The following is a 144179-nucleotide window of genomic DNA, read 5'->3' as shown; positions in this document are numbered from 1 at the left end:
TATAATTGCGAGAATTTTTCAAAAAATTATTCACCCTAAGTAGGTGCAGCAAGTGCTGTATCGCTGTAGAAAGTCTTTCACCTAAGGGAGGTGCAGCGAGTGCCGTATCTCTGGACACGTGTTTCTGGCTTTCGGCCGTCATCAGCAGAGAGCATATGTAACTGAAGGGGTCACTTGAAATGCCGCCAAACGTCTTCACAGGTTTTTGTACCACTCAGTAGGCGCACAGGTGCATCGCCAGTGCTCGTCAGCAAGAGGCTCACTGGAGCCGTCATTTAGACATCCAAAAAGAAAAAGGGAGCACACTGCCTTGCATTCAAGTGGAAAATAGCCCCAAGGCATTATGGTAAATGCAGTCATTTAAATATAATTGCGAGAATTTTATAAAAAATTATTCACTCTAAGTAGGTGCAGCAAGTGCTGTATCGCTGTAGAAAGTCTTTCACCTAATGTAGGTGCAGCGAGTGCCGTATCTCTGGACACGTGTTTCTGGCTTTTGGCCGTCATCAGCAGAAAGCATACGTAACTGAAGGGGTCGTTTGAAATGCCGCCAAACGTCTGCACAGGTTTTTGAACCACTCAGTAGGCGCACAGGTGCATCGCCAGTGCTCGTCAGCAAGCGGCTCACGGGAGCCGTCATTTAGACATCCAAAAAGAAAAAGGGAGCACACTGTCTTGCATTCAAGTGGAAAATAGCCCCAAGGCATCATGGTAAATGCAGTCATTTAAATATAATTGAGAGAATTTTTCAAAAAATTATTCACCCTAAGTAGGTGCAACAAGTGCCGTATCGCTGTAGAAAGTCTTTCACCTACGGTAGGTGCAGCGAGTGCCGTATCTCTGGACACGTGTTTCTGGCTTTCGGCCGTCATCAGCAGAGAGCATATGTAACTGAAGGGGTCGCTTGAAATGCCGCCAAACGTATTCACAGGTTTTTGTACCACTCAGTAGGCGCACAGGTGCATCGCCAGTGCTCGTCAGCAAGAGGCTCACGGGAGCCGTCATTTAGACATCCAAAAAGAAAAAGGGAGCACTCTGCCTTGCATTCAAGTGGAAAATAGCCCCAAGGCATCATGGTAAATGCAGTCATTTAAATATAATTGAGAGAATTTTTCAAAAAATTATTCACCCTAAGTATGTGCAACAAGTGCCGTATCGCTGTAGAAAGTCTTTCACCTAAGGTAGGTGCAGCGAGTGCCGTATCTCTGGACACGTGTTTCTGGCTTTCGGCAGTCATCAGCAGAGAGCATATGTAACTGAAGGGGTTGCTTGAAACGCCACCAAACGTCTTCACAGGTTTTTGTACCACTCAGTAGGCGCACAGGTGCATCGCCAGTGCTCGTCAGCAAGAGGCTCACGGGAGCCGTCATTTAGACATCCAAAAGGAAAAAGGGAGCACTCTGCCTTGCATTCAAGTGGAAAATAGCCCCAAGGCATCATGGTAAATGCAGTCATTTAAATATAATTCCGAGAATTTTAAAAACAATTATTCACCCTCAGTAGGTGCAGCAAGTGCCGTATCGCTGTAGAAAGTCTTTCACCTAAGGTAGGTGCAGCGAGTGCCGTATCTCTGGACACGTGTTTCTGGCTTTCGGCGTCATCAGCAGAGAGCATATCTAACTGAAGGGGTCGCTTGAAATGCCACCAAACGTCTTCACAGGTTTTTGTACCAATCAGTAGGCGCACAGGTGCATCGCCAATGCTCGTCAGCAAGAGGCTCACGGAAGCCGTCATTTAGACATCCAAAAAGAAAAAGGGAGCACACTGCCTTGCATTCAAGTGGAAAATAGCTCCAAGGCATCATGGTAAATGCAGTCATTTAAATATAACTGCAAGAATTTTTCAAAAAATTATTCACCCTAAGTAGGTGCAGCAAGTGCCATATCGCTGTAGAAAGTCTTTCACCTAAGGTAGGTGCAGCGAGTGCTGTATCTCTGGACACGTGTTTCTGGCTTTCGGCCGTCATCAGCAGAGAGCATATGTAACTGAAGGGGTCGCTTGAAATGCCGCCAAACGTCTTCACAGGTTTTTGTACCACTCAGTAGGCGCACAGGTGCATCGCCAGTGCTCATCAGCAAGAGGCTCACGGGAGCCGTCATTTAGACATCCAAAAAGAAAAAGGGAGCACACTGCCTTGCATTCAAGTGGAAAATAGCCCGAAGGCATCATGGTAAATGCAGTCATTTAAATATAATTGCGAGAATTTTTCAAAAACTTATTCACCCTAAGTAGGTGCAGCAAGTGCTGTATCCCTGTAGAAAGTCTTTCACCTAAGGTAGGTGCAGCGAGTGCCGTATCTCTGGACACGTGTTTCTGGCTTTCGGCCGTCATCAGCAGAGAGCATATGTAACTGAAGGGGTCGCTTGAAATGCTGCCAAACGTCTTCACAGGTTATTGTACCACTCAGTAGGCGCACAGATGCATCGCCAGTGCTCGTCAGCAAGAGGCTCACGGGAGCCGTCCTTTAGACATCCAAAAAGAAAAAGGGAGCACTCTGCCTTGCATTCAAGTGGAAAATAGCCCCAAGGCATCATGGTAAATGCAGTCATTTAAATATAATTGCGAGAATTTTTCAAAAAATTATTCACCCTCAGTAGGTGCAGCAAGTGCCGTATCGCTGTAGAAAGTCTTTCACCTAAGGTAGGTGCAGCGAGTGCCGTATCTCTGGACACGTGTTTCTGGTTTACGGCCGTCATCAGCAGAGAGCATATGTAACTGAAGGGGTCGCTTGAAATGCCGCCAAACGTCTTCACAGGTTTTTGTACCACTCAGTAGGCGCACAGGTGCATCGCCAGTGCTCGTCAGCAAGAGGCTCACGGGACCCGTCATTTAGACATCCAAAAAGAAAAAGGGAGCACTCTGCCTTGCATTCAAGTGGAAAATAGCCCCAAGGCATCATGGTAAATGCAGTCATGTAAATATAATTGCGAGAATTTTTCAAAAAATTATTCACCCTCAGTAGGTGCAGCAAGTGCCGTATCGCTGTAGAAAGTCTTTCACCTAAGGTAGGTGCAGCGAGTGCCGTATCTCGGGACACGTGTTTCTGGCTTTCGTCCGTCATCAGCAGAGAGCATATGTAACTGAAGGGGTCGCTTGAAATGCCGCCAAACGTCTTCACAGGTTTTTGTACCACTCAGTAGGCGCACAGGTGCATCGCCAGTGCTCGTCAGCAAGAGGCTCACGGGAGCCGTCATTTAGACATCCAAAAAGAAAAAGGGAGCACACAGCCTTGCATTCAAGTGGAAAATAGCCCCAAGGCATCATGGTAAATGCAGTCATTTAAATATAATTGCGAGAATTTTTCAAAAAATGATTCACCCTAAGTAGGTGCAGCAAGTGCTGTATCGCTGTAGAAAGTCTTTCACCTAAGGTAGGTGCAGCGAGAGCCGTATCTCGGGACACGTGTTTCTGGCTTTCGGCCGTCATCAGCAGAGAGCATATGTAACTGAAGGGGTCACTTGAAATGCCGCCAAACGTCTTCACAGGTTTTTGTACCACTCAGTAGGCGCACAGGTGCATCACCAGTGCTCGTCAGCAAGAGGCTCACTGGAGCCGTCATTTAGAAATCCAAAAAGAAAAAGGGAGCACACTGCCTTGCATTCAAGTGGAAAATAGCCCCAAGGCATCATGGTAAATGCAGTCATTTAAATATAATTGTGAGAATTTTTCAAAAAATGATTCACTCTAAGTAGGTGCAGCAAGTGCCGTATCGCTGTAGAAAGTCTTTCACCTAATGTAGGTGCAGCGAGTGCCGTATCTCTGGACACGTGTTTCTGGCTTTCGGCCGTCATCAGCAGAAAGCATATGTAACTGAAGGGGTCGCTTGAAATGCCGCCAAACGTCTTCAGAGGTTTTTGTACCACTCAGTATGCGCACAGGTGCATCGCCAGTGCTCGTCAGCAAGAGGCTCACGGGACCCGTCACTTAGACATCCAAAAAGAAAAAGGGAGCACTCTGCCTTGCATTCAAGTGGAAAATAGCCCCAAGGCATCATGGTAAATGCAGTCATTTAAATATAATTGCGAGAATTTTTCAAAAAATTATTCACCCTCAGTAGGTGCAGCAAGTGCCGTATCGCTGTAGAAAGTCTTTCACCTAAGGTAGGTGCAGCGAGTGCCGTATCTCTGGACACGTGTTTCTGGCTTTCGTCCGTCATCAGCAGAGAGCATATGTAACTGAAGGGGTCGCTTGAAATGCCGCCAAACGTCTTCACAGGTTTTTGTACCACTCAGTAGGCGCACAGGTGCATCGCCGGTGCTCGTCAGCAAGAGGCTCACGGGAGCCGTCATTTAGACATCCAAAAAGAAAAAGGGAGCACACTGCCTTGCATTCAAGTGGAAAATAGCCCCAAGGCATCATGGTAAATGCAGTCATTTAAATATAATTGCGAGAATTTTTCAAAAAATTATTCACCCTAAGTAGGTGCAGCAAGTGCTGTATCGCTGTAGAAAGTCTTTCACCTAAGGGAGGTGCAGCGAGTGCCGTATCTCTGGACACGTGTTTCTGGCTTTCGGCCGTCATCAACAGAGAGCATATGTAACTGAAGGGGTCACTTGAAATGCCGCCAAACGTCTTCAAAGGTTTTTCTACCACTCAGTAGGCGCACAGGTGCATCGCCAGTGCTCGTCAGCAAGAGGCTCACTGGAGCCGTCATTTAGACATCCAAAAAGAAAAAGGGAGCACACTGCCTTGCATTCAAGTGGAAAATAGCCCCAAGGCATTATGGTAAATGCAGTCATTTAAATATAATTGCGAGAATTTTTCAAAAAATTATTCACCCTAAGTAGGTGCAGCAAGTGCCGTATCGCTGTAGAAAGTCTTTCACCTAATGTAGGTGCAGCGAGTGCCGTATCTCTGGACACGTGTTTCTGGCTTTTGGCCGTCATCAGCAGAAAGCATACGTAACTGAGGGGTCGTTTGAAATGCCGCCAAACGTCTGCACAGGTTTTTGAACCACTCAGTAGGCGCACAGGTGCATCGCCAGTGCTCGTCAGCAAGAGGCTCACGGGAGCCGTCATTTAGACATCCAAAAAGAAAAAGGGAGCACACTGTCTTGCATTCAAGTGGAAAATAGCCCCAAGGCATCATGGTAAATGCAGTCATTTAAATATAATTGAGAGAATTTTTCAAAAAATTATTCACCCTAAGTAGGTGCAACAAGTGCCGTATCGCTGTAGAAAGTCTTTCACCTACGGTAGGTGCAGAGAGTGCCGTATCTCTGGACACGTGTTTATGGCTTTCGGCCGTCATCAGCAGAGAGCATATGTAACTGAAGGGGTCGCTTGAAATGCCACCAAACGTATTCACAGGTTTTTGTACCACTCAGTAGGCGCACAGGTGCATCGCCAGTGCTCGTCAGCAAGAGGCTCACGGGAGCCGTCATTTAGACATCCAAAAGGAAAAAGGGAGCACTGTGCCTTGCATTCAAGTGGAAAATAGCCCCAAGGCATCATGGTAAATGCAGTCATTTAAATATAATTCCGAGAATTTTAAAAACAATTATTCACCCTCAGTAGGTGCAGCAAGTGCCGTATAGCTGTAGAAAGTCTTTCACCTAAGGTAGGTGCAGCGAGTGCCGTATCTCTGGACACGTGTTTCTGGCTTTCGGCCGTCATCAGCAGAGAGCATATGTAACTGAAGGGGTCGTTTGAAATGCAGCCAAACGACTTCACAGGTTTTTGTACCACTCAGTAGGCGCACAGGTGCATCGCCAGTGCTCGTCAGGAAAAAGCTCACGGGAGCCGTCATTTAGACATCCAAAAAGAAAAAGGGAGCACACTGCCTTGCATTCAAGTGGAAAATAGCCCCAAGGCATCATGGTAAATGCAGTCATTTAAATATAATTGCGATAATTTTTCAAAAAATTATTCACCCTCAGTAGGTGCAGCAAGTGCCGTATCGCTGTAGAAAGTCTTTCACCTAAGGTAGGTGCAGCGAGTGCCGTATCTCTGGACACGTGTTTCTGGCTTTCGGCCGTCATCAGCAGAGAGCACATGTAACTGAAGGGGTCACTTGAAATGCCGCCAAACGTCTTCACAGGTTTTTGTACCACTCAGTGGGCGCACAGGGGTATCGCCAGTGCTTGTCAGCAAGAGGCTCACTGGAGCCGTCATTTAGACATCCAAAAAGAAAAAGGGAGCACACTGCCTTGCATTCAAGTGGAAAATAGCCCCAAGGCATTATGGTAAATGCAATCATTTAAATAAAATTGCGAGAATTTTTCAAAAAATTATTCACCCTAAGTAGGTGCAGCAAGTGCCGTATCGCTGTAGAAAGTCTTTCACCTAATGTAGGTGCAGCGAGTGCCGTATCTCTGGACACGTGTTTCTGGCTTTCGGCCGTCATCAGCAGAAAGCATACGTAACTGAAGGGGTCATTTGAAATGCCGCCAAACGTCTGCACAGGTTTTTGAACCACTCAGTAGACGCACAGGTGCATCGCCAGTGCTCGTCAGCAAGAGGCTCACGGGAGCCGTCATTTACACATCCAAAAAGAAAAAGGGAGCACACTGCCTTGCATTCAAGTGGAAAATAGCCCCAAGGCATCATGGTAAATGCAGTCATTTAAATATAATTGAGAGAATTTTTCAAAAAATTATTCACTCTAAGTAGGTGCAACAAGTGCCTTATCTCTGTAGAAAGTCTTTCACCTACGGTAGGTGCAGCGAGTGCCGTATCTCTGGACACGTGTTTCTGGCTTTCGGCAGTCATCAGCAGAGAGCATATGTAACTGAAGGGGTCGCATGAAATGCCGCCAAACGTATTCACAGGTTTTTGTACCACTCAGTAGGCGCACAGGTGCATCGCCAGTGCTCGTCAGCAAGAGGCTCACGGGAGCCGTCATTTAGACATCCAAAAAGAAAAAGGGAGCACTCTGCCTTGCATTCAAGTGGAAAATAGTCCCAAGGCATCATGGTAAATGCAGTCATTTAAATATAATTGCAAGAATTTTTCAAAAAATTATTCACCCTAAGTAGGTGCAGCAAGTGCCATATCGCTGTAGAAAGTTTTTCACTTAAGGTAGGTGCAGCGAGTGCCGTATCTCTGGACACATGTTTCTGGCTTTCGGCCGTCATCAGCAGAGAGCATATGTAACTGAAGTGGTCGCTTGAAATGCCGCCAAACGTCTTCACAGGTTTTTGTACCACTCAGTAGGCGCACAGGTGCATCACCAGTGCTCGTCAGCAAGAGGCTCACGGGAGCCATCATTTAGACATCCAAAAAGAAAAAGGGAGCACACTGCCTTGCATTCAAGTGGAAAATAGCCCCAAGGCATCATGGTAAATGCAGTCATTTAAATATAATTGCGAGAATTTTTCAAAAACTTATTCACCCTAAGTAGGTGCAGCAAGTGCTGTATCGCTGTAGCAAGTCTTTCACCTAAGGTAGGTGCAGCGAGTGCCGAATCTCTGGACACGTGTTTCTGTCTTTCAGCCGTCATCAGCAGAGAGCATATGTAACTGAAGGGGTCGCTTGAAATGCCGCCAAACGTCTTCACAGGTTTTTGTACAACTCAGTAGGCGCACAGGTGCATCGCCAGTGCTCGTCAGCAAGAGGCTCACTGGAGCCGTCATTTAGAAATCCAAAAAGAAAAAGGGAGCACACTGCCTTGCATTCAAGTGGAAAATAGCCCCAAGGCATCATGGTAAATGCAGTCATTTAAATATAATTGTGAGAATTTTTCAAAAAATGATTCACCCTAAGTAGGTGCAGCAAGTGCCGTATCGCTGTAGAAAGTCTTTCACCTAATGTAGGTGCAGCGAGTGCCGTATCTCTGGACACGTGTTTCTGGCTTTCGGCCGTCATCAGCAGAAAGCATATGTAACTGAAGGGGTCGCTTGAAATGCCGCCAAACGTCTTCAGAGGTTTTTGTACCACTCAGTAGGCGCACAGGTGCATCGCCAGTGCTCGTCAGCAAGAGGCTCACGGGACCCGTCACTTAGACATCCAAAAAGAAAAAGGGAGCACTCTGCCTTGCATTCAAGTGGAAAATAGCCCCAAGGCATCATGGTAAATGCAGTCATTTAAATATAATTGCGAGAATTTTTCAAAAAATTATTCACCCTCAGTAGGTGCAGCAAGTGCCGTATCGCTGTAGAAAGTCTTTCACCTAAGGTAGGTGCAGCGAGTGCCGTATCTCTGGACACGTGTTTCTGGCTTTCGTCCGTCATCAGCAGAGAGCATATGTAACTGAAGGGGTCGCTTGAAATGCCGCCAAACGTCTTCACAGGTTTTTGTACCACTCAGTAGGCGCACAGGTGCATCGCCGGTGCTCGTCAGCAAGAGGCTCACGGGAGCCGTCATTTAGACATCCAAAAAGAAAAAGGGAGCACACTGCCTTGCATTCAAGTGGAAAATAGCCCCAAGGCATCATGGTAAATGCAGTCATTTAAATATAATTGCGAGAATTTTTCAAAAAATTATTCACCCTAAGTAGGTGCAGCAAGTGCTGTATCGCTGTAGAAAGTCTTTCACCTAAGGGAGGTGCAGCGAGTGCTGTATCTCTGGACACGTGTTTCTGGCTTTCGGCCGTCATCAGCAGAGAGCATATGTAACTGAAGGGGTCACTTGAAATGCCGCCAAACGTCTTCACAGGTTTTTCTACCACTCAGTAGGCGCACAGGTGCATCGCCAGTGCTCGTCAGCAAGAGGCTCACGGGAGCCGTCATTTAGACATCCAAAAAGAAAAAGGGAGCACACTGCCTTGCATTCAAGTGGAAAATAGCCCCAAGGCATTATGGTAAATGCAGTCATTTAAATATAATTGCGAGAATTTTTCAAAAAATTATTCACCCTAAGTAGGTGCAGCAAGTGCCGTATCGCTGTAGAAAGTCTTTCACCTAATGTAGGTGCAGCGAGTGCCGTATCTCTGGACACGTGTTTCTGGCTTTTGGCCGTCATCAGCAGAAAGCATACGTAACTGAGGGGTCGTTTGAAATGCCGCCAAACGTCTGCACAGGTTTTTGAACCACTCAGTAGGCGCACAGGTGCATCGCCAGTGCTCGTCAGCAAGAGGCTCACGGGAGCCGTCATTTAGACATCCAAAAAGAAAAAGGGAGCACACTGTCTTGCATTCAAGTGGAAAATAGCCCCAAGGCATCATGGTAAATGCAGTCATTTAAATATAATTGAGAGAATTTTTCAAAAAATTATTCACCCTAAGTAGGTGCAACAAGTGCCGTATCGCTGTAGAAAGTCTTTCACCTACGGTAGGTGCAGAGAGTGCCGTATCTCTGGACACGTGTTTCTGGCTTTCGGCCGTCATCAGCAGAGAGCATATGTAACTGAAGGGGTCGCTTGAAATGCCACCAAACGTCTTCACAGGTTTTTGTACCACTCAGTAGGCGCACAGGTGCATCGCCAGTGCTCGTCAGCAAGAGGCTCACGGGAGCCGTCATTTAGACATCCAAAAGGAAAAAGGGAGGACTCTGCCTTGCATTCAAGTGGAAAATAGCCCCAAGGCATCATGGTAAATGCAGTCATTTAAATATAATTCAGAGAATTTTAAAAACAATTATTCACCCTCAGTAGGTGCAGCAAGTGCCGTATAGCTGTAGAAAGTCTTTCACCTAAGGTAGGTGCAGCGAGTGCCGTATCTCTGGACACGTGTTTCTCGCTTTCGGCCGTCATCAGCAGAGAGCATATGTAACTGAAGGGGTCGTTTGAAATGCAGCCAAACGACTTCACAGGTTTTTGTACCACTCAGTAGGCGCACAGGTGCATCGCCAGTGCTCGTCAGGAAAAAGCTCACGGGAGCCGTCATTTAGACATCCAAAAAGAAAAAGGGAGCACACTGCCTTGCATTCAAGTGGAAAATAGCCCCAAGGCATCATGGTAAATGCAGTCATTTAAATATAATTGCGATAATTTTTCAAAAAATTATTCACCCTCAGTAGGTGCAGCAAGTGCCGTATCGCTGTAGAAAGTCTTTCACCTAAGGTAGGTGCAGCGAGTGCCGTATCTCTGGACACGTGTTTCTGGCTTTCGGCCGTCATCAGCAGAGAGCACATGTAACTGAAGGGGTCACTTGAAATGCCGCCAAACGTCTTCACAGGTTTTTGTACCACTCAGTGGGCGCACAGGGGTATCGCCAGTGCTCGTCAGCAAGAGGCTCACTGGAGCCGTCATTTAGACATCCAAAAAGAAAAAGGGAGCACACTGCCTTGCATTCAAATGGAAAATAGCCCCAAGGCATTATGGTAAATGCAGTCATTTAAATAAAATTGCGAGAATTTTTCAAAAAATTATTCACCCTAAGTAGGTGCAGCAAGTGCCGTATCGCTGTAGAAAGTCTTTCACCTAATGTAGGTGCAGCGAGTGCCGTATCTCTGGACACGTGTTTCTGGCTTTCGGCCGTCATCAGCAGAAAGCATACGTAACTGAAGGGGTCATTTGAAATGCCGCCAAACGTCTGCACAGGTTTTTGAACCACTCAGTAGACGCACAGGTGCATCGCCAGTGCTCGTCAGCAAGAGGCTCACGGGAGCCGTCATTTACACATCCAAAAAGAAAAAGGGAGCACACTGCCTTGCATTCAAGTGGAAAATAGCCCCAAGGCATCATGGTAAATGCAGTCATTTAAATATAATTGAGAGAATTTTTCAAAAAATTATTCACTCTAAGTAGGTGCAACAAGTGCCGTATCTCTGTAGAAAGTCTTTCACCTACGGTAGGTGCAGCGAGTGCCGTATCTCTGGACACGTGTTTCTGGCTTTCGGCAGTCATCAGCAGAGAGCATATGTAACTGAAGGGGTCGCATGAAATGCCGCCAAACGTATTCACAGGTTTTTGTACCACTCAGTAGGCGCACAGGTGCATCGCCAGTGCTCGTCAGCAAGAGGCTCACGGGAGCCGTCATTTAGACATCCAAAAAGAAAAAGGGAGCACTCTGCCTTGCATTCAAGTGGAAAATAGTCCCAAGGCATCATGGTAAATGCAGTCATTTAAATATAATTGCAAGAATCTTTCAAAAAATTATTCACCCTAAGTAGGTGCAGCAAGTGCCATATCGCTGTAGAAAGTTTTTCACTTAAGGTAGGTGCAGCGAGTGCCGTATCTCTGGACACATGTTTCTGGCTTTCGGCCGTCATCAGCAGAGAGCATATGTAACTGAAGTGGTCGCTTGAAATGCCGCCAAACGTCTTCACAGGTTTTTGTACCACTCAATAGGCGCACAGGTGCATCACCAGTGCTCGTCAGCAAGAGGCTCACGGGAGCCATCATTTAGACATCCAAAAAGAAAAAGGGAGCACACTGCCTTGCATTCAAGTGGAAAATAGCCCCAAGGCATCATGGTAAATGCAGTCATTTAAATATAATTGCGAGAATTTTTCAAAAACTTATTCACCCTAAGTAGGTGCAGCAAGTGCTGTATCGCTGTAGCAAGTCTTTCACCTAAGGTAGGTGCAGCGAGTGCCGAATCTCTGGACACGTGTTTCTGTCTTTCAGCCGTCATCAGCAGAGAGCATATGTAACTGAAGGGGTCGCTTGAAATGCCGCCAAACGTCTTCACAGGTTTTTGTACAACTCAGTAGGCGCACAGGTGCATCGCCAGTGCTCGTCAGCAAGAGGCTCACTGGAGCCGTCATTTAGAAATCCAAAAAGAAAAAGGGAGCACACTGCCTTGCATTCAAGTGGAAAATAGCCCCAAGGCATCATGGTAAATGCAGTCATTTAAATATAATTGTGAGAATTTTTCAAAAAATGATTCACCCTAAGTAGGTGCAGCAAGTGCCGTATCGCTGTAGAAAGTCTTTCACCTAATGTAGGTGCAGCGAGTGCCGTATCTCTGGACACGTGTTTCTGGCTTTCGGCCGTCATCAGCAGAAAGCATATGTAACTGAAGGGGTCGCTTGAAATGCCGCCAAACGTCTTCAGAGGTTTTTGTACCACTCAGTAGGCGCACAGGTGCATCGCCAGTGCTCGTCAGCAAGAGGCTCACGGGACCCGTCACTTAGACATCCAAAAAGAAAAAGGGAGCACTCTGCCTTGCATTCAAGTGGAAAATAGCCCCAAGGCATCATGGTAAATGCAGTCATTTAAATATAATTGCGAGAATTTTTCAAAAAATTATTCACCCTCAGTAGGTGCAGCAAGTGCCGTATCGCTGTAGAAAGTCTTTCACCTAAGGTAGGTGCAGCGAGTGCCGTATCTCTGGACACGTGTTTCTGGCTTTCGTCCGTCATCAGCAGAGAGCATATGTAACTGAAGGGGTCGCTTGAAATGCCGCCAAACGTCTTCACAGGTTTTTGTACCACTCAGTAGGCGCACAGGTGCATCGCCGGTGCTCGTCAGCAAGAGGCTCACGGGAGCCGTCATTTAGACATCCAAAAAGAAAAAGGGAGCACACTGCCTTGCATTCAAGTGGAAAATAGCCCCAAGGCATCATGGTAAATGCAGTCATTTAAATATAATTGCGAGAATTTTTCAAAAAATTATTCACCCTAAGTAGGTGCAGCAAGTGCTGTATCGCTGTAGAAAGTCTTTCACCTAAGGGAGGTGCAGCGAGTGCCGTATCTCTGGACACGTGTTTCTGGCTTTCGGCCGTCATCAACAGAGAGCATATGTAACTGAAGGGGTCACTTGAAATGCCGCCAAACGTCTTCACAGGTTTTTCTACCACTCAGTAGGCGCACAGGTGCATCACCAGTGCTCGTCAGCAAGAGGCTCACTGGAGCCGTCATTTAGACATCCAAAAAGAAAAAGGGAGCACACTGCCTTGCATTCAAGTGGAAAATAGCCCCAAGGCATTATGGTAAATGCAGTCATTTAAATATAATTGCGAGAATTTTTCAAAAAATTATTCACCCTAAGTAGGTGCAGCAAGTGCCGTATCGCTGTAGAAAGTCTTTCACCTAATGTAGGTGCAGCGAGTGCCGTATCTCTGGACACGTGTTTCTGGCTTTTGGCCGTCATCAGCAGAAAGCATACGTAACTGAGGGGTCGTTTGAAATGCCGCCAAACGTCTGCACAGGTTTTTGAACCACTCAGTAGGCGCACAGGTGCATCGCCAGTGCTCGTCAGCAAGAGGCTCACGGGAGCCGTCATTTAGACATCCAAAAAGAAAAAGGGAGCACACTGTCTTGCATTCAAGTGGAAAATAGCCCCAAGGCATCATGGTAAATGCAGTCATTTAAATATAATTGAGAGAATTTTTCAAAAAATTATTCACCCTAAGTAGGTGCAACAAGTGCCGTATCGCTGTAGAAAGTCTTTCACCTACGGTAGGTGCAGAGAGTGCCGTATCTCTGGACACGTGTTTCTGGCTTTCGGCCGTCATCAGCAGAGAGCATATGTAACTGAAGGGGTCGCTTGAAATGCCACCAAACGTATTCACAGGTTTTTGTACCACTCAGTAGGTGCACAGGTGCATCGCCAGTGCTCGTCAGCAAGAGGCTCACGGGAGCCGTCATTTAGACATCCAAAAGGAAAAAGGGAGCACTCTGCCTTGCATTCAAGTGGAAAATAGCCCCAAGGCATCATGGTAAATGCAGTCATTTAAATATAATTCCGAGAATTTTAAAAACAATTATTCACCCTCAGTAGGTGCAGCAAGTGCCGTATAGCTGTAGAAAGTCTTTCACCTAAGGTAGGTGCAGCGAGTGCCGTATCTCTGGACACGTGTTTCTGGCTTTCGCCTGTCATCAGCAGAGAGCATATGTAACTGAAGGGGTCGTTTGAAATGCAGCCAAACGACTTCACAGGTTTTTGTACCACTCAGTAGGCGCACAGGTGCATCGCCAGTGCTCGTCAGGAAAAAGCTCACGGGAGCCGTCATTTAGACATCCAAAAAGAAAAAGGGAGCACACTGCCTTGCATTCAAGTGGAAAAAAGCCCCAAGGCATCATGGTAAATGCAGTCATTTAAATATAATTGCGATAATTTTTCAAAAAATTATTCACCCTCAGTAGGTGCAGCAAGTGCCGTATCGCTGTAGAAAGTCTTTCACCTAAGGTAGGTGCAGCGAGTGCCGTATCTCTGGACACGTGTTTCTGGCTTTCGGCCGTCATCAGCAGAGAGCACATGTAACTGAAGGGGTCACTTGAAATGCCGCCAAACTTCTTCACAGGTTTTTGTACCACTCAGTGGGCGCACAGGGGTATCGCCAGTGCTCGTCAGCAAGAGGCTCACTGGAGCCGTCATTTAGACATCCAAAAAGAAAAAGGGAGCACACTGCCTTGCATTCAAGTGGAAAATAGCCCCAAGGCATTATGGTAAATGCAGTCATTTAAATAAAATTGCGAGAATTTTTCAAAAAATTATTCACCCTAAGTAGGTGCAGCAAGTGCCGTATCGCTGTAGAAAGTCTTTCACCTAATGTAGGTGCAGCGAGTGCCGTATCTCTGGACACGTGTTTCTGGCTTTCGGCCGTCATCAGCAGAAAGCATACGTAACTGAAGGGGTCATTTGAAATGCCGCCAAACGTCTGCACAGGTTTTTGAACCACTCAGTAGACGCACAGGTGCATCGCCAGTGCTCGTCAGCAAGAGGCTCACGGGAGCCGTCATTTACACATCCAAAAAGAAAAAGGGAGCACACTGCCTTGCATTCAAGTGGAAAATAGCCCCAAGGCATCATGGTAAATGCAGTCATTTAAATATAATTGAGAGAATTTTTCAAAAAATTATTCACTCTAAGTAGGTGCAACAAGTGCCGTATCTCTGTAGAAAGTCTTTCACCTACGGTAGGTGCAGCGAGTGCCGTATCTCTGGACACGTGTTTCTGGCTTTCGGCAGTCATCAGCAGAGAGCATATGTAACTGAAGGGGTCGCATGAAATGCCGCCAAACGTATTCACAGGTTTTTGTACCACTCAGTAGGCGCACAGGTGCATCGCCAGTGCTCGTCAGCAAGAGGCTCACGGGAGCCGTCATTTAGACATCCAAAAAGAAAAAGGGAGCACTCTGCCTTGCATTCAAGTGGAAAATAGTCCCAAGGCATCATGGTAAATGCAGTCATTTAAATATAATTGCAAGAATTTTTCAAAAAATTATTCACCCTAAGTAGGTGCAGCAAGTGCCATATCGCTGTAGAAAGTTTTTCACTTAAGGTAGGTGCAGCGAGTGCCGTATCTCTGGACACATGTTTCTGGCTTTCGGCCGTCATCAGCAGAGAGCATATGTAACTGAAGTGGTCGCTTGAAATGCCGCCAAACGTCTTCACAGGTTTTTGTACCACTCAGTAGGCGCACAGGTGCATCACCAGTGCTCGTCAGCAAGAGGCTCACGGGAGCCATCATTTAGACATCCAAAAAGAAAAAGGGAGCACACTGCCTTGCATTCAAGTGGAAAATAGCCCCAAGGCATCATGGTAAATGCAGTCATTTAAATATAATTGCGAGAATTTTTCAAAAACTTATTCACCCTAAGTAGGTGCAGCAAGTGCTGTATCGCTGTAGCAAGTCTTTCACCTAAGGTAGGTGCAGCGAGTGCCGAATCTCTGGACACGTGTTTCTGTCTTTCAGCCGTCATCAGCAGAGAGCATATGTAACTGAAGGGGTCGCTTGAAATGCCGCCAAACGTCTTCACAGGTTTTTGTACAACTCAGTAGGCGCACAGGTGCATCGCCAGTGCTCGTCAGCAAGAGGCTCACTGGAGCCGTCATTTAGAAATCCAAAAAGAAAAAGGGAGCACACTGCCTTGCATTCAAGTGGAAAATAGCCCCAAGGCATCATGGTAAATGCAGTCATTTAAATATAATTGTGAGAATTTTTCAAAAAATGATTCACCCTAAGTAGGTGCAGCAAGTGCCGTATCGCTGTAGAAAGTCTTTCACCTAATGTAGGTGCAGCGAGTGCCGTATCTCTGGACACGTGTTTCTGGCTTTCGGCCGTCATCAGCAGAAAGCATATGTAACTGAAGGGGTCGCTTGAAATGCCGCCAAACGTCTTCAGAGGTTTTTGTACCACTCAGTAGGCGCACAGGTGCATCGCCAGTGCTCGTCAGCAAGAGGCTCACGGGACCCGTCACTTAGACATCCAAAAAGAAAAAGGGAGCACTCTGCCTTGCATTCAAGTGGAAAATAGCCCCAAGGCATCATGGTAAATGCAGTCATTTAAATATAATTGCGAGAATTTTTCAAAAAATTATTCACCCTCAGTAGGTGCAGCAAGTGCCGTATCGCTGTAGAAAGTCTTTCACCTAAGGTAGGTGCAGCGAGTGCCGTATCTCTGGACACGTGTTTCTGGCTTTCGTCCGTCATCAGCAGAGAGCATATGTAACTGAAGGGGTCGCTTGAAATGCCGCCAAACGTCTTCACAGGTTTTTGTACCACTCAGTAGGCGCACAGGTGCATCGCCGGTGCTCGTCAGCAAGAGGCTCACAGGAGCCGTCATTTAGACATCCAAAAAGAAAAAGGGAGCACACTGCCTTGCATTCAAGTGGAAAATAGCCCCAAGGCATCATGGTAAATGCAGTCATTTAAATATAATTGCGAGAATTTTTCAAAAAATTATTCACCCTAAGTAGGTGCAGCAAGTGCTGTATCGCTGTAGAAAGTCTTTCACCTAAGGGAGGTGCAGCGAGTGCTGTATCTCTGGACACGTGTTTCTGGCTTTCGGCCGTCATCAGCAGAGAGCATATGTAACTGAAGGGGTCACTTGAAATGCCGCCAAACGTCTTCACAGGTTTTTCTACCACTCAGTAGGCGCACAGGTGCATCGCCAGTGCTCGTCAGCAAGAGGCTCACTGGAGCCGTCATTTAGACATCCAAAAAGAAAAAGGGAGCACACTGCCTTGCATTCAAGTGGAAAATAGCCCCAAGGCATTATGGTAAATGCAGTCATTTAAATATAATTGCGAGAATTTTTCAAAAAATTATTCACCCTAAGTAGGTGCAGCAAGTGCCGTATCGCTGTAGAAAGTCTTTCACCTAATGTAGGTGCAGCGAGTGCCGTATCTCTGGACACGTGTTTCTGGCTTTTGGCCGTCATCAGCAGAAAGCATACGTAACTGAGGGGTCGTTTGAAATGCCGCCAAACGTCTGCACAGGTTTTTGAACCACTCAGTAGGCGCACAGGTGCATCGCCAGTGCTCGTCAGCAAGAGGCTCACGGGAGCCGTCATTTAGACATCCAAAAAGAAAAAGGGAGCACACTGTCTTGCATTCAAGTGGAAAATAGCCCCAAGGCATCATGGTAAATGCAGTCATTTAAATATAATTGAGAGAATTTTTCAAAAAATTATTCACCCTAAGTAGGTGCAACAAGTGCCGTATCGCTGTAGAAAGTCTTTCACCTACGGTAGGTGCAGAGAGTGCCGTATCTCTGGACACGTGTTTCTGGCTTTCGGCCGTCATCAGCAGAGAGCATATGTAACTGAAGGGGTCGCTTGAAATGCCACCAAACGTCTTCACAGGTTTTTGTACCACTCAGTAGGCGCACAGGTGCATCGCCAGTGCTCGTCAGCAAGAGGCTCACGGGAGTCGTCATTTAGACATCCAAAAGGAAAAAGGGAGGACTCTGCCTTGCATTCAAGTGGAAAATAGCCCCAAGGCATCATGGTAAATGCAGTCATTTAAATATAATTCCGAGAATTTTAAAAACAATTATTCACCCTCAGTAGGTGCAGCAAGTGCCGTATAGCTGTAGAAAGTCTTTCACCTAAGGTAGGTGCAGCGAGTGCCGTATCTCTGGACACGTGTTTCTGGCTTTCGGCCGTCATCAGCAGAGAGCATATGTAACTGAAGGGGTCGTTTGAAATGCAGCCAAACGACTTCACAGGTTTTTGTACCACTCAGTAGGCGCACAGGTGCATCGCCAGTGCTCGTCAGGAAAAAGCTCACGGGAGCCGTCATTTAGACATCCAAAAAGAAAAAGGGAACACACTGCCTTGCATTCAAGTGGAAAATAGCCCCAAGGCATCATGGTAAATGCAGTCATTTAAATATAATTGCGATAATTTTTCAAAAAATTATTCACCCTCAGTAGGTGCAGCAAGTGCCGTATCGCTGTAGAAAGTCTTTCACCTAAGGTAGGTGCAGCGAGTGCCGTATCTCTGGACACGTGTTTCTGGCTTTCGGCCGTCATCAGCAGAGAGCACATGTAACTGAAGGGGTCACTTGAAATGCCGCCAAACGTCTTCACAGGTTTTTGTACCACTCAGTAGGCGCACAGGGGTATCGCCAGTGCTCGTCAGCAAGAGGCTCACTGGAGCCGTCATTTAGACATCCAAAAAGAAAAAGGGAGCACACTGCCTTGCATTCAAGTGGAAAATAGCCCCAAGGCATTATGGTAAATGCAGTCATTTAAATAAAATTGCGAGAATTTTTCAAAAAATTATTCACCCTAAGTAGGTGCAGCAAGTGCCGTATCGCTGTAGAAAGTCTTTCACCTAATGTAGGTGCAGCGAGTGCCGTATCTCTGGACACGTGTTTCTGGCTTTCGGCCGTCATCAGCAGAAAGCATACGTAACTGAAGGGGTCATTTGAAATGCCGCCAAACGTCTGCACAGGTTTTTGAACCACTCAGTAGACGCACAGGTGCATCGCCAGTGCTCGTCAGCAAGAGGCTCACGGGAGCCGTCATTTACACATCCAAAAAGAAAAAGGGAGCACACTGCCTTGCATTCAAGTGGAAAATAGCCCCAAGGCATCATGGTAAATGCAGTCATTTAAATATAATTGAGAGAATTTTTCAAAAAATTATTCACTCTAAGTAGGTGCAACAAGTGCCGTATCTCTGTAGAAAGTCTTTCACCTACAGTAGGTGCAGCGAGTGCCGTATCTCTGGACACGTGTTTCTGGCTTTCGGCAGTCATCAGCAGAGAGCATATGTAACTGAAGGGGTCGCATGAAATGCCGCCAAACGTATTCACAGGTTTTTGCACCACTCAGTAGGCGCACAGGTGCATCGCCAGTGCTCGTAAGCAAGAGTCTCACGGGAGCCGTCATTTAGACATCCAAAAAGAAAAAGGGAGCACTCTGCCTTGCATTCAAGTGGAAAATAGTCCCAAGGCATCATGGTAAATGCAGTCATTTAAATATAATTGCAAGAATTTTTCAAAAAATTATTCACCCTAAGTAGGTGCAGCAAGTGCCATATCGCTGTAGAAAGTTTTTCACTTAAGGTAGGTGCAGCGAGTGCCGTATCTCTGGACACATGTTTCTGGCTTTCGGCCGTCATCAGCAGAGAGCATATGTAACTGAAGTGGTCGCTTGAAATGCCGCCAAACGTCTTCACAGGTTTTTGTACCACTCAGTAGGCGCACAGGTGCATCACCAGTGCTCGTCAGCAAGAGGCTCACGGGAGCCATCATTTAGACATCCAAAAAGAAAAAGGGAGCACACTGCCTTGCATTCAAGTGGAAAATAGCCCCAAGGCATCATGGTAAATGCAGTCATTTAAATATAATTGCGAGAATTTTTCAAAAACGTATTCACCCTAAGTAGGTGCAGCAAGTGCTGTATCGCTGTAGCAAGTCTTTCACCTAAGGTAGGTGCAGCGAGTGCCGAATCTCTGGACACGTGTTTCTGTCTTTCAGCCGTCATCAGCAGAGAGCATATGTAACTGAAGGGGTCGCTTGAAATGCCGCCAAACGTCTTCACAGGTTTTTTTACAACTCAGTAGGCGCACAGGTGCATCGCCAGTGCTCGTCAGCAAGAGGCTCTCGGGAGCCGTCATTTAGACATCCAAAAAGAAAAAGGGAGCACACTGCCTTGCATTCAAGTGTAAAATAGCCCCAAGGCATCATGGTAAATGCAGTCATTTAAATATAATTGCGAGAATTTTTCAAAAACTTATTCACCCTAAGTAGGTGCAGCAAGTGCTGTATCGCTGTAGAAAGTCTTTCACCTAAGGTAGGTGCAGCGAGTGCCGTATCTCTGGACACGTGTTTCTGTCTTTCAGCCGTCATCAGCAGAGAGCATATGTAACTGAAGGGGACGCTTGAAATGCCACCAAACGTCTTCACAGGTTTTTGTACCATTCAGTAGGCGCACAGGTGCATCGCCAGTGCTCGTCAGCAAGAGGCTCACGGGAGCAGTCATTTAGACATCCAAAAAGAAAAAGGGAGCACACTGCCTTGCATTCAAGTGGAAAATAGCCCCAATGCATTATGGTAAATGCAGTCATTTAAATATAATTGCTAGAATTTTTCAAAAAATTATTCACCCTAAGTAGGTGCAGCAAGTGCTGTATCGCTGTAGAAAGTCTTTCACCTAATGTAGGTGCAGAGAGTGCCGTATCTCTGGACACGTGTTTCTGGCTTTCATCCATCATCAGCAGAGAGCATATGTAACTGAATGGGTCGCTTGAAATGCCGCCAAACGTCTGCACAGGTTTTTGTACCACTCAGTAGGCGCACAGGTGCATCGCCAGTGCTCGTCAGCAAGAGGCTCACGGGAGCCGTCATTTAGACATCCAAAAAGAAAAAGGGAGCACACTGCCTTGCATTCAAGTGGAAAATAGTCCCAAAGCATCATGGTAATTGCAGTCATTTAAATATAATTGAGAGAATTAAAAAAAAAATTATTCACCCTAAGTAGGTGCAACAAGTGCCGTATCGCTGTAGAAAGTCTTTCACCTAAGGTAGGTGCAGCGAGTGCCGTATCTCTGGACACGTGTTTCTGGCTTTCGGCCGTCATCAGCAGAGAGCATATGTAACTGAAGGGGTCGCTTGAAATGCCGCCAAACGTCTTCACAGGTTTTTGTACCATTCAGTAGGCGCACAGGTGCATCGCCAGTGCTCGTCAGCAAGAGGCTCACGGAAGCCGTCATTTAGACATCCAAAAAGAAAAAGGGAGCACACTGCCTTGTATTCAAGTGGAAAATAGCTCCAAGGCATCATGGTAAATGCAGTCATTTAAATATAATTGCGAGAATTTTTCAAAAAAGTATTCACCCTAAGTAGGTGCAGCAAGTGCCATATCACTGTAGAAAGTCTTTCACCTAAGGTAGGTGCAGCGAGTGCCGTATCTCTGGACACGTGTTTCTGGCTTTCGGCCGTCATCAGCAGAGAGCATATGTAACTGAAGGGGTCGCTTGAAATGCCGCCAAACGTCTTCACAGGTTTTTGTACCACTCCGTAGGCGCACAGGTGCATCGCCAGTGCTCGTCAGCAAGAGGCTCACGGGACCCGTCATTTAGACATCCAAAAAGAAAAAGGGAGCACTCTGCCTTGCATTCAAGTGGAAAATATCCCCAGGCATCATGGTAAATGCAGTCATTTAAATATAATTGCGAGAATTTTTCAAAAAATTATTCACCCTCAGTAGGTGCAGCAAGTGCTGTATCGCTGTAGAAAGTCTTTCACCTAAGGTAGGTGCAGCGAGTGCCGTATCTCTGGACACGTGTTTCTGGCTTTCGGCCGTCATCAGCAGAGAGCATATGTAACTGAAGGGGTCGCTTGAAATGCCGCCAAACGTCTTCACAGGTTTTTGTACCACTCAGTAGGCGCACAGGTGCATCGCCAGTGCTCGTCAGCAAGAGGCTCACGGGAGCCGTCATTTAGACATCCAAAAATAAAAATGGAGCACACTGCCTTGCATTCAAGTGGAAAATAGCCCCAAGGCATCATGGTAAATGCAGTCATTTAAATATATTTGCAAGAATTTTTAAAAAAATTATTCACCCTCAGTAGGTGCAGCAAGTGCAGTATCGCTGTAGAAAGTCTTTCACCTAACGTAGGTGCAGCGAGTGCCGTATCTCTGGACACGTGTTTCTGGCTTTCGGCCGTCATCAGCAGAGAGCATATGTAACTGAAGGGATCGCTTGAAATGCCGCCAAACGTCTTCACAGGTTTTTGTACCACTCAGTAGGCGCACAGGTGCATCGCCAGTGCTCGTCAGCAAGAGGCTCACGGGAGCCGTCATTTAGACATCCAAAAAGAAAAAGGGAGCACACTGCCTTGCATTCAAGTGTAAAATAGCCCCAAGGCATCATGGTAAATGCAGTCATTTAAATATAATTGCGAGAATTTTTCAAAAAATTATTCACCCTAAGTAGGTGCAGTAAGTGCTGTATTGCTGTAGAAAGTCTTTCACCTAAGGTAGGTGCAGCGAGTGCCGTATCTCTGGACACGTGCTACTGGCTTTCGGCCGTCATCAGCAGAGAGCATATGTAACTGAAGGGGTCGTTTGAAATGCCGCCAAACGTCTTCACAGGTTTTTGAACCACTCAGTAGGCCCACAGGTGCATAGCCAGTGCTCATCAGCAAGAGGCTCACGGGAGCCGTCATTTAGACATCCAAAAAGAAAAAGGGAGCACACCGCCTTGCATTCAAGTGGAAAATAGCCCCAAGGCATCATGGTAAATGCAGTCATTTAAATATAATTGAGAGAATTTTTCAAAAAAAATTTCACCCTAAGTAGGTGCAACAAGTGCCGTATCGCTGTAGAAAGTCTTTCACCTAAGGTAGGTGCAGCGAGTGCCGTATCTGGACACGTGTTTCTGGCTTTCGGCCATCATCAGCAGAGAGCATATGTAACTGAAGGGGTCGCTTGAAATGCCGCCAAACGTCTTCACAGGTTTTTGTACCACTCAGTAGGCGCACAGGTGCATCGCCAGTGCTCGTCAGCAAGAGGCTCACGGGAGCAGTCATTTAGACATCCAAAAATTAAAAGGGAGCACACTTCCTTGCATTCAAGTGGAAAATAGCCCCAAGGCATCATGGTAAATGCAGTCATTTAAATATAATTGCGAGAATTTTTCAAAAAATTATTCACCCTCAGTAGGTGCAGCAAGTGCCGTATCGCTGTAGAAAGTCTTTCACCTAAGGTAGGTGCAGCGAGTGCCGTATCTCTGGACACGTGTTTCTGGCTTTCGTCCGTCATCAGCAGAGAGCATATGTAACTGAAGGGGTCGCTTGAAATGCCGCCAAACGTCTTCACAGGTTTTTGTACCACTCAGTAGGCGCACAGGTGCATCGCCAGTGCTCGTCAACAAGAGGCTCACAGAAGCCGTCATTTAGACATCCAAAAAGAAAAAGGGAGCACACTGCCTTGCATTCAAGTGGAAAATAGCTCCAAGGCATCAATGTAAATGCAGTCATTTAAATATAATTGCGAGAATTTTTCAAAAAATTATTCACCCTCAGTAGGTGCAGCAAGTGCTGTATCGCTGTAGAAAGTCTTTCACCTAAGGTAGGTGCAGCGAGTGCCGTATCTCTGGACACGTGTTTCTGGCTTTCGGCCGTCATCAGCAGAGAGCATATGTAACCGAAGGGGTCACTTGAAATGCCGCCAAACGTCTTCACAGGTTTTTGTACTACTCAGTAGGCGCACAGGTGCATCGCCAGTGCTCGTCAGCAAGAGGCTCACTGGAGCCGTCATTTAGACATCCAAAAAGAAAAAGGGAGCACACTGCCTTGCATTAAAGTGGAAAATAGCCCCAAGGCCTCATGGTAAATGCAGTCATTTAAAAATAATTGAGAGAATTTTTCAAAAAATTATTCACCCTAACTAGGTGCAACAAGTGCCGTATCGCTGTAGAAAGTCTTTCACCTAAGGTAGGTGCAGCGAGTGCCGTATCTCTGGACACGTGTTTCTGGCTTTCGGCCTTCATCAGCAGAGAGCATATGTAACTGAAGGGGTCACTTGAAATGCCGCCAAACGTCTTCACAGGTTTTTGTACCACTCAGTAGGCGCACAGGTGCATCGCCAGTGCTCGTCAGCAAGAGGCTCACTGGAGCCGTCATTTAGACATCCAAAAAGAAAAAGGGAGCACACTGCCTTGCATTCAAGTGGAAAATAGCCCCAAGGCATCATGGTAAATGCAGTCATTTAAATATAATTGCGAGAATTTTTCAAAAAATTATTCACCCTCAGTAGGTGCAGCAAGTGCCGTATCGCTGTAGAAAGTCTTTCACCTAAGGTAGGTGCAGCGAGTGCCGTATCTCTGGACACGTGTTTCTGGCTTTCGTCCGTCATCAGCAGAGAGCATATGTAACTGAAGGGGTCGCTTGAAATGCCGCCAAACGTCTTCACAGGTTTTTGTACCACTCAGTAGGCGCACAGGTGCATCGCCGGTGCTCGTCAGCAAGAGGCTCACGGGAGCCGTCATTTAGACATCCAAAAAGAAAAAGGGAGCACACTGCCTTGCATTCAAGTGGAAAATAGCCCCAAGGCATCATGGTAAATGCAGTCATTTAAATATAATTGCGAGAATTTTTCAAAAAATTATTCACCCTAAGTAGGTGCAGCAAGTGCTGTATCGCTGTAGAAAGTCTTTCACCTAAGGGAGGTGCAGCGAGTGCTGTATCTCTGGACACGTGTTTCTGGCTTTCGGCCGTCATCAGCAGAGAGCATATGTAACTGAAGGGGTCACTTGAAATGCCGCCAAACGTCTTCACAGGTTTTTCTACCACTCAGTAGGCGCACAGGTGCATCGCCAGTGCTCGTCAGCAAGAGGCTCACTGGAGCCGTCATTTAGACATCCAAAAAGAAAAAGGGAGCACACTGCCTTGCATTCAAGTGGAAAATAGCCCCAAGGCATTATGGTAAATGCAGTCATTTAAATATAATTGCGAGAATTTTTCAAAAAATTATTCACCCTAAGTAGGTGCAGCAAGTGCTGTATCGCTGTAGAAAGTCTTTCACCTAATGTAGGTGCAGCGAGTGCCGTATCTCTGGACACGTGTTTCTGGCTTTTGGTCGTCATCAGCAGAAAGCATACGTAACTGAGGGGTCGTTTGAAATGCCGCCAAACGTCTGCACAGGTTTTTGAACCACTCAGTAGGCGCACAGGTGCATCGCCAGTGCTCGTCAGCAAGAGGCTCACGGGAGCCGTCATTTAGACATCCAAAAAGAAAAAGGGAGCACACTGTCTTGCATTCAAGTGGAAAATAGCCCCAAGGCATCATGGTAAATGCAGTCATTTAAATATAATTGAGAGAATTTTTCAAAAAATTATTCACCCTAAGTAGGTGCAACAAGTGCCGTATCGCTGTAGAAAGTCTTTCACCTACGGTAGGTGCAGAGAGTGCCGTATCTCTGGACACGTGTTTCTGGCTTTCGGCCGTCATCAGCAGAGAGCATATGTAACTGAAGGGGTCGCTTGAAATGCCACCAAACGTCTTCACAGGTTTTTGTACCACTCAGTAGGCGCACAGGTGCATCGCCAGTGCTCATCAGCAAGAGGCTCACGGGAGCCGTCATTTAGACATCCAAAAGGAAAAAGGGAGGACTCTGCCTTGCATTCAAGTGGAAAATAGCCCCAAGGCATCATGGTAAATGCAGTCATTTAAATATAATTCCGAGAATTTTAAAAACAATTATTCACCCTCAGTAGGTGCAGCAAGTGCCGTATAGCTGTAGAAAGTCTTTCACCTAAGGTAGGTGCAGCGAGTGCCGTATCTCTGGACACGTGTTTCTGGCTTTCGGCCGTCATCAGCAGAGAGCATATGTAACTGAAGGGGTCGTTTGAAATGCAGCCAAACGACTTCACAGGTTTTTGTACCACTCAGTAGGCTCACAGGTGCATCGCCAGTGCTCGTCAGGAAAAAGCTCACGGGAGCCGTCATTTAGACATCCAAAAAGAAAAAGGGAGCACACTGCCTTGCATTCAAGTGGAAAATAGCCCCAAGGCATCATGGTAAATGCAGTCATTTAAATATAATTGCGATAATTTTTCAAAAAATTATTCACCCTCAGTAGGTGCAGCAAGTGCCGTATCGCTGTAGAAAGTCTTTCACCTAAGGTAGGTGCAGCGAGTGCCGTATCTCTGGACACGTGTTTCTGGCTTTCGGCCGTCATCAGCAGAGAGCACATGTAACTGAAGGGGTCACTTGAAATGCCGCCAAACGTCTTCACAGGTTTTTGTACCACTCAGTAGGCGCACAGGGGTATCGCCAGTGCTCGTCAGCAAGAGGCTCACTGGAGCCGTCATTTAGACATCCAAAAAGAAAAAGGGAGCACACTGCCTTGCATTCAAGTGGAAAATAGCCCCAAGGCATTATGGTAAATGCAGTCATTTAAATAAAATTGCGAGAATTTTTCAAAAAATTATTCACCCTAAGTAGGTGCAGCAAGTGCCGTATCGCTGTAGAAAGTCTTTCACCTAATGTAGGTGCAGCGAGTGCCGTATCTCTGGACACGTGTTTCTGGCTTTCGGCCGTCATCAGCAGAAAGCATACGTAACTGAAGGGGTCATTTGAAATGCCGCCAAACGTCTGCACAGGTTTTTGAACCACTCAGTAGACGCACAGGTGCATCGCCAGTGCTCGTCAGCAAGAGGCTCACGGGAGCCGTCATTTACACATCCAAAAAGAAAAAGGGAGCACACTGCCTTGCATTCAAGTGGAAAATAGCCCCAAGGCATCATGGTAAATGCAGTCATTTAAATATAATTGAGAGAATTTTTCAAAAAATTATTCACTCTAAGTAGGTGCAACAAGTGCCGTATCTCTGTAGAAAGTCTTTCACCTACGGTAGGTGCAGCGAGTGCCGTATCTCTGGACACGTGTTTCTGGCTTTCGGCAGTCATCAGCAGAGAGCATATGTAACTGAAGGGGTCGCATGAAATGCCGCCAAACGTATTCACAGGTTTTTGTACCACTCAGTAGGCGCACAGGTACATCGCCAGTGCTCGTAAGCAAGAGGCTCACGGGAGCCGTCATTTAGACATCCAAAAAGAAAAAGGGAGCACTCTGCCTTGCATTCAAGTGGAAAATAGTCCCAAGGCATCATGGTAAATGCAGTCATTTAAATATAATTGCAAGAATTTTTCAAAAAATTATTCACCCTAAGTAGGTGCAGCAAGTGCCATATCGCTGTAGAAAGTTTTTCACTTAAGGTAGGTGCAGCGAGTGCCGTATCTCTGGACACATGTTTCTGGCTTTCGGCCGTCATCAGCAGAGAGCATATGTAACTGAAGTGGTCGCTTGAAATGCCGCCAAACGTCTTCACAGGTTTTTGTACCACTCAGTAGGCGCACAGGTGCATCACCAGTGCTCGTCAGCAAGAGGCTCACGGGAGCCATCATTTAGACATCCAAAAAGAAAAAGGGAGCACACTGCCTTGCATTCAAGTGGAAAATAGCCCCAAGGCATCATGGTAAATGCAGTCATTTAAATATAATTGCGAGAATTTTTCAAAAACTTATTCACCCTAAGTAGGTGCAGCAAGTGCTGTATCGCTGTAGCAAGTCTTTCACCTAAGGTAGGTGCAGCGAGTGCCGAATCTCTGGACACGTGTTTCTGTCTTTCAGCCGTCATCAGCAGAGAGCATATGTAACTGAAGGGGTCGCTTGAAATGCCGCCAAACGTCTTCACAGGTTTTTTTACAACTCAGTAGGCGCACAGGTGCATCGCCAGTGCTCGTCAGCAAGAGGCTCTCGGGAGCCGTCATTTAGACATCCAAAAAGAAAAAGGGAGCACACTGCCTTGCATTCAAGTGTAAAATAGCCCCAAGGCATCATGGTAAATGCAGTCATTTAAATATAATTGCGAGAATTTTTCAAAAACTTATTCACCCTAAGTAGGTGCAGCAAGTGCTGTATCGCTGTAGAAAGTCTTTCACCTAAGGTAGGTGCAGCGAGTGCCGTATCTCTGGACACGTGTTTCTGTCTTTCAGCCGTCATCAGCAGAGAGCATATGTAACTGAAGGGGACGCTTGAAATGCCACCAAACGTCTTCACAGGTTTTTGTACCATTCAGTAGGCGCACAGGTGCATCGCCAGTGCTCGTCAGCAAGAGGCTCACGGGAGCAGTCATTTAGACATCCAAAAAGAAAAAGGGAGCACACTGCCTTGCATTCAAGTGGAAAATAGCCCCAATGCATTATGGTAAATGCAGTCATTTAAATATAATTGCTAGAATTTTTCAAAAAATTATTCACCCTAAGTAGGTGCAGCAAGTGCTGTATTGCTGTAGAAAGTCTTTCACCTAATGTAGGTGCAGAGAGTGCCGTATCTCTGGACACGTGTTTCTGGCTTTCATCCATCATCAGCAGAGAGCATATGTAACTGAATGGGTCGCTTGAAATGCCGCCAAACGTCTGCACAGGTTTTTGTACCACTCAGTAGGCGCACAGGTGCATCGCCAGTGCTCGTCAGCAAGAGGCTCACGGGAGCCGTCATTTAGACATCCAAAAAGAAAAAGGGAGCACACTGCCTTGCATTCAAGTGGAAAATAGTCCCAAAGCATCATGGTAAATGCAGTCATTTAAATATAATTGAGAGAATTAAAAAAAAAATTATTCACCCTAAGTAGGTGCAACAAGTGCCGTATCGCTGTAGAAAGTCTTTCACCTAAGGTAGGTGCAGCGAGTGCCGTATCTCTGGACACGTGTTTCTGGCTTTCGGCCGTCATCAGCAGAGAGCATATGTAACTGAAGGGGTCGCTTGAAATGCCGCCAAACGTCTTCACAGGTTTTTGTACCATTCAGTAGGCGCACAGGTGCATCGCCAGTGCTCGTCAGCAAGAGGCTCACGGAAGCCGTCATTTAGACATCCAAAAAGAAAAAGGGAGCACACTGCCTTGTATTCAAGTGGAAAATAGCTCCAAGGCATCATGGTAAATGCAGTCATTTAAATATAATTGCGAGAATTTTTCAAAAAATTATTCACCCTAAGTAGGTGCAGCAAGTGCCATATCACTGTAGAAAGTCTTTCACCTAAGGTAGGCGCAGCGAGTGCCGTATCTCTGGACACGTGTTTCTGGCTTTCGGCCGTCATCAGCAGAGAGCATATGTAACTGAAGGGGTCGCTTGAAATGCCGCCAAACGTCTTCACAGGTTTTTGTACCACTCCGTAGGCGCACAGGTGCATCGCCAGTGCTCGTCAGCAAGAGGCTCACGGGACCCGTCATTTAGACATCCAAAAAGAAAAAGGGAGCACTCTGCCTTGCATTCAAGTGGAAAATATCCCCAGGCATCATGGTAAATGCAGTCATTTAAATATAATTGCGAGAATTTTTCAAAAAATTATTCACCCTCAGTAGGTGCAGCAAGTGCTGTATCGCTGTAGAAAGTCTTTCACCTAAGGTAGGTGCAGCGAGTGCCGTATCTCTGGACACGTGTTTCTGGCTTTCGGCCGTCATCAGCAGAGAGCATATGTAACTGAAGGGGTCGCTTGAAATGCCACCAAACGTCTTCACAGGTTTTTGTACCACTCAGTAGGCGCACAGGTGCATCGCCAGTGCTCGTCAGCAAGAGGCTCACGGGAGCCGTCATTTAGACATCCAAAAATAAAAATGGAGCACACTGCCTTGCATTCAAGTGGAAAATAGCCCCAAGGCATCATGGTAAATGCAGTCATTTAAATATATTTGCAAGAATTTTAAAAAAAATTATTCACCCTCAGTGGGTGCAGCAAGTGCAGTATCGCTGTAGAAAGTCTTTCACCTAACGTAGGTGCAGCGAGTGCCGTATCTCTGGACACGTGTTTCTGGCTTTCGGCCGTCATCAGCAGAGAGCATATGTAACTGAAGGGATCGCTTGAAATGCCGCCAAACGTCTTCACAGGTTTTTGTACCACTCAGTAGGCGCACAGGTGCATCGCCAGTGCTCGTCAGCAAGAGGCTCACGGGAGCCGTCATTTAGACATCCAAAAAGAAAAAGGGAGCACACTGCCTTGCATTCAAGTGGAAAATAGCCCCAAGGCATCATGGTAAATGCAGTCATTTAAATATAATTGCGAGAATTTTTCAAAAAATTATTCACCCTAAGTAGGTGCAGTAAGTGCTGTATTGCTGTAGAAAGTCTTTCACCTAAGGTAGGTGCAGCGAGTGCCGTATCTCTGGACACGTGCTACTGGCTTTCGGCCGTCATCAGCAGAGAGCATATGTAACTGAAGGGGTCGTTTGAAATGCCGCCAAACGTCTTCACAGGTTTTTGTACCACTCAGTAGGCGCACAGGTGCATAGCCAGTGCTCATCAGCAAGAGGCTCACGGGAGCCGTCATTTAGACATCCAAAAAGAAAAAGGGAGCACACCGCCTTGCATTCAAGTGGAAAATAGCCCCAAGGCATCATGGTAAATGCAGTCATTTAAATATAATTGAGAGAATTTTTCCAAAAAAATTTCACCCTAAGTAGGTGCAACAAGTGCTGTATCGCTGTAGAAAGTCTTTCACCTAAGGTAGGTGCAGCGAGTGCCGTATCTGGACACGTGTTTCTGGCTTTCGGCCGTCATCAGCAGAGAGCATATGTAACTGAAGGGGTCGCTTGAAATGCCGCCAAACGTCTTCACAGGTTTTTGTACCACTCAGTAGGCGCACAGGTGCATCGCCAGTGCTCGTCAGCAAGAGGCTCACGGGAGCCGTCATTTAGACATCCAAAAATTAAAAGGGAGCACACTTCCTTGCATTCAAGTGGAAAATAGCCCCAAGGCATCATGGTAAATGCAGTCATTTAAATATAATTGCGAGAATTTTTCAAAAAATTATTCACCCTCAGTAGGTGCAGCAAGTGCCGTATCGCTGTAGAAAGTCTTTCACCTAAGGTAGGTGCAGCGAGTGCCGTATCTCTGGACACGTGTTTCTGGCTTTCGTCCGTCATCAGCAGAGAGCATATGTAACTGAAGGGGTCGCTTGAAATGCCGCCAAACGTCTTCACAGGTTTTTGTACCACTCAGTAGGCGCACAGGTGCATCGCCAGTGCTCGTCAACAAGAGGCTCACAGAAGCCGTCATTTAGACATCCAAAAAGAAAAAGGGAGCACACTGCCTTGCATTCAAGTGGAAAATAGCTCCAAGGCATCAATGTAAATGCAGTCATTTAAATATAATTGCGAGAATTTTTCAAAAAATTATTCACCCTCAGTAGGTGCAGCAAGTGCTGTATCGCTGTAGAAAGTCTTTCACCTAAGGTAGGTGCAGCGAGTGCCGTATCTCTGGACACGTGTTTCTGGCTTTCGGCCGTCATCAGCAGAGAGCATATGTAACCGAAGGGGTCACTTGAAATGCCGCCAAACGTCTTCACAGGTTTTTGTACTACTCAGTAGGCGCACAGGTGCATCGCCAGTGCTCGTCAGCAAGAGGCTCACTGGAGCCGTCATTTAGACATCCAAAAAGAAAAAGGGAGCACACTGCCTTGCATTAAAGTGGAAAATAGCCCCAAGGCCTCATGGTAAATGCAGTCATTTAAAAATAATTGAGAGAATTTTTCAAAAAATTATTCACCCTAACTAGGTGCAACAAGTGCCGTATCGCTGTAGAAAGTCTTTCACCTAAGGTAGGTGCAGCGAGTGCCGTATCTCTGGACACGTGTTTCTGGCTTTCGGCCTTCATCAGCAGAGAGCATATGTAACTGAAGGGGTCACTTGAAATGCCGCCAAACGTCTTCACAGGTTTTTGTACCACTCAGTAGGCGCACAGGTGCATCGCCAGTGCTCGTCAGCAAGAGGCTCACTGGAGCCGTCATTTAGACATCCAAAAAGAAAAAGGGAGCACACTGCCTTGCATTCAAGTGGAAAATAGCCCCAAGGCATCATGGTAAATGCAGTCATTTAAATATAATTGAGAGAATTTTTCAAAAAATTATTCACCCTAAGTAGGTGCAACAAGTGCGGTATCGCTGTAGAAAGTCTTTCACCTAAGGTAGGTGCAGCGAGTGCCGTATCTCTGGACACGTGTTTCTGGCTTTCGGCCGTCATCAGCAGAGAGCATATGTAACTGAAGGGGTCGCTTGAAATGCCGCCAAACGTCTTCACAGGTTTTTGTACCACTCAGTAGGCACACAGGTGCATCGCCAGTGCTCGTCAGCAAGAGGTTCACGGGAGCCGTCATTTAGACATCCAAAAAGAAAAAGGGAGCACTTTGCCTTGCATTCAAGTGGAAAATAGCCCAAGGCATCATGGTAAATGCAGTCATTTAAATATAATTGCGAGAATTTTTCAAAAAATTATTCACCCTAAGTAGGTGCAGCAAGTGCCATATCGCTGTAGAAAGTCTTTCACCTAAGGTAGGTGCAGCGAGTGGCGTATCTCTGGACACGTGTTTCTGGCTTTCGGCCGTCATCAGCAGAGAGCATATGTAACTGAAGGGGTCGCTTGAAATGCCGCCAAACGTCTTCACAGGTTTTTGTACATCTCAGTAGGCGTACAGGTGCATCGCCAGTGCTCGTCAGCAAGAGGCTCACGGGAGCAGTCATTTAGACATCCAAAAAGAAAAAGGGAGCTCACTGCCTTGCATTCAAGTGGAAAATAGCCCCAATGCATTATGGTAAATGCAGTCATTTAAATATAATTGCGAGAATTTTTCAAAAAATTATTCACCCTAAGTAGGTGCAGCAAGTGCTGCATCGCTGTAGAAAGTCTTTCACCTAATGTAGGTGCAGAGAGTGCCGTATCTCTGGACACGTGTTTCTGGCTTTCGGCCATCATCAGCAGAGAGCATATGTAGCTGAATGGGTCGCTTGAAATGCCGCCAAACATCTGCACAGGTTTTTGTACCACTCAGTAGGCGCACAGGTGCATCGCCAGTGCTCATCAGCAAGAGGCTCACGGGAGCCGTCATTTAGACATCCAAAAAGAAAAAGGGAGCACACTGCCTTGCATTCAAGTGGAAAATAGTCCCAAAGCATCATGGTAAATGCAGTCATTTAAATATAATTGAGAGAATTTTAAAAAAAATTATTCACCCTAAGTAGGTGCAACAAGTGCCGTATCGCTGTAGAAAGTCTTTCACCTAAGGTAGGTGCAGCGAGTGCCGTATCTCTGGACACGTGTTTCTGGCTTTCGGCCGTCATCAGCAGAGAGCATATGTAACTGAAGGGGTCGCTTGAAATGCCGCCAAACGTCTTCACAGGTTTTTGTACCACTCAGTAGGTGCACAGGTGCATCGCCAGTGCTCGTCAGCAAGAGGCTCACGGAAGCCGTCATTTAGACATCCAAAAAGAAAAAGGGAGCACACTGCCTTGCATTCAAGTGGAAAATAGCTCCAAGGCATCATGGTAAATGCAGTCATTTAAATATAATTGCGAGAATTTTTCAAAAAATTATTCACCCTAAGTAGGTGCAGCAAGTGCCATATCGCTGTAGAAAGTCTTTCACCTAAGGTAGGTACAGCGAGTGCCGTATCTCTGGACACGTGTTTCTGGCTTTCGGCCGTCATCAGCAGAGAGCATATGTAACTGAAGGGGTCGCTTAAAATGCCGCCAAACGTCTTCACAGGTTTTTGTACCACTCCGTAGGTGCACACATGCATCGCCAGTGCTCGTCAGCAAGAGGCTCACGGGACCCATCATTTAGACATCCAAAAAGAAAAAGGGAGCACTCTGCCTTGCATTCAAGTGGAAAATATCCCCAGGCATCATGGTAAATGCAGTCATTTAAATATAATTGCGAGAATTTTTCAAAAAATTATTCACCCTCAGTAGGTGCAACAAGTGCCGTATCTCTGTAGAAAGTCTTTCACCTAAGGTAGGTGCAGCGAGTGCCGTATCTCTGGACACGTGTTTCTGGCTTTCGGCCGTCATCAGCAGAGAGCATATGTAACTGAAGGGGTCGCTTGAAATGCCGCCAAACGTCTTCACAGGTTTTTATACCACTCAGTAGCCGCACAGGTGCATCGCCAGTGCTTGTCAGCAAGAGGCTCACGGGAGCCGTCATTTAGACATCCAAAAAGAAAAAGGGAGCGCACTGCCTTGCATTCAAGTGGAAAATAGCCCCAAGGCATCATGGTAAATGCTGTCATTTAAATATAATTGCGAGAATTTTTCAAAAAATTATTCACCCTAAGTAGGTGCAGCAAGTGCTGTATCGCTGTAGAAAGTCTTTCACCTAAGGTAGGTGCAGCGAGTGCCGTATCTCTGGACACGTGTTTCTGGCTTTCGGCCGTCATCAGCAGAGAGCATATGTAACTGAAGGGGTCGCTTGAAATGCCGCCAAACGTCTTCACAGGTTTTTGTACCACTCAGTAGGTGCACAGGTGCATCGCCAGTGCTCGTCAGCAAGAGGCTCACGGTAGCCGTCATTTAGACATCCAAAAAGAAAAAGGGAGCACTCTGCCTTGCATTCAAGTGGAAAAGAGCCCCAATGCATCATGGTAAATGCAGTCATTTAAATATAATTGCGAGAATTTTTCAAAAAATTATTCACCCTAAGTAGGTGCAGCTAGTGCCATATCGCTGTAGAAAGTCTTTCACCTCAGGTAGGTGCAGCGAGTGCCGTATCTCTGGACACGTGTTTCTGGCTTTCGGCCGTCATCGGCAGAGAGCATATGTAACTGAAGGGGTCGCTTGAAATGCCGCCAAACGTCTTCACAGGTTTTTGTACCACTCAGTAGGTGCACAGGTGCATCGCCAGTGCTCGTCAGCAAGAGGCTCACGGGAGCCGTCATTTAGACATCCAAAAAGAAAAAGGGAGCACACTGCCTAGCATTCAAGTGGAAAATAGCCCCAAGGCATTATGGTAAATGCAGTCATTTAAATATAATTGCGAGAATTTTTCAAAAAATTATTCACCCTAAGTAGGTGCAACAAGTGCCGTATCGCTGTAGAAAGTCTTTAACCTAATGTAGGTGCAGCAAGTGCCGTATCTCTGGACACGTGTTTCTGACTTTCGGCCGTCATCAGCAGAAAGCATACTTAACTGAAGGGGTCGCTTGAAATGCCGCCAAACGTCTGCACAGGTTTTTGTACCACTCAGTAGGCGCACAGGTGCATCGCCAGTGCTCGTCAGCAAGAGGCTCACGGGAGCCGTCACTTAGACATCCAAAAAGAAAAAGGGAGCACATTGCGTTACATTCAAGTGGAAAATAGCTCCAAGGCATCATGGTAAATGCAGTCATTTAAATATAATTGCAAGAATTTTTCCAAAAATTATTCACCCTAAGTAGGTGCAACAAGTGCCGTATCGCTGTAGAAAGTCTTTTACCTAATGTAGATGCAGCGAGTGCCGTATCTCTGGACACGTGTTTCTGGCTTTCGACCGTCATCAGCAGAGAGCATATGTAACTGAAGGGGTCGCTTGAAATGCCGTCAAACGTCTTCACAGGTTTTTGTACCACTCAGTAAGCGCACAGGTGCATCGCCAGTGCTCGTCAGCAAGAGGCTCACGGAAGCCTTCATTTAGACATCCAAAAAGAAAAAGGGAGCACTCTGCCTTGCATTCAAGTGGAAAATAGCCCCAAGGCATCATGGTAAATGCAGTCATTTAAATATAATTGCGAGAATTTTTCAAAAAATTATTCACCCTCAGTAGGTGCAGCAAGTGCCGTATCGCTGTAGAAAGTCTTTCACCTAAGGTAGGTGCAGCGAGTGCCGTATCTCTGGACACGTGTTTCTGGCTTTCGGCCGTCATCAACAGAGAGCATATGTAACTGAAGGGGTCGCTTGAAATGCCGCCAAACGTCTTCACAGGTTTTTGTACCACTCAGTAGGCGCACAGGTGCATCGCCAGTGCTCGTCAGCAAGAGGCTCACGGGAGCCGTCATTTAGACATCCAAAAAGAAAAATGGAGCACACTGCCTTGAATTCAAGTGGAAAAGAGCCCCAAGGCATCATGGTAAATGCAGTCATTTAAATATAATTGCGAGAATTTGTAAAAAAATTATTCACCCTCAGTAGGTGCAGCAAGTGCCGTATCGCTGTAGAAAGTCTTTCACCTAACGTAGGTGCAGCGAGTGCCGTATCTCTGGACACGTGTTTCTGGCATTCGGCCGTCATCAGCAGAGAGCATATGTAACTGAAGGGATCGCTTGAAATACGCCAAACGTCTTCACAGGTTTTTGTACCACTCAGTAGGCGCACAGGTGCATCGCCAGTGCTCGTCAGCAAGAGGCTCACGGGAGCCGTCATTTAGACATCCAAAAAGAAAAAGGGAGCACACTGCCTTGCATTCAAGTGGAAAATAGCCCCAAGGCATCATGGTAAATGCAGTCATTTAAATATAATTGCGAGAATTTTTCAAAAAATTATTCACCCTAGTTAGGTGCAGTAAGTGCTGTATTGCTGTAGAAAGTCTTTCACCTAAGGTAGGTGCAGCGAGTGCCGTATCTCTGGACACGTGCTACTGGCTTTCGGCCGTCATCAGCAGAGAGCATATGTAACTAAAGGGGTCGTTTGAAATGCTGCCAAACGTCTTCACAGGTTTTTGTACCACTCAGTAGGCGCACAGGTGCATAGCCAGTGCTCGTCAGCAAGAGGCTCACGGGCGCCGTCATTTAGACATCCAAAAAGAAAAAGGGAGCACACCGCCTTGCATTCAAGTGGAAAATAGCCCCAAGGCATCATGGTAAATGCAGTCATTTAAAAATAATTGAGAGAATTTTTCAAAAAAAATTTCACCCTAAGTAGGTGCAACAAGTGCCGTATCGCTGTAGAAAGTCTTTCACCTAAGGTAGGTGCAGCGAGTGCCGTATCTGGACACGTGTTTCTGGCTTTCGGCCGTCATCAGCAGAGAGCATATGTAACTGAAGGGGTCGCTTGAAATGCCGCCAAACGTCTTCACAGGTTTTTGTACCACTCAGTAGGCGCACAGGTGCATCGCCAGTGCTTGTCAGCAAGAGGCTCACGGAAGCCGTCATTTAGACATCCAAAAAGAAAAAGGCAGCACACTGCCTTGCATTCAAGTGGAAAATAGCTCCAAGGCATCATGGTAAATGCAGTCATTTAAATATAATTGCAAGAAATTTTCAAAAAATTATTCACCCTAAGTAGGTGCAGCAAGTGCCATATCGCTGTAGAAAGTCTTTCACCTAAGGTAGGTGCAGCGAGTGCTGTATCTCTGGACACGTGTTTCTGGCTTTTGGCCGTCATCAGCAGAGAGCATATGTAACTGAAGGGGTCGCTTGAAATGCCGCCAAACGTCTTCACAGGTTTTTGTACCACTCAGTAGGCGCACAGGTGCATCGCCAGTGCTCGTCAGCAGAGGCTCACGGGAGCCGTCATTTAGACATCCAAAAAGAAAAAGGGAGCACTCTGCCTTGCATTCAAGTGGAAAATAGCCCCAAGGCATCATTGTAAATGCAGTCATTTAAATATAATTGCGAGAATTTTTCAAAAAATGATTCACCCTCAGTAGATGCAGCAAGTGCCGTATCGCTGTAGAAAGTCTTTCACCTAAGGTAGGTGCAGCGAGTGCCGTATCTCTGGACACGTGTTTCTGGCTTACGTCCGTCATCAGCAGAGAGCATTTGTAACTGAAGGGGTCGCTTGAAATGCCGCCAAACGTCTTCACAGGTTTTTTGGTCCACTCAGTAGGCGCACAGGTGCATCGCCAGTGGTCGTCAGCAAGAGGCTCACGGGAGCCGTCATTTAGACATCCAAAAAGAAAAAGGGAGCACACTGCCTTGCATTCAAGTGGAAAACAGCCCCAAGACATCATGGTAAATGCAGTCATTTAAATATAATTGCGAGAATTTTTCAAAAAATTATTCACCCTCAGTAGGTGCAGCAAGTGCCGTATCGCTGTAGAAAGTCTTTCACCTAAGGTAGGTGCAGTGAGTGCCGTATCCCTGGACACGTGTTTCTGGCTTTCGTCCGTCATCAGCAGAGAGCATATGTAACTGAAGGGGTCGCTTGAAATGCCGCCAAACGTCTTCACAGGTTTTTGTACCACTCAGTAGGCGCACAGCTGCATCGCCAGTGCTCGTCAGCAAGAGGCTCACCGGAGCCGTCATTTAGACATCCATAAAGAAAAAGGGAGCACACCGCCTTGCATTCAAGTGGAAAATAGCCCCAAGGCATCATGGTAAATGCAGTCATTTAAATATAATTGAGAGAATTTTTCAAAAAAAATTTCACCCTCAGTAGGTGCAACAAGTGCCGTATCGCTGTAGAAAGTCTTTCACCTAAGGTAGGTGCAGCGAGTGCCGTATCTGGACACGTGTTTCTGGCTTTCGGCCGTCATCAGCAGAGAGCATATGTAACTGAAGGGGTCGCTTGAAATGCCGCCAAACGTCTTCACAGGTTTTTGTACCACTCAGTAGGCGCACAGATGCATCGCCAGTGCTTGTCAGCAAGAGGCTCACGGAAGCCGTCATTTAGACATCCAAAAAGAAAAAGGGAGCACACTGCCTTGCATTCAAGTGGAAAATAGATCCAAGGCATCATGGTAAATGCAGTCATTTAAATATAATTGCAAGAAATTTTCAAAAAATTATTCACCCTAAGTAGGTGCAGCAAGTGCCATATCGCTGTAGAAAGTCTTTTACCTAAGGTAGGTGCAGCGAGTGCCGTATCTCTGGACACGTGTTTCTGGCTTTCGGCCGTCATCAGCAGAGAGCATATGTAACTGAAGGGGTCGCTTGAAATGCCGCCAAACGTCTTCACAGGTTTTTGTACCACTCAGTAGGCGCACAGGTGCATCGCCAGTGCTCGTCAGCAAGAGGCTCACGGGAGCCGTCATTTAGACATCCAAAAAGAAAAAGGGAGCACTCTGCCTTGCATTCAAGTGGAAAATAGCCCCAAGGCATCATGGTAAATGCAGTCATTTAAATATAATTGCGAGAATTTTTAAAAAAATGATTCACCCTCAGTAGGTGCAGCAAGTGCCGTATCGCTGTAGAAAGTCTTTCACCTAAGGTAGGTGCAGCGAGTGCCGTATCTCTGGACACGTGTTTCTGGCTTACGTCCGTCATCAGCAGAGAGCATATGTAACTGAAGGGGTCGCTTGAAATGCCGCCAAACGTCTTCACAGGTTTTTGTACCACTCAGTAGGCGCACAGGTGCATCGCCAGTGCTCGTCAGCAAGAGGCTCACGGAAGCAGTCATTTAGACATCCAAAAATAAAAATGGAGCACACTGCCTTGCATTCAAGTGGAAAATAGCCCCAAGGCATCATGGTAAATGCAGTCATTTAAATATAATTGCGAGAATTTTTCAAAAAATGATTCACCCTCAGTAGGTGCAGCAAGTGCCGTATCGCTGTAGAAAGTCTTTCACCTAAGGTAGGTGCAGCGAGTGCCGTATCTCTGGACACGTGTTTCTGGCTTACGTCCGTCATCAGCAGAGAGCATATGTAACTGAAGGGGTCGCTTGAAATGCCGCCAAACGTCTTCACAGGTTTTTGTACCACTCAGTAGGCGCACAGGTGCATCGCCAGTGCTCGTCAGCAAGAGGCTCATGGGAGCCGTCATTTAGACATCCAAAAAGAAAAAGGGAGCACACTGCCTTGCATTCAAGTGGAAAACAGCCCCAAGACATCATGGTAAATGCAGTCATTTAAATATAATTGCGAGAATTTTTCAAAAAATTATTCACCCTCAGTAGGTGCAACAAGTGCCGTATCGCTGTAGAAAGTCTTTCACCTAAGGTAGGTGCAGCGAGTGCCGTATCTGGACACGTGTTTCTGGCTTTCGGCCGTCATCAGCAGAGAGCATATGTAACTGAAGGGGTCGCTTGAAATGCCGCCAAACGTCTTCACAGGTTTTTGTACCACTCAGTAGGCGCACAGGTGCATCGCCAGTGCTTGTCAGCAAGAGGCTCACGGAAGCCGTCATTTAGGCATCCAAAAAGAAAAAGGGAGCACACTGCCTTGCATTCAAGTGGAAAATAGATCCAAGGCATCATGGTAAATGCAGTCATTTAAATATAATTGCAAGAAATTTTCAAAAAATTATTCACCCTAAGTAGGTGCAGCAAGTGCCATATCGCTGTAGAAAGTCTTTTACCTAAGGTAGGTGCAGCGAGTGCCGTATCTCTGGACACGTGTTTCTGGCTTTCGGCCGTCATCAGCAGAGAGCATATGTAACTGAAGGGGTCGCTTGAAATGCCGCCAAACGTCTTCACAGGTTTTTGTACCACTCAGTAGGCGCACAGGTGCATCGCCAGTGCTCGTCAGCAAGAGGCTCACGAGAGCCGTCATTTAGACATCCAAAAAGAAAAAGGGAGCACTCTGCCTTGCATTCAAGTGGAAAATAGCCCCAAGGCATCATGGTAAATGCAGTCATTTAAATATAATTGCGAGAATTTTTCAAAAAATGATTCACCCTCAGTAGGTGCAGCAAGTGCCGTATCGCTGTAGAAAGTCTTTCACCTAAGGTAGGTGCAGCGAGTGCCGTATCTCTGGACACGTGTTTCTGGCTTACGTCCGTCATCAGCAGAGAGCATATGTAACTGAAGGGGTCGCTTGAAATGCCGCCAAACGTCTTCACAGGTTTTTGTACCACTCAGTAGGCGCACAGGTGCATCGCCAGTGCTCGTCAGCAAGAGGCTCACGGGAGCCGTCATTTAGACATCCAAAAAGAAAAAGGGAGCACACTGCCTTGCATTCAAGTGGAAAACAGCCCCAAGATATCATGGTAAATGCAGTCATTTAAATATAATTGCGAGAATTTTTCAAAAAATTATTCACCCTCAGTAGGTGCAACAAGTGCCGTATCGCTGTAGAAAGTCTTTCACCTAAGGTAGGTGCAGCGAGTGCCGTATCTGGACACGTGTTTCTGGCTTTCGGCCGTCATCAGCAGAGAGCATATGTAACTGAAGGGGTCGCTTGAAATGCCGCCAAACGTCTTCACAGGTTTTTGTACCACTCAGTAGGCGCACAGGTGCATCGCCAGTGCTTGTCAGCAAGAGGCTCACGGAAGCCGTCATTTAGACATCCAAAAAGAAAAAGGGAGCACACTGCCTTGCATTCAAGTGGAAAATAGATCCAAGGCATCATGGTAAATGCAGTCATTTAAATATAATTGCAAGAAATTTTCAAAAAATTATTCACCCTAAGTAGGTGCAGCAAGTGCCATATCGCTGTAGAAAGTCTTTTACCTAAGGTAGGTGCAGCGAGTGCCGTATCTCTGGACACGTGTTTCTGGCTTTCGGCCGTCATCAGCAGAGAGCATATGTAACTGAAGGGGTCGCTTGAAATGCCGCCAAACGTCTTCACAGGTTTTTGTACCACTCAGTAGGCGCACAGGTGCATCGCCAGTGCTCGTCAGCAAGAGGCTCACGGGAGCCGTCATTTAGACATCCAAAAAGAAAAAGGGAGCACTCTGCCTTGCATTCAAGTGGAAAATAGCCCCAAGGCATCATGGTAAATGCAGTCATTTAAATATAATTGCGAGAATTTTTCAAAAAATTATTCACCCTCAGTAGGTGCAGCAAGTGCCGTATCGCTGTAGAAAGTCTTTCACCTAAGGTAGGTGCAGCGAGTGCCGTATCTCTGGACACGTGTTTCTGGCTTACGTCCGTCATCAGCAGAGAGCATGTGTAACTGAAGGGGTCGCTTGAAATGCCGCCAAACGTCTTCACAGGTTTTTGTACCACTCAGTAGGCGCACAGGTGCATCGCCAGTGCTCGTCAGCAAGAGGCTCACGGGAGCCGTCATTTAGACATCCAAAAAGAAAAAGGGAGCACACTGCCTTGCATTCAAGTGGAAAACAGCCCCAAGACATCATGGTAAATGCAGTCATTTAAATATAATTGCGAGAATTTTTCAAAAAATTATTCACCCTCAGTAGGTGCAGCAAGTGCCGTATCGCTGTAGAAAGTCTTTCACCTAAGGTAGGTGCAGCGAGTGCCGTATCTCTGGACACATGTTTCTGGCTTTTGTCCGTCATCAGCAGAGAGCATATGTAACTGAAGGGGTCGCTTGAAATGCCGCCAAACGTCTTCACAGGTTTTTGTACCACTCAGTAGGCGCACAGCTGCATCGCCAGTGCTCGTCAGCAAGAGGCTCACCGGAGCCGTCATTTAGACATCCAAAAAGAAAAAGGGAGCACACTGCCTTGCATTCAAGTGGAAAATAGCCCCAAGGCATCATGGTAAATGCAGTCATTTAAATATAATTGCGAGAATTTTTCAAAACATTATTATTCACCCTCAGTAGGTGCAGCAAGTGCCGTATCGCTGTAGAAAGTCTTTCACCTAACGTAGGTGCAGCAAGTGCCGTATCTCTGGACACGTGTTTCAGGCTTTCGGCCGTCATCAGCAGAGAGCATATGTAACTGAAGGGATCGCTTGAAATGCCGCCAAACGTCTTCACAGGTTTTTGTACCACTCAGTAGGCGCACAGGTGCATCGCCAGTGCTCGTCAGCAAGAGGCTCACGGAAGCCGTCATTTAGACATCCAAAAAGAAAAAGGGAGCACACTGCCTTGCATTCAAGTGGAAAATAGCTCTAAGGCATCATGGTAAATGCAGTCATTTAAATATAATTGCGAGAATTTTTCAAAAAATTATTCACCCTCAGTAGGTGCAGCAAGTGCTGTATCGCTGTAGAAAGTCTTTCACCTATGGTAGGTGCAGCGAGTGCCGTATCTCTGGACACGTGTTTCTGGCTTTCGGACGTCATCAGCAGAGAGCATATGTAACTGAAGGGGTCGCTTGAAATGCCACCAAACGTCTTCACAGGTTTTTGTACCACTCAGTAGGCGCACAGGTGCATCGCCAGTGCTCGTCAGCAAGAAGCTCAATGGAGCCGTCATTTAGACATCCAAAAAGAAAAAGGGAGCACACTGCCTTACATTCAAGTGGAAAATTGCCCCAAGGCATCATGGTAAATGCAGTCATTTAAATATAATTGCGAGAATTTTTAAAAAAATTATTCACCCTCAGTAGGTGCAGCAAGTGCCGTATCGCTGTAGAAAGTCTTTCAACTAAGGTAGGTGCAGCGAGTGCCGTATCTCTGGACACGTGTTTCTGGCTTTCGTCCGTCATCAGCAGAGAGCATATGTAACTGAAGGGGTCGCTTGAAATGCCGCCAAACGTCTTCACAGGTTTTTGTACCACTCAGTAGGCGCACAGGTGCATCGCCAGTGCTCGTCAGCAAGAGGGTCACGGAAGCCGTCATTTAGACATCCAAAAATAAAAATGGAGCACACTGCCTTGCATTCAAGTGGAAAATAGCCCCAAGGCATCATGGTAAATGCAGTCATTTAAATATATTTGCGAGAATTTTTCAAAAAATTATTCACACTCAGTAGGTGCAACAAGTGCCGTATCGCTGTAGAAAGTCTTTCACCTAAGGTAGGTGCAGCGAGTGCCGTATCTCTGGACACATGTTTCTGGCTTTCTGCCGTCATCAGCAGAGAGCATATGTAACTGAAGGGGTCTCTTGAAATGCCGCCAAACGTCTTCACAGGTTTTTGTACCACTCAGTAGGCACACAGGTGCATCGCCAGTGCTCGTCAGAAAGAGGTTCACGGGAGCCGTCATTTAGACATCCAAAAAGAAAAAGGGAGCACACTGCATTGCATTCAAGTGGAAAATAGCCCCAAGGCATCATGGTAAATGCAGTCATTTAAATATAATTGCGGGATTTTTTCAAAAAATTATTCACCCTAAGTAGGTGCAGCAAGTGCCATATCGCTGTAGAAAGTCTTTCACCTAAGGTAGGTGCAGCGAGTGCCGTATCTCTGGACGCGTCTTTCTGGCATTCGGCCGTCATCAGCAGAGAGCATATGTAACTGAAGGGGTCGCTTGAAATGCCGCCAAACGTCTTCACAGGTTTTTGTACCACTCAGTAGGTGCACAGGTGCATCGCCAGTGCTCGTCAGCAAGAGGCTCACGGGAGCCGTCATTTAGACATCCAAAAAGAAAAAGGGAGCACTCTGCCTTGCATTCAAGTGGAAAATAGCCCCAAGGCATCATGGTAAATGCAGTCATTTAAATATAATTGCGAGAATTTTTCCAAAAATTATTCACCCTAAGTAGGTGCAACAAGTGCCGTATCGCTGTAGAAAGTCTTTCACCTAATGTAGGTGCAGCGAGTGCCGTATCTCTGGACACGTGTTTCTGGCTTTCAGCCGTCAACAGCAGAGAGCATATGTAACTGAAGGGGTCGCTTGAAATGGCGCCAAACGTCTTCACAGGTTTTTGTACCACTCAGTAGGCGCACAGGTGCATCGCCAGTGCTCGTCAGCAAGAGGCTCACGGAAGCCGTCATTTAGACATCCAAAAATAAAAATGGAGCACACTGCCTTGCATTCAAGTGGAAAATAGCCCCAAGGCATCATGGTAAATGCAGTCATTTAAATATATTTGCGACAATTTTTCAAAAAATTATTCACCCTCAGTAGGTGCATTAAGTGCCGTATCGCTGTAGAAAGTCTTTCACCTAACGTAGGTGCAGCAAGTGCCCTATCTCTGGACACGTGTTTCTGGCTTTCGGCCGTCATCAGCAGAGAGCATATGTAACTGAAGGGATCGCTTGAAATGCCGCCAAACGTCTTCACAGGTTTCTGTACCACTCAGTAGGCGCACAGGTGCATCGCCAGTGCTCGTCAGCAAGAGGCTCACGGGAGTCGTCATTAAGACATACAAAAAGAAAAAGGGAGCACACTGCCTTGCATTCAAGTGGAAAATAGCCCCAAGGCATCAGGGTAAATGCAGTCATTTAAATATAATTGAGAGAATTTTTCAAAAAATTATTCACCCTAAGTAGGTGCAACAAGTGCCGTATCGCTGTAGAAAGTCTTTCACCTAAGGTAGGTGCAGCGAGTGCCGTATCTCTGGACACGTGTTTCTGGCTTTCGGCCGTCATCAGCAGAGAGCATATGTAACTGAAGGGGTCGCTTGAAATGCCGCCAAACGTCTTCACAGGTTTTTGTACCACTCAGTAGGCGCACAGGTGCATCGCCAGTGCTCGTCAGCAAGAGGCTCACGGAAGCCGTCATTTAGACATCCAAAAAGAAAAAGGGAGCACACTGCCTTGCATTCAAGTGGAAAATAGCTCTAAGGCATCATGGTAAATGCAGTCATTTAAATATAATTGCGAGAATTTTTCAAAAAATTATTCACCCTCAATAGGTGTAGCAAGTGCCGCATCGCTGTAGAAAGTCTTTCACCTAAGGTAGGTGCAGCGAGTGCCGTATCTCTGGACACGTGTTTCTGGCTTTCGGACATCATCAGCAGAGAGCATATGTAACTGAAGGGGTCGCTTGAAATGCCGCCAAACGTCTTCACAGGTTTTTGTACCACTCAGTAGGCGCACAGGTGCATCGCCAGTGCTCGTCAGCAAGAGGCTCACGGGAGCCGTCATTTAGACATCCAAAAAGAAAAAGGGAGCGCACTGCCTTGCATTCAAGTGGAAAATAGCCCCAAGGCATCATGGTAAATGCAGTCATTTAAATAGAATTGCGAGAATTTTTCAAAAAATTATCCACCCTCAGTAGGTGCAGCAAGTGCCGTATCGCTGTAGAAAGTCTTTCAACTAAGGTAGGTGCAGCGAGTGCCGTATCTCTGGACACGTGTTTCTGGCTTTCGTCCGTCATCAGCAGAGAGCATATGTAACTGAAGGGGTCGCTTGAAATGCCGCCAAACGTCTTCACAGGTTTTTGTACCACTCAGTAGGCGCACAGGTGCATCGCCAGTGCTCGTCAGCAAGAGGCTCACGGGAGCCGTCATTTAGACATCCCAAAAAAAAAAGGGACCACACTGCATTGCATTCAAGTGGAAAATAGCCCCAAGGCTTCATGGTAAATGCAGTCATTTAAATATAATTGCGAGAATTTTTTAAAAAATGATTCACCCTAAGTAGGTGCAGCAAGTGCTGTATCGCTGTAGAAAGTCTTTCACCTAAGGTAGGTGCAGCGAGTGCCGTATCTCTGGACGCGTGTTTCTGGCTTTCGGCCGTCATCAGCAGAGAGCATATGTAACTGAAGGGGTCACTTGAAATGCCGCCAAACGTCTTCTCAGGTTTTTGTACCACTCAGTAGGCGCACAGGTGCATCGCCAGTGCTCGTCAGCAAAAGGCTCACTGGAGCCGTCATTTAGACATCCAAAAAGAAAAAGGGAGCACACTGCCTTGCATTCAAGTGGAAAATAGCCCCAAGGCATTATGGTAAATGCAGTCATTTAAATATAATTGCGAGAACTTTTCAAAAAATTATTCACCCTAAATAGGTGCAGCAAGTGCCGTATCGCTGTAGAAAGTCTTTCACCTAATGTAGGTGCAGCGAGTGCCGTATCTCTGGACACGTGTTTCTGGCTTTCGGCCGTCATCAGCAGAAAGCATACATAACTGAAGGGGTCGTTTGGAATGCCGCCAAACGTCTGCATAGGTTTTTGAACCACTCAGTAGGCGCACAGGTGCATCGCCAGTGCTCGTCAGCAAGAGGCTCACGGGAGCCGTCATTTAGACATCCAAAAAGAAAAAGGGAGCACACTGCCTTGCATTCAAGTGGAAAATAACCCCAAGGCATCATGGTAAATGCAGTCTGTGAGAAAACAGGGCTGATTGCAGAGGCCCCATAACTTTTTGCCCCATTATCCACTTTATGCTGGTGTTTTCCTGACTCTGATGGTGCCCTGGGTACTGCTAACCAGTCCCAGGGCCTGTGCTCTGTGTAAAATCAATATGCAAATTAGGCTAATTATAATTGGCTAAGTGAACCTACCTATAAGTCCCTAGTATATGGTAGGGCATGTAGGTTTAGGGACCACAGCATAGGTGGTGCACACCTAGGTGCACTGCTGAGGTGCCCAGTGTCATTTTAAAAGCAGGCCTGCCTTGCTGGCTGCTTTTAAATTAAAGTTATGTGCAAATTCGACTTTGGAATTAAAGGTACTTCCAAAGTCTTAAACTACCTTATTTTCACATATAAGTCACCCCTAAGGTGTGCCCTATGTGCCCCTAGGGCTGGGTGCCATGTAACTATAAGCAGGGATTTTATAAAAATAGATTTATAAGCCCTGGTGAGGTAAAAACAGCCAAATTTGTTTTTCCCTCATTGAAGTAAATGGCCTTCATAGGCTAGAATGGGCAGACTTTATTTTAAATTTTAAAGTCTCCTTAAATGTTACATACCAAGAATTTGGTATCAAATTGATTGTTGTAATAAATCCCACAACTTCCAGTTGTTGGATTTAATATAACTTGTCCAGGTAAAAAGTTTAGACTTTACCTAAAAAGTTGCCAATTTCAGCTCTGCATTGTTTTTGCTGCTGTGCTCTGATTGGCCAGCCTGCAGCAGCTTCTGCCAGGCTGCCTTGATTAGGTGTGAAGTGGCCTGGCTTCACACAAAGGAATGTGCTTGGGGGAGAGAATCTCCCCTCAGCAGATGGTGAGGCAGGAAGGGGGAGGGCTGCCAAACTGGTCTTCAAAGGCAGAGAAGGACATCTGGAGCACCCAGCAACACCCCCACATCCTGCAACCCCAGACAACTAGGTGCCCCCTTGATTAGATTAGGAGAGGGCAGGAGAGGGGTGTGTTTATGATTTTTAGCCACACCAGTGGGTGGGCTCAGCCAGATGTAACCTCCAAAAATCAGATTCATCCATGTTGGATTTTTAGAGACTGTTGCCTTCTGGGATGGATTTTTGCCACACTTCCCAGGAAGTGGTCATCACAGGGGGACGACCCTGTCCCTGATTGGAGAACCAGGGCCCCCCTGCTTTTCACCCAGGAGCAAGGATAAAACTGGCAGACCTGCACCCACGCCTCAGATCCACTCCAGAATTCAACAAGAAAGGAACTAAAGAAGAAGAAGGACTGCCCTGCTGGACCCCTGGCCTGCACCTGGAACCTGCACTCAGAAGGACTGCACCAGCTGCACACTTGGGCTTCACCACAAGAAGGACTTTGCCTGGCTTCAACTGGTTCAAGGAGGGACTCCCTGTTTGCTACAGGTGAAAAATTGCTAACCAGAGTCCCCTGCACCAACTCCTGAAGAAAGCGACCAGCTGACCACTGTCCAGTGGCCAAAAAGGAGTTTGCGCCAGGTGCATTCTGGGAGTTGAAGTCCGCACCCCCCAAGGGCATCACAGAACTTCTGGACCCTTGGGGTGAGCTGTGGACCCCAAAAGAACCTTAAAAGAACATCTGGGTGAAGCCCCAGAAGTTTGGAAAAGATTTGAGAATTTTGGGAAAAAAGCTCCAGAGAGGGACCGACCAGCCGCGGAAATTCTAGCCGGCTTGCCTCAACCGCGACCCGGCCTGACTTCGTGGTTCGTCCCGGTAAAGAAAAACATCCAAAAAAGAGACTAAGTCCGAACGTAAAAAGTTGACCGGGACCTCCCAGCCATCGTATCCGAGAAGGGCTCCTTGGACGTCGGATCAAGATCCAGGTTTACCCCGGTCGAAGGATTTTCATCTCGAAAAAATGACTAAGTCCGAAGGTAAAAGTCTCCACCGAGGAAACCCACATCGTGTATCCGGACAAGGCCTCCAGGAGGTCGGATTCAACTGGCAGGTTCGTCCCGGTGAAGTCAGAAGGTAACTTTTTAACCGAGGCCTCCCGCGACCTGTAGCCGAGCAGGGCTCCATCGCGGTCGGCCTGAAAGTTTGACTTTGCCCCGGTCGAGGTGCAACCAGATGACCCGATTGGCGCTTTTTGTTTCTAAGCGCTAGAAAAGTAATAATTCTTTAAAAATTCATATCTCCGGTTCCCCTGAACCGATTTTAATCGTTTTTGTGTCATTTTAAAGATAAAAATATAAACTATTTTTATAAATTGGTTTTGGATTTTTAAACTGTTTCCTGTGTTTTATTTAATTACTGTTTTGTGACATTTGAATGCTTTACACTTTGTCTCCTAAGTTAAGCCTTGACGCTCGTTGCCAAGCTACCAAGGGTTGAGCTGGGATTAATTTACTGAGACCTAACTGTACCTATGTGGAGGTTAGTGGCTTGTTGCTAGGTGTAGGTACCTACCTGCCCTACCAATAACCCATTTTCCAACATAATTGGAAGCAGCGACGGGATCCTGTACTTGTGTTCAATATCACGTTACAGTTTTAGGTAAAACAAATTAAAAATCCTTTAAATTGTCCTAGTGCAAAAATTGTTTTTAATTTTTAATTTGGAATAATTTCAATTATTGAATTTTTGTAATTTTTCTAAATTCTTGTTTCCAATTTTTGCAAAAGGTTTTTGTTGACACAAAACTAGGGAACCATGGAGCTTGATCTGGCTAGTCTACCCACACTGACAGTAGTCCAGCTTAGGGGGTTGTGTATTGAAAGAGGGTTGCCTGCAACCACTGATCTCAGGAAGCAAATCCTGATCACATCCCTGACAGCATGGGCTGAGGCCCAAGAGGTAGAGTCAGAAGAAGCTCCAGAGGAGGGAGAAAGAAGGGAGGATGCTAGCTCTAACCACTCAGGGGAGGGAAGGCATCTGAGCCTAAGTGAGGATGAGGAAGAACGGTCCTAAGTAAATACAGTCACTAGGGGCAGATCCAAAGCTAGTGGTGGGAAGGGGGTCCTTTCAGGAGGAGAGAACCCATCCATCAGAGAAAGAGAGCTGGAAGCCCAGCTAGCATACATAGCTTTGGAAGCAGAGAAGCCGGCCCTAGAAAAGAAAAAGTGGGCATACAAAGAGAAAAGAGATGGAAGCAGCGATAAAGAAGCTGAGGTGTCCATGGGTGGGGGAGTTTGCCCCAGATTACCCAAGGGGGTGGTTCCTGCTTATGTAGAGGGGGATGACATAGATAAGTGGCTGGGGGCCTTTGAGAGGGCACTCCAAATGAGAAGGGTTAGGCCTCAATACTGGGGTTCCCTTTTGTGGGAGTTGGTCCCCAGCTCAGGGAGGGATAGGCTTCTGACCTTAAGGGGGGAGGAGGCAGATTCATACCCTAGTATGAAGAGGTGCTTAGCCAAGAAGTTTGGTCTGACCCCAGAGCAATATAGAATGAAGTTCAGGGACACCCAGAAGGTCAGTACCCAGTCTTGGGTTGACTTTGTGGACATTTCACTAAAGGCACTAGAGGGCTGGATTATTGGTAACAAAGTAGATACTTATGAGGGGTTATACAATCTGATCATGAGAGAGCACATCTTGACTAATTGTATCCAAGAAAGGTTACGCCAGCATCTAGTGGACTCTAAGCAGACCAACCCTAGAGAGCTAGGGGAGGCAGCTGATGAGTGGTTGAGAACCAGGGTGGTTGTCAAGTCCCAGGGGGGAGACTCCAAGAAGGGGGGGACAGGTCCCCCAAAACCTAAGGAGGGAGGTGGTAAGCCCACCACAGAGACTCCCTCTGTACCCCAGAACCCTAAGAAGGAGGAGAGTAAATCCCACTCCCACTCTGACAAGCAGAGACAGGGAGACCCAGGGTTAAAAAAGCTCTTGGACAGTAGGGCTTGCTTTGACTGTCAGCAGACAGGTCACTTCAGAGGAGATGCAGCCTGTCCAAAGAAGGTGGTTAGCATTGGGCTGTCCAGTGTAGCCATGGAGGAGGATTCCTCAGATGATGAAGTCCTCTTAGCATTGAGCTGGGAGACAGGACCAGATGGTAAGCTGGTGATCCCTGAGGGTGGAAGTAGGCACTTCCACCCCATTCAGGTGAATGGGATCCCTACCACTGGCCTGAGAGACACCTGTGCCAGTCACACTATAGTGAGTGACCGGTTAGTGACCCCAGACATGTATGTCCCAGGAAAGACAAAGAAAGTCAGGATAGCCACAGGGGAGGTCACCTCCAAACCTGTAGCCATAGTGCCCCTAGAGAGGGAGGGTATCCTTGACTGGATTAGGGTGGTAGTCAGTGCTGACCTCCCCCTAGATTGTATCCTGGGCAATGACCTCCCAGAGGTGAGTCTGGTCACAGATGGGGTGGTCGCCCAGGGCGCCCCCCCAACCCAAAGTCCTGGGGCGTCAGTCCCTACAGTTAGGAGACAGGGGTCCCCAAGAAAAGGAAAGAAGAAAAGGAAGGGTAGGCCACTCTTAAAGAGAGTTCCAGGGAGCCAAGGGCCTTCTGCCCCAGTAAGGGGGGGAGCCCAGAGTTGGCACTGGTGAGGCCTCACCTGACCCCAAGGAAGTCCTGAGTAGTCAGGCAGCTGTCCAGATGCAAGGTGTTGCCCCTGCACTGACAGAAGGGAGAGTGGAAGGAGGGTGTCTGCCACAGGAGGTGGTAGCCCCCCACTCTAGACAGCAAGAGGGGTGCCAGGACCCCAAAGATGCCCCTAAAGCAGCTCAGCCACCTGTCAGTGGAGAGCTTAGGGTGTGGTTCTGGGTACTGACAGCTGTCAGTAGCCTCTGCTGGGTGCTAGCCTTCCTGGCAGCACTGTACTTGGCCTGGGAGGCAGACCCCAGGGCCAATAGCAAAGTAGGCCCCCTGACCCTATTGGTCATGGTGGGGTTGCTCAAGTGTTGGGTGACCTCTTTGGGTAAGCTAGGTGTTGCCCTAGCAAAGTTTGGAGTAGGGGAGGTGGGCACCTCACTACCCAAGTTGGCAGAGAGAAAGGAGGAAGACCCCCCTAGAGGAAAGTTTCAGTTTGTGTTGGGTCCTTTTACTGTTGGGATGGCTTCACTACCCATAGGGAGTGACCCTGACAGGAGGATATAAGGCAGAGTAGGCCCTGCAAAGGGACAGACAGTTTTCTTCACTGTCTTCCTCGCCTAACAAGCCAGGAAGACTCTCCCAGGGTTGGGCTGAGTCTCCTGGGCGTGTGGGCTGGGGGGGGGGGTTGTGTGAGAAAACAGGGCTGATTGCAGAGGCCCCATAACATTTTGCCCCCATTATCCACTTTATGCTGGTGTTTTCCTGACTCTGATGGTGCCCTGGGTACTGCTAACCAGTCCCATGGCCAGTGCTCTGTGTAAAATCAATATGCAAATTAGGCTAATTATAATTGGCTAAGTGAACCTACGTATAAGTCCCTAGTATATGGTAGGGCATGTAGGTTTAGGGACCACAGCATAGGTGGTGCACACCTAGGTGCACTGCTGAGGTGCCCAGTGTCATTTTAAAAGCAGGCCTGCCTTGCTGGCTGCTTTTAAATTAAAGTTATGTGCAAATTCGACTTTGGAATTAAAGGTACTTCCAAAGTCTTAAACTACCTTATTTTTACATATAAGTCACCCCTAAGGTGTGCCCTATGTGTCCCTAGGGCTGGGTGCCATGTAACTATAAGCAGGGATTTTATAAAAATAGATTTATAAGCCCTGGTGAGGTAAAAACAGCCAAATTAGTTTTTCCCTCATTGAAGTAAATGGCCTTCATAGGCTAGAATGGGCAGACTTTATTTTAAATTTTAAAGTCTCCTTAAATGTTACATACCAAGAATTTGGTATCAAATTGATTGTTGTAATAAATCCCACAACTTCCAGTTGTTGGATTTAATATAACTTGTCCAGGTAAAAAGTTTAGACTTTACCTAAAAAGTTGCCAATTTCAGCTCTGCATTGTTTTTGCTGCTGTGCTCTGATTGGCCAGCCTGCAGCAGCTTCTGCCAGGCTGCCTTGATTAGGTGTGAAGTGGCCTGGCTTCACACAAAGGAATGTGCTTGGGGGAGAGAATCTCCCCTCAGCAAATGGTGAGGCAGGAAGGGGGAGGGCTGCCAAACTGGTCTTCAAAGGCAGAGAAGGACATCTGGAGCACCCAGCAACACCCCCACATCCTGCAACCCCAGACAACTAGGTGCCCCCTTGATTAGATTAGGAGAGGGCAGGAGAGGGGTGTGTTTATGATTTTTAGCCACACCAGTGGGTGGGCTCAGCCAGATGTAACCTCCAAAAATCAGATTCATCCATGTTGGATTTTTAGAGACTGTTGCCTTCTGGGATGGATTTTTGCCACACTTCCCAGGAAGTGGTCATCACAGGGGGACGACCCTGTCCCTGATTGGAGAACCAGGGCCCCCCTGCTTTTCACCCAGGAGCAAGGATAAAACTGGCAGACCTGCACCCACGCCTCAGATCCCCTCCAGAATTCAACAAGAAATGAACTAAAGAAGAAGAAGGACTGCCCTGCTGGACCCCTGGCCTGCACCTGGAACCTGCACTCAGAAGGACTGCACCAGCTGCACACTTGGGCTTCACCACAAGAAGGACTTTGCCTGGCTTCAACTGGTTCAAGGAGGGACTCCCTGTTTGCTACAGGTGAAAAATTGCTAACCAGAGTCCCCTGCACCAAATCCTGAAGAAAGCGACCAGCTGACCACTGTCCAGTGCCAAAAAGGAGTTTGCGCCAGGTGCATTCTGGGAGTTGAAGTCCGCACCCCCCAAGGACCATCACAGAACTTCTGGACCCTTGGGGTGAGCTGTGGACCCCAAAAGAACCTTAAAAGAACATCTGGGTGAAGCCCCAGAAGTTTGGAAAAGATTTGAGAATTTTTGGAAAAAAGCTCCAGAGAGGGACCGACCCGCCGTGGAAATTCTAGCCGGCTTGCCTCAACCGCGACCCGGCCTGACTTCGTGGTTCGTCCCGGTAAAGAAAAACATCCAAAAAAGAGACTAAGTCTGAGCGTAAAAAGTTGACCGGGACCTCCCAGCCATCGTATCCGAGAAGGGCTCCATGGACGTCGGATCAAGATCCAGGTTTACCCCGGTCGAAGGATTTTCATCTCGAAAAAACGACTAAGTCCGAAGCTAAAAGTCTCCACCGAGGAAACCCACATCGCGTATCCGGACAAGGGCTCCAGGAGGTCGGATTCAACTGGCAGGTTCGTCCCGGTGAAGAAAAACTTCAAAATAAAGACTAAGTCAGAAGGTAACTTTTTAACCGAGGCCTCCCGCGACCTGTAGCCGAGCAGGGCTCCATCACGGTCGGCCTGAAAGTTTGACTTTGCCCCGGTCGAGGTGCAACCAGATGACCCGATTGGCGCTTTTTGTTTCTAAGCGCTAGAAAAGTAATAATTCTTTAAAAATTCATATCTCCGGTTCCCCTGAACCGATTTTAATCGTTTTTGTGTCATTTTAAAGATAAAAATATAAACTATTTTTATAAATTGGTTTTGGATTTTTAAACTGTTTCCTGTGTTTTATTTAATTACTGTTTTGTGATATTTGAATGCTTTACACTTTGTCTCCTAAGTTAAGCCTTGACGCTCGTTGCCAAGCTACCAAGGGTTGAGCTGGGATTAATTTACTAAGACCTAACTGTACCTATGTGGAGGTTAGTGGCTTGTTGCTAGGTGTAGGTACCTACCTGCCCTACCAATAACCCATTTTCCAACACAGTCATTTAAATATAATTGAGAGAATTTTTCAAAAAATTATTCACCCTAAGTAGGTGCAACAAGTGCTGTATCGCTGTAGAAAGTCTTTCACATAAGGTAGGTGCAGCGAGTGCCATATCTCTGGACACGTGTTTCTGCCTTTCGGCCGTCATCAGCAGAGAGCATATGTAACTGAAGGGGTCACTTGAAATGCCGCCAAACGTCTTCACAGGTTTTTGTACCACTCAGTAGGCACACAGGTCCATCGCCAGTGCTCGTCAGCAAGAGGTTCACGGGAGCCGTCATTTAGACATCCAAAAAGAAAAAGGGAGCACTCTGCCTTGCATTCAAGTGGAAAATAGCCGCAAGGCATCATGGTAAATGCAGTCATTTAAATATAATTGCGAGAATTTTTCAAAAAATTATTCACCCTCAGTAGGTGCAGCAAGTGCCGTATCGCTGTAGAAAGTCTTTCACCTAAGGTAGGTGCAGCGAGTGCCGTATCTCTGGACACGTGTTTCTGGCTTTCGGACGTCATCAGCAGAGAGCATATGTAACTGAAGGGGTCGCTTGAAATGCCGCCAAACGTCTTCACAGGTTTTTGTACCACTCAGTAGGCGCACAGGTGCATCGCCAGTGCTCGTCAGCAAGAGGCTTACGGGAGCCGTCATTTAGACATCCAAAAAGAAAAAGGGAGCGCACTGCCTTGCATTCAAGTGGAAAATAGCCCCAAGGCATCATGGTAAATGCAGTCATTTAAATATAATTGCGAGAATTTTTCAAAAAATTATTCACCCTCAGTAGGTGCAGCAAGTGCCGTATCGCTGTAGAAAGTATTTCAACTAAGGTAGGTGCAGCGAGTGCCGTATCTCTGGACACGTGTTTCTGGCTTTCGTCCGTCATCAGCAGAGAGCATATGTAACTGAAGGGGTCGCTTGAAATGCCGCCAAACGTCTTCACAGGTTTTTGTACCACTCAGTAGGCGCACAGGTGCATTGCCAGTGCTCGTCAGCAAGAGGCTCACGGGAGCCGTCATTTAGACATCCAAAAAGAAAAAGGGAGCACACTGCATTGCATTCAAGTGGAAAATAGCCCCAAGGCATCATGGTAAATGCAGTCATTTAAATATAATTGCGAGAATTTTTCAAAAAATTATTCACCCTAAGTAGGTGCAGCAAGTGCTGTATCGCTGTAGAAAGTCTTTCACCTAAGGTAGGTGCAGCGAGTGCCGTATCTCTGGACACGTGTTTCTGGCTTTCGGCCGTCATCAGCAGAGAGCATATGTAACCGAAGGGGTCTCTTGAAATGCCGCCAAACGTCTTCACAGGTTTTTGTACCACTCAGTAGGCGCACAGGTGCATCGCCAGTGCTCGTCAGCAAGAGGCTCACTGGAGCCGTCATTTAGACATCCAAAAAGAAAAAGGGAGCACACTGCCTTGCATTCAAGTGGAAAATAGCCCCAAGGCATTATGGTAAATGCAGTCATTTAAATATAATTGCGAGAACTTTTCAAAAAATTATTCACCCTAAATAGGTGCAGGAAGTGCCGTATCGCTGTAGAAAGTCTTTCACCTAATGTAGGTGCAGCGAGTGCCGTATCTCTGGACACGTGTTTCTGGCTTTCGGCCGTAATCAGCAGAAAGCATACGTAACTGAAGGGGTCGTTTGAAATGCCGCCAAACGTCTGCACAGGTTTTTGAACCACTCAGTAGGCGCACAGGTGCATCGCCAGTGCTCGTCAGCAAGAGGCTCACGGGAGCCGTCATTTAGACATCCAAAAAGAAAAAGGGAGCACACTGCCTTGCATTCAAGTGGAAAATAGCCCCAAGGCATCATGGTAAATGCAGTCATTTAAATATAATTGAGAGAATTTTTCAAAAAATTATTCACCCTAAGTAGGTGCAACAAGTGCTGTATCGCTGTAGAAAGTCTTTCACCTAAGGTAGGTGCAGCGAGTGCCGTATCTCTGGACACGTGTTTCTGCCTTTCGGCCGTCATCAGCAGACAGCATATGTAACTGAAGGGGTCGCTTGAAATGCCGCCAAACGTCTTCACAGGTTTTTGTACCACTCAGTAGGCACACAGGTGCATCGCCAGTGCTCGTCAGCAAGAGGTTCACGGGAGCCGTCATTTAGACATCCAAAAAGAAAAAGGGAGCACACTGCCTTGCATTCAAGTGGAAAATAGCCCCAAGGCATCATGGTAAATGCAGTCATTTAAATATAATTGCGAGAATTTTTCAAAAAATTATTCACCCTAAGTAGGTGCAGGAAGTGCCATATCGCTGTAGAAAGTCTTTCACCTAAGGTAGGTGCAGCGAGTGCCGTATCTCTGGACACGTGTTTCTGGCTTTCGGCCGTCATCGGCGGAGAGCATATGTAACTGAAGGGGTCGCTTGAAATGCCGCCAAACGTCTTCACAGGTTTTTGTACCACTCAGGAGGCGCACAGGTGCATCGCCAGTGCTCGTCAGCAAGAGGCTCACGGGAGCCGTCATTTAGACATCCAAAAAGAAAAAGAGAGCACACTACCTTGCATTCAAGTGGAAAATAGCCCCATGGCATTATGGTAAATGCAGTCATTTAAATATAATTGCGAGAATTTTTCAAAAAATGATTCACCCTAATTAGGTGCAGCAAGTGCCGTATCGCTGTAGAAAGTCTTTCACCTAATGTAGGTGCAGCAAGTGCCGTATCTCTGGACACGTGTTTCTGGCTTTCGGCCGTCATCAGCAGAAAGCATACGTAACTGAAGGGGTCGCTTGAAATGCCGCCAAACGTCTGCACAGGATTTTGTACCACTCAGTAGGCGCACAGGTGCATCGCCAGTGCTCGTCAGCAAGAGGCTCACGGGAGCCGTCACTTAGACATCCAAAAAGAAAAAGGGAGAACATTGCCGTGCATTCAAGTGGAAAATAGCTCCAAGGCATCATGGTAAATGCAGTCATTTAATTATAATTGCAAGAATTTTTCCAAAAATTATTCACCCTAAGTAGGTGCAACAAGTGCTGTATCGCTGTAGAAAGTCTTTCACCTAATGTAGGTGCAGCGAGTGCCGTATCTCTGGACACGTGTTTCTGGCTTTCGGCCGTCATCAGCAGAGAGCATATGTAACTGAAGGGGTCGCTTGAAATGCCGCCAAACGTCTTCACAGGTTTTTGTACCACTCAGTAGGCGCACAGGTGCATCGCCAGTGCTCGTCAGCAAGAGGCTCAGGGAAGCCGTCATTTAGACATCCAAAAAGAAAAAGGGAGCACTCTGCCTTGCATTCAAGTGGAAAATAGCTCCAAGGCATCATGGTAAATGCAGTCATTTAAATATAATTGCAAGAATTTTTCCAAAAATTATTCACCCTAAGTAGGTGCAACAAGTGCCGTATCGCTGTAGAAAGTCTTTCACCTAATGTAGGTGCAGCGAGTGCCGTATCTCTGGACACGTGTTTCTGGCTTTCGGCCGTCATCAGCAGAGAGCATATGTAACTGAAGGGGTCGCTTGAAATGCCGCCAAACGTCTTCACAGGTTTTTGTACCACTCAGTAGTCGCACAGGTGCATCGCCAGTGCTCGTTAGCAAGAGGCTCACGGAAGCCGTCATTTAGACATCCAAAAATAAAAATGGAGCACACTGCCTTGCATTCAAGTGGAAAATAGCCCCAAGGCATCATGGTAAATGCAGTCATTTAAATATATTTGCGAGAATTTTTCAAAAAATTATTCACCCTCAGTAGGTGCATTAAGTGCCGTATCGCTGTAGAAAGTCTTTCACCTAACGTAGGTGCAGCAAGTGCCGTATCTTTGGACACGTGTTTCTGGCTTTCGGCCGTCATCAGCAGAGAGCATATGTAACTGAAGGGGTCATTTGAAATGCCGCCAAAGGTCTTCACAGGTTTTTCTACCACTCAGTAGGCGCACAGGTGCATAGCCAGTGCTTGTCAGCAAGAGGCTCACGGGAGCCTTCATTTAGACATCCAAAAAGAAAAAGGGAGCACACTGCCTTGCATTCAAGTGGAAAATAGCCCCAAGGCATCATGGTAAATGCAGTCATTTAAATATAATTGAGAGAATTTTTCAAAAAATTATTCACCCTAAGTAGGTGCAACAAGTGCTGTATCGCTGTAGAAAGTCTTTCACCTAAGGTAGGTGCAGCGAGTGCCGTATCTGGACACGTGTTTCAGGCTTTCGGCCGTCATCAGCAGAGAGCATATGTAACTGAAGGGGTCGCTTGAAATGCCGCCAAACGTCTTCAAAGGTTTTTGTACCACTCAGTAGGCGCACAGGTGCATCGCCAGTGCTCGTCAGCAAGAGGCTCAAGGAAGCCGTCATTTAGACATCCAAAAAGAAAAAGGGAGCACACTTCCTTGCATTCAAGTGGAAAATAGCTCCAAGGCATCATGGTAAATGCAGTCATTTAAATATAATTGCAAGAAATTTTCAAAAAATTATTCACCCTAAGTAGGTGCAGCAAGTGCCATATCGCTGTAGAAAGTCTTTCACCTAAGGTAGGCGCAGCGAGTGCCGTATCTCTGGACACGTGTTTCTGGCTTTCGGCTGTCATCAGCAGAGAGCATATGTAACTGAAGGGGTCACTTGAAATGCCGCCAAACGTCTTCACAGGTTTTTGTACCACTCAGTAGGCGCACAGGTGCATCGCCAGTGCTCGTCAGCAAGAGGCTCACGGGAGCCGTCATTTAGACATCCAAAAAGAAAAAGGGAGCACACTGCCTTGCATTCAAGTGGAAAATAGCCCCAAGGCATCATGGTAAATGCAGTCATTTAAATATAATTGCGAGATTTTTTCAAAAAATTATTCACCCTCAGTAGGTGCAGCAAGTGCCGTATCGCTGTAGAAAGTCTTTCACCTAAGATAGGTGCAGCGAGTGCCGTATCTCTGGCCACGTGTTTCTGGCTTTCGTCCGTCATCAGCAGAGAGCATATGTAACTGAAGGGGTCGCTTGAAATGCCGCCAAACGTCTTCACAGGTTTTTGTACCACTCAGTAGGCGCACAGGTGCATCGCCAGTGCTCGTCAGCAAGAGGCTCACGGGAGCCGTCATTTAGACATCCAAAAAGAAAAAGGGAGCACACTGCCTTGCATTCAAGTGGAAAATAGCCCCAAGGCATTATGGTAAATGCTGTCATTTAAATATAATTGCGAGAATTTTTCAAAAAATTATTCACCCTAAGTAGGTGCAGCAAGTGCCGTATCGCTGTAGAAAGTCTTTCACCTAATGTAGGTGCAGCGAGTGCCGTATCTCTGGACACGTGTTTCTGGCTTTCGGCCGTCATCAGCAGAGAGCATATGTAACTGAAGGGGTCGCTTGAAATGCCGCCAAACGTCTTCACAGGTTTTTGTACCACTCCGTAGGCGCACAGGTGCATCGCCAGTGCTCGTCAGCAAGAGGCTCACGGGAGCCGTCATTTAGACATCCAAAAAGAAAAAGGGAGCACACTGCCTTGCATTCAAGTGGAAAATAGCCCCAAGGCATTATGGTAAATGCAGTCATTTAAATATAATTGCGAGAATTTTTCAAAAAATTATTCACCCTAAGTAGGTGCAGCAAGTGTCGTATCGCTGTAGAAAGTCTTTCACCGAATGTAGGTGCAGCGAGTGCCGTATCTCTGGACACGTGTTTCTGGCTTTCGGCCGTCATCAGCAGAGAGCATATGTAACTGAAGGGGTCGCTTGAAATGCCGCCAAACCTCTTCACAGGTTTTTGTACCACTCAGTAGGTGCACAGGTGCATCGCCAGTGCTCGTCAGCAAGAGGCTCACGGGAGCCGTCATTTAGACATCCAAAAAGAAAAAGGGAGCACTCTGCCTTGCATTCAAGTGGAAAATAGCCCCAAGGCATCATGGTAAATGCAGTCATTTAAATATAATTGCGAGAATTTTTCAAAAAATTATTCACCCCAAGTAGGTGCAGCAAGTGCCGTATCGCTGTAGAAAGTCTTTCACCTAAGGTAGGTGCAGCGAGTGCCGTATCTCTAGACACATGTTTCTGGCTTTCGGCCGTCATCAGCAGAGAGCATATGTAACTGAAGGGGTCGCTTGAAATGCCGCCAAACGTCTTCACAGGTTTTTGTACCACTCAGTAGGCGCACAGGTGCATCGCCAGTGCTCGTCAGCAAGAGGCTCACGGGAGCCGTCATTTAGACATCCAAAAAGAAAAAGGGAGCACACTGCCTTGCATTCAAGTGGAAAATAGCCCCAAGGCATTATGGTAAATGCAGTCATTTAAATATAATTGCGAGAATTTTTCAAAAAATTATTCACCCTAAGTAGGTGCAGCAAGTGTCGTATCGCTGTAGAAAGTCTTTCACCGAATGTAGGTGCAGCGAGTGCCGTATCTCTGGACACATGTTTCTGGCTTTCGGCCGTCATCAGCAGAGAGCATATGTAACTGAAGGGGTCGCTTGAAATGCCGCCAAACCTCTTCACAGGTTTTTGTACCACTCAGTAGGTGCACAGGTGCATCGCCAGTGCTCGTCAGCAAGAGGCTCACGGGAGCCGTCATTTAGACATCCAAAAAGAAAAAGGGAGCACTCTGCCTTGCATTCAAGTGGAAAATAGCCCCAAGGCATCATGGTAAATGCAGTCATTTAAATATAATTGCGAGAATTTTTCAAAAAATTATTCACCCTAAGTAGGTGCAGCAAGTGCCGTATCGCTGTAGAAAGTCTTTCACCTAAGGTAGATGCAGCGAGTGCCGTATCTCTAGACACATGTTTCTGGCTTTCGGCCGTCATCAGCAGAGAGCATATGTAACTGAAGGGGTCGCTTGAAATGCCGCCAAACGTCTTCACAGGTTTTTGTACCACTCAGTAGGCGCACAGGTGCATCGCCAGTGCTCGTCAGCAAGAGGCTCACGGGAGCCGTCATTTAGACATCCAAAAAGAAAAAGGGAGCACACTGCCTTGCATTCAAGTGGAAAATAGCCCCAAGGCATTATGGTAAATGCAGTCATTTAAATATAATTGCGAGAATTTTTCAAAAAATTATTCACCCTAAGTAGGTGCAGCAAGTGCCGTATCGCTGTAGAAAGTCTTTCACCGAATGTAGGTGCAGCGAGTGCCGTATCTCTGGACACGTGTTTCTGGCTTTCGGCCGTCATCAGCAGAGAGCATATGTAACTGAAGGGGTCGCTTGAAATGCCGCCAAACCTCTTCACAGGTTTTTGTACCACTCAGTAGGTGCACAGGTGCATCGCCAGTGCTCGTCAGCAAGAGGCTCACGGGAGCCGTCATTTAGACATCCAAAAAGAAAAAGGGAGCACTCTGCCTTGCATTCAAGTGGAAAATAGCCCCAAGGCATCATGGTAAATGCAGTCATTTAAATATAATTGCGAGAATTTTTCAAAAATTATTCACCCTAAGTAGGTGCAGCAAGTGCCGTATCGCTGTAGAAAGTCTTTCACCTAAGGTAGGTGCAGCGAGTGCCGTATCTCTAGACACGTGTTTCTGGCTTTCGGCCGTCATCAGCAGAGAGCATATGTAACTGAAGGGGTCGCTTGAAATGCCGCCAAACGTCTTCACAGGTTTTTGTACCACTCAGTAGGCGCACAGGTGCATCGCCAGTGCTCGTCAGCAAGAGGCTCACGGGAGCCGTCATTTAGACATCCAAAAAGAAAAAGGGAGCACACTGCCTTGCATTCAAGTGGAAAATAGCCCCAAGGCATTATGGTAAATGCAGTCATTTAAATATGATTGCGAGAATTTTTCAAAAAATTATTCACCCTAATTAGGTGCAGCAAGTGCCGTATCGCTGTAGAAAGTCTTTCACCTAATGTAGGTGCAGCAAGTGCCGTATCTCTGGACACGTGTTTCTGGCTTTCGGCCGTAATCAGCAGAAAGCATACGTAACTGAAGGGGTCGCTTGAAATGCCGCCAAACGTCTGCACAGGATTTTGTACCACTCAGTAGGCGCACAGGTGCATCGCCAGTGCTCGTCAGCAAGAGGCTCACGGGAGCCGTCACTTAGACATCCAAAAAGAAAAAGGGAGCACATTGCCTTGCATTCAAGTGGAAAATAGCTCCAAGGCATCATGGTAAATGCAGTCATTTAAATATAATTGCAAGAATGTTTCCCAAAATTATTCACCCTAAGTAGGTGCAATAAGTGCTGTATCGCTGTAGAAAGACTTTCACCTAATGTAGGTGCAGCGAGTGCCGTATCTCTGGACACGTGTTTCTGGCTTTCGGCCGTCATCAGCAGTGAGCATATGTAACTGAAGGGGTCGCTTGAAATGCCGCCAAACGTCTTCACAGGTTTTTGTACCACTCAGTAGGCGCACAGGTGCATCGCCAGTGCTCGTCAGCAAGAGGCTCACGGAAGCCGTCATTTAGACATCCAAAAAGAAAAAGGGAGCACACTGCCTTGCATTCATGTGGAAAATAGCTCCAAGGCATCATGGTAAATGCAGTCATTTAAATATAATTGCAAGAATTTTTCAAAAAATTATTCACCCTAAGTAGGTGCAGCAAGTGCCATATCGCTGTAGAAAGTCTTTCGCCTAAGGTAGGTGCAGCGAGTGCCGAATCTCTGGACACGTGTTTCTGGCTTTCGGCTGTCATCATCAGAGAGCATACGTAACTGAATGGGTCGCTTGAAATGCCGCCAAACGTCTTCACAGGTTTTTGTACCACTCAGTAGGCGCACAGGTGCATCGCCAGTGCTCGTCAGCAAGAGGCTCACGGGAGCCGTCATTTAGACATCCAAAAAGAAAAAGGGAGCACTCTGCCTTGCATTCAAGTGGAAAATAGCCCCAAGGCATCATGGTAAATGCAGTCATTTAAATATAATTGCGAGAATTTTTCAAAAAATTATTCACCCTCAGTAGGTGCAGCAAGTGCTGTATCGCTGTAGAAAGTCTTTCACCTAAGGTAGGTGCAGCGAGTGCCGTATCTCTGGACACGTGTTTCTGGCTTTCGGCCGTCATCAGCAGAGAGCATATGTAACTGAAGGGGTCGCTTGAAATGCCGCCAAACGTCTTCACAGGTTTTTGTACCACTCAGTAGGCGCACAGGTGCATCGCCAGTGCTCGTCAGCAAGAGGCTCACGGGAACCGTCATTTAGACATCCAAAAAGAAAAAGGGAGCACACTGCCTTGCATTCAAGTGGAAAATAGCCCCAAGGCATCATGGTAAATGCAGTCATTTAAATATAATTGCGAGAATTTTTCAAAACATTATTCACCCTCATTAGGTGCAGCAAGTGCCGTATCGCTGTAGAAAGTCTTTCACCTAACGTAGGTGCAGCGAGTGCCGTATCTCTGGACACGTGTTTCTGGCTTTCGGCCGTCATCAGCAGAGAGCATATGTAACTGAAGGGATCGCTTGAAATGCCGCCAAACGTCTTCACAGGATTTTGTACCACTCAGTAGGCGCACAGGTGCATCGCCAGTGCTCGTCAGCAAGAGGCTCACGGGAGCCGTCATTTAGACATCCAAAAAGAAAAAGGGAGCACACTGCTTTGCATTCAAGTGGAAAATAGCCCCAAGGCATCATGGTAAATGCAGTCATTTAAATATAATTGCGAGAATTTTTCAAAAAATTATTCATCCTAAGTAGGTGCAGTAAGTGCAGTATCGCTGTAGAAAGTCTTTCACCTAAGGTAGGTGCAGCGAGTGCCGTATCTCTGGACACGTGTTACTGGCTTTCGGCCGTCATCAGCAGAGAGCATATGTAACTGAAGGGGTCGCTTGAAATGCCGCCAAACGTCTTCACAGGTTTTTGTACCACTCAGTAGGTGCACAGGTGCATCGCCAGTGGTCGTCAGCAAGAGGCTCACGGGAGCCGTCATTTAGACATCCAAAAAGAAAAAGGGAGCACACTGCCTTGCATTCAAGTGGAAAATAGCCCCAAGGCATCATGGTAAATGCAGTCATTTAAATATAATTGCGAGAATTTTTCAAAAAATTATACACCCTAAGTAGGTGCAGCAAGTGCTGTATCGCTGTAGAAAGTCTTTCACCTAAGGTAGGTGCAGTGAGTGCTGTATCTCTGGACACGTTTTCTGGCTTTCGGCCGTCATCAGCAGAGAGCATATGTAACTGAAGGGGTCGCTTGAAATGCCGCCAAATGTCTTCACAGGTTTTTGTACCACTCAGTAGGCGCACAGGTGCATCGCCAGTGCTCGTCAGCAAGAGGCTCATGGGATCCATCATTTAGACATCCAAAAAGAAAAAGGGAGCACACTGCCTTGCATTCAAGTGGAAAATAGCCCCAAGGCATCATGGTAAATGCAGTCATCTAAATACAATTGCGAGATTTTTTCAAAAAATTATTCACCCTCAGTAGGTGCAGCAAGTGCCGTATCGCTGTAGAAAGTCTTTCACCTAACGTAGGTGCAGTGAGTGCCATATCTCTGGACACGTGTTTCTGGCTTTCGGCCGTCATCAGCAGAGAGCATATGTAACTGAAGGGGTCGCTTGAAATGCCGCCAAACGTCTGCACAGGTTTTTGTACCACTCAGTAGGCGCACATGTGCATCGCCAGTGCTCGTCAGCAAGAGGCTCACGGGAGCCGTCATTTAGACATCCAAAAAGAAAAGGAGCACACTGCCTTGCATTCAAGTGGAAAATAGCCCCAAGGCATCATGGTAAATGCAGTCATTTAAATATAATTGCGAGAATTTTTCAAAAAATTATTCACCCTCAGTAGGTGCAGCTAGTGCCGTATCGCTGTAGAAAGTCTTTCACCTAACGTAGGTGCAGAGAGTGCCGTATCTCTGGACACGTGTTTCTGGCTTTCGGCCGTCATCAGCAGAGAGCATATGTAACTGAAGGGGTCGCTTGAAATGCCGCCAAACGTCTTCACAGGTTTTTGTACCACTCTGTAGGCGCACAGGTGCATAGCCAGTGCTCGTCAGCAAGAGGCTCACGGGAGCCGTCATTTAGACATCCAAAAAGAAAAAGGGAGCACACTGCCTTGCATTCAAATGGAAAATAGCCCCAAGGCATCATGGTAAATGCAGTCATTTAAATATAATTGCGAGAATTTTTCAAAAAATTGTTCACCCTAAGTAGGTGCACCAAGTGCTGTATCGCTGTAGAAAGTCTTTCACCTAAGGTAGGTGCAGTGAGTGCCGTATCTCTGGACACGTGTTTCTGGCTTTCGGCCGTCATCAGCAGAGAGCATATGTAACTGAAGCGGTCGCTTGAAATGCCGCCAAATGTCTAAACAGGTTTTTGTACCACTCAGTAGTAGCACAGGTGCATCGCCAGTGCTCGTCAGCAAGATGCTCACGGGAGCCGTCATTTAGACATCCAAAAAAAAAAAGGGAGCACACTGCCTTGCATTCAAATGGAAAATAGCCCCAAGGCATCATGGTAAATGCAGTCATTTAAATATAATTGCGAGAATTTTTCAAAAAATTATTCACCCTAAGTATGCACCTGTGCGCCTACTGAGTGGTACAAAAACTTGTGAAGACGTTTGGCGGCATTTCAAGCGACCCCTTCAGTTATATATGCTCTCTACTGATGACGGCCTAAAGCCAGAAACACGTGTCCAGAGATACGGAACTCGCTGCACCTACCTTAGGTGAAAGACTTTCTAGAGTGACACAGCACTTGCTGCACCTACTTAGGGGGCGACCCTTGTGTAAGGGACCAAACAGGGGCACCCCCAGCACTAAACAAAAAAAGGGGAACCCAAAAAAAAAAATCTCTGCAGTATTGGGGGCAGAGATGGCCAATACGAAATTTCCCCCCTTTGGGGGGGTGACCCTTGCCCAAGGGGTGCCCCCAAACACACAAAACACACACACACCTCACAATCCCTGGCGCCTAGTGGGTTTCGACCCACCCCGGGGGCCAGATCGGCCACAAACATGGCCTATCTAGCCCCAGGGGGGGCCGAAACATATTAAAAAAATATTTCCCCTGAGGCAGCGAGCCTTGCCTAAGGGGTCGCTGCCCTAAAACAAAAAAAATAATTTCCCTGGTGTCTAGTTGTTTTCGGCCTCCCCTGGGGGCAGATCGGCCGAAAAATTGGCCGATCTGCCCCCGGGGGGGCCGAAATAAGAAAAAAATTAATCCCCAATGGGAGCGACCCTTGCCCAAGGGGTCGCTCCCTAAAATATATGCCCAACATAATTTCCCTGGTGTCTAGTGGATTTCGGACCACCCAGGGGCAGTTCGGCCGAAAAATCCGCCGATCTGCCCCCAGGGGGGCCGAAATACAGAAAAAAATAGCCCCCAATGGGAGCGACCCTTGCCCAAGGGGTCGCTCCCTAAAATACATGCCAAAAACAAATTCCCTGGTGTCTAGTGGATTTCGACCCCCCTTGGGAGCAGATCAGCCGAAAAATCGGCCGATCTGCCCCCAAGGAGGGCCGAAATTCAGAAAAAATTAGCCCCCCATGGGAGCGACCCTTGCCCAAGGGGTCGCTCCCAAATCTAAACTGCTAAAAGAACTCCCTGGTGCCTAGTGGGGATTCCTGCTCCATGATCGCGGGCGGGAATCCACTGAAAGGCACTGAAAACCCTTTCCTTTCCCCCGTGTCTGTTTCCCACCCCAACCCCCAAAGAAGAAAGGACTCACCTTTTGTCTCCTTTCTTCTCGACTTTTCGAATGGCTTCCAGCGCGTCCCTCGGCAATATTTGATGACATTGGTGCACTGTAAGCGTGCTGACGTCATTGGATTGCCGAGGGGGGGGTCGGGGTGGAAGGGGAAGGGCTTCCCCTTCCATCCACAACCGGGGGGTGTGGGTGGGGGGCCCATGGGGGGAGCGCTAGCGCTCCCCTCAGTTCCCGGGTGCAGGACAAGGTGATCTCGTCCAAGGCACCTGGGAACCGGTGCCTTGAACGAGATCACCTCGTCCAAGGCACCGTACGAGTTAAGTTGGATGTTTGGAATGGTTCAACACCTTTAGAAAAACAGATATATCTAAACTTGACACTATAAAATATCTTGTTTCACTCCAATTACTATCATTATGGATGTATCTCTCTTTTTTAACAATGTGCAATATGTTCAGTCATAATGTGTGTTGTTCCCCAGGGATCAACCCTTGCATTTGCTCAGTCCCATTATTTTTATCAATGTATGTTATTCTCCCAAAAAGAAGTTCAAAACTCCATCCATTTGCACAGGAAGGTATGTGTTTGTGAGTAGTATTTTCACCTATTCACATCATACCCATGTTTGTGTATGTTGTCAATGTGTGTTTATCTCCACTCTAGTCATTGAAATAGATGTGTGTAACTCACATTCATGTGTGTACACATCTCAAAACATGTGCATTTGTCACCATGCCATGCTATGGGTTAAATATCACTTGCTGTATGTCACAACCATGTTGACACCTTCTGATAGCTACATTGAAGTGACGTAAATGCTCACATAATTCATAGTCTTTGGAATCCAAGATTTCCTACAATCTTATGTGGCATGCTGAATAGAAGTAGTAGCCACACACAATTTACTTTGCACTGTCCATATAATGACCAATGATAGTTTCAATATTAACTTCAACCACAGTTTTTCAAATGCTTTGAAGCCTTCGAAAGGCCCCATACTCTAATCTCCTCACCTCTGTGTTGGGTTGAACCGCTGTGACATGAAATGTACAATTCAGAAATAACACGTTTACATTTCAGGACATCTTTACAATGTCATCACTGGAGTTGGCATCAGTGTAAATGAGCCTGCATGTGTAAAACAATGACAATCAAACAAAGCCCTAATTATTCTATCAATCTGTGTTTACCTTTTAGGGTGCCCCATTTGTAGACAAAGACACATATGATTGACAAACTAGATGTTAATTACATATTCTCTGCATCCCTCTCAGGTCCAAACCCCGGGGCCAGTGGACCACAGCCTGCCACCTAAGACACCTCCACTCCAGATTAGCAGCAAGCCTTCAGTGGGGACTCCACTCCTGCAAGTTCGTATGATTGGGAGCCAGCTGGACCATCTAGTCTGTCAGGCCAGACTGCTCCAGTGAGTCACACTCGACCTACATCTACACCTCCCACCCTGGCTGCAACAATTTCTCAGCCAATGGATTCCTCCACTTCCTGTGTCCAAAGGAACATCACACCAATTGTGTGCCCCCCAGTCCTGGCTGCTGTTGAGACAACACTAACACTCCAGTTTTGTGAGACCCCAGTGAGATGGAACACACTGCCTCCAGGGCACAGAGTAGTGGTGGTAGGCATTGTGGGAGGGAATCAGTGGGCCAGGAAAGTAAGGCCATTGTTGTCTTCATCAGTCATACCACTGTAGGCCAATTCTTGGAAACAGTACAACAGTCCCAAGATGTGATGGGCCAGGATGTTACTGCGCTCCAGGAGGTCAAGGAGGTGCAAAGAGAGCTCATGTTGAAAATATGTAATCATGATAACAAAATGGGTTCCCTGACTTGGATGCTTTTGACCATCATATGTGCAGGGCATTTCCAAAACAATCTTCCCCTGTCTGTGGTCCTTCTACATCTGGACAAAGCACACCACTGGCAGCCAAAGACAGGGAGGCCCGACCACAGGTGGAGCCTGCTCCTACCCCAATCCCTGCACCTTTGCCCCCCTCCTCCCCAGAAGGGAGGGTCATCCAAACCACCAGGAGAGTAGGGCAACGCCCCCACCACCTCTTCCAAGAGATGCAGGCTCCTAATTTTCTCCTGTGTGTGTCTAGCATTCACTCTGGGGACTATTTCAGGGAAATATTTACCTTTTTTAGGACAGCTGTATTTTGTACATTGGACTCTAAACAGTTTTTGCCTCTACTACTGTACTTTCATCCACCATGATAGACGTATTTCTTGGGTCATTTTTCTCATATTTTTTGATGCACCTTTCTCTTTCTTTGTGACATGCAAATAAATTATTTGGACTCAAATTATAAGACTGTTTTTGTATTTATTGTGGCATTCTTCATGTCTGTCTTGCACCATTATTTTGCCATACCTTTTGAACACTTTTTGCAAAGGAAAATTAGAAATGACAAAGAGGTAGTATGTTACCATTTCATTCAAACAAAACAAAGACAAAGACGACTGTTTTGATAACACACGTGTAGGTAACAAGTCTTATTCAAAATCAGAGCTGAGTTTCACAAACCATGAATAACCCCAAAAGTCTTTGCCCTTCCGAGGTAGAAACTCCAAAACCTTGACACCGTGGAAGAAAGGGAATATTGCGTTGAATCAAATTAAATAGGCAAACTATCATTGATTGTTCTATGCGAAAAGTCCAAAAATCCCTTCCTGATTAAATGGACAATTAGATTTTTATTTATATATGTGGGAACTCAAAATTAAGGGGTGTGGACCATAACCCCTTCAAAAAGAATCCAAACCATTACAACAGTCAGAACCCACGTAGATAATTTGTAAAGTAGACAGTCTTTATTGATTAGTCCATAAATCCATTCAATTTAATTTATAAGTCCATAAATCCATTCAAGAACAAAAAGTGATAGTTGAGCCAAACAGAGACAGTCATTGAAGAAAAATATATACAGAAACTCAATATAAGACAGTTGCAGCAGCTGACACGTGTTTCGCCCCCTGCAGTGATTCCACCTGGGGCTTTCTCAAGGCTGAAATCAATTAGGAATAAGCAAATTAAGATCATTAATAGAGCCTTTGAAAATAGTTTGAAAATAATTGAAATAAGTATAGTGTAAGCATGCAATATAACATGCTAAGATGCAGCAATTCCATGCTTGTGATTTGGATAATAAATGGAAGGAAAAAGCAAGTGAAGTAAAGGAATGACTAAAACTCCTATATACTTAAGATGTGAAAGTAAGTGATCTTTGGAAAAGGAAAAGAGGAATTAAGAATTAGTATGAAATCTGATCCATAGATATAATTGGGAGTAATTCACATCTTTAGTGGACACAATAATGTATGTTAGACAACCGGTGAGCACAGCATGTAATGCATAAAAGTGACCCATAAAGAAAAAACAGTAACCCGTGAGGAAAAATAAGCGTTAAAGTGTAAGACACTACAAGACCTTCATGCAATGTGAAGAGACCATTGCCCTGACTGACAATTCGTTAACAAATTGTTAAAAATTGTTAAAAATGATTGTCGATAAGTGAGAAATCATACCAATATGATTTTCATGATAATACAGCACAACAAATTGATCTTTGATCTAAATTTAAAAAAATGATTTAAGCAAATTTTTACACAACTGGACCAAGAAAAATCAGTCTCCTAGATTAAAGTCCAGTACCATATCTTAAATCAAATCAGCAAAACATTTGCAGGCCACTAAGAAGAAATGAAGAAAAAATCAAGGAAATTATTTCTTTTGTCCAAACTATTTTTTTGTCTTGAATTGAAGAGTTAAGGTCTCAAATATTATATTAGTACCCAAATGAATTAAAATTTATAAGCAATAACGCTTGTTACTTGTAAATATAAGAGGACTATGAATAATAATAATCCCTGGTCCCGGCGCTAACAATTTCCACAAATCAAAGTAATTGCGCTTACCTTAATGCCCTCAGATGGGAATCCCTCAAAAAGAAAGACTGCAAAAGGTTGCCGAAGACACATCCTCGTTGGGCGCCATCTTAGGAAAGTTTCAAACCGCATTGTCGCGTGTTTAAAGGGGCTATGCTTAGTAATTTTACTCTTTTTGATTTAAGAACCATAAGAAGAAAAGTGACGCCATCTTTAAACGGGCAACGAAGCCCGAAATGAAAGCACCAGAATTAGAACTGAAAAGGAACAAAAGGAAAAAAGGAAAAGCAGAAGAAAATAGAGGAAACCTTAAAAAGATACAATAGAACAATAGAAACAAAGAAAAAATTAGGCAATAATATACCAGAGAACAAAAGCCCTATATCAAAAATCTCACCTGACAGGTATACCAATATGAATTAAATTGGACTTTGTTGTAATTCTGAGCCAACTTAATTAAACTCCTTGTAAAATATTTTAAACATGATTGAAACAAACCCTCATGGGCCTGTATTATTTACACAGATAAAAATTAAAGCAGATATAAGAGTGAAATAATATTGTTAAAATTGCACCAAGAATTCAATAAGAAAACACATTCAAACCACAGTTGAAAAATCATGCTCTGGAACAAAAATAAAGGACATAAATATAAGAACAAACTTTATAAGGACAAACTGTAACTTAAGAAGAAACAAAAAACTAACAAAAAAAACTTGAATCTGAACAGTTTAAGAAAATACAGTTAGGCCCTAATGACAGAAAAGACAAATATAACTATACTCAAAACACTGCAATATATGAGTTACATAGGTCAAAACAGAGAAACTGAGAAATTTTTATCAACTTCCAGATCTTACTAAGGAAATAGTTAATACAACCAAAAATGCCATTCTGGGTCTTTGTTCAGACCCCTCTGTACAGTGTCATAGCGGATTATTAGACGACTTTCATTCCGATGTAGTAGTAATTACAAATTACCCCCTCTGGGATATGGTTTCAACTGTATAAGACCACAAAAAGAGAAAGTACGATCATTAGGATGGTGTTCCTGAAAATGCTCCACCAAAGGTTGTTTGGTATCATTTTTCTGTATATTACGGTAATCCTCTTGTATCCTGGTCTTCAAAGGCCAAATTGTGCTCCCAATATAAGCTTTTTTACAGGGACAAATAATTAAATAGACAGTATTAATGCTCTCACAATTAATAAAATCACGAATCATGAACAACTGATCATTTATCAACACAGACTTTGATTTTGAAAGACCAAGTCTATAAATAGAACACTTTGTACAGCAAAAGAAACCAATTGGTCTTGGTAACATTCTCTGATTTAAGGAAGAATCCAAGTACAAAGAGGAGCAGATTTTATCTTTAAGGTTTGAGGCTCTTCTGAAACCCATTTGGGGATAGGATGAAAGATGTTGATTAATTGAGGGATTATTTTGTAACAGATACCAATGCTTACGTAGTATTTTCCTGATCAAGTTATGTCCGTTATGATAATCTGTAATGAAGCGAATTACTGAGTTCTTATCTACAGTTTTAGACTTATAGAGCATCATATCGCGGTCAATTTTAGAATAATATTCCTTAGTCTTGTTAAGGTTCCGGGAATTATATCCCCTGGTGGAGAGTCGTTGCATAATTTCCAAAGAGACTTCCTCATATTCCTTCAATTCACCACAATTCAATCTTGCTCTCCTGAACTCTCCGGCCGGTATGTTGCGAATAATACTTAAAGGGTGGCAGCTGGATGCATGTAAAATTGAATTGGCTGCGGTCTTTTTTCTATGAAGGCGAGTATGTAATCTTGCATCCTTGATATAAAGTGTTATATCTAAAAATTCAATTGTAGTTCTAGAAAAGTGATAGGTTACATCAATGTTCCATTGATTAGGTGTTAAAGATTTCAGAAAGAGTTGAAGTACAGATTCTTGCCCTTGCCAGATTAACAAAATATCATCTATGTAACGGCCCCAGAAAATTATGTGTTGGGAATAAGGTTCACATTTTTTGTTCCAGAATGCATGACCTTAGTTGGAGCCATACATACTACCCTCACAATAAGAATCTTACATCAGTAGCACCAATAGTCTACATCATGGCAGTTAAACAATTTGAGGCTGAATGCCCATTACAGGACACTGTGGCAATATCTGGTGCAATGACACAACCACCATTAAGTGGTGAACTAATACAAAGTTCTATGAACTATGAGGAGACACACCAACAGCTACCACGACTGAACACGAATAGAAGATTTAGCCAATGTGAAGAAAGAACATTATGCTATGACTTGACATACACATGTGGTTTCAACAAGTTAAGTGGCACATATTCTCCTAATGGAACCATCACACAGAAAACAGGTCTAATACAATCACCTGAACTTCCTTTCTATCACAGTGCAAGTTGTCTCTATACAAGTTTTGTCCATTCCAAGTGGTGTCTGTCCCAGCATCACCACATGTTCACTTTGTACTTTCCAACAGCAGCATATCACTGCAAATGTCACAACTTTGACATGTCCAAATGAAGATGGCATGGCGAGGGACCCTGAAACACAATAACATGGGATAAGTAATGATCTCACATATTAAATTTGACTCAAATGACAAGTTAGGAGGACACACATTCTTAGCAGAAGCAAAGTTAATGTATGTCAATAACCACAGTAGTCAATGTGGGGAAACTCTGATCCACTAACATATTTGCCTTGGACTTTCCTGAGCTGACCATTCCTGCCAAATTACCATTGCAGACTGATATGTTCCCTATGTCGCAAGTTGCTCTGACATTGGTGGTTACAATGTATAAAGTAAACTTACAAGAAGAGTAAGAAGTGGTCAATCAGATCTTGATGTAGGTCAACGTCTTCTTCTTTACCACTTCATCCTCATTGGGCATTTCAACATCCTCATTCAGTGGCTCTTCCCAGTCGTCTGCAGGGCGATGTTGTGGAGCATGCAGTAGGCAAGGCAGCCATGATTTGGCATACCTTATCGACTGAGTAGAGGAAGGCTCCACCGGTCTTGGAACCTGGACTTGAGGAGCCATAAAGCCCGCTCCACTGTCCTATGTGTTCTCCCATGGCGCATTGAAGCAGACTTCCCTTGGTATTGTCAGATTTCTCAGCAGCGCTAAACACCATGGTCTGTTAGGATAGGCCCAAGACTCCTATATGGAAGCAACATAATAGATTAATATAATATCAAGCAATTGTACCTTCCTAAACTTGGAATCAAGCTAATTATCTTCAAGTCATATTGTACCTATTAACAAACCAGGCCCTCTCCAGTCCAGGTTGTGCATCTGCATTGTGTATTGTGCTGTTCTGTATTACAAATTAATCTTGTTGACCCAGGAAAGCAGGCATGCATACTTGAGATGCACAAATCTGGTAAGCAGACAACTTGCACATTGACGGAATGGAAGTTTTTCTGATTGAGGTAGACCTGTTCACTTGGATGTGGTGGCACCAAGGCAATGTGAGTGCCATCTTTTGCTCCAACCATATGAAGTAGTCTGCCCAAAGCATAAAATTCTCCCTTTACGGTGGCCAAATCCTGTTGTCATGGGAACTGGATATAGCTGTTGACGTGTCATCAAATAAGCAAGGACTTCTTGTAGCACACCACTGAAAGATAGTTGGGACATGCCCCCAGATACTGCCATAGTGTATTGAAAAGACACAGTGACTAAAAAATTTAGGACTGCCATGAGTTTCACTATTGGTGTTACTGCTATTTCTATTCCTATTGTGAGGCAGGAGATCAGGATAGTTTGGCTCTTTAGCCAAAACCTTTTTATTACATCCATTTCCTCCATGGTGGCAAGGGCTGGACGTCCAGAGGCCATCTTCTCCTACTCATGACTGGTTTCAAAGTTCTGCAAGTATGAAAAAGAAAATAACAGCTTAAATGGTCATACCATACTTTGATGATCAACACACATCTTAAGTCTTGGTAACATTAGGAGTGTCATTGTGTACTACATGTTTACACAATGTTGTCAAATGTTTGGAACTTCAAAACTCATTTTTTCATTTTCTTTTCTTTTTATTTTGTGCAAATATTACATTTGAAATGCATTATTTGCACATAGTTTCTTTAACTACCATCAACAGAGGTATGACTTCCACTGCTGTACCATCAATGTCAAACAGTCACGGTTCACTTTTTATTGTGTCATATCTTGCCAAGAACATTTACGTTCAAATCTGACATTTGTAAATACACTAACCTGCATTTTGAGTGCTAGTGATGCACTAACAATTGAAAAATGTACAGATTCACATCCTAAAATGGCAGATGCCTAACCTTGCCTTCCGGACATTGGCTACTTGACAGCCATTGGCAGAAAATAACTGTGTAGTAGGTGGTATTCTCCATGATGACCCTGCCATAGACTAACATGTTTGATGGCTATGTACAAAAGCCAGTGGCTCTACTGTCTCCGTCACGGTTCGAGTCCACCGTGTACTTGTACGTGAAGTATTAAAAAAAAGCTCACTTGCCTCCTAACACTGCTGCTATCAGCACCTCCTTGTTGTAGCCAACAGGACCTCCTTGTTTTTTGCTGCTGTAACCAACCTCTGGGAGCCAGGATGCCAGGCAAAGCAGGTAACAGGCCTCCTGCTTTCAGCACAGAAGATCTTGAGCTCCATGCCAGGGAGGTCTTGTCTCTGTACAGCCATCTCTATGGGACCCCAAAGGAACAGGTACTTGTCTGATTGGGAAATGTTTGACTAACTAACTGGTTCATTTTTTGGCCACAGCCTAATTTTGTCCTTTTTGTTAATCTGTGAAGTGTTGGGATTGGAGAGTAATGCGCTGAATGATTTGGCCTGGGACAGAATGTTGTTTGCCACTGTTAGAAATGTCTGTGCATGGAAATGTAAAGTCACCTGAAAGGATAAGATGTAATATCGGTCCATGTAACTCACAATTCCAGTTTCATCAGAAAAAATGCAGACCTCTTACTACCAGTGACCAGAAGACAGTGTACCAGTGGTATGAGTGAAAACATACAGTCAATGTTAAAATGATAGTGATATCAAGCGGAAGAAATTGTTTTAAAGTTATGGAGTTGTCTAATGCGGTCCTATCAAGTGGGATTACAGTCCATTTAGTGGAATAGGATGCTCTGTATGGTTTCATATGTCATGGTACCACATATAGGGAAAGTTATTTCCTGTGCTGCAAGTTCAAATGGCACAGGCTCTAAAACCATCCACACAAGTATGTCTCATTCCTACACACACTTGTTCATACATCCCCCAAATCCATGCTCTCGTTGACACATAGGTTCCTCTCCATACTGCTGTGGGTTCTCACTCTTAGGAGTTTAGGCATGAAGCCAATGTAGCTGTGTGTAGGGCTATGGTCAAGCATTTTACGTGCTGGTTAGCCGTTAGTAGCTCACAATGATTGTGAGTAATCAGGAGTGGGTATCACAATAGGAAATGTTTCAGAGCCCTGACCTAGATGATGGTTTGGGCCTCAATTGGTAACATGAGGAGTAAGAAAGTGTTGAAGGTGCTCAAGCGATCACTGGAAATCAGTATTTCCTAGGAACCTCCAATTGCTTTAGAAATAGATGAAGTTACTGTTTTGTGAATGCATGTGAGCGATGCAACAAAATTGTGTCAGCGCACTACAGAGAAACCAAATCACATTAAACTTCTCTTCTTGTTCTTACCTATCATCCATACAGGTCAATGCCCATCAAATGTGGGAAATATTGAATGCCATCGATAAGAAGGTGCAGACCCTGTGGGTCCATAAGCAGTGCAGACTGGATTGTCGGAAGATGTGAGAGGACAGGCGATACTCAACACAGAAGTGTGCAGAAGGCCAGACACAGCAGTCTTCCCAGTGATCCAAGTGGCTGCGCTGCACCCTGACCCCCCCTAAGGCCCACGTCCTTGTGATGGCCTACCTGGACCTTGATGGGCAGTTGAAGGCTCAACAGCAGCATAAATGGGGTATTGTCTGTAGCTATTTTTGATGTTCAACCATTTATAATTTCCAGCAATGTTTTATGGCATCAACATGATGGTTGACACACACACAATGCAAATCAGGATTTCTGGCGGTTGAACTTAAACAATGTCTGATGCTTTGTCTGGTGTAATGCTTTGTGCTAAAGCTGGCCACTAGACTCCACATCACAAGCCAAGTACTGTTTTGAGCAGACATATGGATGCATGTGAACAAAGGGGTACCTGCATTTTCTCTATGTCATGAGGGACAGTTGGACTAAACATGCCCCATTTTATGATTGGGTCAAGTGGGAAGCTCCATCACATATTTGAGTAGGTAATGTAGGTCCTATTACTGGTTACATAGCAAACTACACACTTATGATGCAGTTGATGCATCAGACTTGACATTAGTAGGTTTGTGCTATGACAATATGATAATGAGCATCTGCTCCAAAAGGACTGGAAACATGTACAGTGACATCATTCCTTCTGTGGAACATGTTTGAAACCTGTTTGTACAGAAAATTACTAGCAATTTCATGTGGACAGTAACAGGTTGGCATGATGCCTTAGTCCTTCACAAATGTGCAAGTAAACCATGCATCTGTGAAACAACGTGAAATTGTGTGCCAAACTGTATTGATTGCAACAGGCAGGAATGTATCCACATTGGTGAGAGAGTTACACATCCCCAAACATTTGGGGGTCTATCCAGATGAGAAATAAATGATGGTAATAAATATGATATTTAAAAGGACATTTGCAGATGGAAGGTTACATCACAGATATTGTGGGATCCCATCTTGAGATGTCAGTTTCCATCCCAACATATGTCTCTTTTGGAAATGTGAATATATTTTATCTCTGCACTGCAATGAGTTAGAAAAGTCTCTAGGCCTCTGAGCTTACTCCTGCTGTCAACGCTGATTGTGATTGAGGGGAACTACAAGTGGATAAGAGACAAAGGTATGCATGATATAGGAGCTAACATAGAGAATGTCTAGATATTAAGAAAATGAAGTGTGATCAAAGTTAATGTCCAATTGTATTTGCACAGAGACCCTCAAACTGTTGTATCTGTCTTTTCAGCATTGTCTGGGCAAGGCAAAGGTAACAGCGGCCACTGAGGAGTGGATGAAGCTGGCTACTGTGGCTCCGATGTGGACACCCTGGGCACTGAGGGAACCAGTGACATGGAGGGTGAAGGGACTGGCATGGAGGCCACAAGTGAATACATATCTTCTTTGTAGGCCTCCAATAAAGACCAGTCCCTAGTAGTGTCAGACTTTTACCTGCGTCATCGTCTGCCACCCACATTTTTATCCCCACCCTCCGTCTTGCTCCCTCCCAGTTGACCATGGAGACCCTCCTAAAAGGGGTGGCACTGCCTTTGCTGCAGGTACTTCCCCCCGCCCTGGTGTCTAAGGCTGTCCTCAATCAGGAGGCTGTGGATCTCCTAAGGACTATCGCTGTAGGCCAGACTGCATTACTGCATTACTGCATGCCATTCAGGGGCTGACTGGTCAGAAATCCCAGATGCTGGCTTACCTGAATGGCATTCATGGGGCTCTGTTTGGCACACTGAAGTCATTTCAGAGTCTGGCCTCCTCTTTGAGTGCAGCCTCCCACTCACCCCAACCTCATGCGCAGACTCCCACCTGTTCCCAATCCAAACCCCCTCCACCCAGTCCTATCCCAAATGCACTCAAACATTTGCATACATCCACTCCAAAGACCAAAAGTAGCACATCCTCACACTGACACAAACACAAACACAAATCAAAACATACAGCACATACACCAGAACCTCAGGCATCCACACCTTCAACAGACACATGCCCATCAGACACTTGAACTTCCTCTACCTCACAATCTGTTCTCCCTGCCAACCACCCTACCCATTTCCCAAAGGAATACCTTCTTTCTCCCTGGTCCTGACCTCTTCCACATCCCAAACCACACCTCCTAAATTACTTTCCATCCCTTTCACATCCAAAACCACCCCTTCTACATCCCAACCCACCCCTCCCAAACGTAAATCGATCCCTACTGAATGTCTTTCCACCACTTTCAAATGCACAAATCAGTGTTGTACGTTTGTGAGGGACATGTTTATTTTGGTGCAAGCATTCCTCTTGTTACTGGATACTTATACCAAAATTAAATGTGTTTCTGTTATTGTGACTGGAAAATGCATGTGTGTTTATTTTGACATGATGTGTCAATGATATGCACATATACATTACACAGGGAACCTGGCACTTTACAGTAAAGTGACATCTATTGTTTGTGATATATTGCACACACCAAGGGATCATATGACCTTCATACATCTCTGCCATGTTTGCAATTTAGAGGTAAGATTGATAGTGCATTATGTGTACACCCACTTGTAGCATGTTGTAGTGGAATTGCTACATTGTCACGGGATTGAGTAGTTCCTATTGGGTATACTGTTTCACTTAATGATTTCAATTTTATTGGGAAATGATTGCACACCTGTGTGGGCACATTACTATTTGTGATTGCTGTGACTTTTTGTCTAGGTGTCCATTGACATGGAGGCAGTTCATACCAGATTGGTGGGTGTCACTAATATCTTGAGGTGTGTTAGGATACATTTTCTAAGTACAACATTACACACATCAGCATCGCTCATGATTATGTTGTTGTTTGCCCAAAATATTTTACATATGCATGAGTCCAGTGCCACTGTACACCAAAATTTCTGAGGATACCAGGCATGACCGTGACTTACCTTCTGTTCTGGTGATGACGGGTTTGATTTTCTTCTTGGTCCAAGAGCAGCAGCAACGACAGGACTGGTATGACCTGGTTCAAGGTGGCAGGAAATGTGAAAAGTGGAAAAAGGTGAGTTTTGCTCTTTTATCCTTTCCAATCTACCCACTCAGGTGTGGAGGTTTAGCCACCACAGATGTGTTGGCTGGATTGCACATCGTGATCGGCTTGGTGGTAAAAGGGGCTGGCGTCCAATCACTAACCGCTTTAGCCTATGGCACCTTCGACACGGGTAGAGTTTCTTGGTGATAACGGAGTACTGCTGGCAGTCCTTCGCCTATTCTCCCACTAACATCTAAATAGGGTGGGTGGACCGTCATGGTGGCGGATGGGTTTTCAGACAGAAAAGCAATGGCAGGACCATTACTGCCAAGATCTAAATCAGGCCCTAAGTTTCGGGATCATGAAAAATGCTCCTGTCTACTGGGAGAGGACTTTTCATCTTTTTCCCCGCCCACGCTGAAGCGGGCAGGGATAAAGATGAAAAGATTGCTCCCATCTGCAGGGAGCTGCATTTTTAGCTGCTCCCTGTGGGTGGGATCAATGCTGCGTCCGCTGGAATCAGGGAGCCAGCTGTGGCTGTGGGAGCCTTGGTGCTTTCCCTGCAGCCCCCAACAAGAATATGGTGGGTGCCCAGGGTGAACTCCAGTTAACCCACTGTTTATTGGAAGGGCCTGGGGGATGGGATCCCTGGGGTTAAAATCAGCCCTTTGAGTTTGGCTGCGTACCTCCCTCCACCACAAATCCTGTGGCCCTTGGGGATGTTGTTTGGTGGCCAAAAACATCACAGGGAGGGGGCCCATGTAGCCCCTTCCCTTAACAAATGTGTCAGGCCCTGGAAGATGGAGTCTGCAGGGCAAAATTGGCCCAGGGAGGGGACATGTGCCTCCCTGTCCCTGAAAATGGGGATTGAAGTGGATTGGGTCCCCTGGGCTGAAATAGGTCCGGGAGAGGGTTTGCATGCACCCTCCTGGGCTGGCTACAGGGGTTGGCTCTCAAATGTAGCCAATCCCCTGCATGCGGCTCACCCCATGCCATGCAGTCTTTGGCCAGGACCTGCAGCCAACCCTGCTGCACAAGGCTGAAGACCATGTGCGGCGTGGGGTTGGCTATGTGAGAGGGGTTGACCACATTTAAGATGTCATACATTATGTCATAGAACCTGTCATGAGTGATGTAATATGTGAGGTTATAAGCAAAGTGGGGAGGCAGAAGTTATAGTTAGATTTTAGTTCAAAAGGTTAATGTTGTTTTTGACATTCACCTAACCATAACTTTACTTTAACCTTTGTTTTTTTCAGTGAATAATATATATATATATATATATATATATATATATATATATATATATATATATATTCAAAGAAAAAGAGCACTCGACTTGCCAAGGCTCTGTTATGGCGGTCTTGATGTGGGATCGGGTATCCCAAAATATTTATAAGTTCACTTGTTCAGTCAAACAAGAGATCAAGACACCAAACGAATAGTTCCAAAATATATTGAAGAAAAAAGAAAGAAATGGTATTCCTCCCAACGCGTTTCAGCCGTAGCCTTATTCACGGGTGAATAAGGCTACGGCTGAAACGCGTTGGGAGGAATACCATTTCTTTCTTTTTTCTTCAATATATTTTGGAACTATTCGTTTGGTGTCTTGATCTCTTGTTTGACTGAACGAGTGAACTTATAAATATATATATATATATATCACAAACACACTTTCCCACCAGGAAAAGAATCACTTGAATCTCCTTGATCTTCTTTTAGGTGCAAAGGTGATTTTATAAAGCCTATATATTAATTAAAAAACAATTAATCAATGTGCATAATTATGATTAATACAAAAGCTGATCAATTAACAAATGGATTCCCTTCCCATCCTATAACCCTGTAAACCTATCAGCCTGCACCTAAAATATAGCTAAAAAGAAATAACTACTTCAGAACTCACACATTTAAAATAATTGCATAATTATTAAACAATAAATTGTTCATGAATTATTTTTAATTAATGTCCCACCCTATACCCTTACAGAGCTAGCATCACACACCTAAAATAACATGAAATTAAATACATTTTCCACAATTTACATATTTGAAATTCGATCAAGCATCCAATTTATAAATAGGAATTAATAGTTGATTACTTGTTACTTAATGCTCTTCCCACCCTATACTCCTATAAACTCAGCACTGCAACTAAAATGTAAGTAAAGTCAGTAGTCCATATTTTACATAATTAAATCAATTAAATAATTATTAAGAATTAACTGTTATTTTAATTTTATGTAATTAACTTCCCACCCTGCATCCCTACAAACAACCTAGCAGTCCACAACTAAAAGTCTAAGTAAAATACAAAAAGTTCCATAAATTGCTTAGTTAAAAATCAGCTCATTAATTGACAACTAATATTTGTTAACTAATTATTAATTAATTAACTTCCCAGTCCATACCCCTACAAACCTTACAGCCAGGAAATAAAAGCTAACAAAAATAAATCAGTATTACATAAATTACATAATAAATATCAATCATAAAAATGAATAAAATATATAAAATTATTCTTGAATATTTAGTACCTAATTAACTTCCCATCCTACACCCCTAAAAACCCAACAACCCACGGTAACACTATCTATTACTATGAAATATTATTAAAGATTTCAAATTCATATAAAAATATAAGCTACGCTTTAAAAACAATTAATAGCATTTAGATGAATAATAGTAACACATAAAATGAATATGTCATGCAAAGCACATTAAAATAACCAACAAATTATAATTTAACCACTATATTAGTGAAAACAGTAATAAAAACATTGATATTATATACAATAATACTTTCATCCAAAAATAATATTCTTGTCAGTGAGTCAGTCAAAAATACTTTATCCGACTCAGAAGAGCCATAAAAGACAAAGGTGGTCATGATGACCGTGGCGGTCATGTTAACGCCACGCCGGTGATGGTAGTAGTACCATCACCAGACTGGCGGTAATGACCGACAAATAATGACCATGGTGGTGATTCCTTCTATAGGAAGCCAATGTACCGCCCGAACTGCCAGCACAGTACGACCACTGAACATGGTGGTAGCCACCTACAGGCAGGCGGAAGACAAGGATCCACCCACCATATCATGACATAGCTCATTGCAAAGATTTTGGGGGCGGTAGCAACGACACCAAAAGGCTGGTAGAAACACATCATTTAAAAGGAGACATTCACCTCCAGGGACACAGAGGAGTCCGAGGCCGCCATGGAACCAGAACTGCAAGTCTTCCTGATGCTGTACCGTGCCTTGGCTGTCCTGGAGCACCAATGCCGACGAAGGCGACAACAGTGATTACAGCCGCCTAGTACACAAAGGAGGGAGAGAGGGAGGGGAGAATGACACACACACGCACAACACACACCATACACACACACCACACACCCAGACCCAGCTCCAGAGTAAATTTACTGTAACAGTACCCAGGAGCAAAGAAAGCCAGGACACATACCTCTGTTCCAACCACTGTAAACATGTTGGATGAAAATTCATAATCCAAAAGCATACACAACTGCATATGCACATGCAGGCCCAAAGGCCAGCTCAAAGTCTCAAATGCACACAGGGAAAGTCCAAGACCCAACTTGACTCCTGACAACATCGGAACTCCACTGTTCAGGGGCATCATGTTGGAAATGGGGGAGCATGTCAGGGGGCAGGGGTGGTGGGGTGGGTGATTTTCATTGGGAGGGGGGCTCCTAGCCCACTGGTTCTGGAAGGGGTTTCTTGCCCACTGGTTCTGGAGGACTCTCTGAGCCCACTGGTTCTGGATGGGGCTCCTTGCCTAATGGTTACTGAGGGGGCTCCTTGCCCACTGGTACTGGAGGGGGCTCCTTGCCCACTGGTTACTGAGGGGGCGGCTCCTTGTCCACTGGTTACTGAGGGGGTGGCTCCTTGTCCACTGGTTACTGAGGGGGCTCCTTGCCCACTGGTTCTGGAGGGGGGTCTCTGCCCTTTGGTGATGGAGGGGACTCCTTGCCCTCGGTGATGGAGAGGGCTCCTTGTACACTGCTTCAGGAGGGGGCTCCTTGCCTACTGGTTCTTGAGGGGGCTCCTTGCTCACTGGTTACTGAGGGGGCTCCTAGCCCACAGGTTCTGGAGGGGGGTCCTTGCCCTCTGGTGATGGAGAGAGCTCCTTGCCCACTGCTTCTGGAAGGGGCTCCTTGCCCACTGGTGATGGAGGGCTCCTTGCCGACTGGTGATGGAGGGCTCCTTGCCCACCTTGCCCACTGGTTCTGGAGGGGGCTCTGTGTCCACTGGTACTGGAGGGGGCTCCTTGGCCTCAGTTTTGTGTTGAGCATCCTTGGGCATAGGTCTGTGAGGGGCCTCCTTGGGCTCAGTTCTGTGAGGGGCCTCCTTGGGCTCGGTTCTGTGAGGGGCCTCCTTGGCCTCGGTCTTGGGAGGGGTCACCTTGGCCTTGGTCTTTGTCTTAGGGGGGCCTCCTTGGCCCTAGGTTTTGGAGGTGGCTCCATGCTCTTAGTTGTCTGTTTGGGAGTTAGTAGCACCTTAGCCCTCCGTTTTGGGGACGGGAGAAGTGTCCTTGGGGTGGGGGGCCAGCGTCGCACTCATGTGCCCCTTAGTGGCAGCTGGAGACTTTGGAGGTGGTACAGCGTCAGACTGGGTGCTTGAGGTACTGGGCTGGGGGGACAAGACCTCCCTCTAACGGGAAGGATGGGGGAAGGGGAGGGAAGGGGGTCAAGGCGGGAAAGGAAAAGCTTCTTAGGGCCAATAGGGTAGGATGTGGGAGGAGGGATGGGAGTGGAGGTAGAAGGAGTGGTTGTAGGAGGAAGAGGTGGGCTGGACTTGGGTGCAGGTACATGGACAGTGTGCGTGTGTGAGGTGGATGGCTGTTGGGTATTTGAGTGCAAGCGTTCATGTGTCTTTGAAAGGGGCAGACAGGGGGGAGGACAAACAGGACGTGTGGATGGATGTTGTGGTGGTGTTTGCAAGTGAGGTGAATGTGCTGCATGATGTGGTGATGGTAGTGGTGTTGATTGCGCATGTGGTGTGTGGGCTGCATGTCTGCGGGTCTGCTGTTGTGGTGACTGTGGACAAGGCTGTGCAGGTGGCAGGTTCAGGGACTGTTGATACAGTGCATGCAGGTGTGAGTCCGAATGTGACTTTGAGGGAAGAGGAGGAAGGGGACACAGTGGAGGCAGTGGATGATGATGTGTGTGCATTTGTATGTTGGCTGTGTGAGTACTTGTGTACTGAAGTGTGCTGACTGTATTTGTCTGTGCGAGTCTTGTCTGATGGTTTGTGTGCATGCTTGTCTGAATGCGTGCGTGTGATGGGTTGGGGGTGAGGAGACTGTACTGGGAAGTGGTAGTGGGGGGGGCGGAAGGAACAGGGACACGGGCTGCCATCAGTGAAGGAGCCAGAGCCTGAAACGATCTCTACAGGGTCGCCAAGCCACCGTAAATACCCTCCAGGAAGGCATTCCATTGCTGCATCTGGGATGTCAGCCCCTGGATGGCATTCACTATGGGTGGCTGCCCTACAGAGATGGATCTCAGGCGGTCAATAGCTTCCTCACTGAGGGAAGCAGGGCTGACTGGGGCAGGGCCTGAGGTGCCTGGGGTGAAGGAGATGCCCACCCTCCTGGGTGACTGGGCTCAGGCAACTCGGTGGGGGGGTACTGGGTGGGTGGTGCTGGTATGGGGGGCTGTAGAACCTGTAGCTGGGGTGATCCCAGAGGGGTCCCCCACCACAAGGGAGCTCTCATCGGAGGAGGAATCAGAGTCAGTGGTATCAGGTACTGTCCCCACCGTGGTACTCCCCTCGCCCTCGGTCCCACTGGTCCTCTCAGCGTCGGTGGATTCTGCCTCCTGGGTCCCATGGGCTGCAGCTCCACACTCGCCGGTGCCCCTGCTCCCTCACCAGATGATGCTAATGCACACATGGACAGGATGACAAAAGGAGAGAGGTGGAGAAAGAAAGGGAGAACAGGGTCAACCACAGCACCAACAGCACAGATGGCATACACATCACTGTCACATACTGAGACTGAGAATGGGCAGTATAGACCACACTGGCATTCCATTGGCTAAATACCACAGCAGGCAGGAGCCAAACACTTCCAGCTCCACAACAACTGGGACCAACTAAGCTCTGTCTGCCATGGGAAGCCAGCTACCCAGCCAACAAAAATATGCATTTCACCCTATTAACCTAAGCTGGACCATGCAGCAATGTCTAAACTGGCATACTGGGGCATCCACTGACTAGTACCCTGCACCCAAATCCCATGGCAGGCAACAGAGATGGTTGTCAAACACACTGTACTCACCCACTTGTGGCTGCTGTGATGCCCTCAAGTTCCCATCCAGCTCTGGGTAGGTCACAACCAGTATGCGGGCCATCAGGTGGGTCAGGTTCTGACAGGCACCCCTCCCTCATTGGGAGGCTGTCCCCAGCTGGGTCTCCGTGGTCTTCTGTGCCCAGCGTCTCAGGTCCTCCCACCGTTTCCTGCAGTGGGAGCTCCGCCTGCTATAGACCCTCAGAGTCCGCACATCCTTGGCAATGTCACGCCACAACTCCTTCTTCTGATGGGTGCTGCCCTACAGAGGAAACTCAAACAGTGGGACACCATGAACCAGACAATCCAGCCTGTCACACATATGGCCTACAAACTGCATTTGCCCCTCATCAGACACACATGACCCGTACCCCTTCATTAACACTGCCACCAGCCATACCCCAACCAATGATACACTGCCAGCACACACATATCTCCATGCAGCCCTGTTGCATGCAATGTACCCATGGTGCACTCACCTGTTGTCCTGGAGGCCCATACAACTGCCCATACAGGGGTAGAACCCCATCCACAAACCTCTCCAACTCCTCAGACGTAAAGGCTGGGGCCCTTTCCCCTGTTGTATGTGCCATGGCAGGTTCCAGACACAGGTCACAGCAGCACATGCAGTAGAGATGTGATCCTGTGGAAAGTCAGGATCAAGTGAAGTGGTAGAAATAAAATGGCGGTCATGTCTGCGGTGGTGAACACCGTCACCGCCGGTGTTGATCATCATTGGTTCCCATACTCCATAGAGGCCCATAGTAGACAATTTGACATTGCACGGCGGTGCAGACGGCCTCCCGCCATGACGCGAATGCCGGCAGAGTGAGGTCACTTCCACCTGTACCTCCATATAAGACAGGCGGTTGCCATTTTCTAATGCTAGTACACATGTACAGATTAATAAGAGCGTCATTGTAGTCGAATGTACTCACCTAGGCAATTCCAGTGTCCAACAAACATGAATGTTCTGTGTCCACTGCTGTCGTGTGTTCATCGTTCCGGTTGCCCCTTTGGTACCAACCACTGCGGAGGAATAGGAGGAGGAGGGAAGCACCCATGTACAGACCCCTTGTGGTCTTGCTAACACTGGAGGACAGGGCCACAATCACAGAGCTGTGTGCACAATTGGAGCCTGATCTGCTACCTGCTATCCATTGCACAACAGTAATACCCCCTCTTGTGCAGGTACTATCAGTGCTCCCTTTCCTGGCAACTGGCTCTTTCCAGGTGACAGTGGGCTTGGCTGCAAGAATGTCACAGCCAATGTTCTCTATTGTGCTTGCAAGGGTTTTGGCAGCCTTGCTCAAACACATGTTCAGCTATATCGCATTCGCCTAGGTAGCTGATTTACCCAATGTGAAGGCAGGAGTCTATAAAATGGGACATATACCACATGTTATTGGGGCCATTGACGGGACTCATATCGCCTTAATCCCCCTCCAGGGCCAATGAACAAGTGTACAGGAATAGGAAGAATTTCCACTCACTCAATTTCCTGATGGTGTGCCTTGCTGACTAGTACATCTCCCACGTCACTGCCAAGTATCCTGGTTCGGTGCATGATTCCTTTGTCCTGAGGAATATCAGTGTCCCACAGCTGATGGCACAACTACAGAGGCACAGAGTATGGCTTATAGGTGAGCCTGTGTCCCTACCCTATGTATCTCAGTGTATGCCTTCAGGAGTCATACCCCATGGTATTGTGAAGGGCTAATGTGTGTCCCTCACTTCTTGCAGGAGATTCCGGCTACCCAAACCTGCCCCGGCTCTTGACCCCTGTTAGGAACCTGAGAACAGAGGCAGGTACAATGATGCTCATGGGCGTGCCAGGAGGATAGTTGAAAGGACACTCGGACTCCTGAAGGCTAGGTTCAGGTGCCTCCATCTGACAGGTGGATGCCCATGCTACTCCCCTAAGAAGGTCTGCAGGATTGTTGTTGTGTGCTGTATGTTGCACAATTTGGCCCTCAGACGGCATGTGCCCTATCTGCAGGAGGAGGGGGGTTGACAATGCAGCTGTGGCAGCAGTGGACACTGAGGACAATGATGAGGAGGAAGAGAAGGAGGATGTGGACAACAGGACACATATGATCCAGCAGTACTTCCAATGACATTCAGGTAAGACTGTTGAACTAAACATTTCTGCATTTCAGTGTTGTGCTCTGTGGATGTAGCATTATGCTAGTCATCACCTTTGCATCCCACCTGACTGTCACCTATGCCTTCCCTTTTTTCAGATGTTGCTGTGGTTACAACAGTGTAATGCTGTGATGTGTACAGACTGCTGAGACACATTTGTAGGATGGATCAACATATTAGTGGACATTTACACAGGATCATGCAGGTCATTACAGTTCACTACATTGTGCATTACCTTCAGATAAAGCTCTATTACTCAAGTTGTGCCCAAGTGTGTTTATTAAAAATTGGTAAACAATGCAATAGAATGGGGTGATGGTTGGGATTAGTGCAGTGTAGTGGGCCAGTCTGTTTGTAGCACAGTTTCAGTGACCAAGGGGCCATAGGAAGGGGAGCAATGGCAGTTCTAAGTGGACAAGGTGATACAGTGGAACACAAGGGGGACATTCAGGAGGGGTTCATTTCCTGGCAGTGGTCTTGGTCTTGGCAACTTTCTCTGGTGTCTGTCTGGATCGCAGAGACCATTTGCAGGGTGGTTCACCTTCTGCAGGTAGAGGGGTGCTTGTGGCCTGTGGGTCCTTGGCAGGGCTTTTTGTCCACTAGCTGCAGCAGATGTGGAAGGCTGGTCAATATGCTGGCTAGTGGAAGGGGCCCACTGGTGTGCTGTGTAGTCCCTCATGATGTTGGCCATATCACTCAGCACCCCTGCAATGGAGACCATGGCGGTGTGCAGGGCCTACAATTCTTACTTGATCTCCTGGTGTTGTTCCCCCTGCAGCCACTGGTTCTCCTCCATGATGTTTATCACCTGACCCATCTTGTCCTGGGATCGTTGGTAAGCCCCAGGACATCAGTGAGTGCCTCCTGGGCAGTCGGTTCCCTGGGCCAGTCCTCCCCCTGGTGCACAGCTGTCCTCCAACGATCCCTAGCCCCCTGTGTCTGTGTCCCCTAAATGGTGTTCCCACTGAAACCAGGACCCTCATTGTCTTGCCTGCGAGTTATTGACTGGGGTCCCTGTACAGGTGGGCACACTACTGATTGACTTGTCCTGGGGACAGAGGTCTGGAGACGTTGGGTGGCTGCTGTGGTGTTGGATTCTGAAGAGGGAGGCTCTGTAGTGGACTGGGTGCAGGCTGGGGTAGCCGACTGACCAGTGGTCCCTGATTGGCCAGGGAGTTCTTCCAGATCCAGAGCTCCAGGAGTTGCTGTCACCACTGGGGGCATCTTCTGGTGGGGGACTAGGTAGCCGTGGCACCTCCTCGCCACTGAGATTGGCTGGAGCACCAGTGGAGATGTAAGTGGTACTATGCTACATGTCTGTGACATATTCTGCATCACTAACTTCTCCTATATTTTTGCTGTCGCCCTGCCACCTTTGTTTGTGTATGGTAATGGATTGTGGGGTTGTCAGTTCTCCATGCTGTGCATACATTGGTGGTGGGTGTACATGCAGGGCTGGAAGGGATGTGCATGCAGTGGGTATGGCATGCAGGGTTTGGCATTTAGGTTTGTTAATTGGTGTCAGGGTGAGGGGTCGTGGTGGCATGCAGGTATGGGGGGTGCTAGGTAATAAATGTTGACTCTCCTTTGTCCAGTCCTCCGGCTAATCCAGTGAGTCCCTCAGGATGCAGGATTGCCAAGATTTGCCCTTCCCATGCAGAAAGCTGTTCGGGAGGAGGTGGGGGTCCAACACCAGTCCTCTGGATGGCGAGCTGGTGCCTTGCTGCAATGGAACGCACTTTCCCCTGTAGGTCGTTCCACCTCTTTCTCATGTTGTCCCTTGTGCGTGGATGTAGTCCCACAGTGTTCAACCTGTCCACGATCCTCTGCCATAGCTCCATCTTCCTGGCAATGGAAATCTGCTGGATCTGTGCTCCAAACAGCTGTGGCTCCATCCTGACTGAATGACAAGAGTTGCCAGGGCACACCTGAGCAGTACAACAAGCCACATCAAAGCATACGGTTACAATAATGAGAGTCTTGATCACGTCTTGAAAGTATTGTATATTTATTCTTCCTAAATTTTGACATATCCAAAGAAAACAGCCTACACATGTTTCATCATCTAGACTTTTTCAAGGCTGTAAAAGTATTTGTAAAAGAAAGACGATATACGTTATCAGATGTCATGACACTAACAGGGATACCTGTCTAGTAAGTTTTTTACTTCGCAAGTGCTTCACTAGTTATTAGGAAACCCAAAAATGGTTAAGTACCTGGAAAAGGAAATTGTGTGTATACCAGTGTGTATGTGGAGTTAGGGCAAAGATGCACACCTGCCATGGGAGAGGAGGTTATACACCAAAAAGTGGGAACAAAAAAGAAAATGATCGAACAAGAGCCAATTAGCTCGTGTGTAGGTGTATGCCATATCCGGCATCCCAAACTTAGTGGATTGTCAGTTGTCATGCATTAACAGGACACTCGGGAAACAAGTGATATATCAGTAAAATTCTAGAAAATAACCCATGTGACAGTAAGTAAGATTGTTAATGGTGACTAAGTAAGTCATACAGAGAAGGAGATATACCTTGTATTATTGAAAATGGATACAATCTATTAAAGGATACAGTATAGAAATTCCTGATCCTTCAGAGGAGAAGGCAAGAAAACTGTATTAATGTTGTCCATCTGCCTTGGAAAGGGTCTATCGTAAGATGGAAAACACCTAATTCAACCAGGGAAATGGAAAAGTAAGGTATTGCATAGAACCTTTGACGATAAACTCATCTTGTAAATTTTAATAATTAACATTGTTAAATTATGGGCAGAAGGTTGGTGATGCATATAAGTATAATTAAAAGGGGTGATGAAATTGTCTTCAATTTAGAAAATTGAGCTAATATTAATGTGGAGTTAATTGCACCAAACCACATAATAAATTGAAGTTAACTTATATTACGAGTGTAAGGCTATCAAATTACTGATGGATGTGAAGAAACTAGTAAAAGAAAATAAATGAATAAAATATCACCCCATGTGCACATAATAGAAAAGACAACCTTACCTATTACTGACAGAACACCTTATATTAGGATGAGTTCAGGTACTCTAAGGTAACTGGCCATGATAAGCCTGTAAAGAATATAGTGCCAGTTAGCACAGAGACAACGATGTCATGAACTATCTGTGTTGAAATTGAGTTTAATGAAGACAAAAAAATATACTGATGGTGCTCATGTGAAGGTCCAAACATTTAATATAATGCCCTTATATGTTGTATACTCGCTATCAAGTTATTGTGCATGGTGAGATTAGTAATAGTTTATATAACTATATCCATAATAACTTAAAGGGAAACCGTATTTTAACCAAGTCAAAACAGGCCAAAAGAGTCTACAGTCAATCCTTATTGTAAACAGAAAAGCAGGTCAACAACAAAAGGAAAAGCGATTGAAAACGCTGTGGCCTGGAAAAAAAGGATATTGTTTTAATTGTAATGTATCTTATTAGGATTGTACAAGTTGCAGTTAACTGTGTACAGATCCAATGTACCTAAATATGCCCATCCGCTATGACGTATGGGCAGGAATGTCAGAGAAGTATTTCAGGAGATGATCATAATTAATTTTCACCCTCAATCGGAGCGAAATTAGGGATAATAAAACAGGAAAAGCCAGAAATATAATTGAGGTTTTCCTAGCCTTGGTGTCTGAAAGGCTAGATTTTATTAAAGACACGGAGGCGAGTATTATGCCTCCTTTTCTTACTTTATTTACGTAGCAGCCAAGAACAGCAAATCCCAGAAGACCCTAGGAAAGAACTACCAAATGACATCACAATGCAGGTAACCAATCATATATCGAGTGTGAGTACAACTATCTTAACTGCGAGCAACAAGCCCAATTTTCTTGCTGCTTGCAGTCAAGATAAGTACTCTGCTCGCTCATTATTTATGCCTCACATATGTTTTTTAATGTTTTATATGTTGCTAGTTGTTTAACTTGCCTTTATGTTGCCTGTATGCCTCGTACTTCTCTTCTATAGCGCGCTATGTTCTAGGGCTGTTCTTTCCCTGAAGCATTCTATTTTCAGCCATTACACGCTAACGGCTCTTCAACGCTTCCCCAGAGGGAAGCCTTTCAGCTTTGCCTTCCTGCGTTGCTTGTTCTTCGACTGCAGAGGTTCCCTTTCCCCTGGGAAGTTGCCATCTGTCTAGACAGGCTTCTTCTGGTTCCGCCCTGACACACTAGAAAACGGACTAGTGCAAAGGAAACAACAGTGGTGAAGAGAAACGTGGCGGCCATTTTGTAGTGTAAGACAGAAAATATGGTTCTGTACTTACTCAAGTGACAGTCGTATACAGAGTAATTTACTTATTATTTACATATTTCGAATTGCAGAAAAAGACCATCATGGTAAAACATTTTTTTAAGGTAAAACATTAAAGGAACAAGGACTGTTGAATTAAAAAGTACAATCTCTTAGTGAATGTCAATTAGTGCCATAAGGCAGATCTTATGGTTATGTACATGTTAATCATTAAGTTTAAATTTCTTCTTGGTTGTTAATCGAGAGGAATGGAGGTCAAGACAATAGACTGGTCACATGATGAGAAAAACATGACATAAGAGCCTAATCTAATACAATGTAACAATGACATAGATTTCCCAACAGTTATTATACAATACCATAACACTGCAACAGAAGCCAATTTGATCTAACTAAAGTTCTTTATTCATGCGTATGTGCTATTATCATTGTAAATGAGAGTCATGAATGCATAGTGGAGTAAGGTACTCAGTACATATTCATAGAAAGACACGTAAGTCTTTATCTCTATTGAGACCTTCTTCCGCCGCTCTAAGTTTAATAATCCATTTGCTCTCCATGCGTCTCAAGGTGAGTGTTTTGTCCCCTTCCCGTGGTAGTGTACCTACAGCATCTATGCCATGTACAGTGATACCTAAAATCTCTCTCTGTCCTTGGGTAGTGTTATAATGTACAGCGAAGGGATAATCAATGTTGTTAGTACCAAAGGCCCTTATATTTTCTTGAATCCTTTCTTTCAAAGGCTTAATGGTAGTGCCCACATAAATGCGATTGCATACACATATTAGACAATAGACCACGTACCCAGTATTACAATTTATAAATTTCTGTATCTTGCATGTAGTCTTAGTATTGTATTGAAAAGTATCAATCCTGTCCTTAACATACTGGCATATATTACAGTTCCCACACTTATAGGAGCCGCAAGGAGGTTCTGGTAGCCAGGTTTTGTTTGTGTCTGGCGGTTAGACACTATGGCACAATTGGTCACATAGTGTACGTCCTCTACTGTATGTGACACTTGGTTTGGCAGTGATACCTTCTTTTAGGGTGTTATAAGCTGGGAGAAAATCCCAGTGTTTGTGTAGGATTCTATAAATGTCTGTGCTGAGAGTGCTATACAGTGTGATGAGAGATAGTTTCCTCTGTTTATTGTGTATCTTCTTAGTAAGTGTAGTGAGCAGTGCATCCCTATTCATTTTTTGTATTCTCTTGTTGGTTTCAAAGATGAGGTTATTAGGATAGCCTCTAGTCAAGAACAGTTGTTCCATACAGTGTAATTCACTTGTGAAATCATACTCCATACTACAGTTACGTCGGATATGGGTGGCTTCTCCATAGGGAATGGCCTTGATTTATGAATGAGGTTGAGATGTTTTTGCATGTAGTATGGAATTACAGGCCGTGGGTTTACGATACATTTTAGAACATATGTTATTACCATTGGTAAATAAGGTAATATCCAAAAAGTCGACTTGTTGTGTAGCATGTTTACTGGAAGATTTCAAATTAAAAAATTTACTACTAAGATGTTGGGTGAAACAGTGAAGGGAGTCTGAATCTCCAGACCAAAAGATAAATATATCACCTATATACCTGCTCCACCACTACAGGACATGTCTGATGACTTCCGGTGCACAATTCTGCCAAAGGTGTATAATAAAAAAAAAAACATATATACATTGACAAAAGATGGTGAAAATGTTGCTCTTATGGCAACACCATGTATTTGTTAGTACCAAGTCCCATTGTGTGTGAAGACATTGTTGTCCAAAACTATTTCTATGAAGTTAAGTAACATGTTTGCTGTACCATGACTATTTCCTCAACCATGACCCGCAACTCCTCATCGATGAAACGGGGATGCCTTTGTGGGGATTTGGGTGTTGTGTGGTGTGTGTATGATGTGCAGAGGGTGATGTGTGATGTGGTGGGGTGTGTGGTATGTGGTGAGTGTGGGATGAATAGGTAGTTGTGATATGTGTGTGCAGTTCTTTTTTGGATTGGAGTGTAGCCGTCTTGCCGTGTTGGCAAAGGATAGTGGGTGATGTGGGTGTGTGTTTTATAGTGCTGTTGGTGGGTGTGTGGGGGGAGTGTATTTGTGTCAGGTGTGGCTTTTTGTTCTGGCCGATGTTGCCTTGTTTTGTATTTGGGTGGCCTTATCCGCTTTGGCGGTGTGTACCACCAATGGTTTACCACAGTTGAATGTCCGCTATGGTGATTCGTGGGTCATTATTTGTAGGGCATTGTTTTGGTGGTGTAACGGTATGGGTTGTAGTTCTGACAGTTTATCAAGTTCAGTTGGTCTGGCGGATTTGTGTTTGTGGCTGTTTTCTGTCGGTTTTGTGTGCATGTGTCATGCATGTGTCATGAACTGGCGGATGGATGTTCGCCTCCTCGGCGGGTATGTTAGCAGCAGTCACTGTGGCAGTATTTGGAATTTACAGCCAATGTCATAATGAGTTCCATAGTCAATTGCATATACAATAATCAGCAAATAATATAAATAACAATATCAGGATAAACACAAAAATTACAAAAATGAATAACACTTAAAAATTCAAATAGCATCAAGTATACAATTTAACACAGTATGTATCATCCCTTCCCTTCCCAAGTCATGTACATATGAAGAGGCAAAATAGCTGGATCTAATTCCTGAAGACAAAAGCACAGGACGTAAAAACCTTCTCCTAGGTATAGTATATAGATTAGAAAAGAAAACAAAATGCAAAGTGCTTTGGGGAGACTTACCATCACATGTACATGGCGGACGTTTTTTAAACCAAGTGCCTTGAGTAGGAAATGCTACTAAAAAATGTATAGATGTGAAACGAAATCTAGTCAATGAAAACCTGTGCTGCTCTAAAGAAATGATAGTAAGATACAGTTTAGGGTGTGGCAGCTGTGGCAACAACCTCTCCAAATCCCCTGATGTCTTACTAGTCGAATTCAATTAAAAAATAGAATGCCAATAGAGCTCCTTAGTCCTCTCTTTTGCCTTTCGCTGGTAAAGATTTAGGGGCATGGAAATATTGCCTAACTCCAAGAGCGGAGAATAAGGAATTAACATATCTGAGCCAGGGAATATCCATAGACCGAGTCAGTGACAAACAGTCTGAAATCACTGATCTGCAGAATTGATCTTTGGGATTTAACCAGACTCTTAACCAAAGCAATAGAGGTTGCAATCTTATATTGTCGGCTGTGCCCCTCCGACCAACTTCATCATGACAAAAAATCACTGGGGTGGATTGCGGGACTGCTAATAACCTTCTCAGGAACATATTCTCCACTACCTGAAAGTTCGTACAATTGCCATAGCCCCACACCCCGCAATAGAGAAATGGTTAGCATTCCCCGCACTGGTTTGTGGCCGAACTTTTTTGAGAAACTAAAAACAGCATCTATGGCTCTTTGAAATTGCAAAACACGAACACTAATAAAGAATTTCCAGATAAAACTAACATTTATCAGGACCCCGAGGTAAGTACAATTCAGAACATTTAATATTTCTGAACCTTCAAAAACAAATTTCTCAGTTTTTGATAGCTTTGGACCGCTCTTCATCACATAGGAGTGTCTCATAGAGTAAGACTGGGACTGGCTGGGAATTAATGAGTGGCAAATCTTTCCCCATCTTACACAAAAAATCTTCCTAACCATTTATATAAAGAAGGAAAAGGAAAGGTGCCAGCACTCATCCTTGTCTAACCCTCTTTAAAGAGGGTAATTCCTCAGTCAGATCACCCTTCTGACTAAAACGAACCCTAGCAGAGGTTCAGGCGTGGAGTCTGCTGAGAAGAGAAATGATACCTTTATCCATCCCCATGTCTGATATAATAGCCCACAATTTGGATCTGTCAACTCTGTCAAAAGCACAGGACAGATCCATAAAGGCTAGATGGACACAGCCTTCTTTGGCATTAGTATATTTTTGTACTATCAGAGTCAGGTTGAGAGTCCATTCAGTTGTACCCAACCCCGGTCAAAACCCAATTTGTACCTTTCATAAACAGTCGGTCTCCATAGCCCAGGTCTCCAATTTTGCTAGTATCACTCAACCTAAATTCTTGACAGAAATGTCTAAGAGGGAGATTGGATGGTAACACTGTGGTTTAGCCCTGTCTCCTTTCTTAAAAATAGGCACAATAATCACCTCTCGCCTCTCTCCAGGTGTCTGTCAGGGGGCCTATCACAACAGATCTAAAACAATTGGTAAGTAATGGCCCCCAAAATTCTGGAATAGTTTTGTATACATCAGCAGGAATTCTATCAGGTCCCGGGGCTTTGTCAGAGGGGCAATCTTGGATGGCTTGAAGAACGTCAGATATTTCAATTGAGTTACGAAAGGCTATGGCTAAAGAGGCCAAAGTGGGGCCATTCACTACTTCCTTGAGGGTATTATCCTTGATTTTAAAAGTTTTAGAGAAATATTCCACGCACACTTGGGCTGTAATGACAGTATCTCATACAGCACTATCCTTACCGGCCAACTGGATGGAATTAACTACTCGCCAAAAAAACCTTCATATCTTTCCTATTGCTTGCTTCGATTAGCTCGTCCTAGGCCTTTTCCCTCAGTTCTTTCTTCCTGCCAACAAGGATGTCATTGTATGTATTTCTTGCCAATCTGACAGCGGTCTGATTACGTGGGGAAGTGCCAATGACCTTCTTTAGGGCTTTGAGGGTGGATGTGCATGCGTGATTGAATCAGCGAGGGCTCCTATCTTTATTGACACTTACTTACTAGAACTTCCGTGGCATGTAGCTTGTTAAGGCAAAAATTGCCTCAATAATTTTATGCACAGGGGTATTTTCCCCCCTAGCATCCATGGCCTCTTCCTTCTTATTTGTCATCAGCTCTCTGTAAAAGCTACATTTATCACTGTTTACCCACTTGATAGCCAGGCCTTTCTGTCCATGGAACCTCAGCTCTGGTTGTCGGACCTCAACACCGCAACCCTAATTCAGGCCCATCCTAGTTTACAGAATTAGGGATTTATGATCACTCATACAAAGTAGCGTCACACTAAACTTCCCTACAGAGGGGGTTACATCTTTTGAATAAACTATAAAATCAATTGTAGATTGAGCACTTCCTCCCATAAACGTAGGGAACCCCTTGACTTTCGGGGTTGGAAAAATCATAGAGTTGTCAGCCAGCATTTTGTTGAGTTTGTTCCCATAGGGGGAATGTTTAAAGTGCTGTATAGGGCAGTCATACTCATCAGAGATCCCGCAACAATATAAAAATTTAGGCTCACACAAATGGAAATTAAAATCTCTAACCCAGATAATTATAAGTTCCTTCTTACTTCTGTTCCGTAGCTTATGAACTCTAGTCTCAAGACCATTGATAATGCTAGTGTCTGAGGCATTAAAAACATTGTTGTAATAATTAATCAACAAAACGTCATATGAATCAGTTCATTTGAGGAGAAAACCAGGTAATGTGGTGTTGCATCAGCAACATGTACATCCACCCTCTTTACAAGTACAGACATAAACAAGACCAAACCCCCTCTTAGCCCTTCCTGTTGGAGACTTGACTGTAGGGGCACAGTAGGTGGTAAAACCATTAATATGAGGGGGGTCTTAAAGCCAAGTCTCTTGACAACAAGAATAAGAATATTGACCCACAAGTTTAGACCAATCTGGATTAGCCAACTTGGCCCTGAGCCCTGCCACATTCCATGACATAATTCCAGGAGTATATACAATAGAGCAGATATTTGCTGTTCCAGGAGACTGCAAATTAGATAAAAGAGCGAAATCAGACTCCAGATCTCCATGGGAGGCATTTCCATTGGCTAATGGTGAATCCAATTACTCCAAGGAGTTCAGAGGCTCAAAGCTATTAGACAGGAATGCCAAACTTCGGCTTACCTGACCTATTGGGGTGTTAGACCTCACAACTTTTTGGCGTGTCTCCACAGTTTTTTTGCCTTCTGACCTCCTGTTTTTATGGTATACTGGACTCTGTATTTGCTGGTTTATTGTCTCCGCGCACTTTACCACTACTGATCAGTGCTAAAGTGCAATTGCTCCCTATGTAAATTGTATTGGTGGTTGTGTTATCCGTGATTGGCATATTTGATTTACTGGTAAGTCCCTACTACAGTGCACTGGTGGTACCCAGGGCCTATAATTCAAATGCTAGTAGTGGGCCTTCAGCACTGGTTGTGCCATCCACATTAGTAGCCCTGTAAACATGACTCAGACCTGCCACTACAATGTCTGTGTGTGCAGTTTTAAACTGCCAACTCGACTTGGCAAGTGTACCCATTTACCAGGTCTAAACCTTCGCTTTTTATACATGTAAGGCACCCCTAAGGTAGGCCCTACGTAGCCCAATGGGCAGAGTGCAGTATATTTAAAAGATAGGACATGTACTGGTGTGTTTTACTTGTCCTAACAGTGAAATACTGCCAAATTTGGGTTTCATTGTTGCAAGGCCTATCTCCCTCGTAGGTTAACATGGGGGCTGCCTTTAAGTAACTTTAAAGCACAGATGCCCTCTGAGAGCAGATGTGGATTTGGAGTTTAGGGTCTTTTGTACTCACAATTTAAAAATACATCTTTTAGTTAAGTTGGTTTTTAGATTGTAAGTTTGGAAATGCCACTTTTAGAAAGTAGGCATTTTCTTGCTTAAACCATTCTGTGACTCTGCCTGTTTGTGGATTCCCTGTCTGGGTCAATTTGACAGTTGGGCTGTTTATACCTCTCCTCTAGACAGTGACACAAAGGGAACTGAGGTGTAGCCCACATATCCTGATGAGCCATCTAAGCTAGAGTTGAGGGAGGAGTGGTTGCTTACACCTGAAAGGACTGTGCCTGCTCTCACACAGGGCAGTCTCCAACCCCCTGGTATGTGTCTGGGGCCTGGCCTGGACAAGGAAGGATCTTGCAAACACTTGAGACTTTGCTTTGAAGTTTGCCAACTTCAAAGACAGAAAGGGGTATAAGTATTGCACCCAAAACCCCAGACTTTAAGAAACTTTCCGGAATCAAGAGGAACCTCTGCCCAGGAGAAGAGCTGAAGAGCTGAAGGAGGAGTACTGTCCCTTTGCTGTGTTGCTTTGCTGGACTGGTCTTCAGATGCTGCTTCTGCCTGAAAAGAGGGTGAACTTTGCTGTGTGTCCTGCTTGAGAAAGTTCTACAAGGGCTTGGAGTAGAGCTTGCCTCCTGTTGGAAGTCAACACCAAAGACTTCAGTTTCCTTGACCTGCAGCACTGGGAACTGTGTGTTTTGTTCTGTCTTAGAGGAGAAACCACTGCGACGCTGCCAATGGTGCCCCTGGCCAGCCCTGTGACCTGCTGATGCTGCACAGAGCTGCACTGCCCCCCTACTCACTATGACCCTGGTCTCACTGATGCCGTCATCGGACGACTTCACTGAGCCCCTGCTCGCACTGCAACCTGTGGGCCCGCACTCCGGCATCACCTGCTCACACCGCAGCCTGGGCACCCCCAATGACACCACTCCTGCTGACAGTGGCGCCGCTGCCTGCACCATGGCCTGTGGACACCACTTGTGAGGAACACAAAGCACCATCCTGTCCCGCACCGCAGCCCCGGTCCACCGATGCCAGCACCATCGACTCCAGTGTTGTCGCCAGGCATCCCTCCCTGCACCGTGGTCTCCTCAACCCTCTGCTGAAGAATTTGTTTTTTACTATGGCCGTTAGACACAGAAGTTGGGATTCTGGAGCTAGATCCCTGCACAGGATTTGCTCGTGAGGGTCACGAAGCACTGTCCCATCCCACACTGCCGGCTTGGGCCTTCTGACGACAGCACTTCAGCAACAACGATGCCACTGCCTGCACCTTGACCTGGTGAGACCGCACATTGCACCGCCCTGTTTCACATTGCAGCCCTTGTCTCACTGAAGCTGCTGAATGCCATCACTGAGCAGCTGCATCATCCTGCTTTGCACCACAGCCCGATGCCATCCACGCCAGTGATCCTGACTTCATCAGCCCGGAGTTCTATCTGCAACGCGTGTGACTTCAAGGGCCCACCAACTCCTGCACCGACTCTGGAACTGACACCGAGACGCTAGCAATGCTGTTCTCCGGATCTCATCACGAGGATCACAGCGCCCTGCAAATCCAAAGATACTGTTAGCGGGTCTTCCCGACATCGTAGCTGGATTGTGACGCCGCGGCCAGCCTGAACTGTTGGTTTTGTTGGTCACGACGCCATGATAGCCGTAGGTGGAGCTATCAACTTCAAGGAACTGTTTTTGTGTAAATCTTGCAGAATTCATATATTTATTACTGTATGCCGCTTTTTTATCATATTTGGCCTTGTTTTATATAGATAAATATTGGCTATTTTTGTTCTGTCCTTTTGTAGTCTTTTCACTTATTACTGTGTGTTATGTGCAAATGCTTTACAAATTGCTTCTGAGATAATGTTGACTTTTCGTGCCAAGCTACAAAGGGGGTGAACAGGGGTTATCTGAGCGAGGGTCCGTACTTGGACAGGGTGAAAATCGACTGCCAACTAGAGACCCCATTTCTAACATGGAGCAAAAATGCTAGGGCTGAAAGGGGGTGCAGTTAAAGTATGCCAGCCGCTGTACTCTGATAGATCCCAAATCAATGTTGATAAAACAAATCACTAATTAGTTGTTGATTTCCAAATATAATAACAATACAATCACCTGATGAAACTTTGCTGGTTGAGCCAATCCATGAGACTCTTCTCCAGTTAAAATTTCTCTAGACAAATCTGAACTCCACCCAAGTACTTCCTCACCCAATACATAACCTTATTTAGTAATGAGGTGTGGGACTCAGGGTGCAAAGGGTGTGGCCTTGCTATGCTTTCCTGAATTATAATATGTGGGGCACATGCTGGAGGGTTCCTCAGATATGGGGCTTGGGTATTTAAAAAACTCAAAGAGGGTAACCTGCTTAGGGCCCTTTCGACCAGTGTCTCCTCAACCCTCTGCTGAAGAATTTGTTTTTTACTATGGCCGTTAGACACAGAAGTCGGGATTCTGGAGCTAGATCCCTGCACAGGATTTGCTCCCCCTCTGTGATGTGGGAGGGCAATTGAGGCCGGGAGATGTATAAACTCAGCAGTTTCAAGCACAGATTTATCCCCCAGAGGCAATAATGGGGTTTCTATTTCCCCTGCAGTTAGTAGTGCATTAACATTCCCTTCTAGAGACTCCACTTTTTTTAGAACCAGGGAGCACATTTGCTTATGTCCTTGAAATAATTATCAATTAAGCTAAATGATCACATGATATAGCAGATGACTTCTTGTTAACAGTACTTTCACCGGAGACCTTCTTAAGTGCCTTTATTTGTATCTTTTCCCTGTCTATCTGTATACCTACTAGATCTTCACCAGGTAAAGTAATGAGGTTGGACAAGGTGGCACTGAACTGAGAGGGAGGCTTATCATATTGGGGTGGGGGGGCTAATTGCCTATTCTTTTTTACGGGCACTATCAGTAATTGCAGGGGAGATGGGCTCAATCGATAGCTCCTGTTCCAGAGCAACCAATGGGTTCCTGGATTTGATCAAAAGCTTCTTTACAGGAGAGACCACTTCCTTGTACTTTCTTTTGTTGAGCTTCTTCAAAGTTGAGCCCATACTAGCTTCCACCCTCCCTAACTTAGACTCAATTGCATCCATAACAGAGGTGAGATAACTGGCTATTAATTTTGGGCCAGAGTCCCCAGTCAATGTGCCTGCCATTGCGTGAGTACCTTTCTGCTTCCGCATTGGGCCTCCCATAAGTCAAGAAGAGCCTAACGCTGAACTAGTGATAACTAAACAAAACTACAGACCGCAATATCAGCATATGCCAAACCAGGTATCCAGGGCAAGAGACAGGGCCCAGCCCAGCCTCATCTGGCCTCTGACGAGTGCAGATGGGCCCCTCTTGGCCCGGTCTTTGCCTGGGTGCACCCAGACACGTCCCGCGCAGCGGGACAGAAGGTCTGAATAAATGCCCCTCCGGCACGAAAGGAGAAGTGGGAGCGGCCACCTGTCGCGAGCAGAACTGGGAAATGTAGTTCTGGAGCCCCTGCCCTTCAAATGGCGGTCTGAGTGTCCCGCACAGCGAGAGAGAAAGTCTGAATAAATGCGCCTCCGAGCACGAAAGGAACAGTGGGAACGGCCACCTGCCACAAGCAGACTTGGGAAATGTAGTTCTGGAGCCCCCGGCCTTTCAAATGGTGGTCTGAGTGTCCCACACAGCGGGAGAGAAGGTCTGAAAAAATGCGCCTCCGGGCGCGAAAGAAGCAGTGGGAGCGGCACCTGCCGCAAGTAGACCTGGGAAATGTAGTCCTGGAGCCCTTATCCCTTCATATGGCGGTCTGAACATTCCGCACAGAGGGATGAAGGTCTGAATAAATGCACCTCCGGCAGTGAAAGGATCAGCGGGAGCAGCCGCCTGCCGCAAGTAGACCTGGGAAATGTAGTTCTGGAGCCCCCACCCCTTCGAATGGTGGTCTGAGCAGTCTTCTTATCATAATATTTGTGCATCACAATATTTGTGAATTTGTGTATCACAATATTTAATTTCTTATATTTCTGTTTCCCAATATTTTTAAAAAGCCATTTTGTCCAAACACCAAATCTAGAGTAGAAGCAACAGTAGATATAGGGATAGTTGTTGTAGCTCATGACCACAGGCAGACCAGGGGCAGTAATAACACCAGATGTACTGACAACAACATGGATCCGGAGTGCCTAAGTTTAAGCCTCCCAATGGGGACTCTGTTTAGCAGGCACACTTGCACCTTCAACCAGGTCTGCTCCTCCTTCCATCACTACCTGAGTCAGAGGACCGCCACAAGTAGAAGGACAGTATGATATGGAGATGATTGGGAATTTAGCAAATCATCTACAAAGTCATCACCTGAATCGCTGCCAACCTCGGACTCTTTTGTTATCATGACCTCCCTCTTGTGACTTCTTCGCTTATGACCCTTCCTTTACTATCACAGGAAACATGCCTACGCCCTTGATCACATTCTCTTTCCACCTCTCTTGTTGCACATTCCATCTAGATTCCATCCAATTAAGGACTTTATTTCTTGTTTGGATTTTCTGTTTCTCCTTCTCAGGAGCGGCATATTACCATGCATTCAGTGCTTCAAATTGTACAGGCCTTGGTTTGGGGGGTTCATCTCATAGGTCACTCATTTCAAATTCTCACTTTTTCTCTTTATTGAATGTGCCGTGTGGGGGAAACTGTAGGCACCATCTTTCACTGCGATCTTATTTCTTTGTTTGGTCCAAACACAAGTGTGAAACCCAATATTAATAGTCACATTTGTGAAATTATAAGACCACAACGATCAAATCTGTGGGCACTGTTCCTCAGTTTATTCGATATCGCCTCAGCCATCCATCTCACCATCCTCAACGTCACCTCGCATCCTCGTCATTCTATCTCTCGAATGACGGCGATCACGTGCGGTGATCGCGTGTGCTAATACATCACACATCTCCCTTTTATACCACAAACAAATTGATACAGAAATAGTGTTCCCACATAACCATGACATCAATTAAATGAGTAGAAACAGAACTTATGTACACCAAACATATGAACTAAACATTATCAACCCTACCTATCCGCTAAATATAAGTTTAATACATGTTATCACACAACAACATAAACACCTCCTTTGTCAAATGAGAACATAGTCTTTAAGATGTCCAGGACTTATTTTCCTTCTGCTGCTTCTCCTTATTCCATCAAATTCATCAGTGTCATGTCGACCCTTATCTTGTGTTTGTGACCAATCATTGTCTCTGATACTTCTGGACCTTTCAGTACTTTCACACGTTTCCCCCACCCCTTTCAGCCGAACCACTCTGTTCATGTTCCATATCTTTCCATCTGAGGTTTTGACAGCATTTTTGAATAGTTTAATCACATGAAGAGGCCTAGTGAACCTTGACCCCTCTAGACATCCAACTGGCGCCTTCACCTTTACCACATCACCCACAGCTATATTAATTTTACATACTTTCCTTCTTGTATCAAACTCTTGCTTTCTTTTATGTATGAGCCTTTCTTCTCTATCTCTCCACTCCGTATGAACCAAATTATATCCATTTTTTATCCACTCCATCCATCCAGGAGACAACTTGGTATTGGGTATCCTCTTCCTAAACAGTTCAAAAGGGGATCTGCCAGTAGTTGAATGTGGAGAGAACCGATAGGCTGTAATCCTTTTCAAGAGTTCTGCTCGCCAATTCAGAGCGTTCACCTTTGCAAGTTGAATGCTTTCCTTTATGTACTTGTTGAATCTTTCAACTGCGCCATTAGTTTCAGGATGATATACTGCTGACCTCTTATGAAATATGCCACAATTACTCATAAATTTCTCAAAACTTGTCGAACAAAATTGTGGACCATTATCTGACAATAATGACTTTGGAAAACCCTCTTTCCTAAAAATGTCTTCTAAGAAAGTCATCACACTAGAAGAGGAAACCTCATGCACATTTTTGACTTCCACCCACCTGGAATACAAATCTATTAATACAATTAGATATGGCATAGAATTTTCACCCGGTAAAGGACCAACAATATCTATAGCTACCTCATCCCAGGGCTTGCATTGTAAACTTCTACAATACATAGGTGCATTACGAGTTTTTAGAATTTTGTCACTCCGTGCACATTGTATACACTCTCTAACCACACGCTCCACTTCTACATCCATACCTGGCCACCAAAAATTTGCTCGTAAATTTTCTTTTGTCTTAACTATCCCAAGATGACCTTCATGGGCTTGATTCATTATCCTGAATTTTAATACTTTTGGTGGAATCAATCTTGTTCCCCTCAACAATATACCTTTATCCACCGCCAATTCATCTCTCATCAACCTCCAAACTTTTCTTAGAACCTCAAATTTACTAGTCTCTAAAGCCTCACACACTCCACTCAACTCTACATCCTCTTTCAATGCCTCTTTCCATTCTTGTTCAGTTATTATTCCACATGTAACTTCAGACACATCACAACAAACTTCACACACCAATTCCTCCTGAAAATTTATATCTTTCTGTTCCTCATCCTTCCTGTTTTCTTCCACTAATCTTGAAAGACAATCAGCACTAACATTCAACGCGCCTGGTAAATACTCTACTTTAAACTTAAAATCCTGTAGCCCGATGATCCATCTTCTTATTCTTGCAGAAATGCAATTAAGACCTTTACTACCAAACACTTCTACTAAAGGTTTGAGATCAGACAAGACCACAAACTCCGTGCCCCACACAAAATGTCTAAATTTATTCAATGCCCAATATATGGCCAGTGACTCTCTTTCAATTACAGAGTAATTCTTCTCAGTTCCGCTCAAAGATTTGGACGCGCAAGCAATCATTCTTCTCTTACCTCCATCATCTTGCATCAGAACTGCACCCAAACCTTTTGCACTGGCATCAGTGACAATGGCAGTTGACCTACCCGGTTTAAAAGCTGGTAAGCAGGGAGCATATTCTAGTTCTTCTTTAATTCTTTCAAACTCATCTTCACACATGGAATACCACTTGAACTCTCTTCCTTTCTTTAGTAACTCTCGCATGTTCACAGTTTTCTCCGACAAGTTCCTAATGTACCTCCCATAGTATTCTACCATTCCTAAAAACGAACTCACTTCTTCCTTAGTTCGAGGAGAAACTAACCTCTTAATAGTCAAAACCAAATCTGGTTTGGGTCTTACCCCATACCCTGTAATCAAATGTCCCAGGTACTCAACTTCTGTCAAAGCAAAACGACACTTCTTTTTCTTCAAGGTAAGACCAGCACGCCCTAGACATCCCAAAACCAACCTTACTCGTTCCCAATGTTCTACCGCTGTGTTAGCGTAAATTAACACATCATCTTGGTAGCACTTCACACCTTTGACCTCCTTCAAAATTGTATACATAATGCGTTGGAACACAGAGGCTGCAGACACAAGCCCAAAAGGCATTCTTTTGAACTTAAACGCACCAAAAGGTGTTATAAATGCAGTCAATTCTTGTGAGCTCTCTTCCAACTCTACCTGATGATATGCCGATTTCAGATCTAAAGTGGAGAAGTACTTTGCTCCGCCAACCATAGATACTATCTCTTCAATATTTGGAAGGGGAAATTTATCCACCACTACCTCTCTATTTAGAGCCCTAAGGTCCACACAAAGCCTGATATCTCCATCCCCCTTCTTTGCCACAACTATGGGAGCCAACCATTCAGTTGCCTCCACTTCCTCAATTATGCCCATCAACTGTAATCTTTTAAGTTCAGTTTCCACCGGTTCTTGTAAAGCCAACGGTATTCTTCTCATTTTCGCTACCATCGGAACAGCACCTTCCTTTAACCTAATTTTATGTTTATAGCCTTTTAGACATCCCAAATGGTCTGAAAATACTTCTGGAAATTCATTAATCAACTCACTGTCAACACCATCCACACTCTGAATTTGTACCTGCGGTTGTGCATTAGGATTCAAAATGACACCTAGAAGCTTTTGGTGTGTCCAACTTAAGAGATTGTCACCTTGATTGGACACATAAACTTTCCCCAACAGATGTCTACCTTTCAACTCGATATGACCTTCAAAATACCCTAGCATTTTTATAGGCTGTCCACCATAACCTCCTGGAGATACATCCATCTTCTTTAACTTTCTAAATTTCTGAATTAACTTGTCAAAACTTGTTTTTGAAATTATTGTCAATTGTGAACAAGAGTCAAAACGCATTAGTAGATCCACTCCATCCACTCTCACCACCTCACTTGGATGCTCTCCACACTTAACCTGAGCTTCAACTTGGAACACTACTTCCTGAGATACCTCCTTGACCTCTTTCATCATATTATCATTATGGTATTTTTTTTTACTACGGCAATATTTGTAGAAGTGACCTCTCTTCCCACACCCATTACATAGTACATTCAATGCTGGGCAATTGCTCGCATTGGCTTTGTGGCCACTCCTACCACAACGATAGCATTCTCCTTTGAATTTTACTATATCTTCCTTTTTCTTCTCACTTCCACTTCCTTTGCTCTTCACTTCGCATACTATCTCCTCTACCTTTGTACATTCTCCACTCATTAACTTGTTTCCACTTAATTCCTTAACACACCTCAGCATGTGTTCTACTCTTTTTGCCACCATAATCACTTCTTCCAAAGGTGGTTAATCTTTCAACCACAGCTCTTCCCTAATTTTATCACTACAGCACTTTAATACAACCTGATCTCTGATTCTCTCATCCACCAATGCCCCAAATTTACATGACGCCACCAACTTTCTCAAACTAGATACAAAATCCTCCACTGACTCTTCTTTTCCTTGTTCCCTTTTTCCAAAATAATATTGTTCCATTATCGTACTCACCCTTGGTAGATAATGTTTGTCTAACTTCATAACACACGCTTCATATTTATTCAAATTCCTACTTTCTTCATTAGATAAATCAGGCAAATTTTCTAAAACCTCCTGTCCCTCACCCCCCAGACAGTGTAACAATAAAGCGTGTTTTCTTTCTGCACTCAGTGTCGGTCCACACACTCTAGCATAGTGGATAAATATCTTTTTCCACTTGCTCCAAGGATATATCGGATCACCTGGACTGCTAAAACAAAATGGAGGTGGTGTCACGTTCTGCATTATTCTGATAAACTTGACATAAATACAGAACAACACACTGAATGTCAAGTCCTCAACTGCACCAAATGTGTAACTGATTCAGTGGATCACCCCTCCTTCAATGTCCTTGTCACTGTGCCTTCCTTTGTAACCTAAGTGTATTTCTTGCTTTACTGTTTTGTCTGGGTGTGCCTGTCACCGTATGTTCCACACGACAGGCAAACAAAATGCCTGTCACCGTTCCAATGCAGATCTCAATTATAGTTTAACAAGTGTAGCAAGGTAAAACTTCCCTTTAAGCCGTTCAAAATAGCAATCCCTTTAAGGACACTGATGTTGAACACGCCTCCAAACAGACGTGGTTCACGCAGAGTCGCTCTCCTCACCGCTCGTTGCTTCTTAGAGGATTAACATGCTGTTTCGGAGAAACCGCATGCTTCCAATGCGGTCCGACTTTAATATCCTGCCAAAACGAATTGCGCAGAGGCTACACCCTCTTTAACCAGTGTGCAAACGATCGCCAGACAGCGCGTCAAACAGAGCCTTCCAAATGGTGAGTACGTTTGGTGACTCACAAATTTAGATGTTGAGGCGACAACCACCCTCGTCGCCAGATGTGAAATTATAAGACCACAACGATCAAATCTGTGGGCACTGTTCCTCAGTTTATTCGATATCGCCTCAGCCATCCATCTCACCATCCTCAACCGTCACCTCGCGTCCTCGTCATTCTATCTCTCGAATGATGGCGATCGCGTGTGGTGATCGCGTGTGCTAATACATCACACAATTATATGTGGGTGTGGTCTTTAGAGGAGCCTCCTCATCCTCACAGAAAGGAACACTCACATAATTTCTCAATTAAAGCTTAAAGAATGTATTTTTCGTTTCTTATGTAAAGCAAGACAGAACTTGTAAATCCCAAAATAAAATGACCAGCTCTTTCCAGCAAATCACAATGCAATACTCAGTAACTTAAACACCAAATTCCAGTGCCACTCAACCGAACCACCCAATTGCAGTGTGGCACCAAATGATGGAACTACTAATCCCAGCACAGCAAAACAAACTGAACGACCACTCTCAGAGTGATCAGTAATGATGTAACTCGCAGCACCACACAGTGATTCTCATTTAATTCCAAAAAATAAAACAACTCTTCACTGTTTACCTAAAGAAAAATAAAATTGGTGATCACTCTAGGGGAAATAAAGAATAGTAGCATCCTGGCACTACCAAGCACACAAGTGAGTTCTCAAATGTGGTCCCACTCTGAGTAGTGCGGTCCACTCCTGTACACAAAGGATCAACCTAACACCATTCTAAGTCAGTACAATCTCACAATAGAAGTGTAATAAGTCCCCATCTTGGTGGAGATGTGGTGCCTCACAGCCCTACACCTCAACCTTAACACACAAGTCAAATGCCACTTAAATATATTTATTTCCCATGGCCCTGAATTATGGCAAATCTGATGACCAAACGTCAACTCTAAGCTATAAGACATATTATTCTCAAAAAATGCAAGCTATATAGATGAAAGGCTCTTAAATTCTCAATGTCAACACAAAATCCCTCTTGGGCCCAATTTGATGCCACAAATCAAAGTATGACAAATCATATACAACTGCAAACAATGTGACTCTTGTTAACTTACAAACAAAATCACATAATACCACATAATCAAAACCTATTGCCATACATATACTCCAACTCCTAGCATACTGCAATCATTTTCAGGAAAGCCACCAATTATCCAAATGGGACCATGGAAGGCTGGAAATACAAACTGGATCAGGGGAAATGTTGATTTGGTGTAAATTTTAAATCTCGGGAAAGCATTCTATGCTAGTAGATTTTATCAGCGTCTTACGTTTTGCAAATTTCGAAGGCCCATAAAGCATTATTGGCAGAATCGGAGTTCACAACTGAGGCTGGTCAACAAATCAACATATTCAAATAACAGGAAACATATTAGGCTCCACAAGGAAGACAAAGAATGATTACGTTTTCAAACCATTAAGTTTTTGTTAAAGGTTAAAGAGTTACAGAAAGCAAAATCATGACATTAGTATCAATCAATAATATAAGAATGCATAAAATAATATGAACTTCAAATTGAAACAAAGTCACATGAGTAAGAGGGCGAACTAGCATGGAGTTGCCTCAATGGGAAGAGTCCGGAAAAGTCAGTTCTCCCATAAAGAGAGTACTTTAGATCTCTACTATGCTCTAAGCTTCATCGAAAAGCAGAGTGACTCCTAATCAGTCTTGTACTAACTCAATTAATAATCGCTATAATTAAAATAATTAAGCAATTAAAATAATTAAATAATAGAGTAAAATAATGATTAATTAATAATTAAAGTAATTATTAATTACACAATTTTAACACTCGCTACACCTGCACCCAGTTTCAATGGAATGGTCCAGTCATGCTAAAAGGGGATCATCCATTTGCACGCTCATTAACGTCTCGGGACCTTCCACCATACAGTTTTTCTCAGCGTCCTTCAAGCTTACACTATATGTAGCAAGATGAGCTACAGGGATCAGCCTGTATTCTGCAGGTATGTTCACGAGTATGTTACTAATTAAAACATCGCAAGATTATCACAGTAAAAAAGAAAACATTATTCATCTTCATCTAAAAATAAATTGTTAACGTGTCACAAAAGTACGATAACAACCATCGTTTGCCATTTTAAACTGCAGTCCTAAATTAGTTATGCACAATCTAAACATGAGTAAAACATAGTTAATGACATTTGTGTCTATATCTGTTAATGCTGATTTATTGCAAAAACATTTACTATAAAAGAAGGAGTTCACGGTCATGTGCAGGTAAGAACCATGGGATTAACATCTTCCCTCTTTCCTTGAATCCATTGCCATCCTGATCTTCCTGCTTACCTGGCCCAGTGCAGCCTGAAAAGAAAAGGACACAAATAAAGGTTATTCACAGCGGGCCTGCAAAAGACTAAAGAGCAAGCTGCCAATGTACAATACGTAATAGAAGACATTGTAGGGCAAACAATAATTCAATTGTCTTGATACAAGTCTTGGATGGTATTTTGAAAGCTGGAAAGCCCGTAGTGTTTATTTCAGGACTGGCCAATCTTAAATTTCCAGGACTCAAGTTAAAGTTATAACGCATTATGGTGCAAATCCAAGTAGATAACAGTCATCAAGAGCCATTGTAAAATCAGCAATCGTTGCCAAGAGTAAAACAAGACTTTGTTAAAGAGAAATGAAAGAACAAAGACAGAAATGATTAGAGAAGTCTGCAATTGAAAATAACTCGGAAATAGAATCCCAGACATTTGTATGTAAACCGAGACAGAATCATTGCACAGCCCCAGAGTTTTAAAAAGGTTCATTCACGCATGTTTTGGTGACATTACATTCCGACTTAGATATGAAGAGTTAAATTTATTTTTCTGATTTGATGCAAATAACTTGGAATTTCTGCTGAGAGACATGCAAACTATCAGGAACAACGACAGGCTAAAGATGGATCGTTATGAAAACGTGGAAAGATTAATCACGAGTTTCGACAGCTCACTTCTTTGAATACCCCCCTATAGCCCCCGCCAAGGTATTGATGTGTCCTGCATGAGTAAATTGCTGCGAGGCGGCCAGATGAGGGGCAGTTTACATTTTTATTTATTATTTTTTAAATATTTGGCAGCCCATGCCAGGATTATATCCTTGCACAAATCCTGATCAAAATCACAGTAGTAAGATTTTCAAATTAATATGAGATATTGATTTTTTTTTTTTGTTGAATCTTTTTATTGCATTTATGACATTAAAAAAAAGCGCATACAACAGAATACTTATAAGAGATAGGAACAGAGTGGGAAAAGAGAATAGATAGTAGAGGGGTATGAAGATTATAATTTGCTTGATAAATGGCCCCGGGTCTGATGTTTGGTGATCCTATGTAGGGGGTAAGGCTACCATGGGGGGGGCGCGCACAAGAGGCGAACAGGGTGTAAGGTATTAATTTCGAGCAAGGTATGATTTGTCATAGGAGGAATGTACCTTTGTGGATATAGCTTCGCAGCTGTATATCTAGGGTGTGTGTTTATATGCTTATCAAGTGTGTTCAAATTAAGTTTCAGATCTAAGTAGTTGCACATGAAAAATATGTCGGTTATGATGTCTCGGATCATTGTTGTTCCAGTAGGCTAGGGAGGTCGTGTATCGTCTTTTTTCTGTAATTGATCCGCAAAGGAGTCCCATATATCGGCACGCTTGACTACCACTCCTATGTCGCGTATTGTATGCACTACTTGTATTTCTGCATTGACCCAACGCTGTACTTCAGCTATCCAGTGGCGGGAGTCTGGGGCGCTAGGTGACTTCCACTGTGTGGCGATGAGTCGTTTGAGGATAACAAATGCTAGATATGCGCATCTGTGTTTTTGTTTACCTTTGCTACGTTTGTGTCGGATACACAATAGGCAGGACTCAGGGGTAGGTGCTAGGGGTATTCCCAGCCATGTCGCAGTTTGTTGTGTGATGTCTTGCCATACGCGGAGTAGTGGTGGGCAGTTCCAGGTCATGTGTAAGAAATCAGCTTCCGTATTACCACATCTTGGACAATCAGAACTAGCTTGGGGGTTCATGCGGTGGATTTTGTGTGGAGTCAGGTATGTCTGGTGTAGGTAGTTGAGCTGGGTATATCTGAAACGTGCGTTGCATGATACCTTGCGTGTGGATGTGAGGGCCATGGACCATGTTGATTCTGTAAATTGTGTGTGTAGTGCTTTTTCCCATTTGTTCTTGGCTTGTGATTGTACTTCCTCTGGGTTAGCTCGCAGCGCTTTGTGGATCCATGAGATTCGTGTTGGTGTACCGGTGTCTAAGAGCAATTTGTGCAGAATAGGTGATGATTGTGGTTCCCTGCTACCATGTCCCCATGCTTTACGTATTAAAGATTGTAGTGCGCCGTACATAATAAAACCACCCTGTCCCAGAGTGTATGTCGTCGCAAGTACCTCATAGGGGATAAATTGGCCCTCTGCGAATAATTCTCCCACTGACCGGAGGCCTTTGGTGGCCCAGTCGGTGAGACACATACGGCCATGTAGCCTATGCACACCTGGGATGGCGAGTAATGGGGTTTTAGGCGAGTATGGTGGTTTTCCAGGTCCCCTATTCACATAGCGCCGCCACACCCTTTCAGCCACTTTTAACAGGATATTACTGTGCCGTGGGAGGGCCACACGCCCTATAAGCCATTCCAGTGTGTTTAAACCACCCAGTTGTGTGCTCACAGTGTGGCTCTCAGAATGAGTAGGGTCTTGTAGCCAAATTAGGATCCAGTGCAGCTGAGCAGCTGCGTAGTAAAGTTCAAATTGTGGTACGCCCCTGTCCGGTGGTAGACAGATCTTAGCCAAGGCCACATGTTTACGTCCGGTGCTCCAGATCAAATCTATCAACAGCTTGTTCAGCTGTGCGAAAAAAGTGCTAGGGAGCCATAATGGTAGGGCAGCGAAAAAATATAGTAGTCGAGGGAGTATAATCATTTTGATTAATGCAACTCTGCCCGTAGGTGATAGTGGTAGTGCACACCAAAAGGGCAACAGTCCTTTTATTGATCTAATCGTCCGGTCTAAGTTGCCCTCCTTAAGGTCAGATTCGTCATGATATATGTGCACTCCTAGATATTTAAAAGTGCTGTAAGTCCATTGTAAGTTATGCTCAGTGAGTATGTGGGTCTGTGTGTTGGGTAATCGGCGCATGGGGAATAGACATGATTTAGCCCAGTTAACGCGTAGGAGGATATGTCTCCAAATGAGTTCAATAATTGTAGCAGGTTTGGTAGGGATTCAGAGTGTTTACGTAAGTATATTAATGCATCGTCTGCATATAAGGAGACTATGCGGTGTTCCATGCCGTCCGGTATGCCCCATCTTGTGGCTTCATTACGCAATTTAGCCGCGAGGGGTTATATGGCCAATGCGAACAAAAGTGGTGATAGGGGGCATCCCTGGCGTGTGCCTCTACCGATCTTGAATTTTTCTGAGGTGATAGTGCCCGTTTTTACTCTTGCTATGGGGTCTGAATATAGGATAGATATCCAGCGTGTGAACGCTTTACCAAATCCCGTTAACTGCAATGTTGCCATCAAATATGGCCATCCCAGTGTGTCGAAAGCTTTTTCGACATCTAGTGAGACCGCCACTGTAGAGTAGTCTGTATTAGGAGTTTCAGCTATCAAGCGCAATAGGTTCCTGATGTTGATAGAGGTGCTGCGTCCCGGTATGAATCCGGATTGATCTGGGTGTACCAGGGAGGAGATTATTGGGAGAAGTCGGTTTGACAGTACCTTACCTAATATTTTGCAGTCCGTGTTTAAAAGTGATAGGGGTCGGTAAGAGGGTACGTCTAGTGGGTCGCGGCCCTTTTTATGAACGACTACAATCGTTGCTTCACGTTGTGAATCTGAGAGACGACCTGTTTCATATGCCTCCTGCAACAGAGTCAGATATGGAGTAAGCGTTTGTGATGAGAAAGTCTGGTAGTACTCGATCGGTAGTCCGTCTCCCCCTGGGGTTTTATTGTGGGCTAGCTGTTGCAGTGCTTGCTTTATTTGGTCACTTTCGATAGGTTTGTCTAGCTCTAGTGCTTGTGCAGTCGTTAGATGATTTATGTCGGAGGTCCTGAAAAAGCCTTCTAATTGTGGTGCGAGTGGAGGAGGTTCTGCCTGATATAACCTTGCATAATACTGCTTAAATGCGTTGTTTATTTCTGATTGTGTATTCACTATCACACCAGTATCTAGGCGGATGGCGTTTATGGGAGTATGCCGCTGAGTCTCTTTCGCTAACCAGGTCAGCATGCGGCTTGATCTATCGCCCTCAGCGTGTAGTCGCGCCGTGTGGTGTCGATAGTCGAATTTTCGTAGACGGGTTTCAATATCGCCCCATTGCTTTTTGAGTGTGATCATGTTATTGTTAGCAGTACTATTTAAGGCCGCATCACATTCCGCCTTGCGTAATTTCTCTTCGGTGTCATGTAGTTCTGAGAGTAGAGTGCGTTGAATACCTCCTGCAGCCCCGATGCACATGCCCCTGACTACCACCTTGTGTCCGTCCCACTCCATTGCGCTTGTTGTGGCTGTTCGACTATTAATTGTGAAATATGACTTTATGGTATCAGCTAGTTCTTCCCGGAATGGCGGGTCGCGCAACAGGGTGGGTTGTAAGCGCCAAGTAGGTATTCGTGATGGCTGAGTGCCCCATCTCAGTGTAACAGTTAGGGGGCAGTGATCTGATAGGGTTTTGGCCAGATAGTTGGCGCTATGTATTGAGTGTGTTAACATGGCCGAGCATAATAGTAAATCTATCCGTGTGTGGAGGTTGTGTACCGGTGAGTAAAAGGAGTACTCTCTATCGATGGGATGAAGACTTCTCCATGCATCATGCAGTCTTCGTTCTATTATCCAGGACCTTAGCATCTCAGATACCCATCTACTAGGGGCGCTTATTATTGGCGGGTGCGATCTGTCCATAGAGATGTCCAATACTCTGTTAAAGTCTCCTCCCAGATAATTGGTATGGACGGGTCTTGTGAGATCTGTGCGGACGTGGCCCTCAGGAATTCCCCTTGTCCCGAATTTGGGGCATATATACCAGCTATGGTTAGCTGTCTACCATCCAACTCTCCAGTGAGGCAGACATATCTGCCATCTGTGTCTATATATGTGTCTTGGACCGCGTATGGGACCCCTGAAGCGATCCAGATCAGTATTCCCTTGCCATATTTGGATGTTTTAGTTCCATAGACAGTGCCCGACCAGCTCTTATTAATTTCCTTTAATTCTTGTGTGGTAGCCTTGGCCTCCTGTAGTATGGCTATAAGCACCTTGTGGCGTCTGAGATATGTATGTACTCTGCGTCTTTTAGTAGGATTAGCTAGACCCCTTATGTTCCAGGTTACAATGTTGTACGTCATTAAAGCGTTTTGTGTACGTATCGCAAGCGGTGCACATTGTCAAGTAGGATTTGCAGTGTCCCCTCACCCATCCCCCCACCCCCCCAAGTAGGACCAACCCTCGAGTGTGGCGTGACTAGTACATACCTTGAAGAGTCAGGAGAGAGAGAAGTATAGAAGAAAGGGGGAAAAGAGGAAAAGTGTGGATTACCAGGCACAACAGGTGCGAGAGTGGCTTCGAGCCGATTCGTCCATACGGGAACCCATCTGGGTTAGGGGGCTGCTGTAGTATGTGGTCCGAGGTGGCCGCGAAAACCGGCCCATTCGGATGTCGTCTTCTCCCATTCAGGCACACATAGGCCAGAGAGCGCACAGGCCGCGGGCACATATTGTTTATGACTTCCGGAGTAGGTTGATCGCTGCATCTATGTGTTACCTTTTAAAGGTCGTCTGCGGTGCGCGGCATGACCACTGGTCCCAAGATTAGTGGGGATGCGGATGCGGGTAGGCTTTGCGGGATCTCCATCGAGTCCGAGTCCGTGGTGCAATATTCGCAGTTGTGATGTATTCGAATGTTCGAGAACCTATTGACATCCTTTAATGCTTGAGCTTGCCAGTCCGCTGCTTGTTTTTCAGTAGGACGTGTTCCGGTTCTGGGTTTCAATTTCCTTTTCTTACGCTTTTTTTGTGTCAGCCATTCCTTTTGCTCTGTGTGTTCATCTGTGGGGTCTGCTAAGCCCTTGGCGTAGATCCAAGTCCATACATCCTCTGGGGATGGGAAGATGTGAGTTTTGTCGCCATCCACTATGCATAGTCTAGCAGGGTACATGAGGGAGTATGGAATGTTCTTGTCGCGTAGTACGTTTTGCTTTAGTAAAAGTGGCACGTCTGCGCTGGGCCTCCGCTGTATAGTCTGGGTAGGCCGTGATTTTTGCATTTTCAGTTTTGACGGGTCCCAGCGCACGAAAGCCCTTTAGGATTTGATCTCTGTAACGGTAATTCAACAATCTGGCTATCAATTGGCGAGGGGGTGCCCCTGGGCGTGCAGGACCGCCCGGGATCCGGTGTGCCCGTTCCACCGTCAGGAAAGGGGAGGCCTCCTGTTTCAGTATATGATCTTTTAGCCAGCATTCTACAAATAACTCTGCGTTAGGGAGCTCGATTCGCTCCGGGAATCCCATGAATCTAATGCTATTACGGCGTGAGCGGCCTTCCGCTTCCTCTGCACGTCTTTGGAGCTGTATTATCTCAGATTCCTGTTGTTGTATTCGGTTTTTCATGTCCTCTATATTTGGTTGAGATGTTTCTAGCGTTGATTCGACGGTGGTTACTCTATCCGCTAGCTTCCGGTGTTCAGTGCGTAGTATAGTAACTTCCACTGCCATTGCATCTATCTTTCCTTCCAGGGATGTTTTAGTTTCTAATAATGTCTGCAGTACCTTGTCGATTTGTAACGAGTGAGCAGCTAGCGTTTCAGTCACTTTGTGCAGTGGATCTGAGCTCTCCATCGTTGACGGGTCCCCAAGTCTGGTCTCTGATTGGCCACCCGGCGGCTTCGGTTTCACCATAGTCGCGCCTGTTCTGAGCTCACTTCGTATTGCGTTGTGATTGAGGTGGCCAGTTTGTGCGGTTACGACGTTTGTTATGCCTTGATTACGAGGTTCTTTATATCCGATTAGGCGAGATTTGACGTGTGCCCATCAGTGGGAGCTTGATGCGTTCTTCAAGAGGTATGCACCGGATATGTGCAGTTGACGATTGCGCGCTGCAGCGCCTGTGTCTGTGCTTTTTATGTTAGGAGAAAATCGACTTTGCTCCCTGCTAGAGAGATGTGCTGGATATTTGCAGTTGGCGATTGCTCGCTGCAGCACCCGTATTTGTGCGTTTTATGTTAGGGAAAGAGAAAAAGAAAAAACAGCATTGCTCCCGGACTGTAGAGCTAGGAAATGTCACTGAATCCAATTTCGTTGGTGGGTGTGGTGGTTAACTCACATAAGGGGTCATTCCGACCCCGGCGGGCGGCGGAAGCAAATGACCGCAGCGGTCATTCTGACTTTCCCGCTGGGCCGGCGGGCGACCGCCAGAAGGCCGCCCGCCGGCCCAGCGGGAAAGCCCCTTCAACAATGAAGCCGGCTCCGAATGGAGCCGGCGGAGTTGAAGGGGTGCGACGGGTGCAGTGGCACCCGTCGCGATTTTCAGTGTCTGCTAGGCAGTCACTGAAAATCATTATGGGGCCCTGTTAGGGGCCCCCTGCAGTGCCCATGCCAGTGGCATGAGCACTGCAGGGGCCCCCAGGGGCCCCATGACACCCGTTCCCGCCATCCTGTTCCTGGCGGATTTTACCGCCAGGACCCGGATGGCGGGAAGGGGGTCGGAATCCCCATGGCGGTGCTGCGAGCAGCGCCGCCATGGAGGATTCTTTGGGGCAGGGGTAAACCGGCGGGAAACCGCCGGTTGCCCTTTACTGAGAATTGCCCAAGAAGTACCGCCAGCCTGTTGGCGGTGCTTCCTCCGTCCCCGGCCCTGGCGGTCCAGTGCCTGAATTCGGGGCCCTCCCGAGTTACTCCTTCAAAAGGGCACAGCGTAGTTTGAGTTCCCCTCTGGACTCCAATGTATGTTTCGTGTAAGAAATGGCTAGCGCTCCACGTTTTTTGCCGGGCTTCGTACCTCCCCATCGGCCGGGTCTCTCTTCAGCATGCAAGCGTTCGGTGTAATTGAGCAGCAGTTCCCAAAAAGTTTGGTCTTCATCTGTTCTGCGCCGCGGCTCCTTCCACGATCGTGACTGGATCGCAATCAGGCCGCGCCGCCATGCGCGTGCTCAGCGATCAGGCCCAGTTGTCCGCCCGGAGTCTTAAGCTGCCCGTCAGATTGGGCGCCTGTGGCATGTGCCCCCACAATGGTCAACTCAAGCAAGGGTGCATCCGCAGCTCTCCGCCGTCCCCGCCCGCTGCATTGGCATCCCTCCGTACCTGCTCGCAGGGCACAGCTGCTGCGACCACCGGACCGTTTGGCTCTGCGCTGGGTGCGCGTCCGCGTCTCGTCTCCGCCCTGGCGAGCCGCTGCGTCGGTTGGGTCAGGTTTCCGGGGTCAAAGATATTATTAAGCATAAAGCATGCGGGTCCGGGGATTTTTAACGCCTGGGGATAGAGGGATTACAGGATAATTGTAGGCCGCGTGCGGAGCTCTGATTCAAGCGACCGCACTCGCCGCCATCTTGGCCACGCCCCCCTCAGTGTAATATGAGATATTGATAATGGTCGTCGGTGCATGGAAAGGGGCAACATTCCAGAAATCCAAAAGAAACAAGAATTGCCAAAGCCAACAGGTCTGGCTTTTGAGGCCTGACTTAATATTGGAAAGCAACTGTGCTATAAAAAAACGGTAAAACAAATGCATTCTTCATAAGATGCCTCTGTGAAATAAAATGTAATATGTTATTATTCAGAGCATTTTTAGATGGCCAGCGGAAGGGCAAAATAAAAAACATTTGTGCTGTTCATTGGCGTAGTATGATTTTGTTCCTACCTTAGGGTTAAAAGGCCTAATTAATTGCAGACTGTGTGCAATATAAATGCCCATGAGGTAGCATACCTTGTCGAATATGACATCTAAAATACTAATAAATACAAGGATCGCATACTTACCGGGATCTTATCTTAAATCCAAATCCCATTGGCTCCTTGAGACCCCACAATTCTGTAGGTGCTGCTCACAAAAGTGTGCTTCCTTGGTCGAAACGACTAACCAATAGAACACTCAACCTTTGAGCATACTATCCAAAACCACTCTCTCTGTTCTAAAATTATGAATTGTCTATTTCAAAATTAACTTCGCATAGTGCATGCTACAGTTCAGGCTTGAGGCCCATTGTGAGAATTATGTAGATTTCACTATATCTGTAACTTATTGTACAAGGCATGCAGTGCTACCAAGTGAGCCCTCTGTGGGCATCACAGGAGTGCCAAATTGGAGTATAATGCAAGTGAGCATGAGAGTGCATTGTGATAGCTCGGCAAATGTCGTGGTTTAGGGATGACATTGCATGCTACTATGAATAGCAGAGGTGTGTCTAAAAATATTGGGGTACATGTTTCATGAAAGTCAATGAGTTATTCAAAACATGTTAAGAATTATAAAATGCTCCACTTACATTACTTTGTGGGTGTTTTTTGGTATGGCCTAAAGACAGCTGTACCCATCTCCCCTGCCTCATAGAACGTAAAAAACATAAGTAAAAAATACATAAATAGATGGGATGTGGATGCCCTTTCTTGTCCATTGTTATGTTCAACTGTCATTCATATCTTGCTTCTGTGCACCACAGCATACATCATGGGGCAATAGTCAGTCCACTTTAAACTGCGGCTCTCTTGCACAGCGAGTGATAGTATGATTTCTGATCACACGTGCACATATACCTAAAAAGAAGTGCACTTCAGTGCTATGGTTGGTGGGACAATACTTGGCTATTTTTTTTATTTTCTATTAATAATCATTTTATATTTTTTTATTCATCCTTTTGTGTTTACACTTTGTTTTTTGACTGACCAGCCTGTCACACTGGTCCACACTCGACATATTATGTATTTAGGCTTCCATTTTGCTAAAAAAAAAGAGGTGATAGCCCTTGCTGAGAACCTACAACCCTTACTAGACTCTCGGAAAGAAACACTGAGCTGGTCTTCCCTTCCACTAAGAAGAGTTGCACTGGTAAAACTGATTACTCTTCCCCAAAAATAGCACACACTACAATACTATCTACTTTGTCTCCCCTAACTAATTCCTTAAACACATTACATTTTTGCTGCGATCCTTCCTAAGGCAGGGTGGTTATCTGTGAGTAACCATGATAAAGTGCAACAAGTCCACTTTTGATGGGGTCCTGAGCACAATGGACCCTCTATCCTATTATAGAGCTGCCCATCTACAAGTGAGAAATTACTGGCTATATCGATCCAGTAAGGTCCCTGCTTACAACTTAGAGCTCTCAAATGGATCTGTTTCTTCCTCACAGGAAGAACCCAAAGGGCCAGGATGCAACCCTTCATGTCGGAGACCAAGAAATTGATATGTGGAGTCCCACAGGGATTGTCCCTCAGTCCCCCCCTTTCATCATATACATGACACTACTTGTCAATATTATCCGATCACAAGACATCACCATCATTTCCTATGACACCCAACTTATCCTCTCCCTGATAAACAAACCAACCACCGCCAAAACCAACTTCCTCAATTCTATGACCATGGTAGCAGACTGGATGCGAACCAACTGCCTGCAGCTGAACACCGACCAAAGTACTAGTCTTAGGCAACAAGACCTCCCCATGGAACTACACCTGGTGCCCATTGGAGCTAACACCAACAGCCACACCCACAGACCACGCAAGAAATCTAAGGATCGTCGTAAACAAAAAGCTCAAAATGACAGCTCAAATCAACACAGTGTGCACATCCTGCTTTCACATCTTCAAATGGTTGCTTCAGAACACCATGTAGACCATCACACAATCACTCATCACTTGTACAAAGAAGAAGTTAAGTTGGAAATATTGGCTGAGGTGTTGAAATTACCGGGAATACCTTTTGACGTGCATAAAGAAGAATTAAAGCAGGAGCTGTTACTTGTAAACACTACATGATCTATTCATTGTGTGCTTGAAGTTGTCAAAAGTACCAAGCACTCATCACCAGCAGGCTGGGCTATGGCAATACTCCCTATGTTGGAATCTCCAAATAACTGCAACACAAAAACTAGACCGTCCAGAACACCGCTGCAAGACATACTTGACCTCACATGCCGCACCCACATCATTCCACACCACAGGAAGCTTAATTGGCTCCCTTATCACAAGCCTGGCCAATTTAAAATGTTCATGCACACATCCAAAGGCCTATACAGCACAAGACCAGAATACCTGAACAGCAGCATGCACTTTCACCAACCCACCATACACATATGTGCTGGCTCACTCTCACAAGCACACATTCCCCACATCTGCAAAAGCAAACCTGGAGATTGCTCATTGTCCTACATCACACCCAAGACATGAAACAACCTCACTCAACACATCAGAGCCTTCTCCTCACTTCTTGAGTTCTGCAAGAAGCGGAATACCTGGCTGTTTGTATAAGCACCTTGGAGACCACAAACCTACACTTGCACCCAGGAACATGGATACCCTCTTGGGTGATTAGTGAGCTATACAAACCAATATAACATATCATAACAATGGGTGGTGGGTGACATTGCCCCCTTGCACCACATTACGGAAGAAAACTCTTCTGTAGGCTGAACATTGAAACCATAGTGGCACTGGACACCTGACAGATGTTCCTGACACAAATAGGCTGGATCAGCAACTGGTGAAACCCCACTCTGCATAGTAACTTGTTTCCTCTAGGTCACATCTCTATAAAGCGTCAAAAGATGGGATCAATTGGGCAGCTCAACTTTGAGCTCATTTCCACTTTGTATCAAATCCTTTTCTGAACTGGGTGATCAAAGAGGCAGAATATCCTCAATAGACAAAAACCCTCTTCATTAATATCCCTGACACATTCAATAAACTTAGGGAAGCCTGGGTGATAAAGAGTGGACATTCGCATTGATGACTTCTAGGGAGGTGGCAACCTCTGTGAGATAACAGTTAACATAGTTCAAATGCAGAAGTCAAATTTATCTAACCCCAAAAAGACTTTGGCAAATGCACCATAGCTATGCTCCAAATTTCTTAACATGAAAAGTTGAGGGGCGGACCTCCTTGATGCAATCCGTTCATGCAGATATGTTAGTCCCTTTTGTGAGGGACTCACGATGACATTGGGGAGTGTATTGGGTTACCCAATAGATTTTACTCCCAAAATGACACTCCTAAGTTTCCTCAAAGACTACGCAAGAGCACAAAAGATCTTCTTGAGACTGGGGCTGGTCATAGAGAAGAAAGATAGTGTCCAGAAGTTGAGAAAGTCAACAGTCCCCATTGGTTCAAAATGGATTGCAGGTTTAGCAGAATATCGTCTAGTGGGACTCTCAAGCTACGAATCCAGGGGATGCTCCAACTAACTACAGAAAGTCTGGGGAAAATAGACAGAGTACCGATAAGACGCTTGTGATGGGACATAGCAAGTGAGCAATAGATAAAAATTGCAATCCTGAATAAGTGCTAGCATGAATTGTTTTTGAAACTTCATTAGGCTAACAACATGAATAGGCAAGAAAAATGTATCTTCTAAACTCTGTTTCAGTTGGTGTCAGTCGTTATATGGATTTGTTTTTTTGTTATCTTCAACTTCCTTGTGCTTAATTTGATTTCCTTAACCATAATATACTTATAACACGATCATAAATATAATTATAAAAGAGAGTATTGTCTTTAGGTTGCAGAATTCAAAGCCAATATTACATTGTCTTTGCGCCACTAGGAAACCCTATTTTCATATGATTTGAATTATGACATGAATGTGAGTTGGCCAATGGTTTACACTGTGCTGGATGCCTGAAGCCAGACACAATGATTCTCAGAAGACATCCTGCCTCATCAGTATCATGAGGCAGCTTTCTCTCTGTTAATCGTTATAGCTAGCTGCAAATGCAGAGATGGAAGCCTGCAAGGGACAACAGACTTGCATGTCTGCTTTGCATTCACACATGCCTATTTGCCACAATACTTCGTTATGATTTGTGAGAAAATTTCATGTTGAAATCCAGAGTTACACAAAGATATTTGCATCCTGCAAGGTCATTTATCTACATTTACGTTTTGGTTTCCACACTTGCTAAGTCTGCCACAATAGTCCAAAGTGAGGCAAGCAAACGAAAGTAGTCATCTAGGGTTTACCTCCTGGTTTTATGTGATTTAGACATATTTGGCCGGAGTAGTGAAGAGCCATGGGCAATTTAGTATCAAAGAAAGGCCTGCAAAAACATTCACTCTGCCCTTATGTAGCCCCACACAATACGAAATGCTGCCATAATCTCATGTAAATGAGATGAAGCCTTTTACGTGGCACCTGTGCCACATTACGAGTAAAGGCTATATGGGCAAATAGATCAATCATTGGGAGAGGGGTGCATTGTCACCGAGCCTCCAAGAAAAAGGTGCAAAGGTAATAGCCCCCTGAGGTCACTCTCTAAGAGTGGTCGTGGGCATGAGGGCCCTAGTAATTCCCAATGGACCTTCCACTCCACATCCTCAGGGGGAAGAGAATCTTGTCCCTCTCAAAAGGCAGGCCGATGTTCCTATTCAATAAAACACACAACAGTGCTTTGAACGTCTATTTCATTTTTGCCACAGCGCGCTTTATAAGGTACACATTAACACATAGCTAGACTCTAAGCTACACAAAGCACATTTTTTGTATGCATGTTGCGGGTCCTGGCATAGCATGCACGGTTGCAAACTTGGAAGGTTCTCCCAATTCCACCATATTGAGCCTGGATGTAGTAATCCACAGTTACTTTCTTGTGCTTGCCGATGACTAAGGTGGTCATTACAACCCTGGCGGACGGTGTTAAAGCTGCGGTAATACCGCAAACAGGCCGGCAGACAAAAAAAGGGAATTACGACCCTGGCGGAAACCGCCAACTAAGACAGCCACTTTAACACACCGCCCGCCACGGCGGTACAGACAAACAGCGCGGCGGACACCGCCAACAGACAGGCGGAAGACAATGTACCGCCCACACTATCACAACACACCAATCCGCCACCTTTTCTGGGGCGGATTCACCGTGGATAAAAACACGGCGGAAACAGCTTTTGCAATGGGAAAACGCTCACCTCAACACATCCCACGAGGAACGAGGACACCATGGAGCCGGAACTTCAAATACTCCCAGCCCTTGCATTCCTGCTCATCTACGACCAACAGCGACGTAGGCGCAGAACATACCGGTGAGTACTGCACCTACGACACAGGGAGGTGGGAGGCAAAAGTTAGGGGGACACCCACCAAACACCCCCACCCCCACCCTCGCATATCACAACATACACACCAATGCAGTCACAAAAATCACAGTAACAACCCACAATCCCTCCGGAAGAATGAAAACACAAAGCGAATTGCGGTCAAACTTTGTATTGTGCCAATATACTACTCACAAAAAAATGAACTGATATATATCACGAAATCTGTCAAAAATAAATGCACAATACAAGAAGTAGTGCAGATATGTACACAACAATGTTCGTGCACAAACAGTCCAAAAATGCATGGGCGAGGCCCACAATAGATACCTGACCAAAATCCGAGAGGACACTGCCGGGGCATCAGATTGAAACACTACAGGCACCTCAGGGGGAAGGGAAGGGGGGGCATCTCAGCCACATGAATGCGAAGCCAGATCCACGACGGGGCTCCATGCCCATTGGTGTATCCTGGGGAGTGCAAAGCCACAGTCTCACAAGTCTTTACAGTGGGTGGGTTGCCCACTGGGCCATCCTGGGGAGTGCAAAGCCACAGTCTCTCAAGTCTCTACAGTGGGTAGGTTGCCCACTGTGCCATCCTGGGGAGTGCAAAGCCACAGTCTCTCAAGTCTCTATAGTGGGTGGTTTGCCCACTGTGCCATCCTGGGGAGTGCAAAGCCACAGTCTCTCAAGTCTCTCAAGTGGGTGGTTTGCCCACTGTACCATCCTGGGGAGTGCAAAGCCACAGTCTCTCAAGTCTTTACAGTGGGTGGGTTGCCCACTGGGCCATCCTGGGGAGTGCAAAGCCACATCTTCGCAAGTAGATGCAGTTCTCTACTGGTACTGGGTGGGACTGGTGCCCAGACTGGATGAGTCTCCCCGTGAAAGTACATGTCCTGTCACTGTCCCAGCTGCACATGGGAGAACGATGCCTGATGTGCCGGACTATTCATACCCACACGGTCTTTGGCCTGTTCAGCGGTCTTCACAATGGCAGTCTTTGGCCTGTTCAGCGGTGCTTTGCCATGGCGGTCTTGGCCTTGTTCAGCGGTCTTCACCATAGCAGTCTTTGGCCTGCTCAGCGGTGCTTTGCCATGGCAGTCTTTGGCCTGTTCAGCGGTGCTTTGCCATGGCAGTCTTTGGCCTGTTCAGCTGTGCTTTGCCATGGCGGTCTTGGCCTTGTTCAGCGGTCTTCACCATGGCAGTCTTTGGCCTGTTCAGCGGTGCTTTGCCATGGCAGTCTTTGGCCTGTTCAGCGGTGCTTTGCCATGGCAGTCTTTGGCCTGTTCAGCGGTGCTTTGCCATGGCAGTCTTGGCCTTGTTCAGCGGTCTTCACCATGGCGGTCTTTGCCCTGTTCAGCGGTGCTTTGCCATGGCAGTCTTTGGCCTGTTCAGCGGTGCTTTGCCATGGCGGTCTTGGCCTTGTTCAGCGGTCTTCACCATGGCGGTCTTTGCCCTGTTCAGCGGTGCTTTACCATGGCGGTCTTGGCCTTGTTCAGCGGTCTTCACCATGGCAGTCTTTGGCCTGTTCAGCGGTGCTTTGCCATGGCAGTCTTTGGCCTGTTCAGTGGTGCTTTGCCATGGCGGTCTTTGGCCTGTTCAGCGGTGTTTTGACATGGCGGTTCTGGTACGGATATTGGTGTGTGGCATGACGAACTCCACACTGGACGTTGGTGTGTGGCATGACGATCTCCACACTGGACATTGGTGTGTGGCATGACGAACTCCACACTGGACATTGGTGTGTGGCATGACGAACTCCATACTGGACATTGGGGTGTGGCATGACGAATTCCATACTGGACGTTGGTGTGTGGCTTGACGTTTCATCATTGCCCAGCGGGGCTGTGGGATTCTGGACCCTCCTGGACACTGACTCCGGCGGTGGCAGTGGTCTCCTGACCAGTGACGATACTTTGGCCCTCCTGGGCTATGACTCTGGTGGTGGTTTCTGGACCAGTAACGATAGTTGGGCCCTCCTGGGCTGTGACTCTGGCAGTGGCGGTGGTCTCCTGACCAGTAACGATACTTGGGCCCTCCTGGGCTGTGACTCTGGCGGTGGTTTCTGGACCAGTAACGATACTTGGGCCCTCCTGGGCTGTGACCCTGGCGGTGGTGGTGGTCTCCTGACCAGTAAAGATACTTGGGCCCTCCTGGGCTATGACTCTGGCGGTGGTTTCTGGACCAGTAACGATACTTGGGCCCTCCTGGGCTGTGACTCTGGCGGTGGTTTCTGGACCAGTAACAATACTTGGGCCCTCCTGGGCTGTGACTCTGGCGGTGGCGGTGGTCTCCTGACCAGTAACTATACTTGGGCCCTCCTGGGCTGTGACTCTGGCGGTGGTTTCTGGACCAGTAACGATACTTGGGCCCTCCTGGGCTGTGACTCTGGCGGTGGTTTCTGGACCAGTAACGATACTTGGGCCCTCCTGGGCTGTGACTCTGGCGGTGGTTTCTGGACCAGTAACAATACTTGGGCCCTCCTGGGCTGTGACTCTGGCGGTGGCGGTGGTCTCCTGACCAGTAACAATACTTGGGCCCTCCTAGGCTATGACTCTGGCGGTGGTCTCCTGACCAGTAACTATACTTTTGCCCTCCTGGCCTATGACTCTGGCGGTGGTTTCTGAACCAGTAACGACGGTGCTGGCGGTTGTGTTTGGACCGCCAGAAATGATGGCGCACTTCTCCGCCGTGACACTCACAACAGGTTGGGGAGACTTCCTCGGGACCTTCCCCACCTTCTTTGGAGTTACAGATGACTCACCAATCGCCTTCGATCCCATTTCACTTTTTGTCCCACCAGGAGTCTTGACACGGTCCCGTCATCCACTCTCCAATTTCAGAGCCTTTACAGGGGGTGGGCTGACAGTGCCTTGGCTCCGGGTCCTACTGCCTGCCCTGGTGGAGGGGGCACTCCAAAAACCTGGTACACGCACCACTGGTACTGGAGGCTTTTTGGCCGACGCGCTACAACGGGACTGATGAACTGGACGGGGGGGGCAAAAAGGTCAATTTCACAGAGGGGCAGTTTCTGACGGACACTGGGATGGGTATCTGGCGGGGGTCTGGGAGCGGAGGAAGAGGAGGTGGTTGTAGGAGGTGTCACTTTAGGTGTTTTGGGTGCAGGTACTGGAGGCTGTCGTGAGGTGGATGGATGATGGGTGAGTGATTGCCGGTGTTTGGGTACTTTGGGAGGGGGCGTCACAGACACACTGGGAGAGGACACAGGGGACGTGTATATGGCAGTGGAGGTGGTGAGTGAAGGTGAGCGGCTTGTGGTGCTGGGTGTCCTGGTGCGAGTCCTAGTGCCTGTAGATGTGGTGTATGCAGGTGTATGTGTAGACGACACTGGGAGGGAGGAGGGAGAAGAGGAGGAGGGGGACACAGTGGAGACAGTGGATGTTGCTGTGTCTGTATGGGTGTGATGCTTGTGTGAGTGCCTGTGGTGTGTGTGGTGCCTATGTTTGCTTGAGCTACTTGTGTGTGTTGAATTGTGTGCATGCTGGTCTGTAGGTGTGCTTGGGATGGGCTGGGGTACAGGGGATTGGGTCTCGGTGGAGGAAGTTGGAGGGGGGAGGCTAGACACAGGGACAATGGCTGCCATCAGTGCTGAGGCCAGAGATTGCAGGGTTCGCTGAAGGACAGCCTGACCAGAATGAATGCCTTCCAGGAATGCATTACCGTGTTGCAACTCTCGTTCTACACCCTGGATGGCATTCACAATGGGAGACTGCCCAAAGGTGAGTGACCTGAGGAGGTCAATGGCCTCCTCACTGAGGGCAGCAGGGGTGACAGGGACAGGGCCTGAGGTGCCTGGGGCGAAGGTGATGCCCACCCTCCTGGGTGAGCGGGCACGGGGCGAACGCTGAGGGGCTGCTGGGAGGGCGGTGCTGATAGGGAAGGTGGCGGCTGTACCTGTAGAAGTGGGGCGCACAGATGGTGCCGCCACCACAGGGGAGCTCCCATCGGCGGACAAGTCCGTGTCGCTGTTTGGTGATCCTGTGGCCGACGTGAAGCTCCCCTCGCCCTCCGTCCCACTGGTGAATTCTGAGTCTGTGGTGTGGTCCTCCATGGCCATGTGGGATGCAGCTCCCTCGTGCTCCGGTGCCACTGTACCTCCGCCTGTTGATGCTGATGTACAGAAGGACAGGGAGAGCAGCAAAAGGCGGGAGACAGAAGAAAGAGAGTTTTAGTGCATGGCATACCGCTACCGTTGGCGGACAAGACAAACGCAGCAGCCCCCTGCATTACGCCGTGCTCCTGCCCTCTGCACATGCAATTTCTGGGATATGGCCTATATGGCAATGGTAGAAATCTGCCCACATGGATGGCAAAGGGGCAACTATACATCAATTTGGCTTATTTTAGAGCTGGTGTAGAGTGCCACATGGCCTACATAACGTAGGGGCCTTGCCTACCTAACTCGCCCTGGCCTAGGGACACCCACAGCCCACCACCCCCACCCAGACAGCTCCACTGCATGCAAAGTCCATAGGCTGAGGTTGTACTCACCCCTTGTGTCTGCTGTGATGTCCATAAGCGCCCATCCAACTCCGGGTAGGCCACCGCCAGGATCCTGAACATCAGGGGGGTCATGGTGCGATGGGCACCCCTCCCACGTTGGGAGGCCATCCCCAGCTGAGCCTCCGCCGTCTTCTTGCTGCAGCGGCAAATGTCCTCCCATCTCTTACGGCAGTGGGTGCCCCGTCTCTGGTGAGCCCCCAGGGTCCGGACTTCCTTGGCGATGGCACGCCAAATGTCCCTCTTCTGGTGGGCGCTGACCTACATGACATGCACAAGGAAAGAGGAACAGTCATTACCTACTGCACCATCGTTGTAATTGGCCCACTCCCAAATCTATCCCTGTGGCCTCTTCATCCCCATGCATGACTGTTCTATGTACTCTGCCCCCTTCCCTCATCCACCCAGCCCTCTCCACCCAGGCCTAGCCCATCCAACGTGCTCCCTGTGTACTAACCTGTTGGTCTGGAGGACCGTAGAGTAGCGTGTACTTGGGGAGGACCCCATCCACAAGTTTCTCCAACTCCTGTGCAGTGAAGGCAGGGGCCCTTTCCCCAGATGCAGCAGCCATCGTTGCTTCCAGACCGATGTCACAGCAGCACTAGCAGTGTAGGTCCTCTCCTGTCGAAGGTCAGGTATCTAGTGATTAAAGAGATAGAAAATGGTGGTGACGTCCGCGGCGGTGACGTCCGCGGCGGTGTGCATCATCACCGCCAGCGCACCTGTTCATTGGCTCCTGGGACCCATAGGGTCCACTGTTAACCAATGCAGCATTGCGTCGCGCTCTACGACCGCCTACCGCGATGGTGTCCAACGCCAGCGCAGTTACCCCACAATTCCATTGTCCCAGTTTAGAGGTCAGGCAGCCGCCATTTCAGGGGCCCACATGGCTTCAATTACTACTGCGTCACACATACCGAGGCCTACACTCAAAACCTTTCCCGGATGGGTTAATTGTCTGTTGTAGTCTTGTGTGTAACTGTGGGTTCATACCTGGAGGAATGCTGACAGTTTCTTCGCTGTTATCCTTCTTAGGCACCGTCAGTTGGGACATATTGGAAGATGGCGGAATCCTCCGGTGTACCGACCGCTGGTGGACCTGTTGACAATGGAAGAGCGACATGTCATCGTGACCTACCGGTTTGACCGTGCCACTATCCAGGAACTATGTACCCAGTTGGAGCCAGACCTGATGTCACCAATCCGCCATCCGACTGGAATCCCCCCTCTAGTGCAGGTGCTGCCAGTACTCCATTTCCTTGCAAGTGGGTCATTTCAGACAAAAGTGGCCATGGCATCAGGGATGTCCCAGCCTATGTTTTCCAACGTCTTGTCCAGAGTGTTGTCTGCCCTGCTGAAACACGTAAGGAGATACATCGTTTTCCCTCAGGTGGAGGATTTGCCTACAGTTAAAGGTGACTTCTATGCCCTTGGACATATCCCCAACGTCATAGGTGCCATTGATGGGACCCATGTAGCTCTGGTCCCCCCTCCCAGCAGGAATGAACAGGTGTACAGGAACAGGAAGAATTATCATTCGATGAATGTCCAGATGGTCTGTTTGGCAGACCAGTACATCTCCCAGGTTAATGCTATGTTCCCTGGCTCACTGCATGACGCCTACATCCTGCGGAATAGCAGCATCCCTGATATGATGGGTGAACTCCAGAGGCACAGTGTATGGCTATTGGGGGACTCTGGTTACCCCAACCTGTCCTGGCTACTGACCCCAGTGAGGAATCCCAGGACCAGGGCAGAAGAACGGTACAATGAGGCCCATGGGCGGACTAGGAGAGTGATCAAGCGGACCTTCGGCCTCCTTAAGGCCAGGTTCAGGTGCCTCCATATGACAGGTGGATCCCTATTCTACTCACCGAAGAAGGTGTGCGACATCATCATTGCCTGCTCCATGCTCCATAACTTGGCATTGCGACGCCAGGTGCCTTTTCTGCAGGAGGATGATCCAGATGACGGTGTTGTAGCAGCTGTGGAGCCTGTGGAGCCTGTGGACAGTGATGAGGATGAAGCTGATGAAGAAGAAAACGACAACAGGGAGTCAGTCATACAGCAATATTTTCAGTGAGACACAGGTGAGTACAATTTCATGTATCACATAATATTAAATTTCACACATCTACCTCTATCCTGTACCTACATTTCACTCCCTATTTGTTAACTGAGTTGTCCCCTTCCATTTCAGTTCCAGTAATGTGGTAACCTACGTGTCAACAGCTTGCACCCTTGAAAGGCTTGTGATGTGTGACATTGGTATGTTGGCCTTCCAATGGGTAACCTTTTTTAACACTGTAATTGACAATACAAAGTTCACAATCATTGACTGACTCCAATCTTATTGAGGTTTCAAGGGTGTTTATTGAAGTGCATAAAAATGTAGGGGGGTTGTGAAATGGGGATAGGTCATGATGGAAGAATGTCCATGGCAGAGTCCAGTCTATTAGTCTCACAGGTACATTGCACATCTGGCCATTGAAAGTGGAGCTGGGGCAGTTCCAATGTGGACAGGGTAACAAAGTGGGACAGTGGGGGGACAATCAGGGTAGTCTTATTTCCTGGCGGGGGTCTTGCCATCTTGCTCTGTCCTGTTCCTGGATCTCAGGGACCGCTTTCGTGGTGGTTCTCCATCTGCAGGGGGTGGGGTGCTGGTATGTTGGTCCTGTGGCGGGGCGTCCTGTCCACTAGCGCCGGCGGAGGTGGTGGGCAGTTCGTCGCCCATGCTAGTGTCAGGGGCCCCTTGGACTGCCACGGTGTCCCTCGAGGTCTTTTGAATGTCCGTCAGCACCCCTACGATGGTGCCCAGGGCGGAGCCGATGGTCCTGAGCTCCTCCCTGAACCCAAAATACTGCTCCTCCTGCAGACGCAGGGTCTCCTGCAACTTGTCCAGGACCGTGGCCATCGTCTCCTGGGAGTGGTGGTATGCTCCCATGATGGAGGAGAGGGCCTCGTTGAGAGTAGGTTCCCTTGGCCTGTCCTTCCTCTGTCGCACAACAGCCCACCCAGTTCCCCTGTGTTCCTGTGCCTCCGTCCCCTGGACCGTGTGCCCACTACCACTGCCCCCAGGTCCCTGTTGTTGTTGGGGTGTTGGGTTTGCCTGGGTGTCCTGTAGTGGTGGACACACCGCTGATTGACCTGTCCTGGGTAGGGAGGTATGGGCCCGCTGGGTGGGTGCTGTGCTGGTGTTCCCAGAGGGTGGCAGCTCGGTGTTGGGCTGTGGCTGGGCAAGGGGAACCGACTGTCCTGAGGCCCACGATGGTCCGGGCTGGTCATCAGGATCCAGTAGGGCAGAGCTGCTGTCGTCACTGTGGGCCTCTTCTGGGGGTGGAGTGGTGTTGTCTGGACCCTCTGGTGTGGTGACATTCCTTCGGGTTCCTGGGGGGGTATAAGTACATGATTATTGCATGTGTGTGTTTCATGGTGTGCAATGTTTGGGTGTGCGTGTACCCGAGTGCAAGCATTCCTGTGTGGGAGCTTGTGTGGTGATGGTTGGGGGGTGTTGTGGGTCTGTGCAGTGGGCATGCTTTAGTGATGGGTATCCATGCTTAGTTAGGTCATGCAGGTTTTGGGGTTGGGATGGGTGGTTGGTGTCATGGGTAGATAGGTGAGGATTTGGAGTGATAGGGGAGGTTGTGAGGGTGGGGGTGTGTGATAGCATGCAGGTAGGGTGGGGGATATGATAGTTGAAATTTGACTTACCAGTGTCCGTTCCTCCAACGACTCCTGCGAGGCCCTCAGGATGCAAGATGGACAAGACTTGCTCCTCCCATGTTGTTAGTTGTGGGGGAGGAGGTGGGGGTCCGCCGCCAGTCCGCTGCACCGCGATGTTGTGCCTGGATACCGTAGAACGCACCTTCCCCCGTAGGTCGTTCCACCTCTTCCTGATGTCCTCCCTATTTCTTGGGTGCTGTCCCACAGCGTTGACCCTGTCGACTATTCTTTGCCATAGCTCCATCTTCCTGGCTATTGATGTGTACTGTACCTGTGAGCCAAATAGCTGTGGCTCTACCCTGATGATTTCCTCGACCATGACCCTCAGCTCCTCCTCTGAGAAGCGGGGGTGTCTTTGGCGTGACATTGGGTGTTGTGTGTGATGTGTGGGGTGGTGTATGTGTTGATGAGTGTGGTGAGTGTAGTGGTATGTGGTGTTTTGTGCGTGGATGTTGTGTGGGTGATGGTGTAGTGTGCCTCTGTGTGATGGTATTCTCTATTCTGTGCTGTCTCTCTCTGGCCTTCTCTCAGAAATTGTGGTCGTAGGGGTTTGTGTGTGATGTGGGTGTGTGTTTTACATTGTATTGGGTGTGTGGGAGTGGTGTGTGTATGTGTATCAGGTGTGTGTATTTGTAATTGTCCAATGTGAGCTGTGTGTGTATTTTGAGGGCGGCGGTGGGTACCACCAATGGAATACCGCGGTTGAAAGACCGTCGCGTGGATTCGTGTGTCGTAATAGCATGGACGTGTTTCTGTTGGCGTGGAGGATTTATTTCCGCATGTTTATCGCTGACCTTTGGTGTGGCGGGATTGTGTGGGTGTCTGAATTTCGGCGGATTCCGTGATGTGTGTCATAATAGCTGTGGCGGTCTCCCGCCGCTGCCGCGGTGTATTAGCGGTCTTCTGCACGGCGGTAAGTGGCTTTTACCGCCAATGTTGTAATGACCCCCTAAATGTCTCTCCTTCCATCAATATTACTTCACTTGGCCTTTACACCGGAGAGTCGCTATGTCTTATTTTTAATAAGTCTAAGGCCCATATTTATGCTTGTTTGCGCCGCATTGGTGTCATTTTTTGACGCAAAAGCAGTGCAAACTTACAAAATATAATTTTATTTTGTAATTTTGCGCTGCGTTTGCGTATAAAAATTATGCAAATGCGGTGCAAAAAAAGTATAAATATGGACCTAGGTTTTTATAAGGGACTGCTAAACTCAGTGGTGGAAGTGTTACTACAGAAACGGACTGTACCTTGACAAATCTTGCCACTTTGTCTACTAACAATCTCTGCTCCATCATATCATAAAAAGGGAGAGCCTGCTGTTTGGTATTTTTTTGGTACAAGATACTTATGGAAACTGTAACTATTCTCTTTCATCTCGTTTTTTATTAAGTTCAACTGGATACAATTTTATTGAAATCAAAAGAACTTTCAACATCACTGAGTTTACATTTGAAATTGAATTTCTTTTCTTCAGCACTGACATTTTGTGCTGAAAGGCAGACCGCAGTGTACTTTGCTCTATAAATAACTTCATTCTACATCCCTTCTAGCGTTGGGTTTATGTCAGACCTATTATTTGAACGTGAAAGATTAATAATATAGATTTAAATGTAATCAAGTCATATTGGTCGCATAGATTTGACTTAACTGCGAAACATCTCTGTGTCAATGCTTCTCAGTATCCTTGAGGGATTATCGAATAGTTCCATGGAGGTGTACATAGCAGAAAAGGAAGATGGAATCAATATGCTATACAAAACAGAGACCTTTAACATGTAATCCCTGATCCCTTTGATATTTGTTTTCTATTTTTGCTTGGGTTTCTTGAGTTCACCAACATTGAAGCTGTAATGAAATGTTTTTGGACTGTGAGGTTTCATGTCACATTCAGTATTACAATTGTACAATACCTTATCGATGAGGATTTTTAAAGTCTGGCCTGACAGCTTTAAGTGTCTACCAAGCGCTTGTGTAAATAGGAAAATTAATATGTTAACAAATAAAACAATGCATAGAGGAATGCTGGACTAGCCTCCTCTGACCATTGGTCTGTCATTCAGATGTGGATCAGACCACAAGACAGTACAGATAAACTGGGTATTGGGCTGGGCCCCTTCTGCCGTTATCTTTGTTACCAGTTTTATTAGTGCTTTGGATCAGCCCCCTGGACAATCACCCAGTAATATGATTGTTGTTCATATTCAGTCATTGTGTTTATCCCATTTTTATCTGAGTCTGTCTTCAGAGTGGCAGGTAAAGCAGTCTTTCTGCTGATACACCACATTAGCCATGTAGGCGGTGGTGAGACGGCAATGGTGCAGCCACATACAGAGAAGGTGGTGTAAAAAAGTGTAAGGTCAAATCTCATTATATCTATTTTAAACATATCCCTTTGCCTTGTACAATCTTCTCCCCAAAGCAATATGGCTGCTACAGTTCATATTCTACTACAGGACTAATAAGAGCATTTTATATATTTAAGAATTGAACAAAAAAAAACAAAAGCATGCAGTGCTGTAAGCCTAGAGGGAGCACATGAAATTCTGCATGCAATGTCACACACAGCAGGCACAGCTGCTCTCACAGTACATAATGACAGAACCTGACTGCAAGTTAATTCGTTATCTATCACCCTTATAAATAAAGATTCCACGGGGAACATTATGTATCGGGTGCACTAAATAACACCTATTCCGAGTGCATAGAGAATAACGTGGATTTTGGTGTTTAACGCACCAAAATCAGCATGGTATAGTAAATACCATATGTTTTCCCCTGTTAAAGTTTGGCCGGTTTGAAATTTCGAGATGTAATGAATGTTGTGTTATTTAATGCATCTGATAATTATTGGATGTGTTAAATACCTTCAAACCTGTAATTCCGACCAATGCGTAAACAGAGTTCACGCATGGATTGGAATATTACGAGCAACTGGTGAGCAGGCCCAATTGTTTTGGACACCTTAAAGGACAGAGAAGAAGCAGGCTACAGCTGAGGCTTTGGTAACTACTCTCCTGGTGTCACGAGGAGGTGTGCAGCGTGCTGAAGCCTTACTAAAGGAGTGGGTACCAGTGGACATCAGTGTAGAAGAGCCCACCCAGGCTTGTCATTAGGCAACAGTAGAGTGCTTCTTCTATGTCAGATGCTTCTGAGACCAGTGGGACTGGATGCTGCCAGCTATTGCTTCTCTCTGTTTAAGTTAAGTAATTCTGCCCGGGAACCAATGTCCGTGCCTCACTGTGCATAGTATCTTAAAGGCGGTAAGTATACCGTGTGGGCAGCTACTTTAAACTGAAAGCAACGCACCTGCTATATTTTCAGACAAGTTTAAAGGCAAATAATTTTTTACATAGACTTTTGCATAGAATAATTATGCACTGTTGTTGCGCAGAAAAACACTCCTCTGGCTCCTATCAATAACCAGGGTCCAATCTTTCAAATGTGTCATCGAATTATTAGACTCAAAACTTGAGAAGCATTCATTTTAGGTAATTTCAAGTGACGTGTGAATAGTGGTATAGTGCTTAGTTGCCAATTACATATGTACTTGCTGAACACAAAAAAACTACAATCCCCGCCCTCAAAATGCGTACATTATTTACATGGCACAGGTAGATGCAGGATGACCCCTATGAAGCGTACTTTATATTCTATTGCGCTATTTTCAGTTGACCTGTCTTGAGCTGAGGAAATCTGTACTACCTGTGGTGACAGAGGCAGTTGGATAGCATTGCCAAAGAGGCATGGTACTACCAAAGGAGGGCTGCATTGCCTAGTAATGCTGTATCATCTGCACAACAAACATGCCCAACCAGAGATATTTCTGGTGCTGCGTGACATGAGCTGCCCTCTGCACCCACCCAGCACACTAAAATAAGATTTACTTCATTTTAGCAAAATACAGAGCTGCAACTACATTTTCTGCATTGTGTTGTGTAAGGAGAAGAGAGCAGCGCAGAGCCATATTTACTAACAATCATTGGCAAAGCCAAAAGGTCTGGTGTTAATCGCAACCTTTTCAATGCTTGTTTTGTCATGATTTTCGCAATACTTTCTTGTTGTGGAAGCTGCTGAGCTTCAATCAATTTAAAAATCATTGGCTTAAAGCAAAAACATTTTGTTAGTCGTAAAAAAGCAAACATTGCCATATTAGTTCCTGGCACTTAACAGAACTACTTTGTGCTTGGATGTAATCCTTGGGACTGGGCCGATGCAGTCTCTTGGAATAAAATGATCCGATGGCTGAAGTGGGTTGACCCACAGCCCCATGCTGACTACTGTAGTGGGAGGAAGAAAAATGTGAATGGCCCAATAACAGACCAACGGATGACGAGGAATGGCTGAGAGCCCTTGTAAGTATGTATATTTTGCATATAATTTAGGAAAATCAAAAGGTTTTGGCCACTGCCAGACCTAAAAATGGCCTGCTGTTGCTCTCATCACACCGTGCTAATGCACAAACAGGCTGTCTAGGGCCATACATACACCTTTGGTGCAAAGGTGAGTGCGTAATGTCTAGTATACGTTTTGTACTGAAAGTATACCCATTCAGTGCAAAGCCTTACCCTTAGATAATTTTTAACACATTCCACACATTAAATGTGTGCTCTATAGTGCATTACATATTCAGGTGGTCATTATGACAATGGTTGTGACTGGTAAAGCTGAGTTAATACCGCCAACAGGCTGGCGGTAATTACCACCAAATTATGTCCATGGCGGTGCTAACTCCCCTAGACAGCCAATGTACCACACCAACTGCCAGGGTGTTAACACCAAAGACCACAGCAGTAGCCATCAACAGCCAGGCGGAAGACGAGGTACTTCCCACCATATTATGACATAGCAAACCGCCACGATTTCCGGGGCGGTACCAACGCCATCAAAAGCCTTGCGGAAACAGAACACAGAAGACGCAAGACTCATAATCAGAGACACAGAGAAGGCCAACGCCCCCATGGAACCGGAACTTCAAGTCTTACCGATGTTCATCTATGCTATGCTCCACCTGGAACACCAACCCAGACGAAGATGACAACAGCGAGTGCAGCCACCTAGCACACAAGAGAGGGAGGGAGGAAAAGGAGAGTGACACACACATGCACAACACACACCGTACACACACACACACCATATACACAACCAGCTGCAGAGGAAAACCAGTCTCACAGGACACACGTCATAATAATGCAAATACAACAATTAGCCAGAACTGATAGTGTAATTTGATGCCAACCACCACCATATTGTCTATGTGACAAGAGAAATATAAGTAACTGTTCAGAAAGGGCCAATGGCCAGTCCAAAATACAAAAGGCCCACATGGCCACAGGGCACAGTCCAAGGCCCAACTTGTTCCCTGACGAAATGCACACTACACTCTGCAGGGGCATCATGTTGGGAATGGCCAGGCACCTCAGGGGGAACGGGGTGGGGGACATCTCAGCTGAAGTGGGGAACTTGCCCTCTGGTTCTGGAGGGGGCTACATGCCCATGCCATATTGCTGGGGAGTGCAAGGTTACAGTTTCTGAACTGGGGGACTTGCCCACTGGTCATGGAGGGGGCTCCATGCCCATTTCACATTTCTGGGGAGTGCAAGGTCACAGTCTCTGAGGTTGGGGACTTGCCCACTGGTTCTGAAGGGTCCTCCATGCCCATTTCACATTGCTGGGAAGTGCACAGTCACAGTCTCAGAGGTGTAGAACTTGCCCACTGCTTCTGGAGGGGACTCCATGCCCATTTCACATTGTTGGGGAGTGCAAGGTTACAGTCTCTGAGGTGGGGAACTTGCCCACTGGTTCTGGAGGGGGCTTCTTGTTCAACAGTCCCTGGAGGGTGGCCTACATGCCCTCTGCAGGAGGTGAGGGCTGCTGCGTCCCAGCTGGAGGTGAGGGCTGCAGTGTCCCAGCTGGAGATGAGGGCTGATGTGTCCCAGTTGGAGGTGAGGGCTGCTGTGTCCCAGCTGGAGGTGAGGGCTGCCGTGTCCCAGTTGGAGGTGAGGGTTCCTTGCCCACTGCTGTTGGAGGGGGCCTCTTGCCTCTCTTAGTTGGTGGAGTGTGAATCTTCCCTTTCTTGGGTGGTGTAGTGGGATGCTTTCCTCTCTTGAGTGGTGGAGTGGGATCCTTCCCTTTCTTGGGAGGTGGAGTGGGATCGTTCCCTCTCTAGGGTGGTGGAGTGGGATCCTTTCCTTTCTTGCCTTTACGACTAGGAGGTGCCTCCATTATCCCCGTGGACTGTTTGGCTGAGGTGCTGGGCTGGGTTGTTGTGACCATGCTCTTACGGGCAGGACGGGGGTTTGAGGGGGAGGGAAGAGGTCAAGTTGGGCAAGGAAAAGCTTGTAAGGGATGGTGGGGCGGGATGAGGGAGGAGGAATGGGAGTGGAGGTTGAAGGAGTGGTTGTTGGAGGAGTACGTCTGCTGGACTTGGGTGCAGGTGCATGGGCAGTGTGCTGATGTGAGGTGGATGGCTGTTGGGTGTCTGAGTGCCTGCGTTAGTGTCCTTTAGGAGGGGGGACAGACAGGGTGGGAGAGGACACAGGGGACACATGGATGGATGTTGCGGAGGTGTCTGCAAGTGAGGTGTGTGTGCTGCTTGGTGTGGTGATAGTGGTGGTGGCTGTTGATGCAGTGCTTGCAGGTGTGTGTGCGGATGTGACAGTGAGGGAGGAAGAGGAGGAGGGGAGAGACAGTGGAGGCAGTGGATGTTGTTGTGTGTGCAACTGTTTGTGTGAGTGCTTGTGGCCTGAAGTGTGCTGCCTCTGTTTGTCTGTTCTAAACTTCTGTGATGTTTTGTGTGCATGCTTGTCTGTATGTGTGCATGGGATGGTTTGGGGTTCAGGAGATTGGGACTGTGAAGTGGTAGTTGGAGGGGGGACGGTAGGAACAGGGACAATGGCTACCATCAGAGAGGAGGCCAGAGCCTGGAACAATCTCTGTTGGGCCGCCAATCCACAGTGAATGCCCTCCAGGAATGCTTTGCATTGCTGCATCTGGGATGCCATCCCCTGGATGGCATTCACAATGGTTGACTGCCCTACAAAGATGGATCCCTGAGATCAATAGCTTTCTCACTGAGGGCAGCAGAGCTCACTGGGGAAGGGCCTGAGGTGCCTGGGGCGAAGGAGATGCCCACCCTCCAGGGTGAGCGGGCAAGGGCAACTCGGTGAGGGGAAACTGGGAGGGCGGTGCTGGTACGGGGGTTGTGGCTGTTGGAGCTTTTATTGGAGGAGGAATCTGAGTCAGTGTTGTCATCTCCTGTCTTTGCCGTGGTGCTCCCCTTGCCCTCCGTCCCACTGGTCCCCTTAGCGTCAGTGGACTCTGCCTCCTGGGTCCTGTGGGAAAGAGCTCCCTCTGTCACCGCCACCAGATGGTGCTAATGCACACATGGACTGGATGACAGAAGAAAAAAGGGGGAGAGAGAGAAAGGGAGCACTGGGTCAATGGCAACACCAACACCACAGATGGCATACATATTACCGTCACACACAGGGATCAGGAGTGAGCACCATGCATCACACTGGCATTCCATTGGCTAGGTACCACAGCAAGATGTGAGCCAACCCCCGCCAACTGCACCCATCCTGCGAGTCACTAAGCCCTGTCTGACATGGAATGAAATCTAGCTAGGTTACCAGAACTAGCAATACAAGCATCAGCCTTGAGCTGGATCATGCTGCGCTCTCTGACCTGGCATTAATGGGCACCCCGCACTGACACCCACCACCAGGATCCCATGCCACTTTCCAATTATAGTTGAAACGCCCACTGTACTCACCCCCCAGTGGCTGCTGTGATGTCCTCAAGCACCCATCCAGCTCTGGGTAGGCCACCGCCAGTATGTGGGCTATCAGCTGGGTCAGGTTCCAACGGGCACCCTGCCCTCGTTGGGAGGCCATACCCAGCTGGGCCTCCACGGTCCTTCAAGCCCAGCGTCTCAGGTCCTCCCACCTTTTCCTACAGTGGGTGCTCTACCTGCTGTAGACCCCCAGGGTTCGCACGTCCTTGGCGATGGTATGCCACAGTCCCTTCTTCTGATGGGCACTGACCTGCAGACGAAACACAGACAGGAGGACAATCCAGCATGTCACACATATGGCCCACAAATCCCATTTCCATTTCCATTGGCACACACATCACCCAGCATCCACCATGTACACTACCACTAGACATACCACTTCCCCAAATGACATGATGATGCTTGCACACATATCTCCATGCAACCTTGTCACATGCATCGTGCCTAAGGTGTGCTCACCTGTTGGTCTGGAGGCTCATTCAGGTGTCCATGCTGGGATTAGGACCCTATCCACCAAGCACTCCAACTCTTCCAAAGTGAAGGCAGGGGCCCTTTCCCCGGTCACACAGGCCATGGCAAGATCCAGACACAGGTCACAGCAGCACACGCAGTGTAAGTGTTGGCCAGTGCAAAGTCAGGAATCAAGTGAGGTTATAGACAGAATACGGCAGTCACGTCCACGGTGGTGTACACCGTCATCTCCGCCGGTGATCCCCATTGGCCACTGTACTCCATAGAGCCCCATATTTGCCAATGAGGAAAAGCATGGCGGTGCAAGACCGCCTTCCACCATGATGCCCAACACCGGCAAAGTTACCTCATGTTCACCTGTCCCTATATACAGGACAGGTGGTCGCCATTTTATGGTGGTGGATAACATTCACATAAACGAGAACTGTGTCATTTCTATAATTTGCACATACATTACCATTACCATTGTCCCATCACATTACTGCTCTATGTACACTGAGGTGGTGGTTCCATTGTTTAAATTGTGATACCCTACTAATTCTTGTGTCCCTTAGATACCTACCACTGGGGAGGAATCGGAGGAGGAGACAAGACCCCGTGTACAGCCCTCATGTGGACTTGGCTACACTGGAGGAAAGGCACATAATACTCACCTATAGACTGGACAGGGCCACTATCACAGAGCTGTGTGCTCAACTGAAGCCTGATCTGATCTCAGCTATCTGTCACCCCACTGGGATCCTCCCTCTTGTGCAGGTTCTATCAGTGCTCCATTTCCTGGCAACTGGTTCTTTCCAAGTGACAGTGGGCTTGGCAGCAGGAATATCACATCCAATGTTCTCAATCGTGCTGTCAAGGGTTTTGTCTGCTCTGGTGAAACACATGTGCAGCTACATTGCTTTGCCCCAGATGGAAGATTTGGCCACTGTGAAGGTAGGATTCTATGCAATGGGACACATACCAAAAATTATTTGGGCAGTTGATGGTATACATGTTGCGTTTGTCTCCCCCACCAGAATGAACAGGTGTTCAGGAATCAGAAGAGCTTCCACTCACACAATGTGCAAATGGTGTGCCTGGCAGACCAGTACATCTCCCACATCACTGCCAAGTATCCTGGGCCAGTGTATCATACCTTCGTTCTGAGGAATAGCAGCATCCCAAATGTGATGGCACAACTACAGAGGGTCAGGGTGTGACTAATTGGTGAGCCTGACTCTCCACCCAATGTATGTCAGTGTATGCCTTCTGGCATTAACCCCATACCATTTTGTAAGGCCAATGTTTGTTCCTCAATACTTGCAGGAGATTCTGGCTACCAAAACCTATTGTGTCTCCTGACCCTTGTGAGGAAAGCCAGGACAGGGGCTGAGAATCGTTATTATGATGCAAATGGGTGAACCAGGTGAATTATTGAAAGGACCTTTGGCCTCCTGAAGGGCAGGTTCAGATGCCTCCATCTAACAGGTGGATCCCTGTGCTACTCACCCGAGAAGGTCTACCAGATAGTAGTGGCATTGCTGCATGTTGCACAACCTGACCCTCAGACGACATGTGCCTTATCTGCAGGAGGAGGAGACTGGAAATGCCCCTGTGGCAGCAGTGGACCCTGAGGACAGTGATGATGAGGAGGCAGAGGATGAGGATGTGGACATCAAAACATCACTTATATGTCAATACTTCCAATGACACACAGGTGAGACAGTGGAACAGACCATTCCTCTGATTCTTGATGTTTTCTGTGTGGCTGTAGCAGGATGACATTCACTTCCTTTGCATCTCAAATTATTGTCACCTCTGGTTTTCATTTTGCAGATGTTTGTGATGTAACAACTGGGTCCTGATTTGATGACTACAGACAGATTCAGGTCATTAAATGTATGCTATCACAGTGTTCAGATCATTTGCACATGATGTGACTGTTTCCATATATACGCATTTTCATCACATAAAACACTTTTACTCAAGTTGTGTTCAAGGGTGTTTGGTGTTTATTGTAGTGCAAATAGTTGATGGAAAAGTGCAATTGAATGGGATGATGGTTGAGGAACGCCCAGGGTATTGTTCCAGTCTGTTTGTAGCACAGGTCCACTGTCCAATGGGCCATAGGAAGGGGAGCAAAGGCAGTTCAAAGTGGACAATGTGACAGGGTGGGACAGAAGGGGGACATTCAGGAGGGTCTCATTTTCTGGCAGTGCTCTTGGTCTATGCAAGTGTCTCTGGCTTCTGTCTGGGTCGCAGGGAACATTTGCAGGGTGGTTCACCTTCTGCAGGGGGAGGGGTGCTGGTAGCCTGTGGGTCCTGTGGCAGGGCCTCCTGCCCACTAACTGCAGCGGAAGTGGTGAGCTGGTCAGTAGACTGGCTAGTGGTAGGGGCCCGCTGGTGTGCTGTCCATTCCCTCATGATGTTGGCCATATCTGCCAGCACCCCTGTTATAAAGACCACGGTGGTGTTGAGGGCCTCCCTGATCTCCTGATGGTGTACCTCCTTCAGCCGCTTGTTCTCCTGCATGTTTGTGAGGATCTGGCCCATCTTGTCCTAGGATTGTTAGTAAGCCCCCAGGACATTATTGAGTGCCTCCTGGAGAGTCGGTTCCCTGGGCCTGCCCTCCCCCTGGCGCACAGTAGTCATCCCAGTGTCCCTGTTCCCCTGTGTCTTTGTCCCTGCCACTGACCCCAGGTCCCTGATTGTCTTGGGGGTTAGGTGTGGACTGGGATCCCTATACAGGTGGGCACACTGCTGATTGGACATGTCCTGGGGACAGAGGTGTGGGGATGTTGGGTGGCTGCTGTGGTGTTGTATACTGATGGGGGAGGCTCTGTGGTGGACTGTGAGTGGGCTGGGGTGGCAGACTGACTAGTGATCCCTGATGGGCCAGGTAGTTTATCCAGATCCTGAAGTCCAGAGTTACTGTCATCACCGGGGGCATCTTCTGTTGGGAGACTGGATAGTCATGGAACCTCCTCGCCGCTGAGATTGGCTGGGGCACCTGTGGGCATGTAAGGGGTGTATTATACTTCATGTCTGTGACATATTGTACATCCCTAGCTTCCCCTCTATTGTTGCTGTTGCCCTGCCACCTTTGTTTGTATATGGTGATGTATTGTGGGATTGTTAGTTCTCCATGCTGTGCATGCTTTGGTGATGGGTGTACATGCATGGCTGGGAGGGCTGTCCATGCATTGGTGTAGCATGCAGGGCTTGTCATTGGGGTTAGTCAGGTGTGTAGATGCAGTGTGTGGGATGGAGTTGAGTGATGGGAACTGGGGTGAGGGGGTATGATGGTATGCAGGTATGGGGGGTGATGAGTTGTAAATATTGACTCACCAGTGTCCAGTGCGCCAGCTACTCCAGTGAGTCCCTCAGGATGCAGTATTGCCAAGACTTGCGCCTCCCATGCTGTGAGGTGTGGTTGAGGAGGTAGAGGTCCACTGCCAGTCCTCTGGATGGCGAGCTGGTGCCTTGCTGCCCTGGAACGTACCTTCCCCTGTAGGTCGTTCCCCCTTTTCCTGATGTCATCCCTTGTTCTTGGATGCTGTCCCAAGGCATTCACCCGATCCACTATTCTCT

Source organism: Pleurodeles waltl, chromosome 12 (genome assembly GCF_031143425.1).
Source record: "Pleurodeles waltl isolate 20211129_DDA chromosome 12, aPleWal1.hap1.20221129, whole genome shotgun sequence".
Taxonomy (NCBI): domain Eukaryota; kingdom Metazoa; phylum Chordata; class Amphibia; order Caudata; family Salamandridae; genus Pleurodeles; species Pleurodeles waltl.
Note: the sequence above shows the minus strand (reverse complement) of the source record.